The sequence below is a fragment of the Zingiber officinale genome, chromosome 4B, assembly GCF_018446385.1.
Source record: "Zingiber officinale cultivar Zhangliang chromosome 4B, Zo_v1.1, whole genome shotgun sequence".
In the NCBI taxonomy this organism is placed as follows: Eukaryota; Viridiplantae; Streptophyta; class Magnoliopsida; order Zingiberales; family Zingiberaceae; genus Zingiber; species Zingiber officinale.
Window position 1 is genome coordinate 136,718,876 of NC_055993.1, and position 144,179 is coordinate 136,863,054.

Genomic DNA, 144,179 nt, shown 5'->3' on the forward strand with positions numbered 1-144,179 from the left:
TAATTATTTATAAATGAGGAATTTTAACTATGCTAGCCTACTGGACATGTATAATAACATGCACACACAACACAATATAAAAGCAATAAATGAAAAACTATTTTTCAACTATTATGGCTTTTATCTATTGTTGTCTTCCATGTGTTGTCATCCCAAGCTGCTGCCATATTTGGCCACCGCCACCGGGTCTAGCTATCGCATCCATCTTGCTCCTTGTTCCGCTGCGCCTCTGGTCCTCAGAAGGTTCCACGCCTTGCAAGATTCGATCCGCGACATAAATAGAATTTTACATTTTTCGATCCTATATTCCTCGAAGGAATGTACATGTAAACTAGATCAAACATAAAATAAAAATTTACATTCATCGATCCTATATTCCATACATGTAACTAGATTAAAAATAAAATCCTAATTAAAAACTAAATACAGCTCCTACTGTATTTTATAATACAATCATGCACACACATATAATTGCCCTTGACATGTCCAAGGGTCCAATCACACACATAAAGAAAACTATAAGCCATAATAGTTGGATCCTGCATCTACAAAGTTAGCACATCCTACTATTATCCTGCCTAAATTATGTATGACATGTGCATAATTAAACTAATACCAAATACACAGAGGTAAAATCCTAGCTCTGATACCAATTGTTGGTTGCTACTCGGAAAACCTAGAGGTTCCACTGTACAAAAATTTTGTACAAAGGTCTGAACCTTTTCCTAGCTACCATGTGTTCTTTTAAATTAAATTTTGGATCGCCTGCGGAACTTAACACGTTTGATCCAAAACTTAATCTATTTGTTCTTTTAGGTTTAGACTTGGATCTCCTGCGAAACTTAACACGTTCGATCCAAATCACCTTAAGTTATTAATTCCATTAAATATTAATTTCCATAATTGGTTCCCAGTACTGACGTGGCGAGGCACATGACCTTCTTGGATATGAGAGCAACCACCACCGACTAGACAAAACCTTTTATGGAAAGCTAATATTTAATTTCCTAAAATAACTTTAGGTTAACCGAAAGGAACAATCAAATCACAAGGAAAAGAAAAAAACAAAAGAACATAACATCGAAAAACATATTCGAAATACTAGAATCGTAAGCCTCTTGTATTTGGTATTATTTCCATAAATAACTAGTATGATGCGGAAAGGGAAAAATTACTAGTTATACCTTCTAGAAAGACCTCTTGATCTTCTACCGTATTCCTCTTCTAACCTCGGACGTTGTGTGGGCAACGATCTTCCGAGATGAGAAACCACCAATGAACCTTCTTCTCCTCCTAGCTAGGTTCGGCCAACACAAGAGAGCTTCACCAAGGAAGAAGAAAAACATCAACCAAGCTCCAAGGGATGCAAGCTTTCTCTCCTTTTTCTTCTTCTTCTCCAAGTAGTATCCGGCCACCACAAGAGCTCCAAGCAAGAGGGATGTTTCGGCCACCACAAAGAGGAAGAGAGGGAGAGGATGTTGGCCGGCCACACCAAGGAATAAGAGAAGGAGGAAAATAATAGAGGTTGTACACTTGAAGGCACCCCAACCCCCTCTTTTATATTCCTTAGCCTTGGTAAATTAGAAAATTTAATTACAATAAAATTTCCTTAATTTTCCTTGACATGAATTAATTGAGAAAAATAAAATAAAATTTCCCAATCAACCTTGTGATGGCCGACCACAATCAAAAGAGCAAATTAGGAGAGTTTCAATCAACAAATTAAAACTTCCTAATTTGTTTCCGGAAATTTTAAAAATAAAATTTCTCTTCAAAAATCCATTCATGATTGATAAAAATAAATTTCTATAATTTTAATTTTTTAACATGTGAATAATTTTCAAAGAGAAAATAAAATATCTTTCCAATCTACAAATAAGGAAAGAGATCTAATCTCTTTCTTTAATCTTTTGTAGATCCTTTTTAAAGGAGATATTTTAAATTTAATTCTCTTTAATAAATTATATCTTCCACATAATAAAAATTAAAATTAAAATTCTTTTTAATTTAATTATGGCCTGCCCCTCTAGCTTGGGTTCAAGCTAGGGCCGGCCACCCTAAACCATGCTTAGGCCGGCCCTAGCTTGATTCCAAGCTAGCTTGGCCGGCCCCCTTTAGGTGGGTATAGAAGGTGGGTATAGGTGGGTATAGTACTCTATAAATAAGAGGCTACGATAGGGACCGAGAGGAGGAATTGGTTTTGGTCTCCCGATAAAATTAAGCATCCCGTGTTCGCCCCGAACACACAACTTAATTTTATCAATAATAATTCATTCCACTAGAGAACTATTATTGAACTACCGCACCAATCCCAAATTACATTTTTGGGCTCCTTCTTATTATGAGTGTGTTAGTCTCCCTGTGTTTAAGATATCGAATGTCCACTAATTAAGTGAGTTATTGACAACTCATTTAATTAATATCTTAGTCCAAGAGTAGTACCACTCAACCTTATCGTCATGTCGGACTAAGTCCACCTGCAGGGTTTAACATGACAATCCTTATGAGCTCCTCTTGGGGACATTATCAACCTAGTATCTCTAGGACACAGTTTCCTTCTATAATCAACAACACACACTATAAGTGATATCATTTCCCAATTTATCGAGCTTATTGATTCATCGAACTAAATCTCACCCATTGATAAATTAAAGAAATAAATATCAAATATATATGCTTGTTATTATATTAGGATTAAGAGCACACACTTCCATAATAACTGAGATCTTTGTTCCTTTATAAAGTCAGTATAAAAGAAACGACCTCAAATGGTCCTACTCAATACACTCTGAGTGTACTAGTGTAATTATATAGTCAAGATAAACTAATACCTAATTACACTACGACCTTCTAATGGTTTGTTCCTTTCCATTTTGGTCGTGAGCTACTTTTATAATTTATAAGGTACTGATAACATCATCTTCTGTATGTGACACCACATACTATGTTATCTACAATATAAATTAATTGAACAACTACAAACAAATATAGATAATTTGACCAAATGTGATTCTTTATTCAAAACAAATGTTTACAAAAGCTTAGGCTTTTAGTATACATTCTAACAGACCGGAGCCTGCCTTTTTCAGAATTCTGCGAAAAGCTACCAAGTTCCAATGGGATGAGGATTGCGATCGGACATTTGAAGAGCTGAAGGCATATTTGAATTCCTACCGGTGTTAGCCAAACCGGCTGTAGGTGAGCCGCTCTGTATTTATTTATCTTCAACTGAGCATGCCGTGGGCTCGGCATTGGTACGGTCGAGCGGCGAAGAACAACCTGTATACTTCTTAAGCCATATTTTAAAAGATGTTGAATCTCGCTACACCGGACTCGAGAAGCTGGCTTTGGCTTTGGTCCTAGCCGCTCAGAGACTTCGTCCTTATTTCCTGGCGCACACAATCATCGTCAGGACCAATAGTCCATTGGGAAGAGTGCTGCTGAACCCAGAAGCGTCCGGACGGCTCATCAAGTGGACAACGGAGTTGAGTGAATTTGACATTCAATATCAACCCCGGTCGGCAATCAAGGCCCAATCCTTAGCGGATTTCGTGACGGAGGTACAAAATCCCGAGCCCGAAGCTTTGTGGAAAGTGTTTGTGGACGGATAGCCCACTCAGCGAGGGAGTGGGATTGGTATCTTGTTGATTTCCCCCCAAGGCGAGCGGATGCACCTTTCTGTCCGGCTGGACTACCGGGCGATGAATAATGAAGCGGAATACGAGACCCTTATAGCCTGCTTGCAGGCCGCCCGACATGTGGGAGCCGGTCAGGTAACAATATATTCAGACTCCCAACTCGCCGCTCAGCAACTCTTTGGGTCCTTCGAAATAAATAACGCGAGGCTGAAGCTTTATGCCGAGGCCTTCGAAAGGCTTAAGCACCACTTCAGGGAAGTCATCATCCAGAAGATACCCCGAGCGGAAAACCAGTCGGCAGATGAGTTAGCTAAGCTCGCGAGTTCAATATCACCGATCGTCATCCAAAAACCCATAGAGCAGGTATCCTTGGTGGCGCATATCGACCGAATGGAGGGTCTCACCTTCTCGAGCGACTGGAGGACACCGATAATGGAATTCTTGAGCTCGGGGACCACACCGTCCGATCGGGAGGAAGCCCATTTGTTAAGGAGGAGAGCCGGCCGGTTCACACTCGTGGGAGGTCAACTCTACAAAAAGGCTTTCTCCCGTCCGCTCCTGAGATGTGTGAGCTTGGAAGACGTGGAATATATCCTCCAGGAAGTGCACCAAGGATCATGCGGTGGACATTCGGGCGGGCGATCACTAGCTAGGAAAGTCCTGCTGGCCGGGTTCTTCTGACCAACCCTGCAAGAAGACGCCGCTCAGACGGTCGCAACATGTATTTCTTGTCAGAAGTTTCATTGCTTCTCTCATCACCCGGCGGAGGAAATGAAAGCGTCTACGGTATCCTGCCCGTTCGACCAATGGGGTATGGATATTGTAGGTCCCTTCCCCATGGCGACCGGGCAGCGGAGATTCCTGCTAGTGGCAGTCGACTACTTCTCCAACTGGGTCGAGGCCGAACCACTTGCGAAGATAACCGAGCAGATGGTCAAGAATTCATATGGCAACACATCCTCTGCCGGTTCGGCATTCCGCGTCGACTCATTTCCGATAACGGATGGAAGTTCGTGGGAAAGCAGCTCGGAAAGTAGTGCGAGGGCTACGACATCGAGCAGCACTTCACGTCCGTGGCGTACCCCCAAAGCAATGGTCAAGCCGAAGTAGCCAACCGGGAGATCCTTCGCATTCTTCGGGCTCGACTCGACCATATGGGAGGAAGCTGGGTGGACGAGCTGTCAGGCGTCCTATGGGCCATCCGCACGACCCCTAAAGAGGGAACAGGAGTAACACCGTTCCACTTAGTATATGGGGGTGAAGCGGTTGTCCCCGTGGAAGTCGACGTGGAGTCCGTTCGAATACAGAACTACGACGAGGGCAACGCTGAGCGAAGGCAGCTGGAATTGGACCTGATCGACGAGGAGCGAGCCAAAGCCAACGTCCGACTGATGGCATACAGGCAAAGGATGAAGCAGAACTACAACCGCCATGTGATCCCGAGAGTATTCTAGGTCGGCGATCTTGTGTGGAAAAAATTGAAGTCAGTCGGAGATGTGGGCAAGCTCGAAGCTCCCTGGGCAGGACCCTTCAGAGTCGTCGAAAAGCTCCGCTCGGGTGCCTATTATCTGGAGGATGAAGACGGACGGCAACTGGATCGACCATGGAGCGCGAACCACCTCCAGCCTTACCGGGCGGGGTGAAAGGTGTGCCAATGTAATGTATGTTGTATACTTTCCGTTCGGCTGTATACTTGAAATGCAGGAGTAAAAAATCAAAAAATTAGCACAAGTCTAGGGCATCGTCAGCCGAATCGGAAGATCGTCGAGCTCCGACGTTAAATATCGAGAGTCGGACCGGCAACTTTAAACCCTCCGGTCGGAAGACCGTCGAGCTCCGACGTTAAATATCGAGAGTCAGACCGGCGACTATAAACCCTCCGGCCGGAAGACCGTCGAGCTCCGACGTTAAATATCGAGAGTCGGACCGGCGACTATAAACCCTCCGGCCGGAAGACCGTCGAGCTCCGACGTTAAATATCGAGAGTCGGACCGGCAACTTTAAACCCTCCGGCCGGAAGACCGTCGAGCTCCGACGTTAAATATCAAGAGTCGGACCGGCGACTATAAACCCTCCAGCCGGAAGACCGTCGAGCTCTGACGTTAAATATTGAGAGTCGGACCGGCGACTATAAACCCTCCGGCCGGAAGATCGTCGAGCTCCGACGTTAAATATCGAGAGTCGGACCGGCGACTATAAACCCTCCGGCTGGAAGACCGTCGAGCTCCGACGTTAAATATCGAGAGTTGGACATGCGACTATAAACCCTCCGACCGTCGAGCTCCGACGTTAAATATCGAGAGTCGGACCGGCGACTATAAACCCTCCGGCCGGAAGACCGTCGAGCTCCGACGTTAAATATCGAGAGTCGGACCGGCGACTTTAAATCCTCTGGCCGGAAGACCGTCGAGCTCCGACGTTAAATATCGAGAGTCGGACCGGCGACTATAAACCCTCCGGCCGGAAGACCGTCGAGCTCCGACATTGAATATCGAGAGTCGGACTGGTGACTATAAACCCTCCGGCCGGAAGTAATGCTGTTTAGCGGTAATTCCAGTTAATGCTATGCATGTATTCAACTAAGTGAGTTCAGCTGATCAAGTGTGCAAGCGGGCGGGTTACCAAGAGTACCCCATAAACATCTAGCGAAAATCCCATTTGCGAAACGAGATATATTCAGCCGAGCGGCCTAGCTATACAAAATACTTCGTGAAAAATCCCTTTCAAACACAATAGAGGCGGGATGAGGGGCGAATAACGAGGAGAAGTGGAGGAACGTGAACGACTGTGGTTGGTGAGCCGAGCGGACAGCACGCGTATTGATTAGCAAAAGAAAAAGCAAGCAAGAGGTGTAGGACCGTTAGAGTCGATAGAGGGGGGGGGGTGAATATCTATTCGAAAAAACACCGAGTATAAACGTAGCGGAAAAGTAAAATAGACACAAATGTTTTTTACTTCGTTCGGAGCCTGTGACGACTCCTACTCGAAGGCTCGTTGTCCTTGACCACTTTCGTTGGGCAATCACTAACAATTCGAATATAGTTACAAAAATGAACACAGGAACTGCTGGTGAAAATAAAGCAATACCGACAAGGAAATTAAAAAACCGAAGGAGCACTTTGTCGGAGCTTTGTTGGCGTCGCACTGAACGTCGAGCAGCAAGACCAGCAGTAGAAGAGTTCTCAGATTGATTATTGATTCTGAAGCTCCTGCCTGGGGCTTCTTTTATATGTTGCTCCGGGCGCCTGGATTCCTTCCGGGCGGCTGGAATGTGACGTAGCTGCTCAAACCGTGATGCTCCACGTGGCGACGACTCGGCTGGATATAATTTGCCTTCCGGGCGCCCGGATCCCTTCCGGGCACCCGGACCCCTTGTTCCAGAAAAACTCCCTTTTCCTGCAAAACAAAGTTAGTCCGAGGCAATATATAACCTGCAACATAGATTGTTAGCACATTTTATAATAGTATGAATTAGCACAAATAGTATGACTTAGATTCCGTCTTTCCGAGACCGGAATCTAGTCACGATCTCGACTTAGACATCCGAAATGGATCTAAGTCGGATCGACGCCTAATGTTCCCTTCCCGGGAACGCGTCCTCGCAGTCACTCCCCTCCAGTGACTTACCTCACTTACCTGCCAGACGTCCGGTCAGCCCGTCGACCCGTCTGGACTTCTCGCCAAGCGTCCGGTCAGCCCGTCGACCCTCTTGGACTTCTCGCCAGCTATCCGGTCAGCCCGTCGACCTAGCTGGACTTCTCGCCAAGCGTTCGGTCAGCCCGTCGACCCGCTTGGACTTCTCGCCAGCTATCCGGTCAGCCCGTCGACCTAGCTGGACTTCGTGCCAGACATCCGGTCAGCCCGTCGACCTGTCTGGACTTCTCCTGCACACTCGATCAAAGTGTCAGACAACAACAAAACTAACTTAACCTATTTGTCATTCATCAAAACCTGGGTTAAACCGTTAGTGCTACCCGCACCAACAAGAGGATGGCATATCATTAGAGGCCGTTAAGGCCGATCGGAGTGGTTACAAAATGCCTTCATTCCAGGAAATCATAAAGGTCCTTTGGGATGGTGTTGAGGAGCGTCGCTTGGTCTTGGGCCGGGATGAGGATGGAGTCAGGAAGCTGACCCTTGGACTTCAGGTAGGTTGTTGTGGCAGTCAAAGCAAGCTCAAAGGCAGTGTACATCCGTTCGCAGACTTTCTCCGAGAATTCGGCCGAACGGATGTAATTTATCCTCAAGGCGGCGACCCGGCCTGGCTCAGCCTCTTGGTATTCCTTGAGGGCCACTCGGGAAGCATCGGCGGCTGCCTAGTGTTCTTGCAAGGCAGCCTCAAGCTTCGTCACCTCATCCGATCGGGCTGCCTTCTCGCCGGCTAGCTGCTCCATCAGCTCCTTAACCTGTTGCTCCAGGCCTCGAGCCTCGACGTTTTTCTTCTCCAGATTGGCGATGGTCGTCTTCTTATGATCGGTGGCAAGACTTATTTTTCGATCGAGTGTCTTCGCCTGTCTTTCAAGTTCTGCTAGAGTATAGGCCTGATCGGTCGTCTTCTTCCGTTCCGCCCCCAACAAATCCTGGGCCTTCTTGAGCTCTTTCTGCAGCTCGGCGTATGAGAGGCCTTGGGAGCCTGACGGGCCGCCCGAAGCCTTCAGCCTCTTTATCTCTTCTTCCGCCATAACCAAGCGGTTGGAGATAGCGATCTCCTCCACCCATCTCTGGCATGAATAGGAATATTAATAGCCGATCGGAATTACGGCATAAAAAACTTCGGAAGAAAACACACTTACCCCAGTGGCCTGCTGCATATGGCTGTTGGCCAAGTTGCCGAGCGGAATCAAGGCAACCCGAGCCCTAACATCGGCCCACATCTCGGCAAGGGGCCCCTTCATAGTAATCATGTGCTTGGGCACAGTTGGCAGAGCGGACTCAGCCATAAGCACCTTGGTAGGGAGATGCAGCGTGGCCCTGATCGTACGACTCCGGCCGGGAGTTGTGTAAGCAGACGCAGAACAATCGGAGGCCGGAGTGGAGAACTTGGATAAAATAGTCGAGCGTTGAACTCGGCGAGGCACAGGAGGAATTGAGCTGACCGGCACCGCCTCGATGGGATCCGCGGGTAGGTCCAGGTTAGAGGGGGTCCGATCGAATGAGATCGCCTCAATCGCTGGGCCTTTGCCACGAGAAGCGTTTCCCTCTCGCTCAGGCGCCTGGATCGCGGAAGTGGCTGATCGTGGGGGAGTTTCCGGCTGGCGTCTTTTTTGCCTAAGCGGGCGCTCTTCCTCCTGAATAGAACCTTCCTCCCGGACGGAAGGCCCTCGGCTAAAAGTTGCGCCAACCGCTGGCTCCGGGAGGGAAGCCTGAGCGGCCGACTCCCCCGCATTCGTTTCGCTCTCTCCCTCATGAGAGCCGACCGGGGTGATGCCCAGTTGCTCCATCTCCTTGGCGGCTGCCGCGTCAAGTGCCTCGGCTTTCTTCTTCAAGATACCGGCCATTATTGACTCCATAACAACGTTTGCTGCAAAGGAAAAAGAAGAAAATCAGTTAGCAATCAAGGTGAAAGTTCAAGTAAAATTCTTACCAAAGCTGCTCGGAAGAGGAGTCCGGATCGAACTCAGACCAAATATGTACAGTACACCCTCCGACAAAAACTTATTTATGTTGAGCTTCAGACCGGCCAGCAGGTTCGCAGCCTGAAGATAATCCGGTCGGGTCTTGAACCGCTTTAACTCAGGAGAAGTGGGCGGTCCGACCTGCCATTTGGTTAAGAAGGGAGCATGCTCGGGGAGACGAAGATAGAAGTAATACTCCCTCCAGTGTTTATTGGAGGAAGGAAGTTTATCAAAAAAGACAAGGCCGGGCCGGGCTTGGAACATATAAGTACCCGGTTCGAACTGTTTGGGATAATAAAAATAATAGAAGATCTCCGGTCGGAGAGGAATGTGGTGTATCTTGAATAACACCACAACACCACAAAGAAGGCGGAAAGTATTGGGAACTAAGCTTCTGAGCGAAATGCCAAAAAAGTTACAGACATCCACGATGAAGGGGTGAAGAGGGAAACGCAGACCGGCCATGAATTGGTCGCGGAAAAAATAGATACCTCCGCGTGGTGGTTTGTTCGGCCGAGCGGAGGGTGAGGGTAAAACAAGTTCAAAATCGTATGGGATAGCAAAATCATTAAATAAAACCTCAGCGTCGCGCCGATCAATCAGCAACTCCATGGTAGTATACCATGGGCCGAGAGCTAGATCCGGGGGCTGAGAGGAACTGGCCATTGTCCGAACGGGCGAAACCACAAAAAGCGAGGAAAGGCAAATGATAGAAGGAAGAAGATGACAAACAATACAATACAGTGACCAGAGAGAGAGAACTCGGCAAAAAACACGAGGATAACAGAGAAGGGGTAAGGACCTTACAAAGAAGCTGAGGATCGAAAGGAGGAGGCGGGAGATCTCCGGAAACGAAAAAGTGGGATCGCCGGAAGTCTGAAACGCCAGAGGAAGATGTGGAGCACGAGAAGGCATAGATGCGGCGGGGAGTGGAGAAGGCGAAGGCTTTATAGGGTTAGGCCCGAGCGGCCTCCACCGTCAGATGCAGGTCACGGGAACCGAAGAACGCATCGGTCCGTCCATTTTAGACCGCCTCAGTCTCGTCGTGCACTACGCCACCGCCGTACGATGACGGCAGCAGCGCCACGTGGCATTCGACTACTGGAGTGCATTTAATAAGCGCGTGCTCGGCCTTAATGATGGAGATTGGTGCAAATTCCGAGGATATCCGAGGGAGGGTGGCGTTGACTGAGGTCGCAGCTACCCCCACACGGGCTGAGCGGAGGATGGTTTCTTGGATGCGCCGCTTGGCACTACGGGCGTCCAGACAGTCGGACTATGCGCCTCCTTCGATTAGACTTGAAGGGGAGGCAAGTGATCCAGCAGTAGGGTCGGGGGACCCCCTCTGGAGGGGAGTCAACGCCACGTGGAGGTCAAAAGGCAAAATGGTCAACCTAAGGTCTGGCCGATCGGATAGGAGTAGGGTTAACAGGCCGACCGGCCGAGCGAATTCGAGCGAAATCAATAACCCCCCTGATAGGAGTCCGATTTTCGACGCTCAAGGTGAAAAGGTTAGTCCGCTCGACCAAGACATAAAGCAGCATGGGCGGGAATAAGCTCGTCCGAGCACGCGACTGGGAATCTTCTCGGTCGAACCAATACCTACGCCCGGTCGGGAGTAATGTGCTGGCCGAACAGCTGGACGCTCGGCGCGGAGAAAGGAGACCAGACGACAAAGGGAGCAGTGGTAGCATCATCCTCAGAAACACCTGTCACTGACAACAGGTATGTTCAACGACCAGGCCATAACGTAGAAGCCTAAGATGAAATGGTCTGCCGTCCCATCAAAGAGATGCTCGGACTGTAGCAGTATGGTGTCAGGCATGCTCTGCTGGCAAGCCCATACCGAGGTAAGGTGAGATACACGTGTACGCCTCGATGGGAGTGCACAAGCCTCCCTATAGCTCTATATATATGAGAGCCCCCCAGACTTCACGGAGGTATGCAATCTCTGATTCTCAACGCCACTTTTTCGCTTGCCTCTTGCCTGACTTGAGCGTCGGAGGGTCGTCGCCGGGAAACTCCTCCCGGCCCGACTTCTTTGCAGGTAGCGGCGGAGATCCACATCACCAGCCGGAGACAGCAGAGAGTGCCACGTTCCCAGCGTCCATCCACTCATCATTCGGACAGGATCATTGCCCAAAACACAAAAATAAACATTTCTCGTCTTTCGACTCAAATTAGTAATGCAATTAAAATAGAAATAACAACTTAAAGAAAATAAGTAAAAGGCACCAGAATTTACTTAGTTACAACCTAGATGGTTGTTAATTCGAGGCAGTAGAAAGCTCACTAAGAATCTCCTTCACTAAAAGAGGAGAAGTCTTTTACACTCGTTAATAGCTCAGAAAAGACAAGAAAACTGAATACTGAAGTTGTTACATTTTTCCTAGGTCCAGGGGTCTTTTATAACCCTTGGAAAAAGTTATCCGCATGCTGAAGGCGCCTTCCATAGAGCTGGAAGGCGCCTCTAGCGAGACCAAAGGATAAAATTTTATCCTTTCCGCCAACGACCAGATTGCCTGGCAGAAGGTGCCTTCCATGCCTTTAGCCATTGAAGATGCCTTCTGCCTGAAGGTCGCGAAGGCGCCTTCAACTCCTGTTGAATGCTCCTCTAGCAGCTCCACTTTATCTCTTCCGTTGCTCTGATCGCCTAGGTGATTACGTCCAACCGAAATAGGGCTCACCCAAATCTAATTTCCGGCCTTCCTCTCGAACAGCCTTCCTCCCCAGCTTCTCGTCCATCGAACGTCGCGTACGTTCTTCTCGTCCACCAATGTACTCTTCTGCGACATCTCATCCTTCGGACACACCGAACCCATCGGCTCTGTCTCATTCCATCCTTCTCGCTAGCCACGTCTTCCGCTTGACTTCCTGTGCTCCTAAGCTTCTACATACTTAGACACAGGGATCAAACCAAAACATGACCTAACCTAACATGGTTGATCACACCAAAAACAACCATGGGGTTCCAACAAAAGATACTTTGTAATTAGATATACAACACAATAGAATGATATCACCGAAAGGAAAAATAAAATAATTGTAAAAATAGCCAGAAGCATGTTGAAAGGCAAAGGACTTCCCAATAAATTCTAAGCTAAAGTTGTAAATATTACTGTGTATATTCTTAATCATTCTCTTGCAAAAACAGTTCAAAATAAAACTCCTTTTGAAACATGTCATGATAGAAAACCAATTGTAAGTCGATTTAAGATTTTTTGATGTGTTGCTTTTGCTTTTATTCAAAATAGAGAAAAGTTTGATGAAAAAGAAGAAAAACTTATTTTCATTGGTTATGTCGATGAATCAAAAGGTTATCGACTTTTCAATCCATTAACTAATCAATTAGTGCTTTCAAGAGATGTTATTTTTTATGAAACAACAATATGGAAATGGGAAACTGAAGAAGTCATTGAAGTACCTATGGAAGACTTATTTTTTGAACCAAAGTAGTCAGTTAAAGATGTTGTTGGTTCGTTAAGGAGTAATTATGAAGATGAATCATATTTAGAAACTCCTTCAAGAAGGTATCGTTCCTTGGTAAATATTTATGAATCTTGTAATGTTGCATTTTTTTAACTTGTGAACCACAATATTTTCAGGATGTTGTAAAAGAAGAAGTATGGAGAAAAATCATGAATGAAGAAGGAGCATTGAGAAAAATCATACTTGACAGTTAATAGACTGTCCAAAAGAAAAAGAAGCAATTGGCTTAAGATGGGTCTTTAAGACCAAGTATAATGAAAATGATAGTGTGCAAAAACTTAAGGCAAGGTTTGTGGTAAAAGGATATTCTCAACAATCTGGTGTGGATTTCAATGAAACTTTTACTCTTGTAGTACGTATGGAGACTATTAGACTTGTCTTTGCCTTGGCAGCTCAACTAGAGTTACAAGTTTTTCAACTTGATATTAAATCAGCTTTTCTGAATGGAGAGTTAGAAGAAGAGGTTTGTGTGAAACAACCTCAAGGATAGGAAAGGAAGAGAAAGTTTATAAGCTATACTTTATGGGCTTAAACAAGTTCCAAGAGCATGGAATAACAAAATCAATGCTTATTTCCTATAAAATGGATTTATGAAAAGTCCATCTGAACCATCTCTTTATGTGAAGAAAAATGAAGGTAATGTTTTTATAGTTTGTATCTACATTAATGATTTGATTTATGCAGGAACTAATGCTAGAATGGTGCAATCATTCAAAGAGGCAATGATAAAAGAATATGAGATGACAGATCTTAGATTAATAAAATATTTTCTTGGAATTTAAGTGAAGTAATCAAAAGGAGAGATTTTTATTTCTCAAGAAAAATATGTAGAAAATTTGCTCAAAAAATTTTGAATGAAAAATTACAAACCAACAGCAGCTCGTGTGGCTTTCAATGAAAAATTATAGTAGAATAATGTAGTAGAAAAGTGTGATCCAAATAGTTACTGAAGTCTTGTTAGTTCGTTGATTTGTTTGCCAAATACAAGACCTGATATTGTATATCTTGTCACCTTAATATCTAAATTTATGAATGCTCCAAGCAAGCTTCATTTTGTAGCAGTAAAGAGGATACTTCATTACCTTCAAGGGACTAAAACATTGGGAATCAAATATTTGAAAGAAGAGGACAACAAGTTTGTTGGTTTTTGTGATGGTAATTGGGCCGAAACTCTTGATGATAGAAAAAGCACTTCAACATATGTGTTTTGTTTGGGATCTAAATTCATTTCATGGAGTTCAAAAAATTAGAGCTCAATTGTATTATCATCTGTAGAGGATAAATATATTGCAAGAAATGAAATTGTTCGTGAAGTAGTTTGGTTAAGAAGAATTTTGGTTGATTTATAACAAAAAGATATAGATCCTACTCTTATTTACTATCATAATCAATTTGCAATTTCAATAACCAAAAATCTAGTCTTTCATGGAAGATCAAAACATATAGAGTTGCGGCATAATTACATTCGTGATATGTTTTAAAAGAAGGAAATTTATTTGGACTTTATCAAGACCACAAATCAACTAGCAGATGTTCTTTCCAAGATTATATCCATTGAAAAGCTTCAACGGTTCAAGAATATTACGAAGATTACAAATTAAGAGGGAATGTTAAATGACAATATGTAATTAATTAGCATGAAATATTAATTGTGTTTATGTTTCTTAGGATTCGAAGTTCACCGGTTTGAGTATTAAGTATCTTTATACTTTCCTAGATAGTCAAAGTTTATTTTTTAGGCTAATTAAAGTTTAGCTGGAATTTATGTTTTCCATACGATCAAATGTAATTCGCAAGTATTTCTCTAATTAATGTATTGTATATCCATGGTAGTAATCAGAAAAGATCAAAAGTTAGAGACGTAGATTTGAATCTTCTCATAATTTCCTTTCTCTTTTCTTCTGTCTCCAATAGGAGAACCTCTCTGAAGCAGCAAGCTGGCTAGCTTTCATGACTCCCACACTCGTCGTAGTAGTCATCGGAAAAGTAGCTAGATTTCGCGAGAATGTTGTGAGTAGGGTCAACATCGCTTGACTACCAGCACCGTTGTCGTGTGTTGCGTTCAATGAAACCGACAACCAGATCATGGAAGAGAATAAATGCTTTTCTTTCTAGTTCAGCAAGTTATTTTCATGTACACTTTCATATAACGGAACGATTTGAAGCTCTAACTCTGTTACTCTTGTCTCAGAGTCAAGGAAAATAGCGACGACTCCTTTTTATCAATTTGACATGCCAACTTGAGCACTCCGACTTGAGGTGTGGCTATGCATGCCAACCTAAACATTCTAACTCAGGAATCCCCAACTTGAGGCCCTAGGTGCCTCGACTCAGAATGTTGTTCGAGAGAGGAGGAGAGGGATGGAAAACCTCATATGGCAAGAGGTAATTCCCCGCAATTTATAATAGACATGATAATGGAAGATAGTTATGACATCAAAATAGTAGAAATAGACCGTGGTTATACCATAATCCAAGGGCAGTGATAGATGGACAGCGCCTAGGGATAAATCGATTTGAGCTCAGTTTTATGGTATTCAAGCTTGTTTGATAAGGTATCTGAGCCAAGTCAAGCTAAGCCTAAAATCAACCAAACCATTGAAATGATTGTTCAAGTCTGACTTGATTTTTTTAATGAACTGGACCTTGGTTCAAACTTGGCTTGAACTTGGTTCATTTAGATATTCTCAAGCTCTCAATTCAAATTTGTTTGATTGGTTGAAATTTTTGTTTGTTTAATTGGTTATTGAGCTTGATAATTTAAACATGTATGTTTATTTTTTTAAAAAAATTATTTAGTATGTTGATAAAAGTTGTATTTGAACATGTTTTGTGAACATTGTTCATGAACGTTGTTAGCGAATATTGTCTGTGAACGTTGTTCATAAATATTAACCAACTAAACACATATGTGTTCAAACTTGTTTGTTTAGTTTAACGAATTGTTCAAACTTGTTTATTTAATTGATCTTGTGTATTGAATGAGTATACACAATTTCTTACCAAGCTGAATATCAAATTTGTTCATGAACATTCAATTCATTTACAATCTTAGGCAGCGGACAAACTCGATGTAGGTGAATAAATTCATTATCAGAAATATTCCAATTGCTTTTAAGAAAACATTTTATGCCTAGGTAGTTTAAGCATCAGGGGCACCTTGCACTACAAGAAAAATGCTCATTAAAGGCACACATAAATGATTTTATAGTATATTTTTAATGACACTTAAGTTTTAGTGACATCATCAAAAAATACCTTATAAAGCGATGTCTGTTAGTTGCTACTCGGAAAACCTAATAGTTCCACTGTACAAAAATTTTGTACAAAGATCTAAACCTTTTCCTAGCTATCATGTGTTCTTTAAAATTAAACTTGAATCGTCTGCGGAACTTAACACGTTTGATCCAAAGCTTAATTTATTTGTTCTTTTAGGTTTAGACTTGGATCTCCTGCGGAACTTAACACGTTTGATCCAAATCACCTAGGTTATTAATTCCATTAAATATTAATTTCCAAAATTGGCTTCCAGGACTGCATGGCGAGGCACATAGCCTTCTTGGATATGGGAACAACCACCACCGCCTAGACAAAGCCTTTTAAGGAAAGCTAATATTTAATTTCCTTAAATAACTTTAGGTCAACCAAAAAGAACAATCAAATCACAAGGAAAAGAAAAATAAAAGAACACAACATCGAAAACTAATTCGAAATACTAGAATCGCATGCCTCTTGTATTTGGTATTTTTACAAAGAAATAAAACTAGTATGATGCGAAAATTAAATACTAATATACATTTTCTTTTGCAAACAAAAATCTCTAGGTCTTCTACCGTATTCCTCTTCTAACCTCGGATGTTGTGTGGGCAACGATCTTCCGAGATGAGGAACCACCAAACCTTCTTCTCCTCCTTGCAAGGTTCAGCCACAACAAGAGCACCTCCAAGGATGAAGAGAAACTACCACCAATGTTCCAAGGGATGCAAGCTTTCTCTCCTTCTTCTCCAAGCTAGAATCCGACCACACCTTGATCTCCAAGAGAGAAGAGAGTTTCGGCCACAATGATGGAGAGAAGAGAAAGGGAAGAGTCGGTCACACCAAGGAAGAAAAGAGAGAGAAAATAATAGAGGTTCTTCACCTTGAAGGCACCCAAAACCCCCTCTTTTATAATCCTTTAGCCTTGGCAAATAAGGAAAATTTAATAAAAACTTCCTTAACTTTATTGCCATTGAAAAGGAAAATTTTAATTAATTAAAATTAAAAACTTTTTCTTAGTGTATATGGCCGGCCACCTCATAGAGAGCAAACAAGATAATTTTCAATCAACAATTAAAATTCCTTATTTTTCTTTAGAAATTTTAAAAAATAAAATTTCCCTTTAAAATCCCTTCATGATTGATAAAAAGAAATTTCTATAATTTTAATTTTTCAACATGTGAATAATTTACAAAGAAGAAAAATAAAATATCCTTCCAATCTACAAATAAGGAAAGAGATTTAATCTCCTTCTTTAATCTTTTGTAGAAACTTATAAAAGAGATATTTTAATTTTTAATCTCTCTAGTAAATTATATCTTCCACATAAGAAAAATTTAAAATTAAAAATCTTTTCTAATTTAATAGGGCCGGCCACCTAAGCTTGGGTTCAAGCTAGGGCCGACCACCCATAGACCAAGGTTTGGCCGGCCCTAGCTTGATCCTCAAGCTTGCTTGGCCGGCCCTTACACCATGGGTATGAAGGTGAGTATAGGTGGGTATAGTACTCTATAACTAAGAGGCTACGATAGGGACCGAGAGGAGGAATTGATTTTGGTCTCCTGATAAAATTAAGTATCCCGTGTTCGCCCCGAACACACAACTTAATTTTATCAATAATAATTCATTCCACTAGAAAACTATTATTGAACTACCGCACCAATCCCAAATTACATTTTTGGGCTCCTTCTTATTATGAGTGTGTTAGTTTCCCTGTGTTTAAGATGTCGAATGTCCACTAATTAAGTGAGTTACTGACAACTCATTTAATTAATATCTTAGTCCAAGAGTAGTACCACTCAACCTTATCGTCATGTCGGACTAAGTCCACCTGCAGGGTTTAACATGACAATCCTTATGAGCTCCTCTTGGGGACATTATCAACCTAGATCACTAGGATACAGTTTCCTTTTATAATCAACAACACACACTATAAGTGATATCATTTCCCAACTTATCGAGCTTATTGATTTATCGAACTAAATCTCACACATTGATAAATTAAAGAAATAAATATCAAATATATGTGCTTGTTATTATATTAGGATTAAGAGCACACACTTCCATAATAACTGAGATCTTTGTTCCTTTATAAAGTCAGTATAAAAGAAACGACCTCTGATGGTCCTACTCAATACACTCTAAGTGTACTAGTGTAATTATATAGTTAAGATAAACTAATACATAATTACACTACAATCTTCCAATGGTTTGTTCCTTTCCATTTTGGTCGTGAGCTACTGTTTATAATTTATAAGGTACTGATAACATTATCTTCTGTATGTGACACCACATACTATGTTATCTACAATATAAATTAATTGAACAACTACAAACAAATGTAGGTAATTTGACCAAATGTGATTCTTTATTCAAAATAAATGTTTACAAAAGCTTAGGCTTTCAGTATACACTCTAACAATGTCATCTTAGACCTTCCTTGGATTCTTGACATTTTACAATGTCATTATACAATATCACTATTAACTTCAAAAGTGTCACAATATAGAAATATAATGATAATAAAAAATATCAAGAAAAAACATATTTTAACAACATTTATATATATCACCTAAACTCATTTATTTTGACATTTATAAATGTCTTATATTTTTTTATAAGGATATTAAAAATTATGAGTAAAAATAATTTATAAAATCATTATAAAATATTGTCTTAACTAATCTATAATGATGGTAAATCTTTTACACCCAAAACAACCTACACACTACACTCAAAATATTATATTTTAAAACTAATAAAATCTTGTAAAATAAAAAACTCAATTAGATTGAACATCTTTAATCATTATATTGATTCACAAAAATCCAGATACTTGCTACCTACAAATACAATGCATATATTTGTGTAAGTGAAATAAAACAATGAAAATATAAAATTAATAAAAATAATGATAAATATTGGATATTATACTAAACGAGAAAAATACAAAATATCATTTTCATATGCATCTAATAATAGTCTTCACTTACTTACTGTATTAACTGTAAATACATTTCATATTTATTTAAAATTATAATAATATGATAAATATAAAAAAAATTAATAATATTTTAATGAAATGTTAAAAATCATATTAGATGATAAGACCAAACTATCATTTCTTCAAATATATTGTAAAAGATCATAAGATCTAATTTTAATTCTTGACTATTGTTTGGTTAATCATTTTGTCTCCCAGATATCCACGGTTCAATTCCCAACTAGGTGTGTATTTGCCGATAATCATTTTTTTGTCATTATAAGCTCATTCATTTTATTAATTTCATTGCATATTCTGCGCCAGGAATTTTTGATCCCGCCGTTGCTAATTTGGACGAGTCTCCGGCCATTGCCGGGCTGGAAGCGCACCATGCATCTTATGCAGTAAATTTTGATACTCGATCACCGAAACAAGATTCTCATGACTCATTCCGATCTTGTAGGAGGAACTGAAAATTAAACAATCTTTTTGCGAAAGCTGAAAGCTTCTGGCAATTCCATTTAATTTGAGCTACAATAATTTCCATGCAACTTCTGCCATATATCGATCCCTCCATGCGACTTTGAGTTTGACGGCCAGCCGATCAAATTAGCAATCTCGTGGCATTAATTAAGCTAAACGCGCAATAATATATATATATATATATATATATATATTCAATGCTCCATTATAGTTTCTTGGAAGTTACATTATTTAAACTCTAGACGTACTTCCATGGCTCTCATTTGAAAACCTTCACCATGCAGCAAGTTGGTGCTCGATTTCGTCAAGGCAGCGACAAATTCATGGGAATATTACGCGTTGTGCACAAATTTTGAACTGATCCAATGCTATGTCTCGACCACATCCACATATTGGTCGAAGGAACAGGTACGCACGCTTTGAAATGTATTTCTACTCCCTGCTATTTATACATGATCAAGAGAGATTAGGTATTATCCATCTAATTAATTGAGGCACTGAAGAAGAAGAAAAAGTAGTAGTAGCAGTAGTAGATGATTGTGAGGCTGGTGGACGTCCAAAAAACTGATTCGACGTGACCGCCGCTGACAATGCCTGAGATATTCTATGTGTTTTTCGGGGTTTTTGTAGCAATATTCATCTTGGCTATTGTCTTCCAGTTTCTTATTGTCTTCAACATTATTAACGGTGGGGGCGGCGGCGGCGGCGGCGGCGGAGGCGGCGGCGGCGGCGGCAGAAGCGGCGATGATGGTGGCAATGACGGTGGCGGCGATATAGAGTATGGTGGTGATGGTGGAGGTGGAGGCTTTGAAAGTGGAGGGTGTAGTGGTGGCGGTGGAGGCTTTGATAGTGGAGGGTGTAGTGGTGGCGGTGGAGGCTTTGATAGTGGAGGGTGTGGTGGTGGCGGTGGAGGCAGTGGAGGCTTTGGCGGTGATGGTGGTGGCGGCGGCGGCGGAGGAGGAGGAGGGGGTTGTTAAGGGTTTAGCGGTGGCGGCCGGATTACGAGAAAGTGGTAGATGGTGATAATAGTTGAACAATTTAATATATAAGTAAATTATTGTCTGTTCTATTTTATTTTGCAAAAGTATGCTTGTAATAAAAATCTTTGCTTCGTGTGTACAACTTTAAAAGATTGTTTTTTGTGTGAATTAAAAAGTGTCAGAAGTGTCCTTAACTATATATATGAATGATATATTGTCTGACGTTTCGTGCGTGTGTAACTATGAGCGATACAACACGATTCTTTATAAAATAATATTCCTTTTATTTTCTATCCTTTCACTTTCTATTCAAAACAGAAGACGAAATTTTTTTTTCAAATCTAAATTTCTCTCTCTCTCTCTCTCTCTCTCTCTCCTTCTCTATCGTTTTCCATCGCAACTCGCACATGCAAGGCAAGCAAAAGCAAAGATGCTTACAGTCACATGTTTGTTCTCGAGCTAGCTGAAAGCTCTCCAAACTGCCACCGAACACATAGGTGATGTTGGTTACTTAGCACCCTTCTCCATTCTCAATCGTAAGTACTTTTTTAACTCCACTGTCTGTTTTTCAGCTCTATATAATATTTTTAGCTCTGATATATCCTACAATGCACAAGCCCTAACTGCTTTTTTATCAATTTTTGCTTATATAATTTACAGGAACTTCTCAATCATCAATTCACACATTTCATAATCAAGGGTAATTCATTTCATTTTAAATTATAATTCTCGACTGTCATCCTAATATATATATTAGAAGGATTTATACTACAACGTATAAGGCCGACACATGCTACAATGCCTGCAGCCACTTGAACAATTAGTTGTTATATGTTGTAGCAGCGCTACTTCGACAAATAGTTACTACACCTTGTAGCAGCTAAATGTTAACGTAGTTACTACAACGTGTAGCAGCTACTTGGTAAGACATTTCAATTTAAGTTGTAATTCCCTCTATTCCTAATATATATATTGTTTATACATAATTCTAAATGATTTATTTAATTAATATAAGGGAAAATATATATTATCTTTATTGGACATATAGCTACTACAATGTTATAATAGCTACAACAATGTAGCAGTAATTTCGACGGCTAACTACTATAATATTGTAGCAACTACTTGGAATGTTAACTGCTATAAAGTTGTAGCAGCTACTTCGACGGATAGCTACTACAACATTGTGGCAGCTAATTCAACAGTTAGCTACTACAATGTTGTAGTAGTTACTTTGATAGCTAACTGCTACAACACTATAGCATCTACTTCGATGATTAACTGCTACATCGTTGTAGCAGTTACTTCAACACTCCAAACAACCTTTTCTTACCATTTTTTTGTTCTATAATTTACAGAAAATTTGCCAAACATTATTTCCTACAAACCATTCGATGGTAAGTCTTTTAAATTTAAGTTGTAATTCCCTCTAATCCTAATATATATTATCATGCACAGCCGGAGAAAGCGAAATTATATTGTGCAATTACCTTTTTACCCCCATTTGCCAAAATTTTAACCCTTAAACTGGGCGTGCGACAAATATTTCGAAAGATTTTCATTGAAAGTAGATCGGTGCCCCACGGTCTCTTCGTCAATCAACCTCATCGCAACGACTTGTTTCTCCTCCGAAGTTTCACCTCCATTGTAAGTATTTTGTAAGACTTTAGTGTTTTGATTCTTCTTCTCTTGTTTAGAGATTTAATTTTTTAAAATTTTGATTTTTCTCCTAGCTGCTATAATGGGATTTAATGATAATAGGTCTTTGGATTGAAGATTTACTTTCAAGGAATAGAGGTGTTTAAAAAAGGTTGTAATGTTGTAGCATCTACTCAACAGTAGGTGCTACAACATAGTTAAACCCTAATGACTAATACAACATGGTTAAACCCTACAGTCCCTATTGTCTTTTTATTATTGTAGCAGCTACTTGACTCTAACTACTACAATGTGATAAGTAGTCATGTTGTAGCAGCTACTAATCACATTGTAGTAGCTAGGAGAAATTATAGACATTATAATGTATCATATTATGGTTAAAAAAATAACAGTGGAATGTATTATATTATGATTGAAAACTAACAGCATTGTAATGAAGTCAAATAATTATCAATAAGATCTGATCTATTTATTTGACATAATTAAAAGGCGAGCCAGAGAACTTCTACTTCCCATGCATATCGTAAGAAAGTGCATTAGAAAAATAATTACCCTCACTTTAAGGATTTGTTATCATCACTAGACATAAATGATCGGCGGATGGAGTTGATAAATAGAAGCCTATTTATAGGCCGTAGCCATGCCTGAAATTGTAAATATCCGAAGCCTTATACAAAATATGTTTTACAATTGGAAAGTTCAAGTCAGATATTTCATTTTTAGTAATAAGGAGATTAGCTTCATAAGGAAACATATTTCACTGATTCTAGGACTCCCAGACCAAGGGACGAAGTAAATTTACAGCAGCAGCCCCACTATTTCTTCAATACTTTAGTAATGTGGAGTGTACATAGAAGAAACTAGAGAACAAAATGATCAATCTAAGCAAATAACCTTCATCTACTGAATTTGATACTCTATTTTTTTCCAATTTATATTAAAATAATAATAATAAAGAAAATATAAGTCCCTATTATTTTATCAAAATAAAATTATTTAGAATTAAATGAATAATAAAACCTGATTTGTGATGATTTTAATTTGATGATATGACTGTTACCTGTAGAAATATAATAAAAATATTAAATATTAAATTTGATTTGAATCGATTAATTTAAGTAGTTTATATTTTATAATAAACTATACTTAACAAATATATAATAAATCAGATAAGTGTACTTAAAGATTATTAAAAAGATATGAATCATATTTTATGATTTTTTAAGTGCATAAATCAGGTTTGTGATGGTAGTAATTTGTTTGCATAGAGAGAGGGAAAATGAGAAAAAAATTTCATACAATTGCTAATAATATATTTTTCCAACGATATTTGGGTCCATTTCATCTATAATTTATTATTTATACAGAACAATAAAAAATCATTCAAGAATGAAGAAAAGATCATAAAAAATATTACCCGACGATTGAGGAATGCGAAGGACGTCTTGTCATATTCTGAGACTGAAAGAATCACTGACAAAGTGATGAGGGACAAAAAATACAAATTACAGAGGATGAGACTTAGAAAATGAGAATATGAGAAGAAGAATGTGATGAAAAAAAATCAAATTCTGTAGTGGTAGTTTTATATAGGATTGTAGTAGAATATAATAATTATAATTAATATATAATTAATTGAAGTTTCTTTTTGCGTTGGGATGGATGGCTGTGCAGTGTGCACTGCTGTGCATGGAAATCAAAATGGCTTTCTTAAAATTGAAGCGTCAATACTAAATAGCGGTTCTAATCAGAATTAAGTTTCAATTATTAAATATATTTTTAAAAAATTTAATACTAATGGGCCCCAATTTTATTGGGGCCCTAGGCATAGGCCTTATTGGCCTATGCCTTCCCAGGCCTGCTTATGAGGCAGTGGTAGATGGAGGTGTGGCAATGGACGTTAAATGAAAAAAAAAAAACATATACTTGTAATAAACAATCTTTGCTTCGTGTGTACAACTTTAAAAGAAAAAAAACCTTTGTTGGAATTAAAAAAATGTTTGCAGTAAGGTTGCGTTTGGTTGGACGGGACGTAAATATGTAATGTAATCAAGCTTTTAATTTAATAAAATTTGTAATGTAATATAATATAATTAATATTATATTACTATATTTGGTTAAAGAGTTGTATACTATACATATAATCTTTGATTACAAAGTGATTACATTCTTTTATTTGTTATCCATTATTTTTTATAAGGAATGTAATTCATATTATTATTAAATCTTAGGGTTAAAATGTAATCCAGATTATATACTATGAACTTTGTAATTCAAAGTAGAAAAGTTTATTGTCTTTTGTAATCCATATTATATTTCATTACAAGTTTAAAATTGTACCAAACAAAATAATCAATTTTGTATTGTAATCCTGATTATATTATAAGGTTTATCACCTCTCACCAAATGTAGCGTAAGTATCGTTGACTATATATATGTGAACAATTTGAATTAATTTAACTTTAAACCTTTGTGTGGAAGTTTCTGTTAAGATTTAAAATATTTTTTTATTGAAAGTTTTATCCATTGTCCAAGTCTTTAGGTGTTAGCCATTTTTAATTTGTCCGAGTCTTTTAATTCTTATCTATTGATCCTACTTTATAGGAGATAGAGTTTGAAAAGTCCCCATGTAAAGCCTATTTATAGGCTTCATTTCTTCATCAACAGGCAGTGCATTTCCAATCCAATACATCTCTTTTACTTTTCCGTGCCAATACATCTCTTTTTCTTCTTCCTCACCATTGTATCAGTGGTATCAGAGCCACAAAGAAGCAGCAGCTTTCATCTTGCAGCAGCAAGACTCAATGGCGTCTGACAATAATTTTGTGCAACCTGCGATTCCATGTTTTGATGGTCACTATGATCATTGGAGTATGCTGATGGAGAATTTTCTAAGATCAAAAGAGTATTGGTCAATCGTTGAATCTGGAATTCAAGCACCAGCAACAGATGCAGTCCTGACTGATGCCCAGAAAATAGATTTGGAAGGGAGAGAGCTCAAAGACTTAAGGCAAAAAATTACCTTTTTCAGGTAATTAATCGTCCCATCTTGGAAACAATTCTTAGCAAAGAAACTTCCAAAGATATTTGGGATTCCATGAAGAAAAAATATCAAGGCTCTGCTAGAGTGAAGCATGCGCAACTTCAAGCTTTGAGAAGAGATTTTGAAACTTTGCAAATGAATGATGGAGAATTCGTCACCAGTTACTGTGCCAGGACTATGGAGATCAGCAACAAAATGTGATTTCATGGTGAGAAGATGGGAGATGTCACCATTGTGGAGAAAATATTGCGTTCTTTGACACCAAAGTTTGATTATGTTGTATGTTCCATTGAAGAATCCAAAGACATAGATGCATTTTCACTTGATGAACTACAAAGCTCCTTGCTGGTCCATGAACAGAAGATGAACCGAAGTTCAACTTCAGAGGAGCAAGCTTTAAAGGCTTCTATCTCTACTCATTTCTCAAACTCTAGAGGAAGGGGTAGAGGTAGAGGTAGAGGAAGGGGAGATCGAGGTAACAGTAGGTATTTTGAAGCCAATGATGGTCATTTTCAATGAGATCAACATTTCGACAAATCAAAGGTAGAGTGTTTTAGATGTCATAAATTTATACATTATCGTTCTGAATGTTATACTAAGCTACCTGAAGACAAAGAAAGGGAAGCGCAATCGAATTTTGTTGAAAAGCAAGAAGTGGAAACTTTGTTAATGGTTGTTCAAGCTAATCAGGAACCTGAGTCTGATATTTGGTATGTGGATACGGGCTACAATAACCACATGTGTGGAAGTAAGTCTTCTTTTTCTTATTTAAATGAAGGCTTTCATTCTACAGTAAGTTTTGGTGACTCTTCCACTGTGAAAGTGATGGGAAAAGGTAATATAAAGATAAGAACCAAGAATGGTTCTGTAGAAATAATTTCTAATGTTCTTTATGTTCCTGACTTGAAAAGTAATCTGTTAAGTGTTGGTCAATTACAAGAAAAGGGATATGTAATCACTATTCAAAAGGGTGTTTGTGAGATTTATGATCCCACTAGAGGAACCATTGTTGTTGTACTAATGAACTCAAACAGGTTGTTTCCATTGAAGATTAGAAGTGTGCAATCTTGTTTGGTGGCTGAAGTAAAAGACCCTTCTTGGTTGTGGCTTTTTCGTTATGGCCACTTGAGTTTTGGCGGATTGAAGATCCTCCAGAAGAAAAATATGGTGACAGGTCTTCCTCAGATTAGTATTCCTTCTCAAGTTTGTGAAGAATGTGTTGTTGGCAAACAACATCGTTCTCAATTTCCTCAAGGGAAGTCATGGCGAGCAAAAGATGTTTTGGAGCTAATTCATTCTGATATATGCGGCCCGATAACACCATGTTCTAATGGAGGTAAAAGATATTTAATTATCTTCATTGATGATTATACTCGAAAAACTTGGGTTTATTTTTTACAAGAAAAATCAGAAGCATTTTGTGCATTTCAAAGCTTCAATGCTCGCGTAGAAAATGAAACAGGAAACACCATTAAGACCCTCCGAACGGATTGTGGTGGAGAATATTGCTCAAACAAATTTGAAGCTTTTTGTGAAGTTCATGGCATTCGAAGAGAGCTGACAGCTACTTTTACACCCCAACAAAATGGTATATCAGAGAGGAAAAATAGAACTATCTGTTGGGGCAATTTCCCTAGGTCAAGTTTGACCAGTTTGACTAAGCTTGAGTTGAGTCAAGCTTGAGTCAGGGTTTAAGTTTTGATGTTTGACAATATATGGAGATTGCTAGGGCAATCGTCCATTTGACAATATATGAAGATTGCTGGAGCAATCGTCCGATTGTGGAGATGGTCAAGGGATTGACCAAGTTGATAAGAAGACAGGTCAAGTGAGTCAGTGTTGACCGGAGACTTGACCGGGTAAGTCCTAATTGGAGTTTAGGCAATGGGAAAGTCCTAACTGGAGGTTAGGCATCTGGGAAAGTCCTAACTGGAGGTTAGGCAAGAGAGAAGTCAAGTAGGTCAAGGTTGACAGGAGACTTGACTGGGAAAAGTTCTAATTGAAAATTAGGTAAAGGTAAGTCCAACAGGAAGGTTGGCAAGAGTGAAAATCCAAGTAGGTCAGTATTGACCAGACTTGGTGGTGAAAGTCCTAATAAGTGAGATCAGGAATTGGAAAATCCTAGTGTAGCTAGGTAAAGGGAAAGTCCTGGTGAGGAGCCAGGCAACTTGAAAGTCCAAGTGTGATCTTGGCAAAGAGAAAGTCCTGGTGAGGAGCCAGGCAACGGGAAGTCCAAGTGTGATCTTGGCAAAGGAGAAAGTCCTGGTGAGGAGCCAGGCAATTAGAAAGTCCAAGTGTAATCTTGGCAAAGGTTGTAAGTCCTAGTGTGATTTGGCTAGGAGAACCCGACAACTAGGATGAGGCCGATGGAAGCTCCAGAAGGCAAGGCGTGAAGGATGGGGAGATATTCGAAGGACGCAAGGTTGATGGAGGAGGCTAGAAGACTAGTTCGAGGTTGGTCGGGAGTAGCCAAATGCTAGGCGTGCAAACCCAATAGGTCACAGTTGACCGAGAGTTGGGTTTGGGGAGCTGGACTTGAGTTTGAGTCAAGTCCAGGGTGTTCAATCTATCGGGCGATCAATTGAACAGGCCCCAATCGATCAGCCGATCGATTGGGGTGTGCTGTAATTATTGTGATGGCCCAATCGATCGGCCGATCGATTGGGAGCATTACTCGCAAGCACAGAAGCCATCCCAATCGATCGACCGATCGATTAGGAGCTACCAATCGATCGGTCGATCGATTGGGGAGGAGAAGCTCTCGCACGGACGCGAGACCACAGAATGGTTCTGAATCGATCGGCCGATTGATTCAAATGGTCCCAATCGATCGGTCGATTGATTGGGAAGTGACCGTTGGGCAGGAAACGAGCGATGGACGACTGGGATGAAGCGGTGCTGACGTGGCAATCGATTGGGGATGGATTGGATCGATTGGGGGCACTATTTAAAGCCTTGGCGGAGCATTTTCTTTGCTAGAACTTTGCGTTCTTTCCTGCGACTCTTCTGCGACATTCACAACGATCTTCTCCAAGCTTGCAATGCCAATTCTTGAAGGTTCTTGGAGGCACGTCCAAGTCAATAGGCGAGTTACAACAAGAAGAAGAAGCTAGGTTAGGGTTTGGTGTACAAATCTTGTAAAATTTCCCTTGTATCTGCTTCTCTTTGTATTTGTGTTGTATTGTGAGCTTGTAAGGCTTCTCAGCCTTCGGTAGTCACCATAAAGGAGTGATTTCATAGTGGAGGGTGCGTGAATGTGTGGATCCTTGGACTAATCATCTCTTCTTGAGGTGGATACCAAGTAAATCCTTAGAGTTAGCGGTGTTTGTGTTTGTATTGTATTTTCTGCTGCATATCAAGACGAAGCAAGCACAAGCGAGCGACGAGACGGGAGTTATCACCGTTGACTATGTGAAGTCAAAGGATAACCTAGCGGATTCGCTAGGTTAAATCGAGAGTTAGCTGTAAGCTCCTCACGAGGAATGGGCTTGATGTCGTTGTCAGCGATCAGTGTAGAGGACATCCAACCTATGCTGACTGGAGATCCCAAGAACTAGGTTCAAAGGGACAACTAATCTACACTGACTAGATATACTATGGGGAATAGCCCAATAAAACAGTGACTAGACCAGGGTAAGCTGATGGACTTTTAATGATCAAGAAGAGTAGATGACAACTCTTGAGGGATCACCTATGTGAGAAAAAAGTAGGGCCGCTTCGAAGAGAATTGGAGGCACAATTCTTAAAGCTTCTCACAGAACCAGGCGTGTTCATGGCCAAGAATGAACACACTCATGAGAACTGAGTTGTATCAGGGAGAGTCTTGGGTGAGATTTATCACTGCTTACACAGACGGCAGTATAGTTCAAGGACATCGTGTCTACTATCAGCTAGTAAGCAACCAGATCTTCACAAGGGAAGGTTCAAAGGGTAAAACCTACCTATCCTATACTTGACTCAACTGCTGAATGCTATCACATACCCTATCTCCATTCATGTGAGGGATTGTTGAATATAAGTGAATGGAGAAGAGGTAGAAGAGGAAAGAGGCTCCATTGTGAATGAGACTTTATCCCATATTAGGAGTTTCATGGCATGATAGTTGGTTTATATTGATTCACATGCATTGAGGATGTGAACAAATGCATGGGGAGAGACTCTCTTTAACGCATGGGTGCTCAAGGGGGTGTAAATCCAGGGTCCGGATTGCACTGAACCATGTTGACTCATGTGCGGGCACGACCTGCGCGCGCCAAATACCGGACCGGTGGAACAACCAACGTTTTGCCACATAAACCTTTTGTTGTTGTAACGGATGCATTAAGTTTGAGATTAATACAGAATCTAAACGTTCGAGTAATAATGAGTGAAACAGTAGACGTTTCACTGCTCGGCTAGTAATAATCATTAATCTACCATTAACGTTGTCGTTGATCTGAGCTCTTATATAAGGAGGCTGCGATCACAGGCAAAAAAAACACACGCAGTGAAGCAAGAAAAAGCTATCCACCTCATTCCCCTCCTCTGTCGTGCTACTCCTGCTCAACAGAGTGCCCGTGATAGCGATCGGGTGCCACTCAGTTCGCCATGACCACCAGTGCTTGGTGGGGATCACGGTCAAACCATTGTATATTGGGAAACAAACAACCCGAGTAAGATTCGAAGCACAGCCGGAGGTGGGAGCGAATCTGTTTCAAGGAAACTGCGACTCTCGCAGGCCTCGGTTAGTTTTCTCGGTCGGTCTCTTCGTCCGTCCGGTTGGCCTGTCTGCTCGCCCGGTCTGCCTTTCGCCAGATCTGTCAAAACTGCTCTGTCAAGACTTGCTCTATCAAGACTGCTCTGTCAAGACCTGCTCTATCAAACCTGCTCTATCAAACCTGCTTTATCAAGACTGCTCTGTCAAGACCCGCTCTACAAACCTGCTCTGTCACTCTGCAGACCTACTCAAGTCGCTCTACAACGCAGACTTGCAGCTCGGCTGATCTGCCCGCTCGGCGACTAAGTCTGCTCTTCTGTACATAACAGAAATCAACCCCTGCTGACAGTCTGAGATCATCTGCTCAGGTCATCTCCATTGTAAGTTGAATTTAAATTTTAAATAATTTTAAAATTCAGCTAACTCTCCAAAATCTTCGACAACAGATTATTTTATCCAACACTATTATCCCGGAACAATAAATTTTGAATATGTACTTGCATCGTAGCTTCGACTTTTATATATATATGAAAAAGGAAAATTAAATAGAAGACGAGAAAGAAAACCACTTAATATAAAGAAAAATTCATGATTCTTTAAATTTTATAAAAAATATTAAAAATACAGGATAATCTCTGCCACAGTTAAACATAACATTTATATAAATAAATTATAATTCATAAATACAAGATAATAATAAATGTGATTAGATGGCCATCCTAATGGTAAACGATGGGCATATAATTCTTAAGTTTTAATTAATGTGTTTTTTTAACATTCTTAGGTTGAATAATCCATGTATCATTTTTTTAAGTTAAATGGCTCATGCTAACAAAAAAAAAATAATGAACTAAGTAACATTGAATTTGGGATAATTGATCCGGTCCTATAAAAGTTTTACATCTATTGTTAGGGTAAATCAGTAAACGCTCATGGCGGACAACCCAAGAGCCTAGTATCCCGTGTGATCATGTCCGAGTGCTGAGTCGATGGTCGCTGGGGACGTGGCGCTCTCGTTGACTCCGCGTGGCCCTCTTAGTGACATAAACCTCCGGCGAGAACCTGTAAGCACAAAACCGAGCCGGGAAGGGGTTCCCGGCGACGACCCTCCGATGCTCAAGTCAGCTCCTGGCGGCAAGAAATTGAAAGAGAGTGATGAGAACTGTAGCTACAGTGATCAATAGCGCATACCTCCGTTGGAGTCTGGGGATCCTTATATAGGGCTCCCTGAAGGCATGTGCACGCTTACCGAGATTGGGATTTTGTTATTTTCTTAGAAGGTTAAAAGTAAATCTAAGCCTTAACTGGATTTCATTTACTCTTTGAAAGAATAAAATGTGTCATACCTTGAGGAGTTTGTTTAATTTAATTTGACACAAATTTAGAAAGGGAAAAAGAAATGTCAAAATTGGATTTGGCACTTTCTTGATGAAATTGGGCAATCTAGGATTTGATTTTAAGGTTTAGCTAAGAATTAAGAATGCTTAGATAGATTATCTAGGTACTTTTTACTTATGCAAAAATGTCATGATTGATTGTCTATCATATGTCATGACATCATGTGTTGCATTCATGATTATTATGAAAAAGACAAAAATACCATGTCATGTCATACATACATCATGTAGTTATAGGAAATTTTCTTTTGAAAATTATTTCTTTTTGATGTATGTCATAACATATTATACATTATGTTAATTTCTTTGCTATTAAGGACAAATGACATTTATTATTAAAATGGTAAATATCTCAACAAGTGGGATTATCCAAAATGACATCCTAGATGGATGATCATGATTGTTACAATGCTTAGATAGTGATGCATGATCCCTTAGTTTAGGGCAAAACCAAATATACATCTCACAAGAATCATAAGGTGACTTGTATGTGTTTTAGCACACATTAGATACAAGTGAGATGTTAGGATAGTGAACAAAACTCAATATGTTAATTTAGTGCATCTTGTTGAGTTTTAGGTTCATCAAAACACATAGTTATGTGTCTTCCAATCATTGGAAAGCTAATGTACAAGTCATGTGCATTGAGCCCAAAGAACATGGTTGGATATTGGTTTGAAAATGTTTTTAAACTACTTTTGGAAAACCTTGGTGAAGTCTATCTTGTGATAGTGATCATCATTGAATAGTTAGACATAAACTTGAAGAAAACGCTAAAGTTTTTACAAGTTTTCAAATTTGTGTCAATCTTTGAAAATAAGATGTATTTTCATAGAAAACTATTTTTTTCTTGATAAAGTATACCCTAAATAATGTCTACATGAATTTTTATAATTTTTAGAATTTTGTAGAATTTTTTGGGAGTTTCTGAATTTCGCTGAAATTGAATTTCAGGAAATCAGAAACTCAATCGATCAGCCGATCGATTGGGATGGGTTCAATCGATCAGTCGATCGATTGGGAAGCCAATTCCCGCGAACAGAAGGGTGTTGAATCGATCAGGCGATCGATTGACCCATGATTGGATCGATCAGTCGATCGATTCAAAGGGAATTTCTACGCATAGAAGTGCGTGGAATCGATCAATGGATCGATTGGAGTGAGTTCAATCGATTGAGTCCGACTTCAATCGATTGGGGAGTCTGATTTTGGCTGGAAAAGCCTGATTTCAGCACTTCAAGTCACTTCAAATCCCAATAACCATTCTAAACCCCTTGGAATACATTTGTAGACAGTTAGGGGGAGTTTTCATGATGAAAACAAGTATGAATTGGTTAAGATAAACCAAAGTGAAGTTTAGGATAAGGTTCAGTTTCAATTATGAATTTTGGAACCTTAAAACTTCAAGTTTTGGTTTTCAAGGGTCATTAACCATTCCTACCTTTTTGGTATACACTTGTATACATTTAGGGGGAGTTTTCATGTTGAAAGCAAGCATGGTTTGGTTAATATAGACTTAGGTGAAGTTTAGGTTGAGGTTTAGTTTCATTATTGGATTTTGAACCTCAAAACTTCGAGTTTTGGTTTTCCTAATTATTTAGGAACCCCAAGTCATTGTTGGTACAATGATAGAAGTTTAACCATGTTTTTAGGGGGAGTTACTCTTTGAAAACATAAAAATCTTTTCAAAGACCTTGGAAGGTGGGTTAAACCTTCATGATGAATTAATACTCAGAGTTGAATATTGGGGAGCAATGGAAGATTGGTTATCTTCATTGCTAGGATGATAAATACTCTCAGATGAGCATTGTGGAGTAGATTAATGCTCAAGGGGGAGCATTGGGTTAATGAAGGGGATCGGACCTTTATTGGTAAAGTGAAAATGCTCTGGGATGAGCATTGAGAAGAAGATTACTGCTCAAGGGGGAGCATTGGATATAATGAATGGGACTTTCATTGGAAAGTTGATGCATGCTCTAGGATGAGCATTGTGAAGTGAGGTAGAGCTCAAGGGGGAGCTTTGGAGACAATGAAAAATATGAAATCTTCATTGTGGGGTTGTTAACAACATGTGAGGTTGTAAACAACGTAAGGTTAACTCTTATGGAGAAGGGTTTGTTTTCTAATTTGATGTGTGACAAAGGGGGAGAATGGAAGGTTAAGTTAGGCCTTCATCCCAAGTAGGGGGAGTTTGCCCTCCAGGAAAGGGAGAGAATGAAGGAAACCTTCATTCATGCCTTGTCATGAGTAAATGAACCAAGCGTTCGTGAACAAGCTTGGTGTTCGGCTTGGTAAGAGCTTGTTTATGTTCGTTTAATATACATTAGATTAATTAAACAAACAAGCTTGAACAACTCGTTAAGCTAAACAAACAAGCTTGAACACATATGTGTTCAGCTCGTTAACGTTCGTGAACAATGTTCGTGAACAATGTTCATGAACAACGTTCGTGAACAATGTTCATGAACAATATTTATTAATAAATTTTTTTCCAATATGCTAAATAAATTTAAATTATTAATCTTAATAATCAATCAAACAATTAAAAGTTTCAAACAATCAAACAAGCTTGAATTGAGAGCTTGATAATATCTAAACGAACCAAGCTCAAGCCAAGCTTGAATTGAGAGCTTGATAACATCTAAACGAACCAAGTTCAAACCAAGCTCAAGCCAAGCTCGAACCAAGCTCAAGCCAAGCTTGAATTGAGAGCTTGATAACATCTAAACGAACCAAGCTCAAGTCAAGCTTCAAACAAGCTCAAGCTCATAAAAAATAAACCAAACCAAGCTTGAACACTCATTTCAAAAGCTTGGTTCATTTTAAGCTCGGCTCGGCTCGGCTCGGTTATCTTATCAAACAAGCTTGAACACCCCAAAGCTCGGTTCGGCTCGGCTTGTTTACAACCCTTTAGAGGTTAAGGCTATGTGATTTAGCCTAACTTAGAGGAATTGTCAAACATTAAAAAGGGGGAGATTGTTGGGACAATTTCTCTAGGTCAAGTTTGACCAGTTTGACTAAGCTTGAGTTGAGTCAAGCTTGAATCAGGGTTTGAGTTTTGATGTTTGACAATATATGGAGATTGCTAGGGCAATTATCCATTTGACAATATATGGAGATTGCTGGAGCAATCGTCCGATTGTGGAGATGGTCAAGGGATTGACCAGGTTGATGAGAAGAGAAGTCAAGTGGGTCAGTGTTGACCGGAGACTTGACTGGGAAAGTTCTAACTGGAGTTTAGGCAATGGGAAAATCCTAACTGGAGTTTAGGTAATGGGAAAGTCCTAACTGGAGTTTAGGCATCTGGGAAAGTCCTAACTGGAGGTTAGGCAAGAGAGAAGTCAAGTAGGTCAAGGTTGACAGGAGACTTGACTGGGAAAGTCCTAATTGGAGATTAGGCAAAGGTAAGTCCAACAGGAAGGTTGGCAAGAGGGAAAATCCAAGTAGGTCAGTGTTGACCAGACTTGGTGGTGAAAGTCCTGATAAGTAGATCAGGCAATTGGAAAGTCCTAGTATAGCTAGGCAAAGGAGAAAGTCCTAGTGAGGAGCCAGGCAATTAGAAAGTCCATGTGTGATCTTGGCAAAGGTTGTAAGTCCAAGCATGTGGTCTTGGCAAGGTAAGTCCTAGTGAGATTTGACAAGGAGAATTCGGTAACTACGATGAGGCCGAAGGAAGCTCTTGAAGGCAAGGCGTGAAGGATGGGAGATATTCGAGGGACGCAAGGCTGATGGAGGAGGCTAGAAGGCTAGTTCGAGGTTGATCGAGTGTGGTGTATAATCCGACAACTAGGATGAGGCCGAAGGAAGCTCCTGAAGGCAAGGCGTGAAGGATGGGAGATATCCGAGGGACGTAAGGATGATGGAGGAGGCTAGAAGGTTAGTTCGAGGTCGGTCGGGTGTTGGCCAAATGCTAGGCATGGATACCCAACAGGTCATGGTTGACCGGGAGTTGGGTTTGAGACCTTGAACTTGAATTTGAGGCAAGTTCAGGGTGTTCAATTGATCGGTCGATCAATTGAACCAATGTCCAATCGATCGGTCGATTGATTGAACCAGTGTCCAATCGATCGGTCGATCGATTGGACTGTGCTACGAGTGTGGGATGACCCTAATCGATCGACCGATCGATTGGGAGCATTACTCGCGAGAACATAAGCCATCCCAATCGATCAGGCGATCGATTGGAGCTACCAATCGATCGGTGGATCGATTGGGACCTGGAGTTCTCGTGCGAGGAGTCGCGAGAACAGCTGGATCGATCGGTCGATCGATCCAAGCATTTCCAGAGAGCACAGAAAGGTGTTGAATCGATCGATCGATCGATTCAACCAGTCCCAAACGATTGGTCGATCGATTGGGAAGTGACCGTTATGCAGGTTGCAGGCGATGGACGGCTGGGATTGCTGGATGCTGACGTGGCAATCGATTGGGGATGATTTGGATCGATTGGGAGCACAGTATATAGCCGTTGCTGAGCGTTTTCTCCGCAGTTCTTTGCGAGCTTCATCTGCGATTTTTCTACGATTCACCGGCGATTTTCTCCGAGCTTCTCCGCCAGTTCTTGAAGGCTCTTGGGGTGCATCTCCAAGGTTCAAGAGGCCATGACAAGCAACAAGTAAGCAAGAAGAAGAGTATATTGAGTTGTATTTTTGTTTCTTCTTGTTGTATTTGTGATGTGTTGTGTGTGAGTGTTGTACGAGGCTTCTCCGCCTCCGGTTGCGACCGAGAATGAGGTTTTCATAGTGGAGATAGGCGTGTCGTGTGGATTCTTGGATTAGTCACCTCATCTTGAGGTGGATACCTAGTAAACCCTAGGTGTTAGCATTGTGTGTGTTGTATTTTGGTTTCCGCTGCATATCAAGACAACGCAAGCACAAGTGTGCGACAAGACGCTATTCACCCCCCCTCTAGCGGACATCAAGGTCCCTACACAAGGCACGGCCGGACTATCTTCATGCTGCCAATATGCTGGCCGGCCTGAAATTTGATATTCACAAATTGCTCCCCGAGGGCGTACTGTATATCTTTGGGCTGAGTCCGAGCCGAGTGCAGCTTTCGAGCAGCGTAGGTACAAGATTTCTTTATCCTCCTTCCTTTGAGTCTAACTGATTCTGTTCTTCTTTTGCAGCTGACATCATGATGCGCACCCGAGCTGCCGGGATAATGAAGGCCAAGCAGGCCAAGATCGAGGCGGCTGCCGCCAAGGAGATGGAGCGGCTCGGCTTGACCCCGGTCGGCTCGCAAGAGGGCACGGCTGGGGAAACTGCCACAGCCGGAGAAAACACAACTGCAGGCGATGAGACCGCCGAGCGGACCCCCAGAGTGGGTGTGGCAACCGAGCCAGGCTCGGTTCGCGATGTGCCGCTCGTCATTCCTACAGAGGGATCGGGATCCTCGGGCGATGAAGTTCCGCTATCCCGCAAGAGGCGCCGAGCCGACCTACCCTCTCGGTCCGCCACGTCCGTTGTGCAAACTTCTGCGGGAGGCATCCCATCTACAACTGCCACAACAGTGGAGGCTACATCCTCCGATTGGACCCCATCTGTGGCCGAGCTGCAGGAGCCACTTCCAGTGCAGCCACTCTCCTCCCTTCCTCCGGCTGGGAGGAGGACAACTCGCTCGGCTATTCACCCCGTTCGTCCCGCCCAGTCCTCCGGTCCGTCTGCCTGTGCCCAATCAGCGTCAGACGGGAGACGATTCATCACCGCCACCCTTCGTCTACCGACCGAGGATCTTTGCTCGCCAGGTGACCAGGACAAATCTCCCCAACATCAAGTCTACATCCGCGGTCGACTCGGCCGCGTATGGGAGGAGGTAAGGGCTCGAGCGGCCATGAAACCTCCGGGCGCGCTAGCCGACAGCCATCTAGAGATGTCCACCGGGGTTAATATTTTTGGTCATCACTTCATAAGTTATCTTTGATCGGTACTAATATTCGCTTTGCAGTACTGGGTGGAAAGTATCGCCATGTGCCAGCAGCTGGAACAGGTGGAGGATGAGCTTAAGAAGCTCAAACTTTCGGGGGAAGGTTCTTCCTCCCGGGGGCCGTCACCCGCTTGGTTGAAGGCAGAGCTGGAGAAGACCCAACAACTCCTGACGGAGGAGCAGCAGAAGTCAGCCGAACAGGCCAGTAGGCTGAGCCAAATCGAGGCTCAATTAAAGACCTACGATAGGAAGCTGGAGTTGGCCTCCACGAGGAAGCAACGGGTCGTCGTCGACTTAGAAGAAAAGAACCAGGAAGCCAGGCAACTGGCCGAGAAGCTGAAGGCAGCGGAGAATTCCCTGGTTGCTGAGCGGGAGAGCCGCTCGGCCAAGGAGACTGAACTGCAAGGCCACATGAAGCGCCTTGAAGATGAGCTGCTGGCGTCGCATGCTGCTCTGAAGACCTACTAGGAGGCGGAGTCGGTTCGCTTTACCGCCATGAAACATCAATACCTCCGCTCGGAGCCCTTTCTGGAGAAGGCGACATATCGTATCGTCCATTCGTTCGAACTGGCCATTACCGCCACGATCGCCCAACTGAAGATGAACGACCACCTCTCTGAAGGCTTTTCCGACCGAGATGTCAACCGAGTCCAGCTCCTGGAGGGTATTCCTAACAAGGCGTTTAAATATATCGAGTGAGCAAGGAGCCGCTATTTTGTAAAAGCCTTATTTTTTGTAAGCCTTAATGGCTTTCCTGCCGTTCGGCAATGTCTATAAATGAAATCTTGTCTCTTTCATATGTTGTCGGTTCGCTGTGTACGTGGTCGCGTAGTCCCGATCAACAAGGACGCCCAGGTTATTACTGAAAGATTCTCTTAGGATTTTACCTTTGGGGTTTAGAATCGCTGCCTGACTTCAGCTTTAATGTCTGTGTTAGGCGATTTTTCAAGATCGGGGTTTAACGTCGCCGCTCGACGGTCTTCTAAGCGGATTATTTATAATCGCCGCTCCGACCCTGGGATTTATAGTTGCCGCTCGACTCTTGGGTTTAACGTCGCCGCTCGACGGTCTTCCGAGCGAGGTTTTTATAGTCGCCGTGTCGACTCTGGGGTTTAACGTTGTCGCTCGACGGTTTTCAAGGCGGAGTATTTATTGTCACCGCTCCGACCCTGGGGTTTATAGTCGCCGCGTCGACTCTTGGGTTTAACGTCGCCACTCGACGGTCTTCAAGGCGGAGTGTTTATGGTCACCGCTCCGACCCTGGGGTTTAACGTCGCCGCTCGACTCTTGGTTTTAACGTCGCCGCTCGACGGTCTTCAAGGCCGAGTATTTATGGTCGCCGCTCCGACCCTGGGGTTTATAGTCGCCGCTTGACTCTTGGATTTAATGTCGCCGCTCGACGGTCTTCAAAGCGGAGTATTTATGGTCGCCGCTCCGACCCTGGGGTTTATAGTCGTCGCTCGACTCTTGGGTTTAACGTCGTCGCTCGACGGTCTTCCGAGCGGAGTTTTTATAGTCGCCGCGTCGACTCTGGGTTTTAACATCGCCGCTCGACGATCTTCAAGGCGGAATATTTATGGTCGCCGCTCCGACCCTGGGGTTTATAGTCGCCGCTCGACTCTTGGGTTTAACATTGCCGTTCGACGGTCTTCCGAGCGGGATTTTTATAGTCACCGCGTCGACTCTGGGGTTTAACGTCGCCGCTTGACGATCTTCCGAGCGGGGTTTTTATAGTTGCCGCGTCGACTCTGGGGTTTAACGTCACCTCTTGACGGTCTTCCGAGCGGGGTTTTTATAGTCACCGCGTCGACTCTGGGGTTTAACGTCGCAGCTCGACGGTCTGGTGAGGTCTTGAGGACCGGTTGTTCGACGATAAATTCAGCAAACATTGCGCTTTTGGTTTTTAGCCTGTAATGAAAAGGCGAAGGGGAATGCAAAGGTACAGTATATTAGTTACATTAACTCACCTCTCATCCAGCTCGGTATGGCTGCAGGTGTTTGCCGCTCCACGGGCGCTCCAATCGCCGCCCGTTCTCGTCTTCCAGATAATATGCCCCCGAGCGGAGCTTTTCCACAACCTTGAATGGCCCAGCCCATGGGGTCTCCAGCTTGGTGACGTCGCCGACCGGCTTGACTTTCTTCCAAACGAAGTCGCCGACCTGAAATGATCTGGGTACCACTCGCTTGTAGTAGTTCTGTTTCATTCTTTGTCGATACACCATCAATCGGACGACTGCCTTGGCTCGCGTCTCGTCCACCATGTCTAGCTCCAATTGCCTCCGTTCAGCGTTGTTCTCGCTGTAGCGCCGAATTCGGTCGGACTCTATTCCGACTTCGACCGGAACGACGGCTTCTCCTCCGTATACCAAGTGGAATGGGGTGAACCCCGTCCCTTCCTTAGGCGTTGTGCGGATCGCCCACAACAAATCCGGCAGCTCGTCCACCCAGCTTCCCCCTTCATTATCGAGCCGAGCTCGAAGGATCCGTAAGATTTCCCGATTCGCTACCTCGACTTGCCCGTTACTCTGCGGGTATGCCACGGATGTGAAGGCTTGTTGGATGATGTACCCCTCGCACCATTCCTTTAGTTGCTGACCTGAGAACTGCCTCCCGTTGTCCGAAATGAGCCGACGGGGAATGCCGAACCGACAGATGATATGCTGCCAAATGAACTTCATGACCATCCGTTCCGTTATCTTCGCTAACAGCTCGGCCTCGACCCACTTGGAGAAATAGTCAACTGTCACTAGTAAGAATTTTCGCTGCGCTGGTGCTATAGGAAACGGCCCTACGATGTCCATGCCCTATTGGTCGAACGGGCAGGACACGGTGGAGGACTTCATCTCTTCCGTCGGGCGATGCGAGAAGTTATGGTATTTCTGGCAGGACAGGCACATGCTGACTATCCGAGCGGCGTCTTCCTGGAGTGTCGGCCAAAAATACCCGGCTAAAAGGACCTTTCTTGCTAATGAACGGTTGCCTGGATGTCCCCCGCAGGACCCTTGATGCACCTCCTGTAGTATATAGTCGACGTCTTCTGGACCGACGCACTTAAGTAAAGGCCGAGAGAATGCTTTCTTATAAAGTTGTTCTCCTATCAGGACGAAACGACTAGCCCTTCTTCGAAGCAGATGTGTTTCCTCCCGATCAGAGGGTGTGGCCCCGGACTTCAAGAATTCCGTTATGATCGTCCGCTAGTCAAGGGGAAAGTTGAGCCCTTCCATCCTGTCTACGTGAGCTACTAGGGCTACCTGTTCGACCGATTGCTGAATGACGACTGGTGATATGGAACTGGCGAGCTTGGCTAAATCATCAACAGCCTGATTTCCTGATTGGGGAATCTTCTGTATGATCACTTCATCGAAATTGGCCTTTAGCCTTTCAAATGCCTCGGCGTAGAGTCTGAGCCTTGGATTGCTTATCTCAAAGTTTCTGGCAAGTTGCTGAGTGGCCAGCTGAGAATCTGAGTGGATCAAAACCTTGACTGCTCCCACATGTCGAGTGGCCTGTAAGCCGGCTATGAGGGTCTCATACTCGGCCTCATTATTGGTGGCTCGATAGTCTAGCCGGACGGCCAGATGCATCCGTTCGTCCCGAGGAGAAACTAGCAGTACACCAATTCCACCTCCTTGCCGAGTGGACGATCCATCCACATATATCCGCCACGTGGCCTCCGGCTCGGGGTTTTGTACTTCGGTAACGAAATCTGTCAAAGACTGCGTCTTAATAGCAGTTCAGGGTTGATACTGGATGTCGAATTCGCTAAGTTCTGTTGTACACTTGATCAATCGTCCGGAGGCTTTCGGGTTGAGGAGGACTCGTCCCAGGGGACTGTTGGTTCTCACAATGATAGTGTGCGCGAGGAAGTATGGGCGAAGCCTCCGAGCGGCCAGTATTAACGCGAATGCGAGCTTTTCGAGGCCAGTGTAGCGAGATTCAATGTCTTTCAATATATGGCTCAAGAAATATACAGGTTGCTCCTCGCCGTTCGGCCTTACAAGAGCCGAGCCGACCGCATGCTCGGTCGAGGATAGGTAGATCCTTAGGGGTTCACCAGCAACCGGCTTGGCGAGCACAGACAAAGAATTGAGATAAGAGTTGAGTTCTTCGAACGCCCGATCACATTCTTCATCCCATTGAAACTTTGTGGCTCGACGCAGGATTTTTAAAAAGGGCAAGCTCCGGTCGGCCAATTTTGAGATGAACCTCGATAAAGTTGTTTTCCGTCCGGTAATATGTTGGGCTTCTCTCAGATTTCTTGGAGGCAGCATATCTTAGAGTGCCTTTACTTTGTTGGGGTTGGCCTCAATCCCCCGCTCTGTGATTAAATATCCCAAGAAACGTCCGCTCTTTGCGCCGAACAGACACTTATGAGGATTCAGCTTGATTTCATACGTTCGGCGGGTCTGACAGGTCTCCTTGATATCTGCGCTAAGATTAGTAGCTTGGAAAGATTTAATTAGGATATCGTCGACGTATACATCCATATTACGGTCGATCTGCCTCCTGAACACTTTGTTCATGAGCCGCTAGTAGGTAGCTCCCGTATTTTTCAGTCCCAACGGCATAACGTTATAACAATACGTGTCATCCGATGTTATGAAACTGACCTTCTCTTGGTCTTCTCTTGCCATCCTCTCGCTATAATGTTGATCTCCCCTCGAGCGGCGTTGCTCCTGTTTTCTTCCTCCCGGGAGGAGGGTCTTGCTTGCTCGTGCGAGGCCTGGGGTCGATCGCCACTCCTGAGCGAACGACGGTGCTTCCGATCGAGCGACTGTCTAACCGTTCGCCGCCCAATATCTGGGTGTCGCTTCTCGGGTGAGGGTGATCGGCGACGATAGTTCCTCGGGGTTAGCTGGACGCCCGGGGCGAACCCCCGACAGTCTCGTGTGTTGTGGCTGGCAGACTGGTGGAAAGAACAAAACATGGGAGTCCATACCTTTCCCCTCCGGCTTTGGTCGCTCGGAAGCCACATGCTGAACGGCGTGCAGTCTGGCTTCTTGATGGGGCCTTACCCCTTCGGTTCGGGGTCCTCTGGGTGGTTGATAATTAATCGACTGCCTCCGCTCGGTCGGCGCAGTAGGCTTGGTCGGAGCCTCCTTCCTTTGAGCTGCCTGGGCCTCCTCTACATTAATATACTCGCTTGCCTTCTTCAGCATATGATCATAATCGCGAGGTGGCTTCCGGATGAGCGAGCGGAAGAAGTCACCGTCGATAAGCCCTTGTGCGAAGGCATGCATCATGGTCTCGGAGGAGACCGTGGGGATGTCCATTGCCGCCTGGTTGAAGCGTTGAATGTAGGATCGAAGGGTCTCTCTCGACCCTTGCTTCATAGAAAACAGGCTGACACTTGTCTTCTGGTAACGTCTACTGCTAGCGAAGTGGTGGAGGAAGGTCGTTCGGAAGTCTTTGAAACTTTTGATCGATCCGTCCGGCAGCCTCCGGAACCAGCGTTGTGCCTAGTCTGACAACGTCATGAGGAAGACCCTGCATTTGACTCCATCCGTGTATTGATGAAGAGTGGCAGCATTGTCGAACTTGCCCAAGTGGTCGTCCGGGTTCGTTGATCCATTATACTCCCCGATCTCCAGAGGAGCATAATGCTTGGGTAACGGATCCTGCAAAATTGTCTCAGAGAATTGGCGATTGATCCGCTCGGGTGACAAATCGGCTCGGGGAGCTTTCCCCTTTCTGGCATCCCGAGCTGGAGCTTCATCTGACGAAGATCCTTGGTCTTGATGAGCTTGTGTAATTTCTGAGGGCGTCTGGAACAGAGCCCTATGAAACGGTATCGGGGCGGGCGGTGCTTCCGCCTGAGTGTCGGTCAGGCCTTTGTTTTGTCCCCATATGGAAAGTTGCTCTGGCCGATCCTCGTGCGCTGCTCGGCCTCCTAACGCCGAAGTCGCTTGCTACGTCATTTGTTCAGCTAATGCCTTTTGTTGCCGCTGCTCCACGATTTTTGCCTCCTGTGCTTGGATGAGCACATCGAGCTCCTCTTGAGAGAGCGTCACGGTGTGAGGTCTTCCAGCTTCCTCCATCTTCTACTAGACTCGGATGCAGGTGTGTTCCCACAGACGACGCCAATTTGATCCTGTCCGAGTGCTGAGTCGATGGTTGCTGGGGACGTGACACTCTCGTTGACTCCGCGTGGCCCTCTGAGTGACGTAAACCTCCGGCGAGAACCTGCAAGCACAAAATCGAGCCGGAAAGGGGTTCCCGGCGACGGCCCTCCGACGCTCAAGTCAGCTCCTGGCGGCAAGAAGTCGAAAGAGAGTGACGAGAACTGTAGCTACAGTGATCAATAACGCATACCTCCGTTGGAGTCTGGGGGTCCTTATATAGGGCTCCCTGAAGGCGCGTGCACGCTTACCGAGACGTACATGCTTCTCAAAGCATACCTATAATGAGTGTGTCAGAAAAGCGTGTCTGACACCATACCTCAATAGCGCGAGCATATCCCTGACGTGACAGTGGAAACTTCCGTCGTACGATTCTCTGTCTGATCCGGTCGCCTACCATGCTGCCTGTCGACGACACTTGTCTCGAGGAAGATAGAGTTACCTACCCCTTTTGTCTCATACCAAGCCAGACGGAGGAACCGCCCGGCTAACGTCGCGGTTGGCCGAGCGGGACATCTGCTCAGCCAATTAAACGAAGGCCCTGGCGCTGCTCGTACGAACGGGAGAACCTTAGTAGCCATGGTTCCCGTTCGGTCGAGACGAAAACCACTCAGCCTTCGTCCAATGTTGTTAAGCCATGCTAGTCACTCACCGGGCATCAGGAGCTCAGGCCCGAGTCGAGCCGATCTGTCGAGATGCCGGGTCGGCTTTCCGCCGATCGGGGAGGTGATTCGCCCGGTCGGGCGCCTACAGGGTGTTGACCACCTTGACCTCCCGCCGGACAGACCCCCCCCTTTTACCACCGGATCACCGTGATTGCATAATCCATTTGGAAAAAAAAATCCCTACAAATGTATCATATTTGGGGATTGAACCGCTCGTGCTAACATTTAGATGCATAATGCCATCGGTACTTGTGATAATTGAGATTTTGAACTTTAGTTTTGTGCCTGCTTTCCTCATGCGTTGTTCAAATGCCCAAAGTTAGTAGTCACCCATAATTTATTTCTTCCGTGTTAATCTGAGAATGGACTAACGGAGGTATTCGGGACGAGCAAATTATCTTTTTATCATCGTGGTTGCTTTCTACTTTGCTCTCACGACCAGACACAAATGATTCATACAATAATATTGGATAAGTTTAGGGTCGATTCCCAATAAATACATAATTAATATCCCGCTGGTTATCTCACCCCTTGCATAGGTTTTTGTTGCTAGACGATACCCCATATTCATCTATTTGTATCTTATCATAGAGCCTATAATATTAAACCGTCATGAGTCATGACTATGTCCAAAAATTTTGCCATGGGTTCTAGTAATAATTTTCCCCGAAGTGGTCACAATGCACAAGAAGCTTGATTTGATGAACAAGTTAGTATTGACTCGATGGCTTGAATGTTCGTCGGAGATGAGGGAAAATAGCATTAAAAAAACACTCAATTGTTATTGAGACGTATGTGTTGTTTGATAAACTAAATTGTTATTGAGATGCTACCCGCTCTTATTAAGGCATCACCAAAAATGAACTCACTTTTACAAGGGATAATGATATCATAGGTAGACTCTTCAACGGATAACATAACTGAGATTTAAAATTTAAGGTTGTGACACACTATATAGTATTTTTTTTCCTCCAGTGAAAAATAAAAATATTCACCGTCTAGATAAATTTTTATAAATACTTTCTAATTTATTTTAATAATAAAAATTTTATAGAAACTTTTGTAAAACTAGATTAATCGTTGCCCTCATTCTATTGACTTGAACGTTTTCTAATCTTTGTCCAAATAGAAATGATAGCCGTCGCCAAGAAGCCGCGAGGAAACAAGAAGAAGAAAAAAATGTTGAGGAGCTGAAATCGAACGTCGGATCGCCAACACTAATGACAACACGAATAGAACAGCACCGCTAATCACGGCATCCATTTTGATGTTTTGGATATTCTCGTTGGTTGTTTTTTCTGATTTTTGTTTACTCGGTACACACGATCATGGAGACGGCCTTTTCGTTTCCTGAGTGGACTCACTGCGTCACGGCGCGGATGAACGGCCGTGATTTGCGCCCGCAGTCTTCCGTCATAAGACTCCTTTCCCGATCTCCATGATTCCAAGCTCGAGCCATGGCTCACTTCTTCTTCCTCCTCCTCTTCTTCTTCTTCTTATTCTTCTTCTCTTCCGCTTCTGGGGACGCCAATCCATCTTCGCCTAACGATCCTTTCTCTGCTGGTATGCTTAGCTCACGCACATTGCCATGGCTCCTCCTCCTGGCCAATTTCCTGCTTAATTTTTCTTTGGGGTCGCAGGCGTTGAGTTGAACATCGACTGCGGAGGCACCGCTAACTTCACGTCGGAGTTCGGGCGCTCCTGGGTGGCGGATCTCTACTACTCTGGCGGCGCCGCCGGGCTGGTGGCGGAACCCCACCGGTTCCAGCTGCCGCAGGAGCGAACTCTCCGTTTTTTCCCCCCGGTTTCCTACGGCAAGAAGAACTGCTACGCTGTTCCCCTTCCGAATGGACGCTATTATATTCGCACCTTCACCGTCTACGACAATTACGATTCCAAGCTGCGGAGCCCTAGCTTCGACGTCTCCTTCGAGGGCACGCTCGTATTCGTCTGGCGCTCCCCATGGCTGGAGGCCGCTGCCCGCTCCGGCGCCTACTCCGATTTCATTGCCGCTGTCCCCGACGGCACCGCCACCCTCTGCTTCTACAGCATCGCCACCGACCCTCCTGTCATTGCCTCCATTGAGATCGCGGCCGTCCACTTACTCGCTTATGATGCTGCCTCCACCGGCACAGATCTCATCCTCATCAATTATGGTCGCCTCACCGCTGGCTCCTCCCTCTTCGGTCCTGGATTCACTAACGACTCCGACGCCTTTTCCCGGGTCTGGCAACCTGACGCTACGTACCGAAACCCCAATGTCTCAGTCAAGGCGCTGTCCTCTGGGGGACACCAAATACTCGGCGCCAATCAGGCCCCAAATTTCTTTCCCGTCAAGCTGTACGAGACAGCCATCACAACCGTCAACACTGGGGATGCTTTAGAATACTTGCTGCCGGTGGACACGCGGCTAGATTACATGCTCTGGTTTCACTTTGCGGAGATAGATTCAGGGGTGAATGCTGCAGCACAGAGAGTGTTCGATGTATTGATCGGCCAAGAGAACGTGACGAGAATCGACATCTACAAGGAGGTGAGAGGGTTCACCGCCTTCAAATGGAGTCACATAGTGCATAACTTGACAAGTAAGATCCTAAGTGTTAAGCTGGTGCCGGTGGCGGGAAAGCCAATTATTTGTGGACTTGAGAACTACGCCATGGTGCCCTTGGACATGGCCACGGTGCCAAGTCAAGGTAGATGGTCAGGAACATGAACTGGGATTATACAGTTGCTGCTAGAAACAGTTTTGAGCTGACTTCCTTCTTGACAGTGTTGGCGATGCAAGCACTGAAGGAATCATTGCGGATACCAGATAGGATGGGCTGGAATGGAGACCCGTGCGCACCTTCCACATGGGATACTTGGGAGGGTGTCACTTGCCATCGCAGTGATAATGGACAGAATCTTGTTGTCACTCAATTGTAAGCGATCGCATAATATTTTATGATCAGATTATCTCCGCATTTTTTTATTAGTCTCCAAATTGTATACTTTTCATTAGTAGTTTCCATCATCTACAATCTCTTCCATCAGCATACTTTGGCTTCTTCCAATAGTAAACAAAAGTTGTAGGACAAGAATCAATAGTGGCTGCATGAGAAGTGAGACTCTTCTTCAGTAGAGATATGATTTTATTGGGTCAGTTATCAGTGAAATCAGCATGAACGCTTAGAAAAGAAAATTGATTACCTGCATTATGTTTTATTCTTGGAATACCACTGGCTTTCAATCCTGGGAAACAAATCAGTGTTATTTTTTATTATTTCTAGTCAATTTCTGTGGTAGATATTGTACTTTCATTTGCATTGTCCTGTGTGCATTTAGGAAGGATAAAATCTTTCATCTAGCAATATTTAATTTGCATGGGCATTAACCTACATGTTCTTTCTTGTATTAATTATGTCAGACATGAGCTAGTCTATGTGGATTCTGGATACCATCGCAAAACCTGAGGGATTATTCTTAACTTGCTTAACTTTTCCTGTTTTGATTCTCAGGGATTTAGGAAGTCAAGGCTTGAAAGGGTATATTAGTGATAAAATAAGTCTCTTAACAAACTTGGTAAACTTGTAAGTATCAGTTAATTTGGTACATCTTGCACAATTTCCTTCTTGCTGATTTCTTTCATAGTTGTTCTTTTATTGTGTATGTTCATCATCATATGCATTATCAAGCTCTCTTTTCCCAATTATTTGGGTAGGCTACATGAATCTTATTCCTCCATGCTGAGACTACATCACTTGGAGGAGACCTAACTTTACGAAAATTTGGGTTGAGATACATATTCAAATATTTTGACAATTTAACACTGGCTGTAGGCCAGCATTCTTCATTTGGGCTTGTGACTAATGTTGGTTTTTCTTTTTTATGGTGTATATTAGAAATGAAAATGAAGGGGAAAAAAAAGGGTCACTGCAGACTTATGTGGAAACAATGTTTGTTCGTATGGTAGCAATTGCTCTATGTTAATAACTTCTTGTTTTATTTCTCACACAGTCATGATTGCATGGACTCCAGCCCTGCAATTGATCTTTCAAGTATTGACAATCGGAAGGTTTTAATATGACATGGTAAATTTGTTATATGCTTAAGAGAAAAAACAGTGCATGAACCAACTTGAGGGATTTTAGTTTAGCAAATATATCTGTTGAACTAAACAACAATATTATTTTCAACTTGCATGCTGCAATTTGTCTTTGTCAGAACGCCCTTTTGTTTTTCTTAGAAAATGATTTTGCTATTTGAGCTTTTCTTTTATTCTATTTAATGTGCATATTTGCTCAATTTTTCATCTTACCTCTCATGGGCATACAATTAACAATCTGACAGAAACTTGAGCTCTAATTCCTTGGAAGGAAGTTTGCCGACAGATTTTGGTCTTGCATCCCTAGTAAGCTTGTAAGACTCGTATTTACTCCTATGCCTAGATATGATATTTACTCCTATCCCTAGTAAGCTTTGTTGTGAACTGTATGTATATTTGCATATTTGCTAATCTGTTTTCTCAGTTTCCATATATATTGAACAAGCCTAGTTAGATTGATCTAAATAACTTGATGTTTGATAGGGTTTTCAAACAAAACAAGCTAAATCATCATTTAGATACTTTATACAAGTATACTAATAAATATTATCATTATTATCATCGTTAAAATGTGCTCATCCCATCTTAGCTATTTGGGACCAACTATATCCATCTTGCCCCTTTTCGAGCTTTGTTCAAGACCATATCAGTTATAATAATTAAATTAATTAGAAGATTTGATATATATTAACAATAGGGTCTCTATCTCTAATTCCAATAACTTCCACGCTAATTGTTCTAACTCATCTAAATAGAATTTACATCGCCTTTGAATATGTCCATACCATCTCAATCTATTTTCTATTATTTTATCATTTATTAAAGCTACACCTAGTTATTTTTTATTATTGGTCATCATCAAGCATCTAAGTCCTAACTATTTTAGATAATTCTGCATTTTATCCTTTACAGTAATCTCATTCTATATACATCTTAGCATTTCCTATTAATCTCATTCCATATACATCTTAGCATTCTTATCTCTGTTTCATAATTTTGTTTATATGTTTTAAATTATCACCCAACATTATGATTCATAAAGCATGACAGGTCATACTGTAGTCTTGTTGAATTTTTCTATTAGCTTAAGGAGCAGCGGGTAAATTGGATTGGGTTAAAGTAGAAGAATAATAACCCAAGGTGGGTAATGGGTAAATTGGATTACTTGAGTTAGTATTCAAAGATGTGGGTACCAACCTGATGTCACATGGTGTTGTAGTATTACACTTAACTTGTCGCATGTAGTCGATAGTGTCTCCTTCAATACAATGAGCTGTTAAAGACAAACACAGAAAATAACAAAGCAATAATATGATGCGATGTAAGCCTATTGTCTGTGAAAAATCCAAGCCCATATATTGGAGAACAAGTATAGAGAAAGGTGCACAAGCATTTGTCCAGACAGTCTAAAAGTTATCTCAATCCTTTCTAAGGCCCTTTACTCACTACACCAAGGCATCATCATGTCTCCAACACTCTTTATGAGGTCGAATCTTCAATTTCTCTCTCCAATATCTGTTATCCACTAACGTTCTGCAGATTGTTGAGCTAAATTTTTTTTGGGTTTTTGGATTGCAAGGATAGTTCTGATGCTATCTCAAGACGACTGACATTATTCATATTTTCCATTTCTTAGTCGTAAATAACCTCTGTTGTTTTTATTATTCAGGGATCTGTCTTCAAATTTGCTTACAGGTAGTATTCCAGATAGCTTGGGTTCCTCAAACTCGCAAATTGTGTAAGTTGATAAAGATGTTCTCTGTTGCTTTAATCATTGTGATTGATCCTTTCCGTACAATAATATAATTTAAGTTTCTGAAAACTTAGTAGAAGTCTATTTACTAATACTGAATCCTTCACTTTCTATCATAACTTGTGGGTTTCAATTTTCAATCAGATTATTAAACAACAATCAACTGGATGGACAAGTTCCTGAGAAAGTTTATTCAATTGGTGTACATGGTGGAATCATAGAGTAAGTTATCCTCATGGAGGTCTGCTATTGAGAGAAAATTGTCACTTTACAGCATAGAAATCTTTGTAATACACTTGTTGTTACATCAATTCCTTTTCTATAGGATTAACTAGTTTTTTCTTGTTCAGCCTTTCAGGCAACAAAGGGCTTTGTGGTGTCCCTACGTTACCTGCTTGCCCCTTATTTTGGGACAAAGGTGGCCTTTCATTAGCTGGGAAGATCTCAATTGGCCTATCATGCCTTTTTATTCTCATCGTGCTTCTCGTAATTTACTTTTTCTGCGTAAGGAGGGGAAGCAGTGATTATGATTTCGAGTTTCCTCAGGACTTAATATGTAAGTAAAATAATTTGAAATTTTATTCTTAATTTTTTTACTTAATAGGATTGTATCTTGAAAATAATTATTGTTCAATCCCACTGATTTTGTAAGCTGGTGAAAACATCATGGCATCATCCAACCTTACCATCTATGCTCCTTGTATTTTCCAACCTTTGTCCTGCCCTGCACCTGATAACAGAACAAAATGTTCCTTTAGTTTTTTCTTCTATACTACTGCGACTTGGGTTTGTTGAACAGTCTTGTGAGTAGGTATACAAATAGCACGTAAATAAGGAGTGGAAAAAATTACCAATTGAAGTGTGCGACTCTGAAAGAGTAAGGGGGCGTTTGGTTTAGGGGAATAAGAGTGGGGAATGGGAATAGCAATCATTGATTGTCATTGTTGATGTTTGGATTATAGGAATGGAAATGTAAATAAGGGAATGAATCCTTATAATTGGGTAATGACTCATTCCCATGTCTCCCCCCTTCAATGAGTCATTACCCTATTTTTAACAATCAAAATATTTCCTTATTCAAAAAATACCCTTGACTAAAAACTAAAATTTTCCCCTTAAAATCAAATATCAAAATATATTTATTTAATTTTTCTTTCATATCACTTTCTCTCTTCTTGTTCTCTCTCAACATATTTTCTCTCTCCTCATTTTATCACTCACTATCTCTCTCCTTAATCTCTCTCATCACACTTTCCTTCATCTTTTTTTCATATTATTCTTTCTCTCTCATCACACTTGCTCTCTCCTTAATCTCTTCCATCACATTCTCTTTCCTATTTTTTCTCATCACACTTTCTCTCTCATCATACTTTCTCCCTACTCAGTCTCTCACATCACACTCTCTATTTTCTTTTTTCTCATCACACTTTCTCTCTCATCATACTTTCTATCTCATCACACTTTCTATCTCATCACACTTTCTCTCTCCTCAATCTCTCCCATCACATTCTCTCCCTTTTTTCTCAACACACTTTATCTCTCATCATACTTTATCTCTCATCATGCTTTCTCTCTCCTCAATATCTCTCATCACATTCGCTTTCATATTTTTTTCTCATCACACTCTCTCTCATAATACTTTCTCTCACCTCAATCTCTCCCATCACACACTCTCTCCTCTTTTTTTCTCATTACACTTTCTCTCTCTTCATCCTCTCTCATTATATTTTCTCACTCATCATATTTTCTCTCTCATCATATTTTTATGCTCTCTCCCATCATACTCTCTTTCCTCATTTTCTCTCATCGTACTTTCTCTCTCTTTATTCTTTTTTATCACACTTTTTCTTTCGTCATACTTTCTCTCTCATCATTCTTTCTCGTTATATTTTTCTTTCACATTTAACTTTCTCTCACATCTAATTTTTTCTCTTATTTTCCTTTAAGGGTAAAAAAGGAAATTTTGATTGATTCCGATAGAAAATATTCAATTAACCAAACATTGCTTTTAAAAGTGATATCCATGTCCATACTTATTCTCATTCCACAGTACTATGATTCCCATTCCGATTCCTATTCCTAGGAACGAACCAAACGCCCCCTAAGTATATCTTAACCCTGCGATGATAATAAGACTGAATTATAAGATTTCTAGACAACCAAATAGTGCTTGTTAGAGTTACTGGCGTTATGAGCCATTGGCCGGGGGTATACACTAGATTGGACGATTAGGTTTATGATTTTAGTTTGCGTTCCAGTTCCATCTATAGTATGTAAGGGATGTTTCATACAGTATTCCTTTCTGCAACCTTAATGGTTTTGATTCATGAGACTGATACATAAATGCATGTCAATTTCTGTGGTTTGGACAGAGATAGGAATGGATTTCAAAAAGGAGAGAACCTTAAATGGTTGATTGATGTGTTTAGCTTAAGTGAACCAGCAAGTTCTTTTTGCCAGTTGGACTTTCATATTTTGATGTTTCGGACATCCTTGAGAACCATGCTTTTTATAACTATCGTGTGATCTTTTGAGATGTATAGGAGGTGTGAGTTGGATTGTTTTAATAACTTAAACTGCTTTATCTTGCAAGTTGTAAATCCTTCATTGACATTTGCATGACATCGACTTCCCACTCCCACTTACTAAAACGTTCTGCTCTCCTCCCACAGCAATTGCAGCTAAAAGAAACAGGTACCAAAGACAGAAGCTTATGCTTGTAGAGCTGGAAGAAGCATCAAACTCAACAGGTTTTCCAAGCACCTCAAACACTCATTAGCAAACTCCTAACATGAGAAAAGACTGCTTTGTTTTCTCGATTTGAGCGACCAAATGAGATGATCAATTGTGTCCCAAACATTATTTGAAGGTAGCAGATACGGAGTTCAAATCATTTGATTCATGTAGTCATTTTTGTTCATCAGAAAGCCAACTTGTTTGAAGTTACCAACGAAGCATGTATCTTATAAGATATGAAGGTGGAAGAGGTCAAATATGTTGTGTAGCATATGAATCTGTGAGGAATCATAGGATTAGATAAATTTTAGCATTTGGTCTTAAATGATATATAGATGGGTTGATTCGTAAATGTAAACAAGATAAGGCCTGGTACTATGGATTCTACATTTTTTATGTACTGGTGCGACTTTGTTATGCTCCCTGCAAAATTTACGAATGTTGATTGTATTGAAAAATTAACAATAATGAATGCCATTCTCACCGACACTAGTTTTTCTAAATATTGATGCCTTAACTAGCTTGGTTACCAATTTAATCTGGACCAGAGGTGTCAAACTGGTCGAGCTCAGAGCTAGATGGGCCTCTATGGAGCTGAAATGCTCAGCACAGACATCTTCAACCACAGCCGAGCTGGGCATTGTCCTTGGGCTGGGCCAGACATCTTCAAAAAAAACCCTACAGCATGAATACGAACAAGCCACGAGTTCAACTTCAACCACATATCACGACACAAAGCTCGGGGAACAAAAACTAAGCACTGAAACACACATAAGAAAATAAGGTGGTTTACAAGATCTATTCATGCCAAACTCACAGGTAGCATAGTTAACATCTCCCTTGTCAACCTTTGCAGCTCTTCATCATAAAAATGTTGATATATGATTCTAGTTTATGCAAGTCTGCATCACAAGCTCTACTTTAAACCCTCCCGAACGATGCATTGTTCGCCGGTGAGCTACTACTATGTATGCCAGATAACCCGATGATGCTGGTGTTTTGGTTATCCTCTAACATCTGGAAGTACGCATATGGTCCCCAACCTTGATACCAAGAAACAAATGTTGGTATTGAACTAATAGCATTACCTAAATATGTACTGCTCCAGAATTCATCGAGCACCAAAAATATAATGATACAAAACAAACAAAGCAAATATTACCATCAGAATGATAAGGAGCCGGAAAGAACTGCAGATAACAAAATGTGGCCACTACAACACCTGAGATCAGAAAGCACTAATTAGTCATGACACAGGTAAAAAAGACATTTTAGCCTGTTTTTCACAAAAGTAGACATGTATAACCAAGTATGCCACCAGCAAAGACATCCTCCCAGTGGTGTTTATAGTCATCAACACGTGAAATTCCAATAAGTGATGCAAGAAGCAGAGGAAAGAACACGATACAAAGTTTTGCCACATGCCCTTTGCGATCAAAGCATTTGATCTTCCCTGACAAATACAGTGCTAGGTAACTAAGCCCTGCGAAGCACCCTGCATAATTTTGAAGATGAATGTGGATTGTCAAACCCAAATCGAAACTACAGAACCAAATATATTAAATGTTCATAAAATGAAGAATTTTAGATTAGAAATATCATTATTTCCATGTAATCCAATAAGAACGCATTTGATTCTATGGTCACCTCATGAAGCATATACTTGTTAACTATTAAATCCTTTTCTAACATTATTGGAATTGGCGTAGTGAATAAGATTGTTGTAGAAGTATATGACTCAGTTTTGATCACTACTGGGAATATATTTAAATGAACGGAACAAGGTCATTACTTTCATGCTAAAAAGGACTAAAATAACCTTTTTAATCTATGAAATGAAAAGAAAAGGAGCCTTAGCACAAATGATAAAGTTGGTGTCATGTGATCTTTTAGCCACATATTCGAGTCACGAAAACAAACTCTTGCCATAAGAATGCATACAATAGACCCAAATTTGATCCGACCCTTCCTTGCGACCCGACATTGGCGGGAGCTTCATGCACCAATCTATCCTTTAATAGTTTAATCCATGAAATCAAAAGATGTAGATGTAATGGTCAGATTACTAGGATGCAAGAGGGTGGGGTGTTGCCATTATTCCAAAAGCTAAGAGATTACTGCAATTTTCTCTTAGCACTGAAGAGACACTTTGGCTAACTCATGACTGAATCAATGTAGAATAAATGATAAATAACTAATAAGACAAATCAAGTATCCTTTAAAGAAGACTTAGTTTAACCTCCATTAACTAGAAATCTGCTTGGACAACAAAAGCAACTTTCTGAAGATATGAATAATGTCCTTTCTGCAAAAGCATCTTCTTAGAAAAAAATGCCAAAGAAAAATGAATAGAGGGAGCATATTACATGAAGTGTGACCACTTGGAAAGCTCTTGTGCCCATCATTCAATACCTTTTTCTCTCCATGACAAATAACATTTCCTGTCACTTTATCATATACCTTATGCAAACAAAGACTAATACATTACCGCAAATATGAAACAATTTGACGAATAAAATTAGCTACAAGAGTCAGGAAGCAGACCTCTTTTCCATCTGGAAAACAACGCCAAAAGAAATCTGGCCTAGGTCGACCAACAGCATCTTTTAATGCATCCGTTATGAGTGCAGTTGTAAGCACAGCAAAAAGGAGCCCTACATACAGAATTGAAACATCTTACCTGAGAGTCTCAGATATTTTAGGCATAATCAGCCTGAGTAAAGGAAATCGACACACAAGAGTTACCTAGAATGGCATGGTGAAGATCATAAATGTCTCTCTTGTGGATGTAGAAGGCAACAATGATTGCAGCAGGTAACAAAATTGAAATTATCTACATGTTGTAAACCTCCATATGAAGACCAACCAACAAAGCAGAATGAACTAAAACATTACACATGATACTCAGAAATATCCTACAGGAAGAGCCCATGGTGGCACAGTGTTCGTCTTGAATGGATATCTTAGGTCAGTCATCATTTCCTTTCCAACAAAACGGTAAAAAGGATGAACAGTCCTAATAGCCAACACAAGTATCAGCAGTCCAATAAGTGCAAGCCAATCAAACTTGTGGATTTTAGCAACTTTAATTCCATGAGATTTCAATGTGTGTGAACCCAGATGAATCTCTCTCACACTGCCCTGCCAGTATACAGCAAGGTCAAAACTAATCAAATTGAATTCTGAAAGTTTTCTAGCCAATGTAATAGGATCAACAAAACAGGCTAGGCCAAGAAAGAGTAGTTAATAAAAAACTGAGCATGGTTTTTGAATTCTACCAAATGAAACAAAGATTACGATGTGCATTGTAATATCCATATTCAAAGTTTACAATTGCATAGAATTCTTACGATCTAGGAGGAAGCATTTCACAAATTCAATTTCAATTATTATAAATCCACTAAACATTCAAGCGATCGCAATCAGAAGAAAACACGGGAAAAAAAGGAAAAGACAAAGATAATGACTTGGAACGGAAAAATAACTTTACCCTTTGACGATAGTTCAGCAACCAAGAAGGGATCATTTTTCTTAGGGTTTCACGTTCCTGCGAGCCCAGGCAAGCAACCGCGTCACAAAAAAAAATGCCACTTTCTTCCTTCTCCACTCCGGAACTCCAAAGCAAATGAAACTTGTGTGTCACCACAAAGCGATCAAGAAAAGAAAAAAACGAGTTCGAGAAACCGAAGCGAAAGAAATCCTGAGAGAGTACACTGCACACTCACCGACTACCGCGCTCAAGCGACACCAAAGCGAGGGCCGGCGAGACCTTCAATGGCGACCGATCGGTAACTGGCAATGGGAGAAGCGTGACCACACAAAAAGAGGCGGGCAGAGAAAGCCACTGCTTTCGGCGAGGCGTTCGAATCCACACCCGAGGCAACTGGCAAGCAACCGCCGCAGCAAAAGCGAAAGCTCCAGATTTCTGTTTTAATAAATAAAAACAAAACAAAATTGCTATTTCCGTCATAGAAGGGCCCAATGGGCCCTCCTAATGTCGGCCCAGTATCATTTTCACACATAAAAAAACGACATTTGATTAGAGAGACTCGGGGGCGTTTGATTTAGAAGAATAAGAGTGAGAAATGGGAATAGTAATTGTTGATTGTCATTGTTGATGTTTGGATTATATGAATGAAAATATAAATAAGAGAATTAATCATTATAATTGGGTAATGATTCATTCTCATGTCTCCCCCTTTCAATGAATCATTACTCTATTTTCAACAATCAAAATATTCTTTTATTCCAAAAATATCTTTGACCCAAAATTAAAATTTTCTTCCTTAATATCAAATATCAAAATATATTTATTTAATTTTTCTTTCATATCACTTTCTCTCTCTTTGTTATCTCTCATCATATTTTCTATCTTCTCATTTTATCACTCACTTTCTCTCTCCTTAATCTTTTATCACATTTTTTTCTCATTGCACTTTCTCTTCTATCACACTTTCTCTTTCCTTAATATCTTCTATCACACTTTATTCCCTCTTTATTTTTCTAATCACACTTTTCTCTCAACATATTTCCTCTCTCGTCGTACTTTCTCTTTTTTCAATCTCTCACATTACACTCTCTTTTCTCTTTCTTCTCATCACACTTTCTCTCTCATCATAATTTTTATCTCATCATACTTTCTCTCTCTTCTCAATCTCTCCCATCACACTCTTTCCCTTTTTTTCTTAACACACTTTCTCTCTCATCGTGTTTTTTCTCTCATCGTACTTTTTCTCTCCTAAATCTCTCCCATCACATTCGATTTCCTATTTTTTCTCATATTATACTTTCTTTCTCCTCAATCTTTCCTATCACACTCTCTCTCCTCATTTTTTTCTCACTATACTTTCTTTCTCTTCATCCTCTCTCATCATATTTTTCTCTCATCATATTTTCTCTCTTATCTTCTATTATCATGCTCTCTCTCATCATACTTCCTTTTCTCATTTTCTCTCATCGTATTTTTTCTTTTCATTATTTTTCATTGTACTTTTTCTCTCATCATATTTCTCTCTTACATTCAAATTTCTCTCCTATCTAATTATTTTATCTTATTTTTCTTGAAGAATAAAAAAAATCAATTTATTTCAATATAAAATATTAAATTAATTAAATATCATTTTTAAGAATGATATCTATATTCGTACATATTCCAATTCCATGATAATATAATTCTCATTTGATCCCTCAAATCTTCTGCACTCAAGTTTTGCCCGCTGAGGTTGACTGGAGCGAAGAAAGTCAAACCGCACATGCATTGAATGTACGGATGTGGAGTTGCACCAGCATTCCGACTATTTCTCAGTCTTCTTCGCCTGTGATTGCGCAAAATGTTTGTTTCATTTTTTTTTTCCAAATTTTCTAAAATCTAGAAAATAATTTTGACTATTTATATCCCATTTAGCTTCTCATTCTAAACTCGATGCTTGTGTTAAATCTTTTCCATAAATAGTAAGATAGATAAATCTGTCGACCCAAATCCGAGCATAAATCTAGTTGAGAGTTCACAAATCGCCCACCAATCTCCACTCTCTGCGTCGTCGCCATCTCACTGCTTTCTCCCCAAACTCGCTCTCCCTTTCTTCCTTCGAGATCCCATTTTCATGGCCATGGAGCTCCGCTTCACGCAAGCGCGTTTCTGTGCTTTTCTTCTTCTCCTTCTCTTCTGTTGCAGCTTGTTTCCTGTTCCGCTTGCCCTAAATGAGGAGGTCGAGGCCCTCCTCTCCTTCAAATCGTCCATCGAGGAAGATCCAGGCGGTTCCATGGCCTCCTGGAACTCCACCGCCTCCGACCCCTGCGCTTGGAACGGCGTCACTTGCCAGGAAGGGAAGGTCGTCGCCATTGCGCTCCCAAGGAGTCATCTTTTGGGCTCCCTGCCTCCCTCGCTGTCTGCGCTCGCCGCTCTCCGCCGCATCAACCTCCGGAGCAACCGGCTTCGGGGACTCCTTCCCCCGGGTCTCTTCTCCGCCTCCAGCCTCCAAAGTTTGGTGCTTTCCGGCAACTCCTTCTCCGGCGCCATCCCTGACGAGGTCGGCAGCCTCTCCTCCCTCCAAATCTTTGAGCTTTCCAACAACTTCCTCGATGGGACCATTCCAGCTTCGATTGCCCACTGCAAGAGGCTGAGGCTTCTCGATTTGAGCCGCAACAACTTCTCCGGCGCCCTCCCGGCCGGATTCGGTACCAATCTTACGGCTTTGGAAAGGCTGGACCTTTCTTACAACAGATTGAACGGCTCAATCCCTAGGGATTTGGGGAACCTGTCGAGTCTCATCGACACGCTCGATCTCTCTCACAATGATTTCTCCGGCTCAATTCCGGCGAGTCTTGGAAATTTACCCGAAAGAATCTATGTCGATCTCGCATTCAACAACCTGAGCGGCTCGATTCCGCAAAATGGAGCTCTGGTGAACCGTGGCCCAACTGCATTCATCGGAAACCCTAATCTCTGCGGAGAGCCATTAAAGAACCCCTGTCCTGCTTCAGCCACCAGCCAATCCCAATTTCCTTATTTGCCAAGCGATCAATCACCGGTATCTTCTTTAGATGGTAGAAAGAGTACAAGTAGTCTCAGTAAACGATCTGTGATCGCTATAGTTATCGGCGATGTACTCGCAATTGGCCTTATGGCAATGCTGTTCTTCCACTGCTACAGGAGGACAGTTTCTTCGAAGAGTGAGTTAAAAACTGAGAACTCTAGCAGTGATTCGAAGGATAGCAAAATGTGCTATTGCTGTGGCAAAGATAGATCAGAGGTTTTGGCAGAGAATGTCAAGCAATTTGATCTCATACCGCTAGATAAGCAAGTGCATTTCGACTTGGATGATCTCTTAAAGGGATCTGCTTTTGTGATGGGGAAGAGCGGGATTGGAATAGTTTACAAGGTGGCATTGGACGATGGGATCACGATGGCGGTGAGAAGGTTAGGCGAAGGTGGATCACAGAGGTTCAAGGATTTCCAAACTGAGGTAGAAGCAATTGGCAAAGTGAAGCATCCTAATATTGTTCAGCTAAGAGCTTACTACTGGTCGGCCGATGAGAAGCTTCTGATATATGATTTTATTTCAAACGGCAACCTCTCCAATGCAATTCATGGTATGTCTCAATGATACAATCTTGCATGATTCAGTAGTAGTTATGAATAATACTCACTCTTGGTTATTTATCAAAGCAGCAATTACTCATTCATACATAAATCAAACATTAGTTATCTTCATCTTTCATTAAGTACTTTGAAGTTTTAATTTTAAATTGGCTTAAATGTCATGAAATATTTGTATTGTAGGTTCTCCAATGGTTGGTTGTAACTGAGAGTTTTAAATATTTAAGATCATTTTGATAAAAATATTGAGGGATTGAGAAAGATGTCTTATATATAATACAAGCAAAATTGTTTGAATTATCTACTTAACATGCTGTTAGTCTCATTAATGGTCGTATCCGCAATGCATATGTTTACAGGAAATCCTTCAGATGCGAACTTTTCACCACTTCCATGGAGTGTTAGAGTTAAGATCATGAAGGGAGTGGCAAAGGGTTTGGCTTTCTTGCATGAGTTCAGCCCCAAGAAGTATGTCCATGGGGATCTTAAACCCAGCAACATCCTCCTTGGCTCAGAAATGGAGCCATACATTTCAGACTTCGGGCTAGGGCACCTAGCCAACATGGAAATCGGAGCAACATCTATCTACTCGGTTGGAAAGGCGAACGAGAAGCAGCAAAGCCCGCTCTCTAGCATTTCATTCAGTCCTATCTGGAGCAACACATTGTTCTATCAAGCTCCGGAAGCCCTGAAATCTCTCAGGCCATCCCAGAAGTGGGACGTGTATTCGTATGGAGTGATCCTACTAGAATTGATCTCTGGAAGATCGCCTTCCGCTGTAATGGACACCTCCGACATGGATTTAGTACGCTGGGTTCAGATTTCGATCGAAGAGAAGAAGAGCCTGTTGAATGTGATAGACCCTTACTTGGCGCAAGAACCCGAAAGAGAAGATGACATTACTGCAGCCCTCAAGGTTGCATTAGCTTGCGCTCAGTTCAATCCTGAAAACAGACCATCAATGAGGCACATTGTCGACTCATTAGACAAATTAGCTAGCTAAGATATGATAATGATCTCAGTTGTTATATGCTTGTGATTTCCAGTATTCCAAGTGTAGCTTTAGTGTAATATATTTTGTTTGAGCCAGTGTATCTAGAGATCTGCTTATCGATCCATAAAATTACTGTCATTGTAAAATTAGTAAATTATTGTCAGTGTGTATGTTTATCAGGCGATTCTTTAGAAGAATTCTGGCATTTTGTAAGACAGTGAGTGGCAATAATATGCTTAAAAAGGCCAAACCCTAAACCCTACTTCATGGTTGCTGCATGGTCTGCATCAACTTGCTGTTCTCAGACTCAGTAGGACAGCGAGGTTGTCTCTTCCTAGCTGTGTCTTCTGGCCTGCATTTAAGTTGGTGGATCAGCATTCCAACATGCAACAGAGAGCTGTTTGTTTTTATGAACAGATTTCTGAGCAAAAATAAATATTTGAAGTATAATTTATACATACTTAAAAGTTAATTTTAATATATTTCTTTCGTTTGAGATTTAATTATTTTGTTTTTTAAATTATTTTTTAAGCATTTTATTACGAAATCACACTAGGGCAGCCCATTGGGCCATGTCGGGCTCAATCTCAAATCATGCCCAGCACGATTCAGTTGTGAATCGAATAGCTCTTGTCTTAGACAAAGACTTGCTTTTATACAGGTTGAATCTCAACTACATTTTTCTCTAGTAGAATGTCAGTTCTAAGAACATTAATGAATATCTGAATTATAAAAACTTGCTCTGGTGTTGTGCTACGTAGAGCATTATTATATACATTTAAGCTAAGTCACATGCAATTTGACCCATCGTACATGTCTAATTTACCTACTCATGTACCTTAAAAGAGTTAAATTGGTAAAGTATAAAAGTGGTCTACACCTTCACCCAAGGTAAAAGTGGGCTAAAAAAATTTGAGTCGATGCCGAATAAAAATAAAAAAATTGTGACAATTTCAAGTGGTTATATATATGGATTAGATAGAATTTTTAGGATTTGTTATAAAATAACAACCAAACTAAACTATGATTACTTATGTGAATGCATAACATTGATTGACTATTGTCTTCATTTTTTGTTTGCCTTCATGTTCATTGTGCTTGCTCCATTTTACTTAAACAAATCTACATGTTGCATTCAGTATCCCTTTGATTTTGTCTTCCATGCGAGGGTGTCAAAAGGTAATATTTGTCACTGACGACTAGGACATCATAGATCATGTTAGATATAATACTGTCTCTTCATATGGATCTAGTGGTTAGCATATGAGATATTATCATAATGAGGTCTGGGGTTCGAATCTCGATAAAGTCGAGATAAATATCTCCTTTATGTGCTAGTCACTATTCCAAAGGCTAGTAGCCGCCCGTGATTTACCTCCTCCGTATTGGTCTTAGAACGGGCTGGCGAGGGCGCTAGGGACGAGCGTATTCGCCTTTTACCATAATGTTAAATATAACATTTGAGACGGATTGACGGGGGTGCTGTGGACCAACATATTCGTCTTTTTACCACAATATTAGATATAACACTTGACATTACACCACCTCAACGAACATGAACCTAGGGCATTAACAACCCTAATCAATTTAACAGTCGGTTATAATTGACTTTATAATTTATCTCCTTTCACATAATTGACAAGAAACTATGAGAGATATTTAAAGTGAGATGTAATCATCTTTTACTATAATAAATATAGGACATTAGCCTACATAAGTTAAAAAATAATAAAAATTAATAATAAACTATAAAATAAAAGTCTTTGTCGTCCAGCCCAACAACAGTCCGAGTCTAGGGCTAGCCTAACGCGACATGGCCTAATTTTTGATAGGTCATACTGAGTTAGGTTTAACCATAGATAGTCTGACTTTAACCCCACTACTCTTAACTGTTTTAGAAGATTGATGTTTATATTAGTCTCTTTTATTATTGTCCTCCTTGACTTCCTACTACGCTTATCGCTTGTACTTATCTCTTCTATTTCATTACATTGACACTTTTGTTTAGTTACTTAGAATACTTATTTTACTAAGAATAGTTATCGAATAATTTGATAACAACGACTTGCAACTGAAACTTAGTATTTTTAGTAAACAATTTATAGTTGTTTTATATATCCTTTGAATTATTATGCTAAAATTCTTTTGGAGTTTGTTTCTTGTAATAAATGTTATTAATTTTATAATAAATTGCAAAATTATATCACTACTGCTGCGATATCAAGTAAAATATCCCCCTCTGATTTGATATTAAACCAATCATGCCCCACATGATTGGGACAAAGAAGGGATTAACGTGTCGAGTCGCCTCTAACGAACCCAACTCATTCTCCTCATCTGCACATTAGACCATCGATTAGCACTAAGCCAAGTATTTTAATCCATGTAATCAGCTCCGAAACAACCCAATCTTAATTGATTTGGCAGCACGCCGGTAGATTACTCAAATAAAGCATGATTATATGCGCAATTATTAAACTCTGCCCAGCCTGGTACACTTCAGATTAAGAAAATAAATATGGATTAATTGATGGAAGCCTAGTAATTACTGGTTAATCAACAATTAGCACTAACACTCTCCCTCCGTCGCAACATTGACGAGGGGAAAACAAATATCCACGCGTTGGGAGGTGACCACGACGGCGGCAGCGACGACGACGACTTCCAAGTGTCGTGAAGGAGCGCAGCGTTGACCGACCCTGAGCCGACGGCCCTGGCTGAAGCGGAACGCATCACACCGCACGGCGCCGCCGCAACCGTCGCTCCACCCCTGCCGCCGGTGAAACGAACTGCAATCGAGTCGGCGTTTTTGTCTGGAAGCAGAGAGTGTGGCTGGCGCTTTGATTGAAACAAGGCTCATCAATTGTTCGTGGATCGATCGATCGATCTCTTTTGGAACTGAGCGAAAATTGGACTCTTAAAACAGGGCGATTACAGGACGAATTTTTGACGCAATGAGGGTGTTCTACGATGTTCAAGTATCGAGGTCGAAGTAAAGGATGATTTCTTCTGCTTACTGCTGTTGCCTGCTGCAGGAGAAACCCATGGCTGGACGATACGGAGTTAGATGCGTCGCGTCCCTCGCGGTACGATTACCGCTATTCTGGTACCTTGTAGGTATCGGCGGTGATCTCCGTAAGCCACGAGCCGGGGAATAGCGCCTGCGTAAGAGTCGCGTCAAGAGGGATTAATCATGCTTAAGGTGAAAGAGATTAATCGATCATTCTGAAAGAAAAAGGAACAGCGTGTTGGAATCGGAGAGGAGTGGAAAAGTCGTAGAAAAAATGAAGCGGAAATGGGGATTTTCTAGATCACAACGGCGAACGAAACGTCGACGGAGGAAGGAAAGGGAAGGGAAAGCGGGACGAAGAATCTCACCTCTAGCTGCTTTTGGATGACCCTCGGCCGCTTCCTTGGCCGGCGACGAGCCCTGCACCCGGTCACGGCGTAGATGTCCTCGTCGATCTCCTCCTTCGTGAGCGAGATCGAGAACCTAGGTCGCTCCTTTCTCTTAGAGTCCTTCGACCTGAGCCGGACCGTCCTCTTCTCTACCGCCGGTGGTGTCGGCGCCGGCGAACCGCTCCGGCACCGCTCGATCTCCCTAGACGCCCCGCGCCGCGTCCTCAGGTTCCAGGGTAGCGCCTTGTAGCCGTCGAAAGCCTTAAGATCGGGCGCAGACTCCGGTACCGGAGCCGGCTCAGCCTCGTCGCAGTCCTTGGGCAGCACCAACTTCATCCGGTCCGCCGCCTCGCGGAGGTGAACCAGCAAGCGCTCCCTGACATCCTCGACCCCAGAGTCATCTCCATCGCCACGGCCGCTATCCGGGAAACGGATCCGCGGGCACGCAGACTCCGACGGAGCCGACGATCTCCATTCGCCGGCGGCGACGGCGTCTTCCTTTCCCATGCTGTGAACCAACCGATGGCGGCCCCACGCCTTGAAGATCTGGAAGGACAGATCCTGCAGGAGGCTCCCCTGTGTCCCTCGGCGAGAAAGCGGCGATTCGGTGGCTGCCGCCGTTTCCTGGCTGGGATTCGGGAGCCTGGAGGGAGACTCCGGCGAGATGACCATGCCGGAGGCGACGGACGCGTAGCGGTCGGCCGCAGATTTCAAAACCGAAGGCGAGGGAGGAAGGGGCTGGCTCGATGACGAGGGTTGGCGTGAGGGCGAGGTTATGAGAGGAGGCATGGAAGAACAAAGAAGAGCAGAGACCGGTCGAGAGGGTTTCTTATAGTGAGGGAATAATATTAATATCAGAAAATATATATATATATATATTCTTTTTATTTTATTGTATTTATGGTTTATTGTAATGTGTTATTTATTGTATGTGCTATTTTTTTCTCATTAACGTATCGGAAAAAGTGAGTGGGTGCATGGGAGGTAGGACAGCCTTTCGAGTGGGCCCCTTGCTGAAAATGATTACGTGGCTGTCTGGGTATAGCTTCGGGATGGCGAATATAGCAGTTTCGACCATGACAAGTTATTAATTCTGTACGATTTATTTGAGAATTGTTCTTCATTTATAAATACCAAAATAAAAATTACGTATTTTTTAAAAATAAGATAGTAATAATTTACAAATAAAGATTTATTTTTGGGACCAAATTTTGCACCGATAAAATTTTAAAATATCTAAGAAAATTCATCTAGTCGATGAGAATTGTCCATTTGCTTAAAGTTTTTTTTTTTCAATTTCACCAAATTATTTAATGTCAATTTATTAATAAATGACAGTTGAATTGTGGCCGCAATTAAAATTAATTCAAGGAAGTTGGATCAATTTATGCTTTCTTTTCGGCCTATAATTATTGTGTTTACCATGAAAAATAAATATAAAATAAGTGCTTACTTGTGCAATTTTGTAATATGTTCATTGCCTTCCAAATGCTCGAAAAGTAAACACAAAGGAAAGTCTTAAAGATCTTAATTGGGACGGAAGAATATTCATATTACATTAAATAGGTCTTTCAATTTTATATAATTATAATCTAATGTTTGTTGTCTAGTGATATTGGTGATTATTTTGAGCAGGAGAAAAATAGGCACCTCATCTCTAGCTCACCAAACCCACTCGTGGAAAATAATTTAAGATATCCATAAAGAATTATGCATATGTGTATAAATTACAAATTACAAGTTAACCTAAGTATTTAAAAATACAAGAGTCATATATGAATTAGTCTTATAAAATTTATCTTCTAACATTTTAGTATGATCAATATTTATAAATCTAATAGTCAAAATAAAAATGAACTATCCTAATTGATTGATTTACTTTGATTAATTTGAAATAGGAGCTTTAATTATGTACAAGCTTTAGAGCTAGTAAAACCTTAAAATTGTTATATTGACTTTGCCTACTGAAACAAAATTTCAAACCCTAAAGCACACCTTTGAAGAAGTTTTCACTAAACAACAATGAAAAAAATGAAGATAAAATGGAGATGATTGCAAAGAAAGACGAATTGAACTGAAATGAATTAAAAGAGCACACTAAAAATGACCTAATCAAGAATATAGACTTTTGTGGTCAGTCTGTCAAGTCGAATGGTTAAAATTCCTTAAGTTGGATCAATCAAGTAAAAGGAGTATCTCGGGTATTAAAAAAAGTGAGTATTATTTTAATAATTTTTAATATAATAATAATGAAGGACTTTTTTAAAAAAAAATTGTCATGACCATTATTCTAAAAAGTTCATTTTTTTTATCATGAAAACCCTCAATCTCATATGGTAAATATGAATATGATAAGGGCCAGATGGACACTTATCCATTAATATCAAATAAAATTTTAATTTTCGTTGCTATTTTTTAATATTTATAAACCCCGCGAGCGAAGAGAGAGAGAGAGACTACGCGAACGTTAGAAATCCTTTTCTCCCTTTTCCTGCCTCCCCTCCCTTTCCTTAACCCTGAAAGCCGCCGCTTTGGATCGCCGATTTCCATGGCGATCATTCCCCACGCAGAGGGCTACCTCCCTTCCATAGGATCGGATACTTGTTCTCCGGTGCCCTCCGGTGTTTCCCCTCCGCCGCCGTCCCGGAAGCTGCATAACTTTATTTTCCCCACTCGTAGCTGGGGCAACCAGCGCCATCTGCGCTGCACCAACCTCCCCTTCGCCGGTCGCGAAGACACCGGAGCAACGTTGACCCTCTCATTCGATCGGATAGGCCGAACGACGGGTAGGTGCCCACCATCATCCCATCTGGAGAAGACCTCGCCCGCGTCGACGAAGGGGAAAGCAAATGAGGGAGCGGAGAGAACCTTGTCCTCCTCGGTTCCCGATGCGGAAAGGCCTTGGAATCTTAGGAAGCGGAGGGCCGCGTGTAACGCTCCGGCCGAGGATGGTTGCCCTACCACGGCGCCCGGGTCTTCTGCCCCTTTGCTGGCCGATAAGAGCTCCCCCCTGGGGGATGCCGCGAGGGGGAGTTCAGATGCAGCGGAGATGGAGAAATTTTCGATCGTACTGTCCCGTGAGGAGATCGAACAGGACTACTTGGCGTTTAAGGGGACGAAGCCCCCTCGGAGGCCGAAGAAGAGGTCTAAGATCGTGCAGCGGCAGCTTGATGTAAGATCTCTATCAGGAAAAAAAAAACCCTCCTTTTTTTTTTTCAGATTTCGATTCCCTTTTTGATTTTTCTTGCGATTTTTTTTATATGTGCATTTTCTTACGCTCAAATTGTATCTGCAGTATGGTTTCCCAGGTTTATGGTTGTCTGAGATAACTCCTGAAACCTACAAAGTCGATGATTAAGGTTCGTTCTATTCATCCCTCATTCCCCACCACAACAAAAAGCAATTTTTCCCCCCTTTAATTGAACTGATTTAGTTGATCTTTCTGCAGGAGATAGAGATCGACGATGAAGGTTCTATTCCCTGAGAATCTCGGAAGCTTTTACTCACCGATTGTTCCTCTATTAATTATTTCTACAAGTTATAATTCAGATTAAGCTATTGAAGTCTCCATTCGATCTCGACTCCAAACGCGTTTTTCACACGGTGTGGAGTTCAATTTCGATTGTTTCTAGTCTCAGTTTAGACTTTAGAAAAGTATGTGTTCTGATTAAAAGTATGAACTTTGTTGGATGAACTAGTTATATGCACTTTTATCAGAAACCTCTGTTTTTTTTTTGTCATAATCAATGTGAATTGTGTCATTGTGTTTGAAGAGAAAGATGTCATGAAGATGGTGATTTGTTTGATGATCTCGAGAGTCCCGTTCCTCCTAGCGTAGCCGAGTTGGTATTCGATGACAGAGTTGCTTCATTGAGAGTCTCCTTCCCCTCTCAATGTGAATTGTTTGATGACTTTAAAAGATTTGCATTTGTACCAAATAGACATCGTTATACTCTTAATGTGTCTGGGAAATTTATTCATGTTTTTCTTTCTTAATTTTTAGCTTTTTTGGGTTATTGAATACTTGTGATCGAATTTTTTATAACCTCAAAGGTCATGAGTATTGTTCTCTTCTTGTCTACGGGATTTTAGTGCGATGCTAAACGGTGAGACGGATTTCTTTCCTAAATAATAAGGTTCGAATTTTACTTATGACAAGTTTAAACTTGTGACGTTAGACGAACTAACTCATATGTTTGAAGGGAAATTTGTATGTAAAATGAATTTTTAATATTATTATTGCTCAAATAGGCATGGCCGTATAAATACTTGACCTGGCAGGCCCAATTTATTATTCTATCCATTATATTGTCTTTTATTTTATAAAAAATATTTTTCATAAATAATAGTCAAATAAATAAATGATAAGTATAAGTACAAACCTTTTTTACTTATCATTTAAAAATAAAAATGACCTACATACACATGTTAGTGTATTTACATGGATAATTACTTCAATAAATTTTGAGGTTAATTTTTAAGGAACATAGGATGTCTCATTTAGTAATTTACTTTTAAAAGATGTCGACTTTGTCAATTACTTAATTTTAAAATGAAAATGATTATTCCTCGTCTTAAATTTGTATTCTTATATAAACGAAAGTTAAGTTTTTAAACTATTGATCATTAATAAATTTAATCATGTTAAACAAATTAATTTTAGATATTTATGTATTTTAGTTTTTAGAAAATAAAAATGCTAATGGAAAATTTCCTAGCCAAGCACAAACACACAATTGTGTAAAATGAAATACGGGAGTGTTTTTTTTTTATTTTTTACCAATATAACAGAACTATTCATCAAAGTTGACTCCTGATTTCTTTTTTTTTGTGAGAAAATAAAATATATTTTTTAAAAAAATTTAAATACTTATCACATTATTCACTTTTAATCAAATTTATTGATGTCTTTAACTTTTATAGCTAATAAGGCTTTCCCCTAGCTCATAATAATTATAAAAGATATTATATTTTTAACACTAAGTTTCACATTACCCTTGAAGTTTAATTTATAATTTTGACAGTGCAAATAATTTATAAATTAATTTGGCACCTTACAAAATTATTACCACAACTTAATATTCAAATTCATAAAATATAGCATTAAATATACTAATAGTTGTTGGGTCATAGATGGGATAAATTTAAAAAATCATTTTAAGAAATATTTAAATCTGTATAATATCCTAATCAAGAAGAATTTAACACCTGCCTTCATTTACTTCTTAAAGTTAAATATAAAATAAATTTATAATTATCATATGTGATATATAGATTAATACTTTAAAAATAATTAAATAAACTAAAATATATATATTTATTAATTAAATTAAAATTCATACTTACCAGATTTAGCCACCATTATTACAAATCAACACCTTCATAATTTATCACTTTCATAACAACTAATTATATTTCATTATACCATCTTTTATTATTTATTATTCAAATTCGATCGGGTCTAAATTTAATATATTTGAATGCTCTTTTTCATATCTTAACTATTTATACTAATAATTAATAATCATCCATAATTTAACTCGTGGAACAAATTATGAATCGTCTTCCATATTATTCAAATCCGATCAAGATATAATTATATTTCTTATAAAAAATGAAATAAGGATAACTAAAATATATTTTTAAATTTAATAGATAACTAAAATATATTTAAAATCGTAAAAGAATAATCCAATTTCTTTTACATGGAAGTAATAATTAAAATATTTGTCCATTCCACTCACACACCGTCTACGGCGTCCACCTCCAATTAGGACGGCCCTGTCGAAGAGGAAGCGGAGGGCCCCACTTGCTATATATAATCTACGGCCCTCAATTCATCGCCCATTTTCCGGTTGCCGCTCCGCCTCCTCCTCCTCCTCTGCCCATGGAAGACACCCTCGATTCCTCTCTCCTCCTTGACGGCGGCGCCGCCACCGCCTCCGCCCCCAGCCACGGCTGGCAGAAAGTCACCTATTCCAAGCGCCAGCGCAAGCCACAGGCCCAGGCCGAACCCGAACGCCCCCGCCATGCCAACGGCCTCCCCGATCGCTCGCATGTCTTTGACTCCGTCGAGCAGAAGGCCCGCGAGCGACGTCGTGCCATCGAGGCCGCCGCGGCCGCCGCAGCTGAAGCCGAGGCCGGAGATGCTGCCAGATCGAGACCTGCGCCGGCCTCCTCTGACGAGGATGACGATGAAGACGGTGCGGCCAGAGCCCCGGAGAACGGAATACCGGCGCCGAAGAAGGAGAAGCCAAAGAAGGTTAAGAAGCCTAAGGTCACGGTCGATGAGGCTGCCGCCAAGATCGATGACACCGATCTAGCTTCGTTTCTTGCCGAGATTTCTGTGAGGACTAGATCCGTGCAAATTTCGGTGTTTTAACAATTTTTACTCGTCTATAATTTCAAAACAATCTGTCTAAAGGTCGAATCTTCTTTTATCAGTGTTAGAGAGGAGGAGTTTTTTTTTTCCCTTTGACCTTCTCTATCTTTTCAGGTAACTTATGAATCACAGCAGGATATTCAACTGATGAGATTTGCAGATTTCTTCGCACGTTCGTTTACTTCTGTGAGTGTATCGCAATTTCCTTGGTTTAAGATCTTCAAGGAATCACCTCTTGAGAAGATCGTCGATGTAAGTTTGTTCTGCCTCATGTTAATTTCCTTTTTCATTATATCCTATCATTCCATATAAAACATGTGTTTGGTGCTCTGGTTACCTTTTCTCGATAGAAAACCTGAAGATGATGGCTTATGTCTTAGTACAAAGGTTGACCTTCATTGCAAAATACACATTATCAAAAAATAGAGAATGCCATTAGGTTTGGCTCTCATTCTCAAATTCTGCTGATGTTCACATGCAAGAATTCATCCTGTTCTGCACTGTCTTGTTGCTTTAAAAAAAACTTCTGATTGACTGACTTTTCAATTCTTGAGATGGAACTTTAAAGCCCCGTTACTTTTTGTGCTCTTGTTACAGTTTTACTTGCTTCATGGCAAATCTCTCCTAAGTTGGTCCATATCTATCATCAGGGTAGGTAGTGTATGTATTTATCTATGGGGATCTATGCGTACAATCATCATATCAACGATAAAAAAAGGGCAGCCTGGTGCATGAAGCTCCCGCCAATGCGGGGTCAAGGGTCTATTATACTCATCCTTACCCTAATTTGTAAGGGGCTGATTCCGAACAATCATCATATCCAACTAATACCCTAAAAATCTTGAGAATTTCTCTACCAATTTTTATCTTAAGACTTTTGGAGCTTTTTTCCCCATAAAATTCATTTTTTTTTTAATACGAGCCTCTCACAAGTAGGATACCTAGGTATTTAAAGGAGAAGGCTTTTTGTCAGGAACCAATTTGTGTATGCTTATGTAAATGCCAAATGTCTAACTTATCAACTTTGACCTTCCGATATGTTCTGCTTTTGTAGACATGGATAAGTTGGCCTGGAGAGAAGATCTCTTCTCTCCTCATTTTATGTTTTGATCGGTCTTTTGTTCAAACTGCAAAAAGCCTAGCCTGTTTTCTATCACTACCTCTAATGAGTTGGTAGGCTCCTATTTTCTGTTCTCAAGCTTGTTATGAATGTAGATCAAGGTGCAGAAAGTATATCTGGTAGTAAGATTTGATGTATCTGTCAAAGGTCAACACCAACTGGTTGAATCTCAAAACATCATTCTAACTCATTTGACCAAAATATGTAAATTGATTCCTTTTATAGCAGCTTCATCTTTTGGAGAATTGGTTGTTGGTTACAAATTCAAATCATTAGCATTAGAATTTGAGATATTTTTCTCACTGATTTCCCCTTTCTATTTCCATGGTTATTGGCCTAGTGCTCCCATTGTCATTTACATGAGGACTTATTTGTGGCAACTTAACTATTCAGTTCTTATCTCTTGGAGTTTGTCTAAGGTCAAGTTGGACAAAAACTTAACCAAGTTGTCCTTGAGGTGGTTGTAAAACCATAAATTTGACTTATGATATCTTAGGTAAATTGGATCTTTTCTTTCCAGCTTATACATTTCCAACAAATTATTGTCCAGTCAAATCTCTAGTACAACTTAGATTGAAAGTTAATTTTGCAGGAGATATGTGAGCCATAGACCTAAGTAGCTCGACATCATGATGGTCACTTCAGCCTCATTTATTGATAGAATTTTCATACAATTCTTTCATGAAGCCTAGAATTAGGTCCAATTTGATTAACATTGTTACAACACGGTCCAATGGGAAAACTAACTCTATCAATCTGAAAGGATGTGGCACAAAAATGTTTACATGTACATGGTTGAACAACTACTAAGTCTTATGGCCATTGTGCTGCATTTTTTTTTTTGTTTTGTTTAAAGATAATGAATGTGGTTGAAAGCCTCATGAAAGCATATGGTATTCCCCACATTATTATATGATCTAAAGAGGGAACTGTTATCAGTCACTAGTAGTCCTTATTCTGTCTTTGTAACCCTGTTTGATCTCCTTTCTGTTTCATTACAGTCTCATCTTCCTTTTTCTCTATTCTTTTGTTAAAGATGGCATAGTCTCAGTGTAAATTCCATCTCCATCTTCATCAATCACACAACATATTTAGTAGATTGTTTTCTTGTTTAGTTTTTTTGTCTTACGGTGTTGGTACATTAAGGTCTCATTTTGCTAAGATATTTTTTTTACCTGAGATTTTTTAAATTGTCTCTTCAAGCATATTCATGATATTTTGCAGCTGTAATATATAGTTTCTCACATAGAAAGGTAAACATCTAATTTAATTCCATTACTTTTGTACAGGTTCCTTTAAGCCATATACCTGATTCTGTTTACAAGACTTCAGTTGATTGGCTTGCACTAAAATCCCCTGAAGCTTTGTCTGACTTCGTTTTATGGTGTCTCGATGGCATCTTTTCTGACTTGGCGAGTCAGCTACCTGCAGTTAAGGGCTTAAAAAAATCTGTTCAGCCAACTGCACCAAAGGCTCTGGTAACATTCAGCTATATTTTTCCATGTCTTCTCCACTTTGTCATACATGTGCTGGTAGAACTATGGATGAATGTGATTATCCACAGAATAGATGATCCATGATTATTTTACCCATTTACCCTCCAAAATGAATTGCCAGTCTTAGTAAATGAGTTTTTAAATGTGACTATTATCTGAATCAATTTTCTATTGGACCTCTCAGCCAGAGCACCAATTTTCTATATGAGAGCTAAGGGGTAAGTTGGTAGTAAAGCTTGTCACGATATTGAGTATTATGATCAAAATCTTGGCGTGTACCTCTTGGATGCGAAGCAAAATTGTGAGCTTGGTCCACTTGGAGGTGGAAATAAAATGACAAGCAGAAGAGTAACATTATTATTGATAATGCTTGTATATAAATGTTAGAGAGATATGGAGTATTTTGGTTTGGATAAAAAAGTAGTCTAAATACTATTTTTTAAAATTTTTTATGAATGATTATTTTCAGTGATTTGATAGTGTACTTCACTAGTTACATTAACTTAGGCAACGTAGCTTAACAATATAGCTTCATATTTTTTTGAAAATAGAATAAAGGGTCATTTTAGCCAAGATTTTGCATGAATCTCTGAGCCTGTATCTTCACTAATTATGTTTTTCGATGTGTGTTTTTCCTCTTGCAGTCTCTTCCAGTCTTAAACAATACTGTTTCCAAATACCTATTTACCCTTTCAAACAATTAAATTGCATTTCTTTACTAAATTAAAGTTGCATATATATCCTTCAAAAATATCATCTCTCATAAATACCATTTTCTTGAATTGAACTTGTGTTAATGATGTTCAGTTAATATTACATACCTAAATGTCATTATAATTTTATCTATTGTTTAATTTCATTTTCTCCTCTCCCTATTTCATTTTTTATTTTATTTTATTTTAATCATTGTTTTCTGTATCAACATGTCATTCCTAAATTTTCAAATGTCACCGCAAATATTAACTAAAGGGCAGCCCGGTGCACGAAGCTCCCGTCATGCAGGGTCCCGGGGAAGGATCTATTGTATACAACCTTATCCTGCTTTTTGTAACAGGCTGTTTCCAGGATTCGAACCCGTGACTTTTTGATCATATAGCAACAACTTTACCGTTGCGCCAAGGCTCCCTCCCCTTCACAAATATTAACTATATTAAAGAAAATTAATTAGAATACTGATAATTGATCAAATTCAATGCCATTTCATATATATTTAAAAATTAAAGGAGAAAATTCTCAATTTAAATTGTATAAATACTATTTCATGAATGAAGGATGACATATTTGCATGATTTATGTTTTACAAATGGTATATTTGCAAAATTAAATTTTGAGATGGTAAATATGCAAACATAGTTTGTCTGTAAGGATATATGTGCAGTTTTTCTTTAAATTTCGATAGTCTTAATCGACAAACTGTATGCAAAATCAGGATTCTGTATCCTTTATGCACTAGCTTTTTAACAGAAAGGTATGGAAGTTTTTGTTTAGTCATGAGATAAACGTAAAACAATATAGCCTTCCTGGGAAGTTTTGATTGTCAGTTGTAGTTCATTTTCCTGAATTTTTGTTCACAATGTTTTATATTGGAGAACTATTTTGAATTTTGTAAGCTATATTTTGTCAACCAAATTGTACTTTTATCTGGACTGGTGCCATTGTTAGTTCCACTGAATTCTTGTTATTGCCATCATATTATGTATTTCTATTGTCATATGATGCAAATATACAATGAAACCTGCAGGCTGCAATATTTGTCGTGCTAGCAATGACCTTGAGACGGAAGCCTGACATACTTATAAGCCTTTTGCCCAAACTAAGAGATGATCAAAAATATCAAGGACAAGAAAAACTGCCGGTTATTGTCTGGGTCACTGCACAGGTAAGTTGTTACCCTCCAGGATTGCTTCTTCATCTAAGTGGTTCACTATGACCACTGCTTTTAAGCTGAGATGATGTTATCTTTTGATAGGCTTCTCAAGGAGATCTAGTTGTCGGCATGTATGTCTGGTCACATTACCTATTTTCTGTGGTTTGTGGAAAATCAAATGTGAACCCACAGTCTAGGGACTTGGTGCTGCAATTGATTGAAAGGTCTGCCTTCAGACAATGATGATACCATATCCTTCCATTTTTATTGCTTCGAGTATTAAGATACTTTTTTGGTTCGAATGCAGGATTCTCTCAGGACCAAAAGCTCGAACTATTCTGTCAAATGGCGCTGTTAGGAAGGGGGAGCGCATAGTTCCACCTGCTGCACTTGATTTGCTCATGAGAGTGACATTTCCTGCTTCTACAGCTCGGGTCAAGGTTGGTTTATTTCCATGAAAAATATCTCCATCTAGCACAGAATTTTATGATGAGTTCCTAACATTTGTTGCTGCAGGCCACTGAAAGATTCGAGGTGATGTATCCTACCCTAAAAGAGCTGGCTCTCGCTGGGTCTGCTGGTTCAAAAACCACAAAGCAAGCATCACAACAACTTTTACCTTTTGCTATCCAAGCGATTCAAGAAAGTATAATTTAAATGTTGCATTGTTATGTTCTAGGATGATGTTTCATAGTATGGCTGTACTTTAACATGAAACCTAAATACAGATAATCCTGAACTAACAAAGGAAGCTTCAGATTTATTCATCTGGTGTTTGACTCAGAATGCTGAGTGCTACAAACAGTGGGTGAGTTCTTATTCAAATGTTCTATCTTCATAGCTTTTCTTATCTTGATAAACCTTCTGACTGCTTTAACTGTTTTATTATGTAGGAAAAACTTTATCTGGAGAAGATTGATGAAACAATTGTTGTTCTTCGGAAACTCTCCACTGAATGGAGAAACTACTCAGGCAAAATTTCTCCTGACACTCTTAAAGTGACACTTAAGCATTTAAGGGCTAAAGTAAGTAACTACAATCTAATATATTTTTTGTTTGTCTGCATTTTTAGTTGTTAGAAGCTCATGGTTCTTAGATTTCCATTCTTGACATCTATTGTTATCTGTGGGCTTATATCTGAATCTGCTCAGGTTTAGTTACACAGTATTTTTACACATTTAGTTGCTAAGAGGTTTTTTCTCCTTTTTTTCCTGTTAAAGAATGAAGAGGCCTTGTCGAGAAACACGGATCCCAACAAAGTAACATCCATCAAAGAAGCAGATAAGTACTGCAAGACTCTTTTGGGGAAGTTAACACGTAAATTTGGCTGCGTGAAGGGTAGTGTTTTCATTCTTGTTCTTGGAATTGGAGTCTATGTCGCCATTTCACCAAGCGCAGAGTTAATCAACTGGGAAAACCTTAATTGGGAGAAACTTCAGCTGTTGTTCAGTTCTCTTCAATCCTCTTAGAACAACTTTGAGCTTAACCTAATTTCGCCAACAAAGGAGATGGTTCAAGAAAGCATATGTTGTCGGTAAATTAAAGAGAATAATTGTGTTTTTTCATCTCCCCTAGAGAACCATCTGAAATTGCTCCATCCCTGGCAGAAAGCTGCCTCTTTAATCTGTTTAAAGGTCTAGTTAGTTGTGGCTCCATAGAGACTGAAGTTTGTGTATCTTTTTGGACTAGACTAAACGTGAAGCATGAGACATTGTTTTGTAAATCATGCTTTTGCTTGATGGTAATTTTTCCTGTTCCAGAATGTTTTAAATTAATAGTTTGAGTTTGTTGGTTGAGGTTATGTTGATTACATAGAATGATGCATTTCTTAAGCTTCGTATTTCAATTTTTCATGTGATGGTCTAAATCATCTGGCTCATGTTTTGGTTTAATTCAATACTAACGAGTAACGAAACCTTTTTTGATGATTTTTCTTTTTACCAAAAGTATAATTTCTTATTCCTCAGTCCTCACATCAGAGGGAAAGAAAGCACAAGTTACTAACAGCAATTTCTAATGTAAGGTAAACACAACAATTTGTTCACTCGTATTTAATATAAGGTAATCCAACTATATATTATTATGATATTGGCGATAGTCAAATATATAAAAATTAAGTTTGTTAAATATTTTTTGATTTGCTAGATATAATATAAAATAAATCTAAATGTTATAATTATTCACTCATATTTAATATAAGATAATTTAATTTTTCTACCCTATAACCTCTAAAAACAATATTTATAGAAAATAATAAATACTAAAAAAAATTATAATTCAATATACACCACAATCACATATACAAAGTACTCATACTATCTCGGACTAATGGTTGAATGATTAAACTTTTCCATGGATAATTAAGGATCTAAAATTTGAATTACACCTACGATATATTATAATTTTTTTTTCCTTAAGTGATAAGCGGACTTAAGAATACTGAATGAGCCTCTATTTATGATAAAAAAATTTCATAGAATCGAATCGATTATCTCAAAAATTGGATACTTGGATTATCTACCGAAAGAAAATACTCATAGCAAAATCTAAATATATTCTAAAAATCTTATAACTATAGATTTTGGTACATTTATATAAAATTATATTACTAATAATTTAAAATTCTTTAATTTTATTATATTAATTAATATTTTTATTTTCTCTTACATTTTTTTTTACTTTAATAAAATTAACTATTTTAACAAACTATAAGATTTATTACTCATCTTTAAACCTATACATAATCTATTTTACTTTTATTTTTTTTATCATAGAGTGCACTATATATCTACTTGCTTTTATTATATTTTAGGTAATTTTACATACAATCCCTATTGGCAAATAAATCTTTGCATGCAGTCCCTATCTATGAAAATCTTTGTTTTCACTCTCCAGTCAAATATATTTACCTAATTACCCATGATATTTTTAGGTATAAAAAGTTTAAAAATCAGTATAAATCCTCTTAAATTCAATATATTAAATTAGAATCTAGTATATTTTTTATCAAATTGAGTACGATTCTTTTTTCACCTCAAAATATACTCGATTTTAGTTTTTAATGTGTTGAATTTAATAGGAATTATACTCATTTTTAGACTATTTGTACCGAAAAATATGAGGGTTAATTTCGATAGAAAATATACTCGATCCTAGTATAGAGTGCTGGATTCTAGTGTAAAGTACTGAATTTAACAGAAATTATACTTGTTTTTAGACTTTTTAAAATTAAAAAAATAAGAGGAACAATTTTGATAGAAAATATACTTAATTTTAATATAAAATGCTGACTTTAAGAAAAATTATACTCGTTTTTGGACTTTTTTTATTCAATTTTGGACTTTTTGTACCTAAAAAATCTAAGAGACAATTTAGGTAACAATATTTGCACGAGGGAGTTGAAATAAGTAATACTTTACATGCAGGGAGTGGAAATAAAGTTTTTTAGACATGGAGATTACATGCAAAGTTAACATTATGATTGAAAATTTTTCTCTAATTTACCGTTATATTTTTATAATTTTTTTATCTTTTAAAATAACTTCATTCATTCATCTCGATCTCTTTTATAAAAGTTTATTTAATTTATTTTTTATAATTTTTATATTTAGATACGTACTTAAATATTTTTCACGATATTTACAATCTAATTTAATCTATTTATTTAAAACATTTCTATTTTTTTATTAAATAGAAGTTTTTTATAATATACAAAAAATGATGACATTGTGGCAAAACTCAATGCTTATTGCAATTTTGCCCCTCTCCGTTCGTCCTCGCGACGTACCAAATCACATTGACGATTCTCGCCGATCTCAATCTTGTTTTCTAGAAGAGGATTTCGTTCCTTCCAATCCATTTTCCGTCAACTGGATCGGTGGGTTTCCTTTCATATAATCTCTGTTTGGATGCGGGTTTGAGGATTTGGGCTGCGGAGCTGAGTAGGTGGAAACCCTAAGATCAAGATGAAGCCTTCTGCCGGGGAGATCAAGATCTCGGAGAGCGCCAAGAGGCTCGATGTTGACAATCGTATCTCCCTCAGTTTCTACTATCGGATAGCCCATAATCTTCTCAGACAGGTTGTAATTCTATTCGTTTTTTTGATACTACTGTTTTGTTAATCTTAGTCTTGGTTATTCGTCAATTATGGCAGGTGATACATAACTAAACCCTTAAGCATTCGCTCTTTTTTACGGGGGAATTTAAGATTTTGGTCAAATTTCAATTATTATCAGCCGTATCTAATAGATAAAGTGCCAGTTAAACAGTACGATTACTAGTTGAATAGCAGCATTTGACAATACGGCAGCAATTCCTGTTTTGTTCTATACAATTACTCAAGATGTTTGTTGCCTGATGCTATGGGCCTGTGTTTTCTGGTTCACGAGTGATGTAGTCTAGGACTTGAAAGACAGATGGTTCAAGTCTAAGTTATCTTGATGTGATGTAGTCTAGGGTTTGTAAAACAGATGATTCAAAACTCTAGGGTTTAGTTGGAAAAGGGTAAAGAAGCATTTCTTAACATAATGGCTTAGCTTGGATTAGTGTTCTTTTGTTGATGTTGAAGTCGACATATTAGGGATGTAAAACCACTGAACAGAGGTACGGGAACAGTGGTGAGATGGAAGATAACGGTAAGAAGTTAGGGGAAAACCAAAGTAGATTAGTTATCAAACATACAAGGTTCATTATACAGACACATCCATGTTAGGATTATAGAAAACAGTACACTAATTAATATAACTACTTATGAAACACATAAAATCACTCGTTGAATCCACACAAGCACTAGTTTTCATCAATTAATTAATAAAGAAACCATGGCAAATAATCAAATTCCTCTTGTTTCATTTCCCCGACCAGCAAAATTTGTCTTAGACCAGTTGGGTTAGAGAAAATAACTCAAAATAACTAAGTTTTTCAATAATCATATCAAAGGGTGTGTGACTGCTAGATGGACTTTTGTGGACATGTAGATTTTGACAAGATATGAATAAAGTAATCATTTGAAGAATCCATTCATCTTTAACATTTTCTTGCTCAACAATTAACTAGATTGCATTAACAATTGCTTTGATGAAGAATGGAATCCTATGTAACGACACTTTCTCAATCTGTGGAGGTGAGAATTTTTAATGGAAATGTTGATCTTGGAATGTGAGACAATGATTCAAAGAATTACTTATTAGATAGAAAATCATCTATAGAAGCGTCATCATTTGCTTATCCCTTCAAATGAATAGGACAAGGTGTCAAATTGCTTTGACGAAGACCACACTACCTATGTCTACACATTCATTTGGTAGAGGGTTCAACTTGTTTTTGGAAGTGTCAATATTGGAAGCTTACCTATAAACAAGGATAGTGACTCAAAGGTTTTGTTCTGAGATAATAAGTAATTTATAGTGGCTTGAGTTTGTTTTGCCCATTAAATAATATCTATCCATTAAACCCACTAAACATCTTGTAAGAAAAGGCATGACTTTATGGAGAATGGCCTATTATGATACTTATAGTTGATTAAATTACTAATGTATCATCAGTTGGTATTGAACTTAGCCATTTATAGAGCTTTGAAATTTTTTTAAGAAAATAACAAGCCCACTAAATAATAAAACTATCCATTTAACCTACTAAACATCCACCAAGTTCAGTAAAAAAGGTTCTACTATGTGAAGAAATTACAAAAAGAAATCTTATGATTAATTAAACTCCTAATGCATCATCAATTTATGTCAGAGCCAAACTACTATTTCTTCTTTTCTCTTCATTCAGAGAACGTCCAACCTGCTATTGATCTTAGCTTGGGTTCATAGTTGTCAAATCCTTCACACTTTTGTATGAAGAATGTCTAAACTAGATAAAAAAAAAACAAAATAACTGGGGCTTCCTTTTGACAATTGAAAATTTTGCTTAATTATTCTATTGATATATTTGGTCATAGATGTCCACTTATAGTAATTACTGATACAATGTATATATTCAATTAATTAGTACAAGTTTTTAATAATTAAGTTGGACAACTTCTGTAGCAGTAGGTAGTTTACCTATGTATGGTGTTGTTTGTTTCTGCCACATGGCTATAGAAAAGCATGATATGCGATTATTGCTGATTACAGATTTTTTTCATTTATCCTTCTTCCACTTTCCATATACTAAATTTAGTAACATTATTAGTAATATATTAAAAAGAGAGCTTAATATTAACCTTCTAATTCATTATTTTAGACTTTTCTTCATTATATTATTAATCTTAATCTTCTAATTCATTTTATAAGACTTTTTTTTTTCTCATTTCAGACATGTAACAATTTTATTTTAGTCCTTTTTAAAACTTTCTAATACCAATTTAGGTACTGATCCTACCATTCCAATATATCCTATGTTAAAATTTAAATCAATTAATTATGGTACCTATTTTGCCAATATGATTAGTTGTATTGACAATGAGTTAAAACTTGTGCAACAATATATGAGTATACAACTATATCTTATGTGAAATTAATTAACTGAAGCAATCGATTTAAACAAAATTTATACCTATCACTTAATAATTAAATTAATCTTCTTAAAGAATCTATAAGTTCATATATATATATATATATATATAATACACAAACAATAAGACACATAACATGTACCAATATGCTTGTTTTTTTAATCAATCGAAAATTCCAAATAATTCATGTAAAAGAAAATTTAGATGTGGACTAAACAATAGTAATAACACGTGGACTAATTTAATCAAATTAATACTAATCAATCATGACCTGAATTTTAGTTAGGGATTTATTTAGCATATAAAATCCTCATGCACTCATAAATGAATGCAGTCTGTCCTCTCATTACGTAGCTTGGCAACCACATAAATAATTGAAATGGATTTTTTTAAAAAACAATGGCTTAAAGTTTCTCATGCAATATCTCTCTTGATATGAGGTAGAGGGAAGTGATCTACTTGACTGGTGATTTTATTTTCATGCTTCTTAAGTCATACCATGTTTTGCAGAGTGTTACATTTTTTGCTGATGGGGCAACACATGTTTTGCAGAGTGTTACATTTTTTGCTGATGGGGCAACACATATTGTTAGATTAATAATATGTTTCTCAAGGAAAAGGATAACTGAAACTAATATATCTTCTTTCCCTTAGAAAATGACTTTGGTACTTTTTATATTTTGGCCGGGATATATGGAATGTTGTGTCAATCAAAATTTAGATGGCCAACATTAGTAAGCATCTTAGCTTTTCAATTTGAAGAGCCTTTCGACTGGTGGGCAGTGTCTATTGAATCAGTAGATTGAGCCCTTATATGGTGGCATTTTTCTTCCATTCCTGGCATTCCTTGTCTTGCTCCAATAAGTAGAGCATAAGTTATCATTAATGCTTATTGGTTTCCTTCAGTCGGCTGACAATTATTGATATATAAGTGTAGTAACTGTAGTTTTCCATCCTTAGTTGTTATATTAAGAGGTTTCATTATTCTATTTCTCTTTATTTCTTGATCACTTCAATCTTTTGGCATAGTGCAGGCAGACATTTACCGGAGCGAGAAGGATATCATTGATCTTTATGTTATGCTTATGAGATTCTCAAGGTCAGAAGTAGTATGTTAATGCAAGCATTGAAATGCATTACCTCTTAATACTAGAGTTGGTTCTCCAAAGCATCCTTTATATATGGTTATGATGTTTGTTGACAACCATTATATTTCACTTTTCTTCAAAATGTACTCAATTGCTCTTATTTTGATGTAGTATAGGGAATAACTCAGCTCACTGAAAGAGGGAAAATATGATTAATTGAAAGATGATCCAATACAAAATCTTAATCCTTTAAAAGGTCTATAAGGCTCTTTGTAAAATTATGACTTGTTATGTAAAAAACTACACACCCAAAATAAGGGCTATCTTCTAGCCCTTCTCAGACCATTTTTCCCAAACTATCTTGTGAGACCTCTTGTATGTCCTGTATTAAGAACCCTTCAAATTATGCTAGGAATTATATAGATGTGTACCTTTAAAAAGGAAACCGTCTTTAATTACAAAGTCAACTAATTATGCCTGTTCCCAGTTTGAAGCTCTTGAAGATTCATTCCATATTTTGGGCAGGTAGGCCCCTTTAGCCGTTCAAATTGCTTTCCATTTTGTGTGGGGTGGCTATGACTTAGCTTAATCCGTTGGTGGATTTGTTATGTTTCTTTAGTTGGTGTTTTAAAATTAAAGCGTCCTCTTGGAGGAACTCATATAACATGATTGGCGCCAATTTTGTTTGTGATTGGATGTAGCTGAGTTTCTTGTTATCCGAGTGCAATAAGAATTCTTTTGGTAATAGGTAGTATCGCCAATGTATTAAAGCTTGGATAATAGTGCAAAACCCTTTATTATATGTGTAGTAACGCTGTCAAGTCTCATTGACCTTCTTACCAAAGAAGACAATGGGGTACCCTTTTTGGCTCAAGACAGCTTCACAGGCTACTTTAAATGGTTAGAAAGATCAGGATGTCTTAGGACAAAGGCTTTAGTTATCCTTTCTTTTGATTTCTTGAGAGGCTAGAGAGGCAGACTTAATACACTGAAATTTCCCTTTTAAGACAATTTGTGATGAGAGCCACAATAGTACTAAAGTTCCAAACGAAACATCTATAGAAGGTCACAAGGCATGAAAGCTTTGAGCTTTCTAAAGGATGTGGGATTCAAGCCAACTGCCAATCCTTGATTAATCTAATTGTTGTTTGTTCATTGAAATGCCAATTGTGGAGATAATAAATCCAAGAAAGAGTCTAGGATCATAAGAAGGAGCACTTCTTCAAGTTGACAAATAACTTCTCGTTTCGAAGGTCTCAAGGACTAGGTGGGTGTTATGTTCTTGGATATAAATTAGGAGGATGCCAATAAAGTAAACTACAAAAAAAAATTCCTGCAAAGGGTTTTAGCATGATTCAGGAGCCTCATGAATGTGCTTGGGGCGTTTGAAAGTCCTAATTGCTTGTATAGCCCATCTTGGTTAAAGGTGGTTTTTGACTTATCCTCTATCCCAATTAGAATCTAATGATATCCACAAATTAATCTTGGAGAGTCATTTAGCTCCGACCATCAAATCGAGAATGTAGTCAGTCTAGGTATTGATGGCATGAGTGCTAATGCTCATTCCTCAAGAGCCATCATTATTTGATGTCGGCAATGTAAAGACTCATGCTATCTCTAATGAAGGAGCAATCTAGGAATTTTTTGTCCTGTATATTTAGTTTAGTGTGTTACTGGGTTCATACAGTAGTGAGGGGTTTGATAATTGTGATGTGGAACAAGGTCTATTGCACACTCACTCATGCACAAAGGTGGCAGATTCTAGGGCAATTCTTTAGGAGTTATGTTTTGAGGCCAACCTTAAGTTCCTGGGATACTAAAGCTGTTACCTGATTGACTAAACATTATAATCCCAAGATTGTCATGGTAGCATGGTTGTGATACATTGGCATCACTTTGATATAGAGATTTTATGTTTTGTTGCTTAATTCTAGCAGTTAGTTCTTTTTTTCACAATAATTCTAGTGGTTAATTGTGTGGACAATAAGAAAGCAATCTAGAAACTAGCATATTGATGAAATTGGCAAAAGGATCAAAGTGCGTGCAATATGAGGTTAGTAGACACTGTTGCAAATTTTGATGTTAGGGCACCTATTTGGTACACCATCACATGCAATATCTAAGCGCAAAAAAAAAGGAAAAAAGAAAATAGCCAGCTTGGTTGGTTTGATTTTGCTACAGTATCTGTCAACTGGGCAGCGTACACAATTACACTTGCTCAATAAAGAATAAGGAGGCTACTGTTAATCATCATTAATCTCTATTGGTTAGAGTACCAAAGGGTTGGCTAACTCTTTATACGCCTCCTATACAAGTTATGCATATATGGCATATACCGGTGGATGCTCAAATAAACGTTTACTACCAATGACAAGTTTACCAGTTTTCCATTGTGGTACACATAAAAAAATAAAAAATTTCCTTTATGATATGCATAAAAGAATTTAAAAAAAAATGCTTTCTTACTTCAACAGCAAGCGATGCAAAACTTGTGACTGGACTGATAAAGTAGCAAGCTGAGTGTTATGAAAAGGGTTCCTCTATTATTTCTTGTATGAATCCTTAAAAGGCTTCTTTCCAAGACGTACACTTGTGAGTAGGCCATTAAGGGTACACATCATTTAGTTAAAATTGACTCAACCATTAGATTGCACTTTCTTTATTTCTACTTTATGCTTTTTATGTTTTTGTAGAATACTCATAGCTCATACATTGAAAAATAATGAAGCATCTGAACTTTCTATTTGACATTCAGTTTTACTCTTCCAGATTATTTTTCTCAGTTGATACCATACTCTTATGAATTTAGCATATCTCTGATGCAGTTTGATTAAAGAGACTATTCCACACCATAAAGATTTTCAGGTGATATTGCACGATGAAAAACTTTATTTCAGAAAGGTATTTGCTCTTTTATTATCATTGATGTTTATCAGTATATGTTTTCTTAAGCTGGAACTTCTCAATTTGTTTCCTACCTACTTGACTTGCTTGTAAAATCCCATTTTCTGCAGAGTGAAATCATTATTGTGAGTTTAACAGTTTAGAGAAATTATTGTTTCATTTTTCATATACTTTGTCCAGAGATTGTTAAGTGCCTTGAATGAGCTAGAAGCGTTGAAGCCTGATGTAAAACGTCAGCTTGAAGAATTGAATAGGAGGAACAGAAGCCAACTAACTACTTGGGGGCAATTGCCACAAGATGGTTCTCGAAATGAATCATTTGATTGGCCATCAATCAAAAACTATAACACCACTCAGGTATGATGATCTCTGATTATGCACAAAATATGGTTAAATTATCTGATTGATCATTGCCAGTCTAAAAATAGCTTTTGTGTTTTAGAGTTGTTTGCACCAGTACACATTTCTTGAGATTTTTAGCTTGTCTTTATTCTATTTTGTAGGCTGATAGAATGGTTGCACGAGATGGCTTATACAGGAGTTCTAATGTTCAAGGAGGCAAGATATTGACAAAATCCAAATCTCAGTTTAATAAACTGTAAGGTTTTAAACATACAGCTGTAAAAGTTTACTTGGGATAGATGGGAACTCATTGAGATTATCAAAATCTTGTGCATGTAGCTACTTCTGTCATATGCTTATTTATGTGCAAGAAACCACCAGGTAAATTTTGGAGATTTGAGCCTAGTTTAGGACTTTAATGAACAAGAGCAGAAAACACATCACACAGATTCAGATCATTATTTTATGATAAATGCGACTTCCAGAATCAAAGTATGATATGAAGATAAAAAAATTCTCAGAAGTCACTAAATGCTCACATTAATTATTGCTGTATCGTTCCTTTGTTTTTACTACTCCCATTAACACATAATTGATGATAAACACATTTATAGTAAGTTTGGTATAATTCTCAGTTAATTATGTGTACTACTTAAATTGTTTTAATTTTTACGTTGCATATTCAACTATTCTGTTGTGTTTGATGATAGATTTTTTATACCTTTTTCTTCACTATTCATCCACTGTAAATCACAAACAAACTAAGTCATTGCCTGATAGATTATTCCCTTTCTAATGATTTTCCCTCAAGGTGTTGATCACATTTTTCCTTTGCAAAAGCTAAGCCTGCTTAGCAGTCATTGCAATGGCAACCTGCAAGAATGAAGAAAAGACATTGTTCTTCACATAAAGAGTGCCTGAAACAAACAATTACTAATATTCTATAATATTCAATTTTATCAAACTCAAAGTAGATACCAGATTCATAAAGGATGTATTGACTACATTTTATTATTTTAGTAACTAATGTCCTCTTTCTGATACTTTCATCAGTTGACACTTTATATATTCTTCTGTTCCACACTATTTAATTCATTGACATTTTTGCCTTGTAGATCTTTCAATATCCCACTTCCCAAAGAGGAAACCCTATCAAGACACTCGATTTTGGGTCCTAATGGTCTTAATGGACGATGGCAGCCACCGAGTGTTGACCGTGGAGTATGATTATTCTTTTTTGAGCTGTTGACTAATTTTTAGATTTTTTCCCACTGATAATCAGACCTTTTATTGTTGTGTAGATTCAATACCCTAGCAATTTGGACTTAACGCCAATTGAGATGCCAAGGTGGAAAATTTTAAATTCTTCATTCTATTTTCTTGCAATCTTCATTGTGGATTTATCATAGAACTAAAATATAGATGGATCTTATTATTATTTTGATTTCTATCCTCATGCACTACATGAAGGGGGGTTTTTTAGGAAGGAGATATACTATGATCATTTGATTGACATAGTTGCTTAATTATTTTAACTTGTATTCCCTGTGATTTTACTTAGATATAATCTTTCACATATGTATATGGTGCCCGACTCGTTGTCCTCCCTGCTCGTCTGCGGCTGAGTGGTCGGGGCGCCCGGAAGTGATTTGGGCGCCCCTAAGTGAATGCACTCGAGGCGCCTGGATTACTTTTGGGCGCAATCGTAGACGAGCGGGCATTATATCAACTCCCTATATGTGTGTGTGTGTGTGGCTATACCCTACATTTACAAATTGATTCTTTTTTATCCTGAGCTTAAACAATTTTTCATGTAGAACTTATAAAGCCAAACTTATGCTGATATGTATAAATAAGTCTTGTTAGTCTTCTATTCATGAGAAATTAAATGTTGTAATGAGTTATTTATTTAGAGTTGAATAACCAACATCATTTTGACATTAGCAAAAACATTGTCGAGAGCAAGTAACAAATTTATATCTTATATTCCCTTCTGCTTAATTGGTTAATTTTTTTGTTACAACTGATCTTTCAATGTGTTAAATTTTGTCCATCACTTGTCATACTTTGATTTGTTTGGACGTTGGGAGTGAGGAGGGGAAAATAAGGGAAGGGGATGTAGTGAAGAGAGAGGTTTACCCTCAGGATTTTGCTATTTTCTGTTTTGTGAATGTCATTCTACTTGTATTTAAGCTAGGTATCCATTTTTCTCTTTCTTACTGCAACAGCGTGCTTCATCAACCAACAGAGGATAAACCAGAGGCAGTTAAAGAAAATGTAACTTTGGAGAAGGAAAGATCCATACTTGAAGACGTTCTTTCCTTACAAGATACTTCAACCCATCAACCTGAAGAACCAGGTCCAATGATTAACCTGGATATTTTTGTTGAGACTCCTAAGATGGAGATTATCAAAGAACTCTGTCCTCCACCGGTCCTGGCAGAAGTTCATGATGTCGCCATAACACCACAAGTTTCTCATTCCTCAAATGAACAAACTGTTTCTTTGCAGAATGATCTAATTCCTGCTGAATCACCTCAGGAAGTTCACATAGTGGGTACTCAAATCTATATAGTTCATTGCTTGTGATCTTGCTACTTATCATAATTGTTCAGGCGTTTATGAAAAATTTTGTTGCCTTTTCATTTCATGGATATTCTTTTTATTATTTCCTTTTTGCCTTTTCTGAGTTTTTTTATTTTTCATACCTGCAGTCAATTGCTTTGATGGAGAGTTTTATGAGACTTGCGAAATCAAATACTACCAGAAACTTAGAAACTTGTGGAGTTCTTGCTGGTTCCCTTGTAAGATTAGATGGTTTTAACATAAGCGTACAGTAAGCATTACTCCAACAAACTTTATGAAGTTGTTCATGAATTTCTTTGTTTTGCAGAAAAACAGAAAGTTCTATGTGACAGCTCTCATCATCCCAAAGCAGGAGTCCACATCTGATTCAGTAAGACAGTTTAGCTATTTGCATATTTATGCAAATCAAATGATAACCTATCATGATTTACTTTTATCTAACTCAGTGTCAGACAACAAATGAAGAAGAAATATTTGATTATCAGGACAAGCAAGCACTTTTCCCTCTTGGATGGATTCACGTGAGTCTCATTTGACAATGCTATCTAAGTTTTGCTAGCATTTGAGAGTACTTTCAAAAAGTTTAAGTTGTGTAGATATTTGCTGCGTTTGTGCTGCTTGCTCTTCCATGCTTCTCATCAGAAAATTTCTTTTAATAATATCATGAATATTTATTATGTTCTCAATTTTCATTTTTAAGTACATTTGTATACCTCATTGCTTTTTGATTTTAGCATCACAAAGAAGTGAATCCTTTTAAAAAACCAATAAAATAAATAAATTTCATTTATTGGTTTGAGATTTAGCAAACGTATAAAAACAACCTTATCTCTAGATGTTCTTGGCAAGAGCTCAAACCATTTTCATATTTTTAAGTTTTTTCTAATGAACAAGTTTGAACATGTTTTTTGACTTTTTAAGCTGGATTAAAGTTGAGTTCAGCTCGAGCACTTTTGTTTTTGCTGTAAACAAACAAACATGAACACTAATAGAATTTGTCTTGACTTAGCTTGTTTACGACCCTATTCTCTGCCTAACATTTCTTCTTTTTTTTTGTTGACTTTTCTTGCTGTGACCACTTTCTACATTTAATTTTGAAATATTCCCTTACCATCGAAGGCATTGATCACCATATTTGATTTCACTTGGACTCTGTTTATGGGAGACATTAATTACTTGAAAAGGTCATATGCTGTTGTTTTCTGGTTGAGTGGATGCGCATGGACACACACACACACACTTATGCTGTGAAGTACTTTGACTAATTTTCTTCTGTACAATTTTCAGACTCATCCTACTCAGTCATGTTTTATGTCTTCGATTGATGTACACACCCATTATTCCTACCAGGTATATATAGTCTTGACATTTCCTATTTCTTATTGGTAGTTTTTTGTGGAAGGTAATATAATTTTGTGATGGTCATTCTGAGTACGATCTAATGCCATGTTTTATCCTAATTGACTTTCTGAAAATTGACCAGATTATGTTGCCTGAGGCAATTGCAATTGTAATGGCACCAAAAGACAGTTCCAAGTTAGTATTGTTTTCTCACATGCATTATTTACTATCATATATTTTATCAGTTTACTAGCCTTTACCAAACAGGTTTGCTGGAGTTAAAATTGTGATTTTGTTGTTTGATATAGAATTTCAATGGGCTACCTACAATTTCTCTCATGTTGAATCCAGTTCTGGGATGATTTTCATGTGGCTGCCAGTCTGCCTGTCCTTGTTTGAAAATTGAAACTTTCCAAATCTGTCTTGCCTTGTAACATTTTTTCTTATTTATTTGACTGGGCATGTTTGCACAGCCACAAAACATGATCCTTGCTTCGAGGCTGCTCAAGGCTGGTCGTATGCAATATTAGAAAAGCCAATATTTTCTCCTCCTGTTCTTGGTTGGGGTCGAGCGATAGCCTTGGAACCATAGTGAAGTTGATATGCATGGAGTGTCATTACGGGTCACTGCAGTCCCACTTCAATAGGAGTTCCATACATTGGCTGATCTTCACTATCTCTTAGTTGAAATCCTATGAATTAGGCAATCACATGCTTACCTTACATTGGGTATCCTATTTAGTTCAGTTTATTGTCATGGAGGCCACATGTACTAAAAAGGAAAGAGTTAGGAATCCTCTGCATTTCTCTTCTGACTGGTTAGTATGTTTATTGAGGCTAAAGTTCTAATAGCTGACATAGGTATCAGTTGAGTATCTGATACCTATTTTTAAAAAAGTTTTTATGCACGATCAATGGAAGTATGAGTGTCTGACTCTGATTGATGGAAGTATGAGTGTCTGACTCTGTGTCATGACCCAATATTCAGTTTGGAGTGTTGAGCCTCAGATGTCCAACACAGATACAGAGAGGATAAGTGAAAAGCCAAGTATCATGAAGTTTTAGTCACCAACTAATTGATGAGCTGAACCTTGGTTCTATATTTTATGGCTTCAGTTTGCTGTCTTTCTAAGACTATAAGAATAGTCTTTGTCTGTAAGGATCTAAGTATGGTTGACCTTCTCTGTATTGGTTTGTGTTAGAAGGCCACTAGTGTGCTGTTGAACTAAACATTTCTTTGTCTTTCTCACCGTTGTCTGGCTGGTTCAAACTGTTAGAGTTCAAATTTTTTAATATAAATGTATATACAAAAAAAGGTAGATCCGCTACCTTAGCGGTCTCCTAGTGCCGATATAAATGTATATACAAGTTTGTTAGGGTTGAGGTTTTGTGTTAGTTTGACCTAAATATCAAAATCAGGATTATTTCTGCTCTTATTTACCCACCGGGTTCAATGTTTAAAATACAAGATGGCATGGATCCTTGCATCACCCAACAGACTCTCATTTCTGCATTTAATTTGCAGGAAGCATGGGATATTTCGGCTGACCACACCGGGAGGTATGTCGGTCATCAAGCAATGCCAACAACGAGGTTTCCATCCTCACCAACCACCCCCAGATGGGGGCCCTATCTATGACCACTGCTCTGATGTCTACATGAACCCTAAACTCAAGTTCGATGTAGTGGACCTCCGTTGACAATATCTAAGTATATGTTGCTCGAGTTACACTGAACCTGTGTGCTAAGACACAATCAATTTCTTGTTGTAAATTCTCTTTCAAATTTTACATATTCCCGATTTCCATGGTAACAATTGTGAGATATTTGCTGTACATATTCTCCAAAATGTTTATGTTTCGCGAATGAAAACATGTATTGATCCTAGCCATACTCATCTTATAAATTGGATGCTCTCTTTACTATCTTTTTCCTAGCACACTACTTCATGGGTCATGGCAGTGTTTGTTCTTCTCTTTTTTGGTGAGTTTCGAGTTGTGATTTGCGCAGAAACTTAGGTCGTGTCCTAAGTCTGAAGTGTTGTCTTTTCTTTTAAATAGGATCGATCGTGTAGCTTTGTCTTGTCGTTTGTTTTGTGGTCTGCAGACTTATCTACGATGCGTGTCCAACTTCGTTTTTCTTTCAATTATTTCTTCGATGAATTAATTAGATGTTGACAAATTGTGCTCGATTATGTAATTTCATAGTATCTAAATCACAAACGCAGAGAGTGATGTGATCAGACATCAACTCCAAAGGTCGGCATTTGGCATCAAGCATCTCTTCCCTTGTTTAAATGAACTGACTTTTCAATGAACGCAGATTGTGATGTGATCAGACATCAACTTCAAAGGTTGGCATTTTGCACGAAGCATCTCTTCCCTTGTTTACACACCAACTGACTTTTCAATGGATTAGGAATATGTCTCTTGGCATGCACCGAAAGGCTCAAGCAATTTCTCTGAGTGAAAAATTAATAATGTTTCGCTGGCCCCCATGGCATTATTAATATCTTTATGCAATTTCAACGTGTCTTTAATAGTTGTTGGATAACGATGAAAATTAAATAATGTAGTAGATAGTCATGAGGCATGCATGACATTGTTTATCAAGTGACAAAAGGTGAAATCGTTCGTCCTCAGCGTTTTCGTCATATCCGATCCAAGGTCATCACGAGAGAGGTAAATCATAGTATCCTGAGTGAGCATGTGATAGGTGGGGTGAGTTACACAAGGACCGGAGATTTACGCCCTGACTATCCCGAGTTTCGATCCTGCGACCTCATGTGACAAGTATCCCACCACATACGAACTCAAATGACCTATGGGTCAAACATAATACCATATTAATTTATTGATTTTTTATCAAGCTTAGACAATAAGTTGTAATAATACCATATTAATTTATTGATTTTTTATCAAGCTTAGACAATAAGTTGTAATAATACCATATTAATTTATTGATTTTTTATAATGTACATCTTCTATGTTGCATGTGTTTAAATAATTAAACGCTTTAATCCAATCTAAAAATTTTATTTTTTCATTAATTTAATAATCTTATCAACTTTTATTAACGTATAAGAGTTTAAATTATTATTTATTTTTAATAAAAAGTGTTATATTGTCATGACCCATTCAGAGGAAATCAGTTTGATTTTTTCCCATTTTTTTGAATTATATATATATATATATATTAATCTTCTTATTTGATTTTTTTTTTTACTAAAATTGGGACTAAAAAGTTTTGCACAAGATCAATCATACAATAATTTCTCCTACTCCTTCCTCACACCTTCCTCTTTAATTTATTATTGCTTTTTTCACAACTTTTAGTTCGAACCCTTTCTATAATTTTGCGCCAGATCCATCCCTTCTGCGGCGTCCTTTCGCCGTCTTCCTCCTTTTTATTCCGCGGATTTCTGTCCGATTCCTCTCTCGCAGAGCGTGAAGTGGATCTGGTGAAGAGATTTGCGATCTTTGCCTGTTAACGGCGGTACTTTTTTTTAAGAACTGTTCGATTTAAGTATTTATTTCGGTTTTGATTCGTTCTTGTTTTCTGTTGTAGATCTGTGCCTTCTTATCGTTTACGGCGTTTTATTTATGCAATTTTTTTGAATAAATTTAGTGACTTGGTCGTAGTTTTTGGAGGATCTTCGGCTGATTTAAGATCAGATCTGTTGGTCTTTTTTGAAATTTGAGAATTTTTTTTTGATTTGTTCGAAAAGAGCTACGGATCTGCTTCGAGAGATCTTTTGATCGACTACTATTTTGTGTTTCTGGTTAGAGATCGCTAGGGTTGATACGAGTATTTTGGGGGTTTGTAATTTACAGGCGGCGTGCCGGCGGATCTGGAAGAGATCGGAGGGAAGATGAACAGCTGCGGGTTTCACCAGAACGCCTTTGCCGCCCGTGAAGAGATGCGGCCGCCCTTCCTCGCCGCCGACCGCAAAGCCCCAATTTTGTGTCCCAAACCGCGGCGGCTCCGCCCGCTGTGCGTCGTCGCCGAGCCTTTCCGGCCGTTCCCGTGGCCCTCGAAGGATTTCCCTGATCCGAAGGCGGGGGAAGAAGACCTTGTCGATATGCTTCTCTCAAAGGGCGGAGAACTCCACCAACCGGACTCGAACTCGCCTTTTTTCTGCGGCTCTCCGCCGAGTCGCGCCGCCAATCCGGTGGTCCACGATGCCCGGTTCGGCGAGGACCGCCCGCCAGCTCCCTTCGCCCCCTTCCCGCTAACCCAGTCCATGATGTCCCCCAAGCACGGCTGCGCCCACGCCAAGCTCGGCCTCTTACCGGCGGCCGTCCGCGTCGAGGGTTTTGATTGTCTCGACGGCGCTCGCCGGAGCTGCAGCGGCATCACCGCCGTGGCCTAAAACTGCCATCTTTTACACAACCGCCATGTGAAACAGAGCAAGAGGCAATCATTCGACTCCAAAAACTCAAAATTTCAATTCAAGGAGCTAAACTTTCAGGTAATTTGGAAAAATCTTCCAATCTGTTCTTGTAATTGTACAGTTTGCCTACCACCCTCCAATCTTGTCTGCTTGCTGTTCTAAGTCCACAATCTGTAGATATAATAATTAGATTAGAGAGGGAGAGAGAGCGAGAGAGAGACGGATTGAAGAACCGATCAACCAAATCTTTTGAGGTTTTGATTTCGTTCCAAGAATTGGATTTTTAGCTCTTGATACAAAGCTGAGATTATCTGTATGAAATGTGTAAATATTCTTCAATGTATACTATTGAGTTATCAAGTTTGGATCTTTTGAATGAAGTTCTGAATTTTTCCAGTGGTATGAGATGATTCTTGGGATTGCTTTTGAAGTCAACGGTGGAATTGGTTGTGTTTGATTTGTTTCTTTTTATTGAAGAAACGAGGTCAAAGTTGCGACTTGGTCAGCTTTGTCAACTAAGGATAGAGAGGGAGAGGCAAAAAGCAGCATAATAAGAATACAAAGAGAGTTGACTAAAGAAACATATCTGATAAGATAGATATATATAATCTTTTATTATAATTTTATAACATAATAATTTACTTGAATTATACATTCAACCTATTGCTACAATTGTTGAGCTCGTTCAATTCAACTAGTTTGTTCGGATCACCTAACGTGATTAACTTGTCTAGATAGATTCGACAGCTATGTTTGAATAAGTCGCTCGACTTGTTGGGACTATCTAGTTTATTTGATCCACTTGACCCAATGCGTAATCCAACTAACTCACTCATCCTTTTTAGACCGTCCGATTTGCACATCTCACTCAACCCACTTGACCAGAATCAAACGACAAATGACTCATGTGATTTCGTTGAAAATGACTAGATCAAGTGATTAACACAACACATTTGATTTGCTAGAATTGATTGCCTATCCAAGAGGCTAGTTGGCTTATCCAGTTACGGGATATTTATAGAAATTTTTTTTCCTAAATGAGACATATAATTAAGAGATGTTGAATTTCTGGACGTTGATTAGGAGCGCTTTATGATTTGATAATATCTAACCTGATTAATTAAATTTTTTTTTTTTTTTTTTTTTGATTAATTTGGTACCTCAGCCTAGACTAATTTGACTTTTCATCAGCTCTAATCATCCTGTTTTTCTCGCTAGACCAACCCCTAATTTGACTTTTCATCAGGCCTAATCATCCTATTTTTCTCGCTGGACCAATGGTGTTGGTGAGGTTGTTAAGGGTTTTTTAAAGTTTGAATTGGATTAGGAGTTATAAATTATTATTATTATTATTATTATTATTATAATAAAAAATATATGAATATATTTAAGTGAGAATAAGGAATTTACCTCCTACCTAATAGGGATGATAATTTTTTTCGTGAAATTTTGATGGTAATTTTTTCCATGAGTTCGGAGTTTCATCGGAAAAACTTAAAATAGAGACGGAGATCTCCGATTTATTCGAAGATAGGGACAGATTCAAGGATTTTTATCGAGTTCGAGGTGGGTATGAGGATATTGTCCCTATCCCCGAACCCGCCCTAATAATAATAATAATATATTGTTTTTAAAAATAATAATAATAATAATATTAAAAATTTTTAAAATATTAATAATAAAATTATTATTAATACTGATATTAATATTAATAGTAAAATAATAATATTATTAAATTAATTTGAGGATGAAAATGGAATGGAGTTTGCGATGGAGATTTGATCCCTGATGATTCGAGTTCGAGGATTCTACGAATCCAAAATAATAGGAATGGGGATGAAAATGAGAACGGAGATGAAATTTGAGGATGAAAATGAAGATAACAAATCCGTATCCGTCCCGTCTCATTACCATCTTTATTACTTAGTCAGTTTGATGAAATTCAAAGGGTGTTACTTATAAATATCTTTCTAGAGATTTTTTAAAAACATATTTTCTTTATAATCAATGCTCCAAATAAATGGACCCGATCAAATTGTCGATCGAAATAAAATATTTGTAAGGAAATTGAAAAGAGTTTAAGTCGAGTTTGACAATATTATTTTTTATTTGATTGATAAAAATTTAAGTTAAGTTTATGTTAGTTTTCTAATATGTGCATGAGTGTGTAGAAGCTTAGTGTGTTACACGTAAACCTTGGGAAGCTCGTGGCTCGATGAGGACAAGTTATGTTAATGGGATGATGGTTAATATAATGATGCTCAAGTCATCAACCATAGTTTTCCAATTTAACTTCTTACATGTAGTCATAGAGTTGACCGTATAGGTTGACTGAGATAACGAATTTCATTTTTTATTATTATTTAATAATATTTGATCTTGTTCGAATACTGGGTCGACGGACGTTGAGGACGTGACGCTCTCCTCTATCTTCGACCAGATGCGTAAATCTCCGACGAACCTGTAAAGAAGTTGGGCAGGGAGGGGTTTCCCGGTGACGACCCTCCGACGCTCAAGTCAGGTAAGAGGAAAACGATGAAGTGGCTCCGATAATGAGAGATCACGTACCTCCTGGTGAAGTTTGTGGGCTCTTATATAGAGTTGTGGGGAGGCTTATGTACACCTACCGAGGTGTACACGTGTCCTTTACCATACCTTAGTATGGGCTTGCCAGAGGAGCATGCTGCATGTCTGACACCATACTGCTACAGTTCGAGCACCTCTCTGATGGGACGACAGAACCTTCTGTCGTAAGATTCTGCGTATGACTTGGTCGTTGAACATGCCTGTTGTCAGAAGATGTTCCCCAATGTCCCCTTGTCCTTTTGTCTCTTCTCTCCCCGAGCCGAGCGTCCAGCCGCTCGGAAGGCACCTCTCCGTCCGACTGGGAAGATTCCCGGTCGCGTGCTCGGCTGAGACTGTTCCTTCACACCATTGCTGCTTTATGCCTCGGCCGAGCGGGATGCCCGCTCGGCCCGGTGACCATGTTCACCATGAGCGTCGGAAACCCGACTCCCCGTCGGGCTGTCTTTGATTCCGCTCGGACCCGTTCAGCCGGTTGACCCATCCCTTTTCCGATCGGCCGGGCCTCGTGCTGACCCTTTTGACTTTTGACCTCCACGTGACGTTGACTCCTCTCCAGAGGGGGTCCCCCGACCTTACCGCCGGATCAATATTTATTATATTAATGGGAAGATTGTTAATATAATGATGCCCAAGTTATCAATTTTAACTTAGGAGCTTTAATAATATTTTATTTTCTTCTAAATGAGGCATGCAATCAGCGTTTCCTCATTTATTTTAATGATCGGTAAAAAAAATTCCATTAGATCGGTCCGGTCAAACCAAGACTAGTTAATGAGACTAATTTGATTTATTTTTTTTAATAATACTTTATTTACTTTAGGACATAGCGTAGACAGTGGACACATAATATTTCTGGTATAATGATCAGGGGTTGATTCCCAGGAACTGATGACATACATGCTTTAGCCCATCATGTGTCTCCCGTCTATGTACTTATATTTACTTTCTTCCATATATGTAGGGTCGGTACTAAGGGGGTCGTTAAGATAACGGATCTATCTTTTTTTAATAATATTGATCCGGTGGTAAGAACAGGGGGCCCCGTTCGGTGAGGTCAACGCCACATGGAAGTCAAAGCTGCAGTTGTCCATCCGGAAAGGACCGGGCCCGACCGGACGGCCGACCGGCCGTCTGGTGGAATCGAACGTCAGGAGGGATGGGTCCGATCGGCTGGCCGACCGGGCGATGTTTGGCTGATGGTTAAAGGCGCCCTATCGAAATTAGGGTTCCGACGCTCATTGGAAAAGGTCGCAGGGCCGAGCGGACTGTACGCTCGGCCAAAGCCATAAGGTAACACTGCTAATAGTCTCCACAAAGCACGTGGTGGGGGACCTCTCTAAGTAAACCACCGCATATGTCCGGCCGGATGTTAAGGGAGCTGTCCGCCCGGACGATAGATCTGGAGCAAAGGGGAAAAGGACAAAGGAGGTCTTTTTCTGGCAGCAGGTATATATGTTTCACGTGTAGGCCATGCTCCAAATCTTGTGACAGGGGATTTCGATGTCCCATCAAGGACATGCTGAGACTGTAGCAGTATGGGTTAGGGAAGCTCACTGACAAGCCCTTACTGGGGTATGGGCCATGGACACGTGTACACCTCGGTAGGTGTACACTCACTTCTTCACTGCCCTATATAAAGGCCCTCATTCTTCGCCGGAGGTACGTATTCTGCGAGTCTCGGAGCCACTTTCTTTCTATTGAGCTTCGCCTGACTTGAGCGTCGGAGGGTCGCCGCCGGGAACCCCTCCCCGGCCCGACTTCTGTGCAGGTTCGCCGGAGCTTCGGAGGCCTACGCCATCGACTAGGAGCGCGCCACGTGCCTAGCGTCCTTTGGTTCGGCGATTCGGACAGGATCAATTTGGCGCCGTCTGTGGGAACGCTCCTGCATCCGATCGGAAACAATGGACGAGGCTGGACGACAACATATGGTGACGCTTTCGAACGAGGAACTCGATGCTCTGATCGAGATAAGGGCCGCCAAGCTCGTAGAGAAAAAACAGAAAGCCACAGCCGAGCGGCCAGAGCAGCAAGCAACATCAGCGTCTGGTGGCCGAGCGGAAGCACCACCGGCCACCGTTGCATTTCATCGAGCCTTATTCCGCACCCCCTGAAGCTGCAGCAGCTCAAAAGGATCGGGGATCTTCTTCGGATGAAATGCCTAGACGAGAAGACAGAAAAGGGAAAGCCCCCCAAGAGGACGCATCGTCCGAGCGGATCAATTGCCAATTTTCAGAGGCTATTCTGCGAGATCCCCTGCCAAAGCACTACGTGCCTCCGAAGATCGGCGACTATAATGGAACAACCGACTCGGATGATCATCTGGGTAAGTTCGATAACACAGCTACTCTCCATCAATACACAGATGGAGTAAAGTGCCGAGTTTTCCTCACCACTCTCTTGGGATCGGCTCAACGGTGGTTTCGGAGGTTGCCGGACGGATCCATCACTAGCTTCAAGGAGTTTCGAACGGCGGAAGACATGAAGGCATCCACGTGACTGCCCGGCGGAAGACATGAAGGCATCTACAGTGTCTTGTCCATTTGACCAATGGGGAATGGATATCGTGGGACCTTTCCCCATGGCGACCGGGCAGCGAAAGTTCCTGATTGTCGCAGTCGACTACTTCTCTAAGTGGGTGGAAGCCGAGCCGCTGGCCAAGATCACCGAGCAGATGGTCAAGAAGTTTATATGGCGACACATCATCTGCCGGTTCGGCATCCCTCGTCGACTTGTGTCCGACAACGGGCGGCAATTTGCAGGGAAGTTATTTGAAGATTGGTGCAAGAGCTATGGAATTGAGCAACACTTCACGTCCGTGGCCTATCCCCAAAGCAACGGTCAAGCCGAAGTAGCCAATCGGGAAATTCTTCGAATTCTGCGCGCTCGGCTCGACCACTTGGGAGGAAGCTGGGTGGACGAAGTGTCGGGCGTCCTATGGGCTCTCCGAACGACTCCAAAAGAAGGAACGGGCGTTACGCCGTTCCATCTAGTGTACGGCGGCGAAGCAGTGATTCCTGTCGAAGTCGGCGTCGAGTCCACCTGGATCCAGCATTACGATGATGATAACGCCGAGCGGAGGAATATGGAGATGGATTTGGTTGATGAGGAGCGAGCCATGACATCCGTCCGGCTGATGGCGTACCGTCAACGAATGAAGCAAAACTACAACCGACGCGTCATTCCCAGATCATTCCAGGTCGGCGATCTTGTCTGGAAGAAAGTCAAGCCGGTCGGCGACGTCGGCAAGCTGGAGGTACTGTGGGCGGGCCCCTTCAAGGTTATTGAAAAGCTCCGCTCAGGAGCCTATTATTTGGAGGATGAAGACGGGCGGCAGTTGGATTGATCGTGGAGTGCGAATCATCTCCAGCCTTATCGAGCGGGGTGAAAGGTGCACGAATGTAAATCATTTTTGTATATGTTAGTCGCCCATGTCCTTGTAATGCAGGAAGCAAAATTAATTCAAAGGATGGCCTATGGGTCCGCCGAGCGGTAGCCTCAAAATTAGCCTATGGGTCCGTCGAGCTCCGACGTTAAATATCGAGAGACGAGCCAGCGTCTATAAACGTCTGAGCGGAATACCGTCGAGCTCCGACGTTAAATATCGAGAGACGCGCCGGCGTCTATAAACGTCCGAGCGGAAGACCGTCGAGCTCCGACGTTAAATATCGAGAGACGAGCCAGCGTCTATAAACCCTGCGAGCGGAAGACCGTCGAGCTCCGACGTTAAATATCGAGAGACGAGCCGGCGTCTATAAACGTCCGAGCGGAAGACCGTCGAGCTCCGACGTTAAATATCGAGAGACGAGCCGACGTCTATAAACCCTCCGAGCGGAAGACTGTCGAGCTCCGACGTTAAATATCGAGAGACGAGCCGGCGTCTATAGACCCTCCGAGCGGAAGACCGTCGAGCTCCGACGTTAAAAATCGAGAGACGAGCCGGCGTCTATAAACCCTCCGAGCGGAAGACCGTCGAGCTCCGACGTTAAATATCGAGAGACGAGCCGGCGTCTATAAACGTCCGAGCGGAAGACCGTCGAGCTCCGACGTTAAATATCGAGAGACGAGCCGACGTCTATAAACCCTCCGAGCGGAAGACCGTCGAGCTCCGACGTTAAATATCGAGAGACCAACCGACGTCTATAAACGCTCTGAGCGGAAAAAGGCGATCAAGGGGACTCGTACTCACCGTCAATATCGATCGGCCACCTACGTGTACCGCTCGGCCCAGTACCCAAAGATACTCACAACGTCCAGTGAATACCCGTCGAAGCAGAATATATCGAGCCGACGTCTATAAACGTCCGAGCGGAAGACCGCCGAGCTCCGACATTAAATATCGAGAGACGAGCCGGCGTTTATAAACCCTCCGAGCGGAAGACCGCCGAGCTCCGACGTTAAATATCGAGACGAGCCGGCGTCTATAAACCCTCCGAGCGGAAGACCGCCGAGCTCCGGCGTTAAATATCGAGAGGCGCCGGCGTCTATAAACCTCCGAGCGGAAGACCGTCGAGCTCCGGCGTTAAATATCGAGAGACGAGTGCGTATAAACCCTCCGAGCGGAAGACCGCCGAGCTCCGGCGTTAAAAATTGAGACGAGGCGGCGTCTATAAACCCTCCGAGCGGAAGACCGCCGAGCTCCGACGTTAAATATCGAGAGACGAGCCGGCGTCTATAAACCCTCCGAGCGGAAGACCGTCGAGCTCCGACGTTAAATATCGAGAGACGAGCCGGCGTCTATAAACGTCCGAGCGGAAGACCGTCGAGCTCCGACGTTAAATATCGAGAGACGAGCCGGCGTCTATAAACGTCCGAGCGGAAGACCGTCGAGCTCCGATGTTAAATATCGAGAGACGAGCCGGCGTCTATAAACGTCCGAGCGGAAGACCGTCGAGCTCCGACGTTAAATATCGAGAGACGAGCCGGCGTCTATAAACGTCCGAGCGGAAGACCGTCGAGCTCCGACGTTAAATATCGAGAGACGAGCCGGCGTCTATAAACGTCCGAGCGGAAGATCGTCGAGCTCCGACGTTAAATATCGAGAGACGAGCCGGCGTCTATAAACCCTCCGAGCGGAAGACCGTCGAGCTCCGGCGTTAAATATCGAGAGACGAGCCGGCGTCTATAAACCCTCCGAGCGGAAGACCGTCGAGCTCCGACGTTAAATATCGAGAGACGAGCCGGCGTCTATAAACCCTCCGAGCGGAAGACCGTCGAGCTCCGACGTTAAATATCGAGAGACGAGCCGGCGTCTATAAACGTCCGAGCGGAAGACCGTCGAGCTCCGACGTTAAATATAGAGAGACGAGCCGGCGTCTATAAACGTCCGAGCGGAAGACCGTCGAGCTCCGACGTTAAATATCGAGAGACGAGCCGGCGTCTATAAACCTCCGAGCGGAAGACCGTCGAGCTCCGACGTTAAATATCGAGAGACGAGCCGGCGTCTATAAACCCTCCGAGCGGAAGACCGTCGAGCTCCGACATTAAATATCGAGAGACGAGCCGGCGTCTATAAACCCTCCGAGCGGAAGGACCAGCTAAACGAATTTCGAAATCCTCTGGGATTTCAAAATTGTCTGTCAAAATATCGAAGTTCCGCTGTTCGAATCGGGACTGCATGGTGGTGTACCATGGGCCGAGCGACTGATCTGCTGGATTGGAAGAACTAGCCATGGGCCGATCGGAAGGAATCAAAAGGAAAAAAGGCAGGAGGAAAACAACAGCAAACGAAAGGAGGTTTCAAGGATCGAAACTGAGGAAGAAATGCGGAGGAAACACCGGAAAGGAGGAAGGAAAGCTATAAAACCTTAATGCGGGGAAAGGGATCGCGAAAAAGGCGCCGGAGAGCGTCGGAGAGCAGAAACAGGATCGCAGGAGCTCCAAAGCGCAGGGGGCAATGGTTGGAATCGCGGAGGCAAATGAGGAAGAGAAGGAAAAACGAAGAATTTATAGGGTGAGGGCCGGGCGGCCTCCACCGTTGGATCCAGGTCACGGGAATCAAAGCATGCATCGAGCCGTCCATTTCGAATCGCTTCGATCACATCAAAACACCATGCCACCGCTGTCGTACGCCGATGGCATTGCTCCACGTGGCATTCAATCATTCGGAGCATTTAATGAAAGCATAATCAACCTTAAAGTCGAAGATTGGCGCAGAACACGAGGATATCCGGTGAATGCCATCGTTGGCTCGCTTAAGGCTGTCTCTATGGTTGGCCGAGCGGGAGGTGCTAGTACGGAGGAGCCATTCGGCCAGATTCGTAGTCCAGTCAGTCGGACAATTCGCCTCCTTCGACTAGACTTGAAGGGGAGGCAAGTGATCCGGTGGTAAGAACAGGGGGCCCCGTTCGGTGAGGTCAACGCCACGTGGAAGTCAAAGTGGCAGTTGTCCATCCGGAAAGGACCGGGCCCGACCGGACGACCGACCGGCCGTTCGGTGGAATCGAACGTCAGGAGGGATGGGTCCGATCGGCTGGCCGACCGGGCGATGTTCGGCTGATGGTTAAAGGCGCCCTATCGAAATTAGGGTTCCGACGCTCATTGGAAAAGGTCGCAGGGCCGAGCGGACTGTACGCTCGGCCAAATCCATAAGGTAACACTGCTAATAGTCTCCACAAAGCACGTGGTGGGGGACCTCCCCAAGTAAACCATCGCATATGTCCGGCCGGATGTTAAGGGAGCTGTCCGCCCGGACGATAGATCTGGAGCAAAGGGGAAAAGGACAAAGGAGGTCTTTTTCTGGCAGCAGGTATATATGTTTCACGTGTAGGCCATGCTCCAAATCTTGTGACAGGGGATTTCGATGTCCCATCAAGGACATGCTGAGACTGTAGCAGTATGTGTTAGGGAAGCTCACTGACAAGCCCTTACTTGGGTATGGGCCATGGACACGTGTACACCTCGGTAGGTGTACACTCACTTCTTCACTGCCCTATATAAAGGCCCTCATTCTTCGCCGGAGGTACGTATTCTGCGAGTCTCGGAGCCACTTTCTTTCTATTGAGCTTCGCCTGACTTGAGCGTCGGAGGGTCGCCGCCGGGAACCCCTCCCCGGCCCGACTTCTGTGCAGGTTCGCCGGAGCTTCGGAGGCCTACGCCATCGACTAGGAGCGCGCCACGTGCCTAGCGTCCTTTGGTTCGGCGATTCGGACAGGATCAAATATTTTATTTGACCGATGGAAAATTTCTATAGGGTCTAATTGGTCACCTTAGATTCAATGTTATTTATTTTTTTAACAAGTTATGAATAATCCCCGGAGTATGGTTGAGTTAGCTATCGTGGGGGTAGTTATTGCTACAATAGACAAGAGGTCGAATCTTGGTAAAGTTGAGAAAAATATCCTCCCGATAATAATCAACTATAGTTTCTCAATTTACTTCCTCACATATAATCGTGTGGCCGATCGTGTGAAATCGCTAAAGTGATAGATTCCACCTTTTATTATAATTGACAATTGACCAGTTACGAATGGAGCAATTGACTTGAGATAATAGACTTGTTACAGTAAAATAAGATCAATTCTTAACTAGTGCATACCCTCGGATAAAAAAGAACTCCTCCATCTGTTTATTTCCTAATTCATTTGACCATTTCCTAATTCATTTAGGATCGATTATAAAATAAGTTCGGAGAGCTTGGTGCATATGATTTTACTGTATGTCTTTTCTATTTGTGTTCACTGTATTTTTCTAATACTAAAACATACACGATCAGTATTTCGCATTACATTTGCTAAGGAGAAGTGTTTTTTTTTTAAAAAAAGTTATTAACCATCCATTCGGTCCTAAGTATTTAATCTTTTAATGTATATTATGACCATTTGTAAGTCTCTATTATGAATATTATTATTCTTATTTTTCTATTTTAGCAATCAGTTAAATTACTAAAATATAATTGGGTGACAAAATTAAGCTAAGACTATTTTAAAATATGAAATAGGGTCTTTTTTTAAAGGCAATTGTAGTTTAAAAAAAATGAGAAGTGCAAAAAAAACAAAGAAGTTAAATATTATTAATTTATTGCATATTATTAGAGAGCAGCGGCGACATTTGATTTTAGGAAACAGCCGGAGGAAGCACTGAGAGGGCGGTATACTCACCGAGTGGGCTCGGCACCGCCACACCCTCCGCCTCGGGCCCCGGATCGGCGTTGAGGTCGATGCCCTGTGGCCGCTTCGCCTCTTCATCTACCGCCGGCGTCACCGCTCGAGCTCCATCGCCCCCCTCGCAGGCGACCTTCTCGGCGCCGCCCCCGAAGAAGTCCTCCCACTCGAACGACGGGCTCCACCTGGCCGACGCCGCCGTGCCTCGCCCAACGGCCACGGACTGCGACGCGTCGCGCATTCGGCGCAGGATGGCGAAGAACTCCTCCACGTCCTCCTCCGACGCCGCGGGACCCTTTTCTCCACGCGGCAGCGACGAAGAAGCGGGTCGAGGCTTTGAGGGGAGACGGTCGTCGCCGCCGCCGCGTCGCTTCCGCTGGGAGGAGGATGCATCCATGCGCCCTTCCTGTTTGTGAAAATGAGTCAACGAGGTTAGCATTTAGCATTAGCAATGCAAAGTAGTATTAAACGACAATCCATGCATTGTAAATTGTATGAAGCTGACAAACCAACCAATTCGATCAAAACCTGCTACTTAAATTACTATTATTATCTTAAAAAAAAAGAGAGAAATGGAAGGTGAGATCAGGCCATGTTCATGCATGCTTCACACAGCAACTGATTGATAAAGTCTATATATTGTAAATTCTTTACTGAATTTGACTCATGAATAGGAGATTTAGAGATTTTTCCCTAGCATATAGAGAAGAAGCAATGTCTCAAGAATTACAAATTAGATAGAGGCCTAACCATCTAGAAATAGTCTCTTGCAAAAAGCAGGGGAAGGCCTAACCATCTGATACAAAATGTAGAGTAAAGCACAGCTAATTAGATGGTAGACTGAGGGGTTTAGCAGAGGGTTACTGCACAACGAATTTGATCTATCAGGAAACCATCTGCAGTGATTGGTGATCTCTTCATCAATACTTTGCAGCAACCTGCAGTGATTTGGTTTCATCTATTCATCAATTGAACAACCAATTCTGAACACAGGGAGGGGGGTTTCTGACTTTGCTGCTCGAATGCTAGTAAAATTCTGTGTTTCCATACACTCCACATCCAACTTTGGTAGGAGTGTTGTAGAATAAGCATTTGAATCTTAGCCGAACAATGTCGGTCTATAGTCACGGATTGCTAATCAATGCCAATCACTGGCCGGCAGTCGTTGGTGGTACTTGATGGTCAATTGGATTGGGTCGAAAGCAAACTAGGTCATGGATTGAGCCAATCCAAAACTGCATACAACTGCACTCTTAGTACTTTCAACCCATCAACCCACTCCTCCAAAATAAATATGAAGCCTTCCACAACTAAAGGTAATCCTGTCTTCTTAAATAAATAATAATAATAATTTCTAGAATTTTCAGAACCCAACTTGAATTCAAATAAAAATTTGGATATACATATATATCCACAATTTCGTAAATGATAATAATAATAAAGAAATTGCAACCATAGACTTGAATTCCAATAATAAGTTTTTCTCATACTCAAGATTCAAACCTTAAATCATAGAATATAAGGATATAGAAAGGAAAAACAAAGACAACATATATGCATATGATTATACACAATCTAAGTTCATCTTTCAATGACTTAACATGATGCGACTTTGATACAACTTGCAAGAAAAACTATGCTATCATTTAAAAAGCAAAACTTTAGCACAGCTAGAATATGGATCTCATGCTAAATCATTAAGAAGCCTACTTGAATCAATGGAGACACAAAATATCAATACTGATAGTCTTACTAACGCCGGGCAGAATAGCGATTATTCTAGGGCTTGTTTTCTCAGAGGAATTGCAGAGAAAGACATAGAGAATTCAATAAACGAAGAGGAGTTGCCTCTAGGTTTAAACGAAAAGAGTTTTATTTTCAAAACCAAATGCGAATATCTAACATCAACCCAGACAAGTGTTTAAATGGATCCAAAACTCTTAACAGAAAGAAAAAAATCATAATAGAAAGGAAAAAATCTTAACAGACTCAAAACCCTAAAATGCAAAAGACGAAAATTACTCTAAAAAAATGACAAAATCTTCGAAGCCTTCGAAAAGACTTTAAACAACATTTTTTTGCCCAAGATTGGTCGTTATGGGTTCAGCCCAAATTAAAAGTTATGTCCCGTCAAAGCTCAGATCCTCCTGCATCAGTTGCCCCTGGTTAAAAAGAACTCATCCTCGAGTTTAGAATAGTATTATCAGCATCCACAGAACAAGGACTCGAGTGCTTCATATTAAAGACATCAAAGGTCTTCAAGTGACTAGTAAAGCGCAATCTGTTAGCATTCATTGATTTTCTGCAATATCACACATGGTCCAATCTTCCGATCTTTAAGCTTAAGGTTGTTATACACGCCAACACCATGCTCATATTCAAAGCCCACTCGTATCCAAGACCAGAAATAAGATGTATAATGTCATGTTCTTGCTTGGATAACAAAGAGTCTACTTGTTTGTTGTTTTGATGTTTCATAGACAACTTGTCTTTTAACAGTTCTAGCATAATCCAATCTTTGCTATCTAGTGAATCATCGCAAACAATCTTGAGTGCCTCAATAATTTGCTTCCAATGCTCATCTGTTGTTTCAAGTTTTCTAGACTTCCCTACTTGATTCATCTGCAACTTATCATATGAAATTTTAGAATTGTCAACCGAATTGGATGCAATTTCAATTTTGGACATTTCATTAGATAGTAAGAACTTGATGGAGCAATGCTACTATATATGTCATTATTGTTAACCTCAAGCATGTCTGACACCATTAAGGACTCTTTTCTATGAGAATTACCAGAGGACTTGATTGATTCTGTCCCTTCCAATGGATATTCAAAGGTCTCCATTGTATGAGACGGAAGAGTTTCATTATTTGACTCTAGCTCCATATTTGCAATTTCAACTTTCTCGTCCACTTTGATCCTGGAGTTATTGTCCACTTGAAATTTTAGAATTGTCAACCGAATTGGATAGTTGAGTGTCGAATGAATAAGTATAATAATGTCCTAGAGTAGAAGGTTTTAATCTACAATATATCAATTTGTTGAATTAATAGTGAAATAATATAGAGAATGCTACTTTAAACTATTCTAGTCAAGCATTAATATACAAGGACAATATTAATGTGTTAAGACTAGCATGTAAGTCAACAGATGACTTAATCTCACAAGTCATGGATATGAGATATCAGGTTGACACATGAGTATATATTAGAGAATATGTGCTAAATTGACCCGCCATGAGATGTTTCATGGATCGTTATATGAGTGTCATAAACATTCTCATGTGACTATTGGTATAAATAGTCCTTAAACCTGAAGTCACTACAGTTCCCTACATAATGAGTTGTGTACTTTGGTATCATCAAACGTCACCTGCAACAGGGTGGACTATAAAGTCGATCACTGGGTATGCAATAAATTATGCGGAGGGATGTGAGTGATGTAGATGGAATCTATCCCTTCCATATGACAGAAGCGATATATGTGGGCCTCTTGATTAGTAGGACACAAGAATGTATGACCATACTCAGATGAGTCAATATAAGATATTGAGCTTATTTGTTTAGCGTGTCTACTTAGAGATAAAAAAAATACAAAAATTGATAAGAGGATGACACGGTCTATGCCTCATTGATCAATCTGGATATCAAGGATAGAATGATTGAGTTTTACAAGATAATAGCCATAGAAAGGTTAGGTCGGATCTCGACTTTCTCGTCACTTGGGTAGCAATGATGCATTGCTAGAAGCCACTCATTGCTTATGTATCGCAAATGTTGATTTAGATACATTGCCAACGTTACGAGGTCTATTGGGTCACACACAAAGAACAAATTAGTTTAGAGATGGGTATTTTAGTTTGACTAAAATACTAAGGATATTAAGAATAATGGGTAAATCCAAAGTGTTTGTGTCATCTTAGTGGTGATTGACACTAGTGCTAGTGGGAGATTGTTAGTAATTAGCCCTAAGAGCCAATTATGAGATGATTAGACTTTTAGGGTTACTCATTGAGTTAGACTCAAATGAACCCACTCATTGAATTGAGTCCAATCCGAATTAGACACATTGGATTAATGAGTTAGACTTATTAGGTTATTGGATTAATGGTTAATTTAATATAATAATTCAACTCATTAAGAGGAATACAAAGAGACAAAAAAAACCCTTGGTATTCATTGGATGAATATAAATAGGTTTTTGATTAGATTTTTCAAGAGAGATGAAAAGTGTGACTCTTAATCTTCCCTCTTCTTCCTCCTTCTTCCTCCTTGGGCGATTTTTGCTCTTGGCCGGACCTCCATGAGTGGCTAGCACCATGAAGGTGGTTCTTCTCTGAAGGCTTCGTTCGTGTGACGAACGAAGGATGTGTTCGTGTGGATACTGTAGAGGTGCGGATGCTTGATCGCGCTGAGATCTGCATCCAAAGAAAAAGTTACTGTCGAGATTACGAAGGGCACGCAACAAAGGTATATCTCTCATGTAAAACTTAGTATATGATTGTTTTTTCCTTCGCATAGATCTTCTGGAGAGGATCTAGTTAATTTTCCACTGCACTTAAGCGTGTTTAGCGCGCTAAATCCCTACATTTTTCATACACAAGATGCTATGGCTGAAACCTAGGGGTACATGTTTTTTAAGGGGAAAGTCCTAAACTATTTCCAAACTTTGAAAATACTAGTAAAATTGGGAGTTTTGAAAATAATTTTCCTAGAATTTTAAAACATGATTTTGAAAAAAAAAACTTAATAAAAGGAGTGATTTTGAAAAACTTTAAAATCTATTCTACTGTGCACATACCTAATTGTCTTCTAAGTGTGATGAACTTAAGTTCATGTAAGAGTTTTGTGAAAATATCTGTTAGGTTTGATTTGGACTCAACATAGTCAAATACAATATTACCCCTAGCTACATGATCCCTTACAAAGTGATGCTTAACTTCTATCTGTTTAGTCCTTGAGTGGTGTATTGGATTTTTGATTAAGTTTATTGAACTTATGTTATCAATTGAGATTTTGTATTTTTATATTCTAGTTGATAATCTTTTAAGGTATGCATCATCCATAATAGTTGAAATGCACATTCACCCAAGGCTATGTATTTTGCTTCACTGCTGGACAAGGCAACACAGTGTTGTTTTCTGCTGGACCAACTTACTAGGCACTGACCTAGAAGTTGGCAACTACTACTTGTACTTTTTCTATCTAGTTTGCACCCAGCATAGTCTGAATCAGAATACCTAACTAGGTCAAGCGTGCTAGTCCTAGGGTACCAAAGTTCTACATTTAGAGTTGCCTTAATGTATCTTAGTATTCTTTTTATATTGGTTAAGTGTGATTCTTTTACACATGATTGGTACCTAGTATCTATACCTCTGTAAATAAAATATCAGGTCTATTTACAGTTAGGTATAATAGACTTCCTATTGCACTCCTATAATATTTTAAATCTACAGGTTTTCCTTCTAAGTCAGAGTCAATTTTAATATTAATTGTCATTGGGGTATTTATATTTTTAGGGTTTTCCATTCTAAACTTTTTAATTAATTCCTTAGCGTATTTGGTTTAAAAAATATAAATTCCTTCTTTTGTTTGTTTTATATATAAATCTAAGAAAAAATTAACTTCTTCTATTAGGCTCATTTCAAATTCATTTTTCATTACTTTAGTAAATTCTTTTAAGAATTTTGTATTTTTTGAGCCAAAGATGATGCCATCTACATAAATTTGAGCTATAAAGATATCTTTTTCTAAGGTTTTAACAAATAGGGTTTGGTCTATTAGACTTGGTTAAATCTCTTGGATATTAAGTATGTTGAAAGTCGTTCATACAATGCCCTAGGTGCTTGTTTTAATCCATATAAAGATTTCTTTAACCTAAGGATATGGTTTGGGTGGTCTAAATCTTCGAATCCTGGGGGTTGATTTACATAAACTTCTTCTTTAATGAACTCATTTAGGAATATAGATTTTACATCCATTTAGTATAACTTGAATCTTTTATGTGCTGCATAGGCTAGTAGCATCCTTATAGATTCAAGTCTGGCTACGGGTGCATAGGTTTCGTCATAATCTAACCTTTCTACTTGGCGGAACCTCTTTGCTACTAGTCTAGCCTTATTTCTTACTATTTCACCTTTATTATCTAGTTTTTTTTTAATACCCACTTAGTTTCAATTATAGATTTATTTGTGGGTTTATGTACAAGTTCCCAGACTTAGTTTCTTTCAAATTGAGCTAGTTGTTCTTGCATTGTGATTATCCAATCTGGGTCAGGTAAGACTTCTTCTATTATTTTGGGTATAATTTTAGAAATAAGGGTTATTTGCTTAGGTTTCTATATGATGATCTAGTTCGTATTCCTAGGGTTGGGTCACTCAAAATTTGGTCAGATGGGTGGTTAAATTTTATCCTAGATTGTCTTATGATAAAATCAAGACTTGGTTCTTCTGATTGACTAGTTTTAGGTCTAAGTTGATTATCGTCTCCATCATCTATTTTTCTGGTAATTTGAATATTATTTTCATTGATTTCTTTAGGTGAGTTATTTTCTTCATCAAAAATTACATTAATTGTCTCTTCAATTTTTTAAGTATTTTTGTTAAAGACTTTATAAAAAGGTAGATCCGCTACCTTAGCAGCTCCCCTAGTGTCGGCCCCACGGATATGGAGGGAGGTTCATGCAGGTACACAGGCCATAGGCGCATGGCGGGATAAACCCCAGGTCGTCAGTTTCTGAGAATCGACCCCTGGCCATTACGCCAGAGATACCATGCGCCCACCGTCTGCGCTACGCCCTGGGGGCTTGTTAAAGACTCTATAGGCTCTATTAGTTGTGGAGTACCCTAAAAATATGCCAGTTATAGATTTTGATGTAAATTTACCTAAATAGTTTTTAGTGTTTAATATGTGTACTTTATATCCAAAAACTTTTAGGTAATTTAGATTGAGTATTTTATTGTAATATATTTCATAAGGAGTTTTGTTGTAAAATTTATTCATTAATATTTTATTTTGAATATAACTTGTTGTATTTATTGTTTTAGCTCAAAATTGGTTACTAACATTATATTCATTTAACATAGTTCTCGCAACTTCTTGTAATGTCCTATTCTTTCGTTCTACTAGACCATTTTGTTAGGGAGTTCTAGTGCATGAAAATTCATGATTATATCCATTAATTTTACAAAATTCAATAAATTTATAGTTTTCAAATTCTTCTCCATGATCACTTCTAATTCTTTTAATTTTAGTATCTTTTTTATTTTCTATTAATTTACAAAAATTCTTAAAGATTTCAAAAGTTTCATCTTTAGTTTTTAGAAATTTTACCCAAGTAAATCTTGAGTAATCATCAATTATAACTAAGCAGTATAGTTTCTGCTTAGTGACTTGGCTCCGTGTGAATCAAATAGGTCTAAATGTAGGAGCTCAAGTATTGAGTTGGTTAAATTTAAGTTTGTTGGTTTGTGGGTTGACTTAGTTTATTTACCTTGTTGACAAGCATTACAAATTAAATTTTCTGAGTAATTTAATTTGGGTAAACCTCTAACTAAGCCATTTTGAATCATTTTTTTTAAATGAGTCTGATATGAGTGTGACCTAGTCTTCTATGCCATAACTTGGTTTCCTCTTATTGTGTTAGTAGACACTTTAGTGAGGAGGTTGGTAAGTCAATTATATAAACATTGTTTTTCCTAATTCCCTTAAGTGTAATTTCAAGATTTTCAACATTTTTAATTATACACTCAGAGTTAGAAAAAATAACTAAATAACCAGAGTCACACAGTTGATTTATGCTAAGTAAGTTAAAGTTAAATTTATCAACTAATAGTACTTTTCGAATAATAAAATCGGAACTCAGTTAGATATTACCGGTTCCAATTAACTTAAGTTTTTCGTTGTTGCCGAACGTAGTTGACCCTAAGTTCTTGAGTTTCAGCTTAATGAACTTCAATCTATCTCCAGTCATATGTCTGGCACATCCACTATCCAACATCCATTGCCCCAAATTATTATGTTCTAACACATAAAGTATTTGATTTGGATCCAATTTGATGAATTAAAAGATAGTTTGATTGAGTTCAATCGCTTAATTTTCCATCTCACCCAGTCTAGATTGTAAAACATGTTATACTTACGGATGATTGTGAGATTTATTTTAAGTTGATTTGATTTGAATTTAAGTTTAATTTTAAATTGAGTTTAAGTAAGTTTATGTTAAGTGTTACGTCTCCGCAAGTGTACGAATACGTCATCAGTAAGATAAAAAAAATATCGTATCCATAGGGACTTGTTATAATCACTAAAGATGTATCAAAACGAATTAACTAAACAACCGAACAAGAATTACACGAACTAAAACAAAACTAGAAAATAGAAATAGAAAGGTAAGGAAACTAGGTCTTATGGAAGTTCTAGGAGATTTGGTTTCTTTGTAATACTTATCAATGTAATATGGTCTACCAACCCTATCCTCAATTATCATGCATTTGCAAGAAATTGTCGGTTATTTTTTGCAGAAAACACCGGCTAGGGACATTAATCTACACTTTAAGAAACTAAATAGAAACGATCCTTATGAAGTCCGTTAACAGGGCAGCCCTGTTACGACACCCCTCGGCCATACAATATAGAAACTCATCACTAATCAATTCACATCAAGATATAGGGTACATCGCATTCATCTATCCCTCTTCTTTGTAGATTCTTGCATCACCCTTTAAGGTGATCCCCTAAATGTCCGTTAACGGGGTAGCCCTGTAACGACGCCCCTCGGTCATATAATCTAGAGAATTCCTCTACAAGATCCACAAGAATTACAAACATCCAATCAAGAATGGTAATTAGATCCAAACACAATAATCCACACAAGATTAAATTGATACAAAACATAACAACATCATTGAAACAAGAAGTTGGCAAACCCATGAATTCATATATCAATTCACATCACAAATACTCCCTCCATCCTAAAACAAGGAGATCTACTCCATGAAACAAGAGAAAAGAACTAAAGATAAGATGATCATAAACATTCCGATCTCAATCAAGAAGATAAAGAAGAAATGCTTATCTAAAGATGACGAGTGATCTTTGGAACCAATCTGTGCCACCGAAGTCGAATCTTGGATGAAAAACTCCTTGAAATTGCCGGATCAACGCCCAAAAGGTGAAGGAAAGCCTCAAGATTCGATCTCCCCAAAGGGAGAGCCTCCTCTCTTTCAAAGGAGGAGAAATCCTTATATAGGGCAGGGGGTTTGGGTGCCACACGACCCGTGCCATGGCCGTGTGAATCTCACACGGCCTTGCCTACTTCCCTCTCGGCCAGAGTCACACGATCGTGTGATTCTCACATGACCGTGCCATGATTTGTCACTGGATGCCTTGCACGACCGTGCAAATCCACACGACCGTGTGGCACACACGACCAGGCAATGCTTGGTCTCTGGAAGGCTTATACGATCGTGTAGATCCACACGGCCGTGTTCTAGATTAGCTTCCAAAGTGATATGCCCGTGTGGCTCTCACACGGTCGTTCCATTCTCCTTCTCTACTGAAGCTGCACGGCCAGCCAGCTTCACACGACCAAGGTCATTTTCCTTTGGCATGGTCGTGTGGCACTCATGGCTAGTGTCTTCTTTCTTCATTTGATTATTGAATTGGCCACGAACGTCAATTCTTCTTCAAATTCGACTCCTGTAGACAGAAAACACACAAGAGCAGATCTCCAAACAAACAAGAGTAAATATGCTAAAAGTAATCAAGGAGCATGAAAATGCATAGATAAAGCATGCGTAAAATATAATAATGTAAATCAAAACATGCTAAACAAGTGTATACAATCTACGCACATCACACCCCCAGACTTAAACTTTTACTTGTCCTCGAGCAAAATGTCGCAATCTAGATTCATATGTTCTATAATGCATCATAATCCCTAATGCACTTTCCTATCTCTATCCAAAAGTTTCATTGATAACCATGATCATGGAAATAACTCAAGTATGGCTTAAGCATAAGTCTCTTTGTGCACAGTGCAAATAAGTAACCCAAACTCTTCAAGTTTCAATTTTCATCCTAGTCAAGTCGTCATCTAATTGAGTTCCTAATGTTTCCAGTGATAGGCACTTACCTGCCACACATTTGGTTCATATTTCTCAATCAACCCAAGGTCTCAAAGGCGTGCTCGATATCAAGAGAATCATAGCAGTTATTTCCCCAGTATCCTAACTCGGTCACAAAAGGGTAATTTGCTAGTTTTCACTTACGACAACTATTTTTTATATCTCTTATTCAACATTTTTTATTTCCTTTTCACTTTTTTTTTTTCATTTTTTTCTAAATGGTTACAAGGTGCAACACTGAACACATATGTACATAAGCACAAATATTGAGATATTTTGATTTTTCTAAATGTGCTTACATGATTTGAGCCTCATCTAGTAACCAAAATGAAGTTTGAGAAATCACCATAGAAACCAAGTACTAAACAAATAGGATGAATCATGACTATTTTAATGATATAAACTATTCAAGCTCAAGTAAAGTGAAAGTAAGATCCTTAAGGTTAAACCAAATCTCAAACTTATCTCCATACAATACTTAGCTCATATCATACTACTTAAGATAGAGAAAAGAGATACACTAAACATACTAGCATTATTTACAACATCATGAATTAAGATAAAAAATGCGCTAACCATTTTACTTAAAGACAAGAAAGCATAAAAGTGAAGATTGATGTTCTCAATATGTATGCCACAATGTTTCAAAAGACAATCAAATGAAAGTCAAAAAACAAACTCAAGAAACCAAACAAACAAAACAAAATGCATAATGAAATAGAAAAACTGAAAAATGCAAAGAAAAAAATCAGGTTATTGCAAACACCCCGACTTAAACTTTTTATCGTCCCGATGAAATCAATATGGTGGTGGAGGAGGAGGTGGGGGTCTACGTGAACGACCAATAGGAAAACTAGGAAAACCTGGAGTATCACTCAGGAACTTATGATATTCATAGAGGGCATCCACTTGTTGACTAGTAACACTCATGCCCTGCATGAATTCTCTCATCCTAGCTTGATCAATATCATAGTTTTGAACAAACTCGGCCACTTGACCTTGAAAATTATTCGTAAACTGAAAATGATCTTGCACCTCTCTAAACTGATCATCTGATAAAGTAAAGCGACCCTCCAACATTACTCGTTGGGCCTCCTGCTTCTCATGAAGCGAGTCTAGAGATGCACGAAAATCAGAAAAATCAAATTTGGACTGACCCGTACCATAGGAGAAAGAATGCCTAGCAGGTTCTGGATGTCCGGAGGGCTGCGGGTGTCCAGATGACGAGGGCTCAAGGTGGGGCTCTGTGTCCTCGAATAAAGAAGGGACATTCTCAAGATCTACATCAGTGATCACCCAATTAGTAGGGTTGCGAATAGAAGTACGCTCGGGATAAGGAAGGGGTAGTGGAAAATCATCCCTCCTAGGAAAAGCAAAATCATTCTCATCCCGACAAATCATTTTCATAGCAATGCATGCATCAATATCAATCATATTATTGCCATGAATAATCTCTAGTTCATCTATATCACAACCCAAACTTATAGCTACTTGAGTAATCAAACCACCAAAAACAATCGATCCTAAGGATGTCTTCCCAGCTCTCACCAAGGTTTGCAAAAAATGAAAATCAGAATCAAAATAAACCTTATATAACATAGTCCACAAAGCATAAAGTTTCACTTTTCTAACAACTCAATCGTTTTCCCCTCTACCAAAAATAGTTTTACTCATAACTCAATGTAAGTACCTAAAAATGGGGTTTTGCATATGAGAAGCTTTAGCTCTAGAAGGCTCATAAGGTTGATCCAATCCAGTAATCGAATTCCAAAAATGATTCCAATTGAATCTAGAGTCAAACCTACGAGAGTTACCGGTGGACAATCCAAAATAATTATTGAATTCACTAAATATCCACTGAAATTCTTGGTTCATTAATCTAAAAGTTATTTTGCCAACATAGCCATCCTCATTAGCAAAGTGAACATCTAGTGAACTCAAAAACTCAAGTATAATGCGATGATATGTAGGTAGATGTGTGTACATGATATCATTCCAATCAAGAGACCCAATCATCCAATCTACATCATATCTAATTCCTAGAATATTCAAAACAATTGGGTCCATATAACGTGTACACACAATCTTTCTATTGACAAGAATATCAAATCTAGATTTATGATCTTCATTTCTAAAAATAATATTGAATTCATTGTCGTTACCTTCGTTGTGTGAAATCCTCTTTCCTTTGCTCTTTGTGACCTTTTCCTTTCCTTTTTCCTTTGTTGGTTCCCTTCCTCCGCTTCCTTTACGAAATTTCTTCAAAAAAAAAAAAAAATGGAACCGCCACATCAGCGGCCCCTCTAGAGCCGGTTCCACAGAATGGAGGGAGGTAAATGCAGGTACACAGTTGAAAGCGTATAGCCGGGACGTTAACCCCAGGCAATGACACCCCGAGGATCGAATCCTGGACCTCTCGATCACGAAATCATGCGCCCCCAACTGTGCTACGTCCTGGGGACAACGAAGTTTCTTCAAAAAAGATTAGACATGATGTGATGTTCAAAGCAGGGAAAGACTTTGTGATTTGAGAAGTAAGATCTCAAGAGAATAGATCTCGAGAAATGAGATCTTAGGAGTGGAGGTAATTAGATCTTGAAGATAGGAGAAGAAAATTACTATTTAGATCTAGATATGAAATAGTTTGTAGAGAAAAATAAGGTAGAGAGCTAGATCTGAGAGCTCGAAGAAGATAGGTTGAAGATTAGCAGGAGTTGAGAGAGGGGGGTGTGTAGCCGACACGGCCTGGGCATGGCCGTGTCTTATAGACACGACCAAGGTAGGGTTGCTCCGCACGGTCGTGTAGATCTACACGGCCCAAGGTTCCTCCTTCTTGGGTATGTCCACACGGCCGTGCCAATGGCACGGGCAATGCAGGCTTCCTCTTGGCTTCTTTTGCACGGTCGTGTGTGATGCACAGCCGGATTCTTTTCCTTCTTGATTTAGCCTCACACGCCCGTGTCCGAGACACGACTGAGTCCTTCTTCTTCTCGGAAATTCTCACACGGTCGTGTATGGGACACGGGCAGTACAATTTTCCTCTCTAAAAAATTCACACGGTCGTGTCTGGTACACGACCGAGCATGTCTCCTCCTCGGGTAAGTTTACACGACCCGTGTGAGTCACACGGCCGAGTGCTCTTCCTCCTCTGTAAGCTCTACACGGCTGTGTCTAGTACACGGTCAAGCTCTGTTTAGCTCAACATAGATGATTTTCTCCCTTTCCAACTTCTCCAATGCTTCCATGCCCATGAAGTAATTATGGCCAGCTCATGGAAGCAAAATACAACCTGAAAACAAATAACAACAACGCAATAAGAACACTAACTAATGAAAAGAAAACTTGAATTGAAACTAACAAAAGAAATCCTTGGGTTGCCTCCAAAGAAGCGCTTGTTTAAGGTTTTTAGCTTGACTGATCCCCATTTTCTTTTCGTTTTCTTGCCCTCGGAGGGTAGATGTATTTTTCATTTTTGTTGGGAGGCCTTCTCCCAACATCACTTGTCGGATCATGTACCTCATCCAGCGGCCTCCTGTGAGGATGGAAATTCCAATCCTTTAGCTCGTAAGCGTCCACCCTGCTGTAAACACTTACTAAAAGAGAAGAGACATGGTTAGAAGAATTAGATAAATCATATTCCAACCTTTCCTTACCAATTACCAATGAAAGCTTATAGTTTTTGACATCAATTATTGCTCCAGCTACTGCAAGAAAAGGTCTTCCTAATATGATTGGGATCTTTGGGTCTTCAACCATGTCGAGTACCACAAAATCTGTGGGAATTATGATTCCATCAACTTCTACTGGCACATTCTCTATAATAGTCATAGGATACCTGCAAGAATGATCAACTAATTGTAGTGTCATGGTAGTAAGTTTAAAGTTTTTGAGACCTAATTTATTACAAATTGAATATGGAATGAGGCTAACACTTGTTCCGAAATCACAAAAAGTTTTTTCTATAAATTCAGCTCCTATATTGAAAGGAATATAAAAGCTCCCTGGATCTTTAAGCTTTGAGAAAGTGTTCTTTTCAAACAAAGCACTACATTCCTCGGTTAGAGCAATGGTCTCAATGTCTCCTCTTCTTCTTTTATTTGACATGATGTCCTTCAGGAATTTGGCAAACTTCGACATTTGTAAGATTGCATCAATTAAAGGAACTTCAACACAAATCTCCTTAACTTTTTCTAAAAATCTACCAAACTCTTCATCTTTTTTCAGCATAACTAATCTTTGAGGAAAAGAGACTACTTGATTTTGTGGGTTAAGTGGAAGAGTCTCTTCAACCTTATTGGTACTCTCCTCTTCATCCTGAATTTGAATAGGTTCAAGTGCTGGAGGAGAGAGCTCTTCTTCAGTTTTCATCCCTTTTGGAGCAGTCACTTGAGGATCCCCCAAGGTCCGTCCGCTCCTAAGTTCAATTCGATTGCAGTGCTCCATTGGATTAACATCAGGTTTTCTAGGAAATTGTCCTGGTGCTCTTGAAAATGATGAAGCTAACTGGGCAATTTGACTATCTAAAATATTTTGATGCTTGTCAGAATTATTCATTTTCTGAGTTAACTTCAAGATAGCTTGCTTCATTTCATTTTGACCGGAAATAATTTCCTCAAGCATTTTCTCGAATTTAGAAGATTGATAGCCTTGAGAAGGTAGTTGTTGTTGGAAATTTTATTGCCCAAGCTGGAAACTTGGCCTTGCTCCCATAGATGGTCCTTGTTCTTGATTGTTTCTATAGGAAAAATTAGGATGATTCTTCCACCTATGGTTGTATGTGTTTGAATATGGATTATTCTGTCTTTGATTATAACTCATAATAACATTATATTGTTCTAATTGATTGATTTGTGCAGAGATAGCTCCTAGAGGACATGCGTCTTGAGCATGATCAGAACTCTCACATATTTCACAACAACATACAATGACATTGACTGTACTAGTACTTGTTCCCATATTTTCTAGCTTCTTTGTAAGAGCATCCATTTTTGTAGATATCATAGTGATTGCATCTACATCAAATGTAACACCCATAGGATCCCTAGAAATTTTACATGAAATTATGCATGATTAAATAGGTTTCATGTGGATTCTTCTTTAAAAAAAATATATAAAATAAAAGGAACCAAAAAGAGGCATGACCAAGGATTGAACCTTGGACCTCTTAGTAAGTGGTTCCATGTTATAACCAGTAGCCCTAACAAGGGTGTGCTGATATGAAAAGAGGGAAATTATGGTTAAAGGTAAGGAAAGTGAAGGCTCTCTCACTAAAGAGGAGAAGTCCAAGTTTCTTTCTTCTTCTTACAATGAAAAGAGAGTTTTACTTCCTCCCTTCATTTAGGATGAGTAAAAGAAAAAGGAAGGAAAAATTCATTTTTCCTTCTTCCTTTCATTTGGAATAAAAGGAGAAAAGAAAGAGAAAATTTTATTTTTCTTCTCTTCCTCCTCCCTTCTCCTCTCCACCGAAACTAAGCTTCATCTTCCTCACCATTGCTGAACCAAGCAAGAAGGTTTTCTCTCTAGGAAAAGCTTCACAACCAAGGGTACTTCTCTTAGAGGATTAAGCGAGAGATATAAGTATCCCATCACTTGCAGTACAATAGTTTTCGTACGCTTTATGTTTAAAGGTTGTTAAAAAAAAAAAGAAAGAGACTTAGGGATTTCCTTGCAAGTTTCGGCCAAGATGAGGAGTTGTGGTCACTTAGGGTTGTCAAGTTTACAATTTATGCTACATGTTGTACAAATAAAACCTAGAACTTTACTTAGGTTTCGGCCAAGATGGAACATAGGGTTTAGATCAAAGTGTTGAACCCTAAACATGATTGTTTATGCTCCTTCATGATACATGATTTATTACATGTTGTTAGTTAAGTTTTCATGCTACATGTTGTATAAATAAAACCTAGAACTTTACTTTAGGTTTCGGCCAAGATGAAACATAAGGTTTAGATCAAAGTGTTGAAATCTAAACATGCTTGTTTATGCTCCTTCATGATACATGATCTATTACATGTGGTTAGTTAAGTTTTCATGCTATATGATGTATAAACAAAACCTAGAATCTTACCTTAGGTTTCGGCCAAGGATGAACACAAGGTCTAGGGCAAGGTTTTGAAATCTAACCATGCTTGTTTTATGCTTCCTCATGATGTATGATTTCCTATGCAATGCTAGGTTAAATTTCCATGGTTTATGTTGCATGAAAAACCTAGAAACCTTATCCTTAGGTTTCGACCAAGGTTGAATTAGGGGCTTAGAGAAAGTTGTAGAATCTAACTATACTTGTTTATGCTTCCTCATGATGTATGATTTTATATACAATGTTAGATTGAATTTCCATGTCTTAAGTTGCATGAAAAACCTAGAAACCTTATCCTTAAGTTTCGGCCAAGGTTGAATTAGAGGCTTAGAGAAAGTTGTAGACCTAAACTATACTTGTTTTATGCTTCCTCATGATGTATGATTTCCTATGCAATGTTAGGTTAAATTTCCATGGCTCATGTTGCATGAAAAACTTAGAAATACCACCTTGAGGTTTCGGCGAAGGTTGAATATTAGAGTTAGAACCTCACTTATGGTTACCAAAGGACTCACTTGCTATGCTATGTAGGTTGTAAAAGTTTCATGTTTTAAATTGATTAAAGGAAAATTTAAAACATGCCTTTATGTTTCGGCCAAGATAAGAAGAATAAGGTTAAGAAGCTACCTAGGGTTCCTAAGGTCTTACATGTTATGATTCATGATTATGAGGACTTAGGTAGTTGATTTCATGTCTCCATGTGGTTTGAAAATCTATGATGTATGTTTATATGTCTCGGACAAGCATGATTTAGGGCTTGTAAGAAGTTTCAACACCTTAATCATGCATGATGTTGAATCTTATGATATGATATGGATTTTCATGTCACCATGTTAATTGATATGTGCACTTCATGTTATCATGTTATGTTTTTATGAGATACTATATAATGTGCACTTCATGTTATCTTGTTATGTTTTTATGATATGCTATATGTTATGTGCACTTGGTGCCATCATGCTATGTTTATGCAAGGCTTATGTAAGATGAAAAGCCTAAGAGATGCTTCCCTTAAGTTGGGATCAAGAGCACTCTTCATGATATGACAAGAATATGAAATGTTATGAAATGACAAGAACATGATATGTTATGATATGACATGATATGACATGCTATTTTACTTTGTATGGCTTGTACCAAGGGTGGGCTCCACAAGCGCCCCTAGGTCGATGGTCTATGAAACGGGCCTAGTAAAAGGGGTGGGATCCTACGTGCCCCTAGGTCGATGGTCTATGAAACGGGCCTAATTCCTAGTAGGTTCAAGATTTGCTACCTTGGATCTATTTAGGATGCGCACATTTATGTATGTATGTGGTACAAGCCGAGCCCTCATGTTGAGATTATGTTTAAGTATGTATATGATATATGTTTTCAAAAAGGACATCTTGCACATATACTCATTTCATGTTTTCAAAAGAACATCTTGCATCTACAAGTTCATGGTTTTCTTTTTGTTTACTTAAGATGCTCTTGAAAAGATGTCTATGATACTTATATGATCATGTTACTCCTTTAAGTTATGCTCACATGATATGATATGACTTATGTTTATGCTCACATGATATGATATGACTTATGTTTATGCTCTCACATGATATGATATGACTTATATTTATGCTCTCACATGATATGATATGCCTTTTATGTGTATGCTCTCACATGTTATGTTATGTTTTACCAAATGAACATGTTATCACTTTATGTTCATGCATGATTCATGATTTTTGTGAGTAGGAAAGGGACTTACTAAGCCTATGGGCTTATAGTTTTTATATTTCCTTGTACTGCAAAAAAAGAAAAGGAATGACTAAACTAAGAGAAGCAGCAGGAAGGACAAGAGTGTGTGTGGCAGTGACACGGTGGAAGAAAACTGCTATATGTTTTTAAGTTCTAAGTTGCTTATGAACCATGTGTTATCTTTATGTTTTGATAGTACTTTAACTAGTATGGATAGTTATGCACTTATATTCTTTATGTTTCATGCTAGTATGCTTATGATAACATGAAATATGCTTCAAGTAGTTGGTATTAATTAAGTTGTATGCATGAATACTAGTAAGTCTACATGTTCAGTATGATAAGCATAATGATTAGTGTAGATTTGAAAAAATTAAATAACTATTTCCGCTGTCATGATTTTATATGTATGCACGTATGTAAGTAAGTAACCCCGCCCCTTCTTAAGCAGTGGGAGGGCGGGTGTTACATCAAATTTCCCTGATGTCTTTGTTGGGTTTGAATAAGAATAGCCCCCACTTCTTTCAGTTGCCCATTGATGATGATTCTATGCTACACTTTCAATTATATCTTCGGCCTCATCTAAACTCTTATTCATAAGTGCCCCTCCAGTAGTTGAATCTAGGGGCACCTTAGTATGGTAGTTGATGCCGTTATAAAATGTGTGCAACACTAACCACTTCTCTAATCCGTGATGTGGGCATTGTCTGAGCATATTATTGTATCTATCCCATGCTTCAAATGAGGATTCAGTGTCTGACTGCCTGAAGTTTGCAATAAGATTTCTTATATGAGTTGTCTTGCTTGGAGGATAGAACTTGTCTAAGAATTGCTGCTCACATTGCTCCCAAGTGGTAATGCTATTTGGAGCTAAAAAATTCAACCATCGTTTGGCTCTATCTCGTAAAGAAAACCCAAATAATAATAATCTCACTGCTTCTGAAGGAACACCATTCATTTTCATGGTACCCCTGATTTCATAGAAAACTTTCAAGTGTTGATTAGGATCTTCATACAGTCCTCCACCAAATTGATTTTGTTGCACCATAGTGATTATTGCAGGCTTTATCTCAAAATTATTGGCTTCAATAGATGGTCGAATAATACTTGAACGAAGCCCTCTAGAATATAGTGTTGCATAATCTTTAAGTGGTTTGTTCACTATGTTTAAGTGTTCTTGTTCTTCTTGTTGTCTTTACGAGGTTTTTCTTCTATGAAAGATTCTATTAATTTCATGATCAAGAGGAAATAAATCTCCTGCAAAGTTAGATCTTTACATACACAAGAACAAGATTGCAAAATTTGATTTACAAAGAAAAGAATAAAGAACCAAAGAATTTGATTTACAAACAAAAAGAATGAAGAATGCAATAAAAGAATGCAAAGAAAATTTAAAGAACAGAATTAGAAAACTAGTTACAAGTTAGATGTAAGAAAAAATAAAGAAAAGTTTAGTCTAACTCAAATGATAACCTCTAATGTTATAGACGTAGTCCTTGGCAACGGCGCCAAAAATTTGTTACGTCTCCGTAAGTGTACAGATACGTTGTCAGTAATATAAAAAGATATCGTATCCACATGGACTAGTTATAATCACTAAAGATGTATCAAAACGAATTAGTTAAACAAATGAACAAAAATTACACGAACTAAAACAAAACTAGAAAATAGAAATAGAAAGGTAATGCAGGAAACTAGGTCTTATGGAAGTTCTAGGAGATTTGGTTTCTTTGTAATACTTATCAATGTAATATGGTCTACCAACCCTATCCTCAATTGTCATGCATTTGTAAGAAATTGCCGGTTATATTCTGCAGAAAACACCGACTAGGGACATTAATCTACACCTTAGAAACTAAATAGAAACGATCCCTATGAAGTCTGTTAACGGGGCAGCCTTGTCACGATGCCCCTTGGTCATACAACATAGAAATTCATCACTAATCAATTCACATCAAGATATAAGGTACATCCCATTCATCTATCCCTCTTCTTTGTAGATTCTTGCATCACCCTTCAAGGTGATCCCCTAAATATCTGTTAACGGGGCAACCCTGTCACGACACTCCTCGATCATACAATCTAGAGAATTCCTCTACAAGATCCACAAGAATTACAAACATCCAATCAAGAATGGTAATTAGATCCAAACACAACAATCCACACAAGATTGAATTGATATAAAACATAACAACATCATTGAAACAAGAAGTTGGCATATCCATGAATTCATACATCAATTTACATCACAAATATTCCCTCCATCCTAGAACAAGGAGATATATTCCATGAAACAAGAGAAAAGAACCGAAGACAAGATGATCATAACTATTTCGATCTCAATCAAGAAGATAAAGAAGAAATGTTTATCTAAACATGACGAGTGATCTTCGGAACCAATCTATGCCACCGGAGTCGAATCTTGGATGAAAAATCCTTGAAATCACCGGATCAATGACCAAAAGGTGAAGGAAAGCCTCAAGAATCGATCTCCCCAAAGGGAGAGCCTCCTCTCTTTCAAAGGAGGAGAAACCCTTATATAGAGCAGGGGGTTTGGGCGCCACACGACCCGTGCCACAACCATGTGAATCTCACACGGCATTGCCTACTTCCCTCTATGCCAAAGTCACACAATCGTGTGGCTCTCACACGGCCATGCCATGCTTTGTCACTGGATGCCTTGCATGGCCCTGCAGATCCACATAGCCTAGTAATGTTCTGCCTCTGGAAATGTCACACGACCATGTGGCACACATGGCCAGGCAATGCTTGGTCTCTGGAAGGCTTATACGATCGTGTAGATTCACACGGCTGTGTTCTAGATTAGCTTCCAAAGTGACACGCCCGTGTGGCTCTCACACGGTCGTTCCATTCTCCTTCTCTACTGAAGCTGCACAACCAGCCAACTTCACATGGCCAAGGTCATTTCCTTTTGGCATGGTCGTGTGGCACTCATGGCTAGTGTTTTCTTCCTTCATTTGATTGTTGAATTGGCCACGAACGTCAATTCTTCTCCAAATTCGACTCCTGTAGACAGAAAACATACAATAACAGATTTCCGAACAAACAAGAGTAAATATACTAAAAAGTAAGCAAGGAGTATGAAAATGCATAGATAAAGCATGCGTAAAATATAGTAATGTGCGTCAAAACATGCTAAACATGTGTATACAATCTACGCACATCATTAAGGTAAATTTAGTAAGAGTAATTAAGTAAGATTTAATTTAGTTGAATTTTAATTTGGTTAAATTTTGATTAGGTTGAATTTTAATTAATTCAAATTTTAATTTAAGTTGAATTTTAATTAAGTTGAATTTTAATTAAGTTTGAATTTTAATTAAGTTGAATTTTAATTCATTCAAATTTTAATTTAAGTTGAATTTTAATTAATTCAAATTTAGATTTATCTCACTCTTTTTCTAGATTATCAACTAGATAACCTTATTTGTTTTGTGAGATGTTTAATTTTATCTTTATTTTAGATTAAAATCTAAGAATTTATTCACATTTAAGTTAAACTGAGGTTTAACAGTTAGTTAATTAAATATTCATTTCAATAATTAGCTTCCAAGCTGTGGCGAGACACTAGGCCTTCTTGGGTATGAGATCATCCACCACTTCTAGACAAAGCCTTTTAAAGAAATTAAATATTTATTTTTCTTTCTGAAAAACCTAGGTCTAACTGCTCAAGTGTGAATCAAGCCTAAGTCCTTATCTATCCTAATCTAAGCATGAATAATAGAAAGCATAAAAAGAACATACATTAAGCAAGTTTATTTAATGAATATAGTTTTTTATTGGCTCCTCTTAGATCATAGCCTCGATAGAGCTTATCAAGGTAATGAATTTGATCCTTGGGGATCCAATATTGACCAAGTCCAACTTGATTAATCAATTTAGACTTGGGGATTCATGCTTGGACTATTCTCCTATTTGTTCAATTCACAAGTGATAAATGAGATTTAAATTTACGCTTAGCCTTGTATCCAAGTCCGGATCAATTGTATACGGCTTTTTATTTTCCAAGAATCAGATCAAGATTCTTGGAACCCAAAGTGAACCGTTCCAATGTATCCTTCAATTCCTTGACTTGACTTTTCAGATTGAAATTTCTTCCTCAAGTTTTTGGACTTGAGTTGAAGTTCCAGTCTGAACTGATTCTATCAAAGAGCTTGGGATGGTCACTTCCATGAGGGTTTTGACCTCCTCTTGGAGTGACTTGACCCGGAGGTTGGACTTGGTTAATTTTCTTGACAAGTAAGAAATCAAATTGTGCGATCTAATTAATGAAATACTTACATTGGTTTGGGAACCTTCTAAACCGGATACGGATCCATGGCTTTGTCAGACTCAGCTTCCGATTTTGTCTCGGATTCGATGACTTGCTCTCAGGGAGGAAGTGCGAGGAAACTTGTTTGTTCAAAATCTTCATCGGAGTCTTCCGATGATGATGTTGGAGTGTATACTGAAAGCCTAAGCTTTTGTAAACATTTATTTTGAATAAAGAATCACATTTGGTCAAATTATCTACATTTGTTTGTAGTTGTTCAATTAATTTATATTGTAGATAACATAGTATGTGGTGTCACATACAGAAGATGATGTTATCAGTACCTTATAAATTATAAACAGTAGCTCACGACCAAAATGGAAAGGAACAAACCATTGGAAGGTCGTAGTGTAATTAGGAATTAGTTTATCTTAACTATATAATTACACTAGTACTTAGAGTGTATTGAGTAGAACCATTAGAGGTCGTTTCTTTTATACTGACTTTATAAGGGAACAAAGACCTCAGTTATTATGGAAGTGTGTGCTCTTAATCCTAATATAATAACAAGCACATATATTTGATATTTATTTCTTTAATTTATCAATGGGTGAGATTTAGTTCGATGAATCAATAAGCCCGATAAGTTGGGAAATGATATCACTTATAGTATGTGTTGTTGATTATAGAAGGAAACTGTGTCCTAGTAATTTAGGTTGATAATGTCTCCAAGATGAGCTCATAAAGATTGTCATGTTAAACCCTGCAGGTGGACTTAGTCCGACATGACGATAAGGTTGAGTGGTATTATTCTTGGATTAAGATATTAATTAAATGAGTTGTCAGTAATTCACTTAATTAGTGGACATTCGGCATCTTAAACACAGGGAGACTAACACACTCATAATAAGAAGGAGCCCAAAAATATAATTTGGGATTAGTGTGGTAGTTCAATAATAGTTCTCTAGTGGAATGAATTATTATTGATAAAATTAAGTTGTGTGTTTGGGGCGAACACGGGATGCTTAATTTTATCGGGAGACCAAAACCAATTCCTCCTCTCGGTCCCTATCGTAGCCTCTTATTTATAGAGTACTATACCCACCTTCATACCCATGATAAGGGGGCCGGCCAAGCTAGCTTAGCTTGTGGATCAAGCTAAGGCCGGCCAAGCCTTGATTCATGGGTGGCCGGCCCTAGCTTGAACCCAAGCTTAGGTGGCCGATCCCCATTAAATTAAAAAGAATTTTAATTTTAAAATTTTCTTATGTGAAAGATATAATTTATTGGAGAGATTTAAAATTAAAATATCTCTTTTAAAAGGATCTACAAAAGATTAAAGAAAGAGATTAGATCTCTTTCCTTATTTGTACATTAGAAAAATATTTTATTTTTTTCTTCTTTATAAATTATTCACATGTAGAAAAATTAAAATTATAGAAATTTCTTTTTATCAACCAGGGAAATTTTATTTTTTAAAATTTCCAAAGACAAATAAGGAATTTTAATTGTTGATTGAAATTGTCTTGTTTGCTCTTGTTGATGTGGTCGGCCAAGACATGAATGTTTAGAAAATTTTGTTTAAATTTTCTTAATTAATTCATGTCAAGGAAAGTTAAGGAAATTTTATTGTAATTAAATTTCCTTATTTACCAAAGCTAAGAAATATAAAAGAGGGGGTTGGGGTGCCTTCATGAGACACAACCTCTATTATTCTCTCCCTCTTTTCCTTGGTGTTGTGGCCGGCCATCGTCTCTCCCTCTCTTCCTCTTTGTGGTGGCCGAAACTCTACCTTGCTTGGAGCTTTTGTGGTGGCCGGATACTACTTGGAGAAGAAGAAGAAGAAGGAGAGAAAGCTTGTATCCCTTGGAGCTTAGTTGGTGGAAAAAGTTCTTCATCCTTGGATTTTGGTGCTTGGCCGAAACTTGAAGGAAGAAGAAGAAGGTGCTAGGTGGTCCTCATCTTGGAAGATCGTTGCCCACACAACGTCCGAGGTTAGAAGAGGAATACGGTAGAAGATCAAGAGGTCTTTCTAAAAGGTATGACTAGTATTTTTCCTTTCCGCATCATACTAGTTATTTTTGGAAATAATATCAAATACAAGAGGCGTACGATTCTAGTATTTCGAATTTGTTTTCGATATTGTGTTCTTTGTTTTTTTTCTTTTCCTTGTGATTTGATTGTTCTTTCGGTTGACCTAAAGTTATTTAAAGAAATTAAATATTAGTTTTCCTTAAAAGGCTTTGTCTAGTCGGTGGTGGTTGCTCCCATATCCAAGAAGGCTATGTGCCTCGCCACGTCAGTACTGGAAGCTAATTTTGGAAATTAATATTTAATAGAATTAATAACGTAGGTGATTTGGATCGAAAGTGTTAAGTTCCGCAGGATATCCAAGTCAAAACCTAAAAGAACAAATAGATTAAACTTTGGATCAAACGTGTTAAGTTCCGCAGGCGATCCAAGTTTAATTTAAAAGAACACATGGTAGCTAGGAAAAGGTTTAGACCTTTGTACAAAATTTTTATATAGTGGAACCATTAGGTTTTCCAATTAGCAACCAACAATTGGTATCAGAGCTAGGGTTTTGCCTCTGTGTATTTGGTATTAGTTTAATTATGCACATGTTATACATAATTTAGGCAGGTTAATAGTAGGATGTGCTAACTTTGTGGATGCAGGATCCAACTATTATAGCTTTTAGTTATTATGTGTGTGATTGGACCCTTGGACATGTCAAGGGCATTTATGTGTGTGCATGATTGTATTATAAAATACAACATGAGCTGTATTTAATTTTATTAGAATTTTATTTTTAATCTAGTTACATGTATATTCTTTTTATTGAATATAGGATCGATGGATGTAAAATTTTATTTTATGTTCGATTTAGTTTACATGTACATTCCTTTGAGGAATATAGGATCGAAAAATGTAAAATTTTATTTATGTTGCGGATCGAATCTTGCAAGGCGTGGAACCTTTTGAGGACCAGAGGCGCAGCGGAACAAGGAGCAAGATGGATGCGACTGTTAGGACCAAAAGTAGCTAGAGGGGGGGGTGAATAGCTCGTCGCGTTCGCTCGTTGCTCGGCGTTGCTCGTTTCTTCAAAGATGTGCAGCGGAAATACAAAGAAACAATCACACAACGCTAACACGGTTGGTTTACTTGGTATCCACCTCACAAGAGGTGACTAATCCAAGGATCCACACCAACACACACACCCTCCACTAAATAAAACTCTCCTTTATGGTAACTACCAAAGGCGGAGAAGCCCTACAAGACTCAATACAAAAAGAGAGGGAAAGGATACAAGAAATACAAGCTTACAAGCTTACAATGAGTATAAACCCTAACCCTAGATTCTCTTCTTGGTTTTGATCCGCCTCTTGACTTGGAGAACTTCCAAGATCCTTTAAGAACTGGCGATCTGAGCTTTGTGAGTGCTGTGGAGGAGCTGGCGAGAAATCTGGAGTGAATCGGAGAAGAGATGCCGAAGGAATCATGCGCCTGCGGCCTTTATCGACGCCAACGGTCGGATCCCGATCGATTCGAATGTTCCCAATCGATCGGGGAGGCTTTGGATCGATCCACGGATCGATCCAGAGCGCCTCTGTGCTCTGGGAAAGCGCTGGATCGATCCATGGATCGATCCAGCGCTTATCGCGCGAAGCAGCCGCGTCCCAATCGATCCACCGATCGATTGGGACATCTGGATCGATCCACGGATCGATCCAGAGGCTCTCTGTTCGCTAGGAAAGGCTTGGATCGATCCAGTACTTGGTTTTTGCCCAAAACCAAGTCCCAAGCCTACCAAACCAACACCCGGTCAACCTTGACCTGTTGGTACACCATGCCTAGCATCTGGTCACTCCTTTGACCTGCTAGGACTTCCCACCAAGTGTCTGGTCAATCCCTTTGACCCACTTGGACTTTTCTATTCATGCCAAGTATCTGATCACTCCCTTTGACCTACTTGGACTTCCATCAGATGTCTGGTCAATCCCTTTGACCTATCTGTATTTCCTCGTGCCAAGTATCCAGTCAATCCTTTGACCTACTTGGACTTCCCAACACCAGATGTCCGATCATCCTTGATCCATCTGGATTTTCCCTTGCCTGGCTTCACTCACCAGGACTTTCATACTGCCTAGCTTCACTCACTAGGTCTTTCACCTAGCTTCACTCACTAGGGCTTTCACCTAGCTTCACTCACTAGGGTTTTTCATCTGCCTAGCTTCACTCACTAGGGCTTTCACCTGACTTCACTCACCAGGACTTTCATTCTACCTAACATCCCAGTTAGGACTTCCCAGTCAAGTATCCGGTCAACCTTGACCTACTTGACTCTTCTTCAATCAATTTCTTATTGTCAAACATCTAAACTCAAACCAAGACTCAGCTTGGTCAACCAGGTCAACCTTGACCTGAGGGATGTTGCACCAACAATCTCCCCATTTTTGATGTTTGACAATACCACAATAACACTTACAATACCACATGTAAGTTAGGCTAATCCTATAGCCTCAATCTTCATGCCACTAGTTAATGAACACATAAATTAAGCTCTTCATTCTCCTCCTAAGAGGGCACACTCCCTCTAGGTAATGAAAGCCTAACTTACACCCATTCACAGGTCCTTTCATTCGCCCCCTATTGGCACACATCAACCCATCTTTGGGCACACATCAACCCATCTTTGGGCACACATCAACCCATGCCCCAATTTTGGGTACACATCAACAAATCCATTTGTTGACGACTCTCCCCCTGAAGAGTTGCTCCTCGTTGTTCACAACATCACTTGTTGTGATCAACACGATAATGAAGGTCCCATACCCTTCATTTATCCTTAACTTCTCCCTCAATGTAGACAAATACCCAACCTTGAGCATTTTCTAACCACTTGAGTTCCCACTTGAAATAATGAGGATATCCACTCCCCATTTCAAGTTCAAAAGCTCATACATGAGCATTTTCTTTAAAGAAGGTTAACCACCTTCCAAGGTTTATGAAAAATAATTTTTCATGTCTTTAAAGAGTCCCTCCCCCTAAAGACATGGTGGTAACTTCTGTCATTGCACCAACAATGACTTGGAATCCCTAAACCTTTAGGAAACCCAAATTTAGAAGTTTTGAGGTTCAAATACTCAAAATTTGAAACAAACCTCAACCTAAACTTCAATGAAGCCTTCCTTAACCAATCCATCCTTGTTTTCACATGAAAACACCCTTGTATGTATACAAATGTATTTTGGGGGGTTTGGAATGGTTACCTAGACTCAAAGGGGTTCAAAGATGCTGAAATCATGCCCAGCCAAAATCAGCAACTTGGATCGATTGGAGTTGGGTTCCAATCGATTGAACCTTTCAGAATCGATCCACCGATCGATTCGGACTACCGAATCGATCGGCTGATCGATCCAATGAGCTTCTGCTCGGCGTGCTGCATCGATCCACGGATCGATTCGACAGCCTCAATCGATCCATGGATCGATCAGACTCGATAGTTGCTGAAATTCCATTTCATTCAACGAAACCCCTAGAAAATTCTACAAAAATCCAAAAATCATGAAATTTCGTGTAGACATTATTTAGGACATACTTATTCATGGAAAAATAGTTTTCTACGAAAATACATCATATTTTCAAAAATTGACACAAACTTGAAAACTTGCTAAAATTTTAGCGTTTTCTTCAAGTTTGTGTCTAACTATTCAATGGTGATTACTATCAAAAGATAGCCTTCACCATGGTTTTCCAAAAGCATTTTTAAAACATTTTCAAAACCAATATCCCATTATGTTCCTTTGGCATAATGCACATGACTTGTACATTAGCTTTCCCAATGATGAGAAAACACATAACTATTGTGTTTTAATGAACCTAAAAACTCAAAAGAATGCACTAAATCAACATCTTGAGCTTTGTTCATCATCCTAACATCTCACTTGTATCTAATGTGCACTAAAGCACATACAAGTCACCTTATAGTCTTTGTGAGATGTAGATTTTGGTTTTGCCCTAAACTAGGGATCATGCATATCTATCTAGGCATTTTAAAGATATTAGACATCTACCTAGGATGTCACTTGTTAATAAGTGTTGTTAAATGCCATTTGTCCTTAATTACAAGGAATTAAACTTAATGCATGATACTGTTATGACATACATCAAAAAGAAATAATTTTCAAAAGAAAATATCCTATAACTACATGATGTATGAATGTCATGACATAGTATTTTTGGATTTTTCATAATAAAACATGAGTGTAAAAATAGACATGATGTCATGGCATATGATGAGCAAACAATCATGGCAAGATTTAGCATAACTAAAATATACCTAGATTAACTATCTAAGTATCCTTAAAATCTTAGCTAAACTTACAACTTAAACCTAGATTGCCCTAAAGTGCTTCATGAAAATGCCAAAGCCTAAATTGGCATTTCTAATTCCCTTGATTAATTTGTGCCAGTCGAAATTAAGCATATCCTCAAATGTTGGCATATTTCATTTTTCACAAGAGTAGCACTTTTAAAATAAGGCCCGGATTGCCTTAAATTTCCTAAGAACATACCACACTCCCAACTTGGTAGTTCTTATGAATTTCCCAATATGTGCCATTTAAGATTAAAATCAATTCTTCCATCATTAGGCACATTTTACTCTTTCAAGGAGTAAATAATAATTCCATTTCATTTTCAAAGGTTAACAAAACCTTGAAAATGCTCCTTGAGTGTCAATTTCCTCAAAGTTGGGTTAACTACCCTTCTAATCGGAGTTGACACTCTCTAACCCATTTATGGGGTAGAGAAAATGCTCCTAGGAACCCAACACCTATTGGTGCTCCTTGGATGCTCTAGGTACTCACTAGGGATAACTTCCCTAGATACCTTCCTAGTGACCTTGTTGGGCTTCTTAGAAGCCTTGGTCACATTTTCTAGGTCAACTCTAGGGATAGCCTCCCTTGTGACCTTGTTAGTGACTTTCTTAGACTTCTTAGAAGTCTTAGTCACTTTGGTTGCAAAGATACTTCTAGGGATATCTTCCCTTGTATCTTTGACTTGACCTCTAGACTTAGGGTTTGTTCCATAGCTATATGGAACCCTATGATAACTAGGCACATCCCTTTTAGCTTTGAGTTTGTATCCCAAACCTCTATGACCATTAGATGGCTTTTGTACCCCTAAACCTAGGTTATGCTCATTTTGCCCTTTTAGGATATTTTTCATCCTTTTTAGGGTCTTTTCCATTTTATCAAGTCTTGATCTCAAGACTTGATTTTCTATCATTAAATCCTTAGATTTTGATTTTTCATTACACTCATGAGCATTTTTGTTTTTGGGCTTGTATCTATTATCCTTAGTGTTCTTGCCCAAGTGTCCATCTACCTTCCTAACCTTAGGTTGGGTAGTTTTGGCATGTAGAGCCACATGCTTTTCCTTAAATCCCTCATGCTTCCTATTCTTATGGTAAATCGCATTAAAATGATAAAAATTAGAACTATCATGCTTTTTACCATAATGTAAATGGGTAGGCTCAATAAAAGATAACTTCTTCTTTACCTTGGAGGCTCCCCCTTGACTAGTGCCTCCTTGAGCCTTGACCACCTTCTTCCCCTTGGGGCATTGACTTCGGTAATGCCCCTTTTGATTGCAAGAGAAGCATATAATATGCTCCTTGCTCTTCTTTGTGTTGGGGATGATCTCCTTGGGCTTCACCTTGCCTTTTTGTGCCACTTGGCCCTTTTTCTTGGCCAATTTAGGGCACTTGCTCTTGTAATGCCCATGTTCCCTACACTCAAAACATATAATATGATTTCTATTATTAATTGAAATATTTATACCTTTGCTTGTAGGGGTGGAATTTTCTTTGGATCCGGAGGTAGAAGCTTCCTCTTGATCGGACCTTGATTCTCCTCCATTTGATTTTGCTTGACTTGTGGAGGTAGAATCTTCTTCCTCCTCTTTGTCTCTTGACCCGGATGTAGAAGCTTCTCCTTCTTCTTGATCCGACGTCACCAAGGATTGCTCCCCCTCAATCCTAGAGGTGGAGGCTTCACCATCTTGAATATGAAACAAGGAGTATGCTCCCTCCTTGTTCCCTTCGTTGCATTCCCTTGAGGATGAAGCTTCTTGGATTTCCTCTTCTTCGGAGGTTGAGCATCTCTCAACCTCGGAGTCCTCCTCTTGGTCTTGCTCCAAAGAGTCACCCTCTCTGGATACTTCTTGCTCTTGTACAGTGGAGGGTATCTCTTCATGAAGCTTGGCCAATTTGCTCCATAATTCCTTTGCATCTTCAAATTCTCCAATTTTACAAAGGATGGTGCTTGGCAGTGAATTGACCAAAAGCTTGGTCACTTTGTCATTTGCATCGCACCTTTGGACTTGCTCCGAGCTCCATTTGCTTTTCTTGAGAAGCTTGCCCTTGGAGTTTGTTGGAGCTTCAAATCATTCCATTAGAGCAAACCATTGCTCTATCTCCATCATAAGAAAGTTTTCGATTCTTGATTTCCAAGAATCGAAGCTCGTGGAAGTGTATGGTGGAGCCACCCTTGTGTCAAATCCAAGTCCATCTTGGAATTGCATCTTGAAGTTGAGCTTCTTGAAATCTTTGACTTTTGATAAATTTGCTTCAACTTCTTCACCCTCTAGCTTTTCTTGTTATGCTTGACCCTTCCGGCGATGATTCCGGTGAAGAGCGGCCTCGCTCTGATACCACTTGTTAGGACCAAAAGTAGCTAGAGGGGGGGGGGTGAATAGCTCGTCGCGTTCGCTCGTTGCTCGGCGTTGCTCGTTTCTTCAAAGATGTGCAGCGGAAATACAAAGAAACAATCACACAACGCTAACACGGTTGGTTTACTTGGTATCCACCTCACAAGAGGTGACTAATCCAAGGATCCACACCAACACACACACCCTCCACTAAATAAAACTCTCCTTTATGGTAACTACCAAAGGCGGAGAAGCCCTACAAGACTCAATAAAAAAAGAGAGGGAAAGGATACAAGAAATACAAGCTTACAAGCTTACAAAGAGTATAAACCCTAACCCTAGATTCTCTTCTTGGCTTTGATCCGCCTCTTGACTTGGAGAACTTCCAAGATCCTTCAAGAACTGGCGATCTGAGCTTTGTGAGTGCTGTGGAGGAGCTGGCGAGAAATCTGGAGTGAATCGGAGAAGAGATGCTGAAGGAATCATGCGCCTGCGGCCTTTATCGACGCCAACGGTCGGATCCTGATCGATTCGAATGTTCCCAATCGATCGGGGAGGCTTTGGATCGATCCACGGATCGATCCAGAGCGCCTCTGTGCTCTGGGAAAAACGCCTAGATCGATCCATGGATCGATCCAGCGCTTATCGCGCGAAGCAGCCGCGTCCCAATCGATCCACTGATCGATTGGGACATCTGGATCGATCCACGGATCGATCCAGAGGCTCTCTGTTCGCTAGGAAAGGCTTGGATCGATCCACTGATCGATCCAGTACTTGGTTTTTGCCCAAAACCAAGTCCCAAGCCTACCAAACCAACACCCGGTCAACCTTGACCTGTTGGTACACCATGCCTAGCATCTGGTCACTCCTTTGACCTGCTAGGACTTCCCACCAAGTGTCTGGTCAATCCCTTTGACCCACTTGGACTTTTCTATTCATGCCAAGTATCTGATCACTCCCTTTGACCTACTTGGACTTCCATCAGATGTCTGGTCAATCCCTTTGACCTATCTGTATTTCCTCGTGCCAAGTATCCAGTCAATCCTTTGACCTACTTGGACTTCCCAACACCAGATGTCCGATCATCCTTGATCCATCTGGATTTTCCCTTGCCTGGTTTCACTCACCAGGATTTTCACCTAGCTTCACTCACTAGGGTTTTCCATCTGCCTAGCTTCACTCACTAGGGCTTTCACCTAGCTTCACTCACTAGGGCTTTCACCTGGCTTCACTCACCAGGACTTTCATTCTACCTAACATCCCAGTTAGGACTTCCCAGTCAAGTATCCGGTCAACCTTGACCTACTTGACTCTTCTTCAATCAATTTCTTATTGTCAAACATCTAAAACTCAAACCAAGACTCAGCTTGGTCAACCAGGTCAACCTTGACCTGAGGGATGTTGTACCAATTGTAGGATCGAAAAGAATTTAGATATCTCCACAATAGCATGATATTGTCCACTTTGGGCCTAAGCCCTCATGGTTTTGCTCTTGGGCTCTTCCCAAAAGGCCTCATGCTAATGGAGATATCTTTCTCTTATAAACCCATGATCTTTTCCATGTGTTTTCAATATGGGACTATGTTTGCAACCTTGTAACCCCAACAATCCCCCCCTCAAACAAAGGACCATGGGCTTCCCACGTCCGATCCTCGACCCACCAGGTCTTCCTGCCCCTCGGTCTACCCGACCTACTAGGACTTCCTGCCTCTCGGTCTACCTGACCTACTAGGACTTCCTTGCCTAGCCGCAACTAGGACTTCCTGCCCCTCGGTCCACCCGACCTACTAGGACTTCCTGCCTGGTGTCTGGTCCTCTTGATCCTAACATAGGAGCCCCCACTTTCTTTGTTCGAGGTCAATATTGTACTCACATGGTTCAATCAGACCATAGCTCTTGTGCACAGACGGCGGTTAAAACTTCTGGCATCCAGGCTCTGATACCAATTGTAGGATCGAAAAGAATTTAGATATCTCCACAATAGCATGATATTGTCTACTTTGGGCCTAAGCCCTCATCGTTTTGCTCTTGGGCTCTTCCCAAAAGGCCTCATGCTAATGGAGATATCTTTCTCTTATAAACCCATGATCTTTTCCATGTGTTTTCAATATGGGACTATGTTTGCAACCTTGCAACCCCAACAGCGACAACTAGACCCGGTGGCAGTGGCCAAAGAAGGCAGCAGCTAGGGTTGGCGACACACGGAGGACAACAATAGATAAAAGCCATAATAGTTGAAAATTAGTTTTTCATTTATTGCTTTTATATTGTGCTGTGTGTGCATGTTAGTATACATGTCTAGTAGGCTAGCATAGTTAAAATTCCTCATTTATAAATAACTAAGTGGGAGAGGGATTTTAAATAAATTTCATGGTCTCCATTACTGGTTTGTAAGTGATGCAAACAAGCTTGCGCGTTGGCTCTGAGTGCCTTCTTCCATATCGGATGAGCTTGTTTGTGGATCACTAGAACAAACTTCTATTTTGGATGACTATAGGAAGTTAATTAAGAGCGTGTGATCTTCCCCATCGGAAGAGGCACAATTTTATTAATGAACTTAGTGTCAAGTAATGGTGTACACTTAGGCACATATAATAGTATCCTCCCCATCGGAGTCACTGCTATTATTCGTGTGACCAAAGGATACCAACTATTAATTTTATTTGTCAAAAAGTTAGGTTGACAAGATAATAAAATTAATGGGTTTAACCCTCCTTTTACAAATGATGAATTTGTATACGTCCACACTATCGTGGCATACAAAATTCACGGTGTTTTGAGGCGTTGGTTAATTTAAAATAGTATTGTTTGAGGAATCAATATTATTCTAAATTTAGAGTTCTGACCAAAAGTTATTTGTGATTCTTAGGATGACTTTCAACCCACTGTCCATCATTCTACAACAGAATAGACTTACTGGTCCTAACTACATAGATTGGAAAAGGAACCTGGATATTGTTCTTACTGCTGAAAGCTATACGTTTGTACTGACTGAGCCTTGTCCTGATGCACCCACTGGTGAATCTACCCAAGAGGAGATTGAATATCATAAGAAATGGGTAAAGGCAGATGAGATGGCGCGATGTTACATTTTGGCTTCAATGTCAAATGTATTGCAACATCAGCATCAAGATTTACCAACAGCTTATGATATTATGAACAATCTCAAGGAACTCTTTGGTCATCAGGATCAGACTTCTAGACAAGAAACCATGAGAAAGATAATGGCAGCCACCATGCAAGAGGGTACTCCTGTGAGAGATCATATCCTAAAGATGATGACTTATCTGAACGAAATACAGATCCTTGGAGGAGAAATTGATGGGGAAACCCAGATCGATATGATTCTCCAAACACTACCTAGAAGTTTTGAGTAATTTCGCCTGAATTACAATATGAACAAAAGAGTATATTCATTGACGGAACTACTGACAGAACTTCAGGCAGCAGAAGGTTTGTTTCGTCACAATTCTCATATTCACTATGCTGAAAATGGTTCTACTTCTAAACCGAAAGGAAAGAAGAAGAAGAAACAAATTGGTTCAGCAAAGAAAGTGAATAAATCTCAGAGTACAGGACCTAAAGCTGGAGTGAAGAAGCCGAAGGGCAAGCAGTCAGGGCATTGGAAGGTGGACTGTCCTCGTAGGAATCAGAACAACAAACGTATATCTCATGCTCTAGTTGTTGAAACATGTTTAGCGGTGTTATTTACCAGCACCTGATGTGTAGATACGGGAGTCACTGATCATGTCTGCAATTCCTTGCAGGGTTTCCAGGAAACCCGACGACTATCTGAAGGAGATATTACCGTCTACATGGGCAATGCTACTAAGGTGGCGGCTGTTGCAGTGGAAGATGTCTACTTATCTTTTAATAGAAATAGAAATTTGGTTTTAAGAAATTATCTTTATGTACCCAGTTTTAGAAAGAATTTAATTTCAGTTTTTAAACTGTTTTTGGATGGATATTCAGTTTCCTTTAGTAACGATGTAGTTATTAAGAGAAATAAAGTGATTATCTGTTCTGGTGCATTAGTTGGCAATTTGTATACTTTAAATCCAATTTTTCTCACAAAGCAAAACATGGAAATTTATAACTCATTTTCTAACTCAAATAAGAGAAAAGAATCTTCGAAAATGAACCAAGCATATCTTTGGCATCTAAGGTTTGGTCATATTAACTTAAGTAGGATTCAGAGGCTTATAGCCGATAGACTTTTGGGTTCATTAGAGTTGGAAAATTTTTCGACTTGTGAATCTTGCTTGGAAGGTAAAATGACCAAGAGGCCTTTTAAGGCCAAGAGGTTTAGAGCCAAAGAAGTGTTAGAATTGGTTCATTCTGATTTGTGTGGTCCTATGTCTGTCCAGGTAAGAGGTGGTTTTGAATATTTTGTCTATTTTATAGACGATTATTCAAGATACGGATACATTTACCTAATGCGCCGCAAGTCCGAGTGCTTTGATAAATTCAAAGAGTACAAGGCTGATGTGGAGAAACGACTAGGTAAAAGTATCAAGACACTACGGTCTGATCGTGGTGACGAATACCTCTTAGGAGAGTTTAGGAATTACTTATCAGAGGCCGGGATTCAATCCCAACTGTCTGCACCTGGTACACCCAAACAGAATGGTGTGGCAGAATGAAGGAATATGACTCTTATTGAAATGGTTAGATCGATGATGAGTTATTCAGAATTACCAAATTCGTTTTGGGGATATGCTCTGGAAACAGCAGTGTACATTCTGAACTTAGTACCTTCTAAATCAGTTTCTTCTACTCCCACAGAATTGTGGAATGAGCGAAAGCTCAGTCTAAGACATATTCAGATTTGGGGTAGTCCAGCACATGTGCTGAAACCAGATGCTGATAAGTTAGAATCTCGTACAGAAGTTCGCGTGTTTGTGGGGTATCCCAAAGGAACGAAAGGTAGTTTATTTTATAGTCCTAAAGACTAGAAGGTCATTGTTAGCACCAATGCCCAATTTTTAGAAGAAGACTATATAATGGATCACAAGCCCAGTAGCAAAGTTGTTTTAGAAGAACTTAGAGAGGACACGTCTATTTCAGTACCAACAGACCACAAGAGACGGCAACACGTGTCACACATGATACACAACCACGATGCCTCGTCGTAGTGGGAGGGTTGTAAGGCACTGAAAGATTCATGTTTTGGGAGAGTCTTGGACTTGATCCGGGTAAACATGAACCTGATCCCCGAACATATGACGAAGCACTCCAAGATATAGATGCAACATCTTGGCAAAAGGCAATAAATTCTGAAATAGAGTCTATGTACTCTAATAAGGTCTGGGAGCTTGTAGAACCACCTGGTGGTGTAAAAGTCGTTGGATGCAAGTGAATCTACAAAAGGAAAAGAGGGACAGACGGGAAGGTAGAAACCTTCAAATCTAGGCTTGTTGCGAAAGGGTACACTCAGAAAGAAGGAATCGATTATGAGGAGACCTTTTCACCGGTAGCCATGCTTAAGTCTATCCGGATACTCTTATCCATTGCTGCTCATATGGATTATGAGATTTGGCAAATGAATGTCAAGACAGCTTTCCTTAATGGAAGTCTTGAAGAGAACATCCATATGAAGCAACCAGAAGAGTTCATTGAAAAAGGCAAAAAGCATCTAGTATGCAAGCTCAATCGGTCCATTTATGGACTGAAGCAAGCTTCAAGGTCTTGGAACATTCGGTTTAATGAATTAATCCAATCATATGAATTTATTCAGTGTCCAGATGAGTCTTGTGTATACAAGAAGTGTAACGGAAACGTGGTGGTATTTCTTGTACTATACGTAGATGATATTTTGTTAATTGGTAACAATTTCAAGGTATTATAAGACGTAAGGGTATGGTTGTCCAAATAATTTGATATGAAGGACTTAGGAGATTGTGCACACATTCTTGGGATCAAAGTTATAAGGGATCGCAAGAAAAGAATGTTGTGTCTGTCCCAAGCTTCATATATAGATACAATCCTTGCTCGTTTTAGCATGCAGGATTCAAAGAAAGGTTTCTTACCTTTTAGGCATGGAGTAGCTCTATCTAAAGAGATGTCTCCAAAGACATCAAAAGAGATAGAGGACATGAAAGCAGTTCCTTATGCTTCAGCTGTAGGAAGCCTAATGTATGCAATGCTATGTACGAGACCTGATATCTGTTTTGCCGTGGGCATGGTTAGCAGATATCAGAGTAACCCTGGACAAGGACATTGGACTACGGTAAAACATATATTAAAGTACCTGAGAAGGACTAGAGATTATATGCTAGTTTACCAAGCAGATGATTTGCTTCCTGTGGGTTACACGGATTCAGATTTCCAATCAGATAGGGACAACAGTAAGTCTACATCAGGCTATGTGTTTACTTTGGGAGGTGGAGCCATTGCATGGAGGAGTGTTAAGCAGAAATGCGTTTCAGACTCAACCATGGAAGCTGAGTATGTAGCAGCCTCTGAGGCGGCTAAAGAAGCAGTATGGTCCAGGAACTTTCTAATAGACTTAGATATGATTCCTGGTTTGCCCAAAATCATCACAATTTATTGTGATAATAGCGGTGCAGTTGCAAACTCGAAGGAACCACGAGCCCATAAGACAAGTAAACATATAGAGCGCAAGTACCACCTGATACGAGATATTGTGAAGCGAGGAGAAGTTGTCATCGCCAAGATTGCATCAGCAGATAACCTGACAGATCCTTTCACTAAGGCCCTTCCGGCAAAAGTTTTCGATCGGCATGTGGAGGGAATGAGAATCAGATGTATGGCAGAAGATATGGCAGCTTAGTCATTAGTATAAGTGGGGGATTGTTGGAGTGTATACTGAAAGCCTAAGCTTTTGTAAACATTTATTTTGAATAAAGAATCACATTTGGTCAAATTATCTATATTTCTTTGTAGTTGTTCAATTAATTTATATTGTAGATAACATAGTATGTGGTGTCACATACAGAAGATGATGTTATCAGTACCTTATAAATTATAAACAGTAGCTCACGACCAAAATGGAAAGGAACAAACCATTGGAAGGTCGTAGTGTAATTAGGAATTAGTTTATCTTAACTATATAATTACACTAGTACTTAGAGTGTATTGAGTAGGACTATTAGAGGTTGTTTCTTTTATACTGACTTTATAAAGGAACAAAGACCTCAGTTATTATGGAAGTGTGTGCTCTTAATCCTAATATAACAACAAGCACATATATTTGATATTTATTTCTTTAATTTATCAATGGGTGAGATTTAGTTCGATGAATCAATAAGCCCGATAAGTTGGGAAATGATATCACTTATAGTGTGTGTTGTTGATTATAGAAGGAAACTATCCTAGTAATTTAGGTTGATAATGTCTCCAAGATAAGCTCATAAAGATTGTCATTTTAAACCCTGCAGGTGGACTTATTCCGACATGACGATAAGGTTGAGTGGTACTATTCTTGTATTAAGATATTAATTAAATGAGTTGTCAGTAACTCACTTAATTAGTGGACATTCGACATCTTAAACACAGGGAGACTAACACACTCATAATAAGAAGGAGCCCAAAAATATAATTTGGGATTAGTGCGGTAGTTCAATAATAGTTCTCTAGTGGAATGAATTATTATTGATAAAATTAAGTTGTGTGTTCGGGGCGAACACGGGATGCTTAATTTTATCGGGAGACCAAAACCAATTCCTCCTCTCGGTCCCTATCGTAGCCTCTTATTTATAGAGTACTATACCCACCTTCATACCCATGATAAGGGGGCCGGCCAAGCTAGCTTGTGGATCAAGCTAGGGCCGACCAAGCCTTGATTCATGGGTGGCCGGCCCTAACTTGAACCCAAGCTTAGGTGGCCGACCCCCATTAAATTAAAAAGAATTTTAATTTTAAAATTTTCTTATGTGAAAGATATAATTTATTGGAGAGATTTAAAATTAAAATATCTCTTTTAAAAGGATCTACAAAAGATTAAAGAAAGAGATTAGATCTCTTTCCTTATTTGTAGATTGGAAAGATATTTTATTTTTTTCTTCTTTATAAATTATTCACATGTAGAAAAATTAAAATTATAGAAATTTCTTTTTATCAACAATGAAGGGATTTTAAAAGGAAATTTTATATTTTAAAATTTCCAAAGACAAATAAGGAATTTTAATTGTTGATTGAAATTGTCTTGTTTGCTCTTGTTGATGTGGCCGGCCAAGACATGAATGTTTAGAAAATTTTGTTTAATTTTTCTTAATTAATTCATGTCAAGGAAAGTTAAGGAAATTTTATTGTAATTAAATTTCCTTATTTACTAAAGCTAAGGAATATAAAAGAGGGGGTTGGGGTGCCTTCATGAGACACAACCTCTATTATTCTCTCCCTCTTTTCCTTGGTGTTGTGGCCGACCATCCTCTCTCCCTCTCTTCCTCTTTGTGGTGGCCGAAACTCTACCTTACTTGGAGCTTTTGTGGTGGCCGGATACTACTTGGAGAAGAAGAAGAAGGAGGAGAGAAAGCTTGTATCCCTTGGAGCTTAGTTGGTGGAAAAAGT

The 144,179-nt window shown here is 39.7% G+C and overlaps 8 protein-coding genes and 1 non-coding gene across 11 annotated transcripts; 7 read left to right on the top strand and 2 right to left on the bottom strand.

The window, feature by feature from the left end:
* Positions 1-45,355: 45,355 nt before the first annotated feature.
* On the top strand, positions 45,356-52,988 carry LOC121976943 (receptor-like protein 4). 2 transcript variants are annotated; one of them, XM_042529373.1, is made up of 9 exons: positions 45,356-45,510; positions 45,588-46,640; positions 46,718-46,868; positions 47,445-47,516; positions 48,277-48,345; positions 49,701-49,769; positions 49,929-50,006; positions 50,135-50,340; positions 52,457-52,988. In XM_042529373.1, exons 1-9 carry the CDS (start codon positions 45,405-45,407, stop codon positions 52,561-52,563), a joined length of 1,911 nt encoding a protein of 636 aa, XP_042385307.1. In that variant the 5' UTR covers positions 45,356-45,404; the 3' UTR covers positions 52,564-52,988. The 2 variants fall into 2 exon arrangements, with proteins under 2 accessions (XP_042385307.1, XP_042385308.1); XM_042529374.1 differs by lacking the exon at positions 48,277-48,345.
* A 274-nt stretch (positions 52,989-53,262) lies between these two features.
* On the bottom strand, positions 53,263-56,418 carry LOC121976944 (lipid phosphate phosphatase 2-like). Of its 2 annotated transcripts, none has more exons than XM_042529376.1 (9): positions 56,246-56,418; positions 56,011-56,151; positions 55,440-55,661; positions 55,266-55,353; positions 55,065-55,174; positions 54,887-54,980; positions 53,839-54,015; positions 53,683-53,742; positions 53,263-53,563 (listed from the first exon to the last, which is right to left on the bottom strand). In XM_042529376.1, the coding sequence occupies exons 2-9, from the start codon at positions 56,044-56,046 to the stop codon at positions 53,442-53,444; spliced, it is 909 nt and encodes a 302-aa protein (XP_042385310.1). In that variant the 5' UTR covers positions 56,047-56,151; positions 56,246-56,418; the 3' UTR covers positions 53,263-53,441. The 2 variants fall into 2 exon arrangements, with proteins under 2 accessions (XP_042385310.1, XP_042385309.1); XM_042529375.1 differs by having other exon boundaries at positions 53,827-54,015.
* Positions 56,419-57,936: 1,518 nt separating this feature from the next.
* LOC121976945 (receptor protein kinase-like protein ZAR1) lies at positions 57,937-60,804 on the top strand. The gene is made up of 2 exons (XM_042529378.1): positions 57,937-59,612; positions 59,979-60,804. The coding sequence occupies exons 1-2, from the start codon at positions 58,124-58,126 to the stop codon at positions 60,620-60,622; spliced, it is 2,133 nt and encodes a 710-aa protein (XP_042385312.1). The 5' UTR covers positions 57,937-58,123; the 3' UTR covers positions 60,623-60,804.
* Positions 60,805-63,434: 2,630 nt separating this feature from the next.
* LOC121978014 lies at positions 63,435-64,833 on the bottom strand. The gene is made up of 2 exons (XM_042530409.1): positions 63,992-64,833; positions 63,435-63,774 (listed from the first exon to the last, which is right to left on the bottom strand). The coding sequence occupies exons 1-2, from the start codon at positions 64,799-64,801 to the stop codon at positions 63,712-63,714; spliced, it is 873 nt and encodes a 290-aa protein (XP_042386343.1). The 5' UTR covers positions 64,802-64,833; the 3' UTR covers positions 63,435-63,711.
* Positions 64,834-66,470: 1,637 nt separating this feature from the next.
* Positions 66,471-67,750, top strand: LOC121978015. Its single transcript, XM_042530411.1, has 3 exons — positions 66,471-67,184; positions 67,308-67,371; positions 67,461-67,750. Exons 1-2 carry the CDS (start codon positions 66,561-66,563, stop codon positions 67,368-67,370), a joined length of 687 nt encoding a protein of 228 aa, XP_042386345.1. The 5' UTR covers positions 66,471-66,560; the 3' UTR covers position 67,371; positions 67,461-67,750.
* Positions 67,751-69,847: 2,097 nt separating this feature from the next.
* LOC121976946 lies at positions 69,848-76,687 on the top strand. Its single transcript, XM_042529379.1, has 10 exons — positions 69,848-70,358; positions 70,509-70,646; positions 72,804-72,992; positions 74,752-74,889; positions 74,980-75,101; positions 75,185-75,317; positions 75,394-75,523; positions 75,606-75,685; positions 75,771-75,902; positions 76,098-76,687. The coding sequence occupies exons 1-10, from the start codon at positions 69,900-69,902 to the stop codon at positions 76,344-76,346; spliced, it is 1,770 nt and encodes a 589-aa protein (XP_042385313.1). The 5' UTR covers positions 69,848-69,899; the 3' UTR covers positions 76,347-76,687.
* Positions 76,688-78,602: 1,915 nt separating this feature from the next.
* Positions 78,603-91,564, top strand: LOC121976947 (AMSH-like ubiquitin thioesterase 1). The gene is made up of 14 exons (XM_042529380.1): positions 78,603-78,956; positions 82,411-82,475; positions 85,290-85,365; positions 85,549-85,725; positions 85,872-85,966; positions 86,826-86,931; positions 87,012-87,058; positions 87,939-88,263; positions 88,425-88,514; positions 88,604-88,666; positions 88,743-88,817; positions 89,584-89,646; positions 89,780-89,832; positions 91,163-91,564. Exons 1-14 carry the CDS (start codon positions 78,843-78,845, stop codon positions 91,335-91,337), a joined length of 1,524 nt encoding a protein of 507 aa, XP_042385314.1. The 5' UTR covers positions 78,603-78,842; the 3' UTR covers positions 91,338-91,564.
* Positions 91,565-92,793: 1,229 nt separating this feature from the next.
* LOC121976948 lies at positions 92,794-94,426 on the top strand. Its single transcript, XM_042529381.1, has 2 exons — positions 92,794-93,132; positions 93,471-94,426. Exon 2 carries the CDS (start codon positions 93,509-93,511, stop codon positions 94,007-94,009), a length of 501 nt encoding a protein of 166 aa, XP_042385315.1. The 5' UTR covers positions 92,794-93,132; positions 93,471-93,508; the 3' UTR covers positions 94,010-94,426.
* Positions 94,427-123,345: 28,919 nt separating this feature from the next.
* On the top strand, positions 123,346-123,455 carry LOC121978870. The gene has a single exon (XR_006111205.1). It is a non-coding gene; the product is annotated as a small nucleolar RNA R71 (small nucleolar RNA).
* Positions 123,456-144,179: the final 20,724 nt, after the last annotated feature.

What these genes read in the sequence shown, in the direction of transcription:
- LOC121976946 (XM_042529379.1), top strand. Translation starts at nt 69,900, where the DNA reads ATGGAAGACACCCTCGATTCCTCTCTCCTCCTTGACGGCGGCGCCGCC. An exon ending in CTTCTACAGCTCGGGTCAAG is followed by an intron (nt 75,318 to 75,393) that starts GTTGGTTTATTT and finishes TTGTTGCTGCAG; the next exon opens with GCCACTGAAAGATTCGAGGT. An exon ending in TTAAGCATTTAAGGGCTAAA is followed by an intron (nt 75,903 to 76,097) that starts GTAAGTAACTAC and finishes TTCCTGTTAAAG; the next exon opens with AATGAAGAGGCCTTGTCGAG.
- LOC121978015 (XM_042530411.1), top strand. Translation starts at nt 66,561, where the DNA reads ATGGCGATCATTCCCCACGCAGAGGGCTACCTCCCTTCCATAGGATCG. An exon ending in TCGTGCAGCGGCAGCTTGAT is followed by an intron (nt 67,185 to 67,307) that starts GTAAGATCTCTA and finishes TTGTATCTGCAG; the next exon opens with TATGGTTTCCCAGGTTTATG.
- LOC121978014 (XM_042530409.1), bottom strand. Translation starts at nt 64,801, where the DNA reads ATGCCTCCTCTCATAACCTCGCCCTCACGCCAACCCTCGTCATCGAGC. An exon ending in TCATCCAAAAGCAGCTAGAG is followed by an intron (nt 63,775 to 63,991) that starts GTGAGATTCTTC and finishes ACTCTTACGCAG; the next exon opens with GCGCTATTCCCCGGCTCGTG.
- LOC121976947 (XM_042529380.1), top strand. Translation starts at nt 78,843, where the DNA reads ATGAAGCCTTCTGCCGGGGAGATCAAGATCTCGGAGAGCGCCAAGAGG. An exon ending in AAAACTATAACACCACTCAG is followed by an intron (nt 85,726 to 85,871) that starts GTATGATGATCT and finishes TCTATTTTGTAG; the next exon opens with GCTGATAGAATGGTTGCACG. An exon ending in AAATCTCAGTTTAATAAACT is followed by an intron (nt 85,967 to 86,825) that starts GTAAGGTTTTAA and finishes TTTGCCTTGTAG; the next exon opens with ATCTTTCAATATCCCACTTC.
- LOC121976945 (XM_042529378.1), top strand. Translation starts at nt 58,124, where the DNA reads ATGGCCATGGAGCTCCGCTTCACGCAAGCGCGTTTCTGTGCTTTTCTT. An exon ending in CCTCTCCAATGCAATTCATG is followed by an intron (nt 59,613 to 59,978) that starts GTATGTCTCAAT and finishes ATATGTTTACAG; the next exon opens with GAAATCCTTCAGATGCGAAC.
- LOC121976943 (XM_042529373.1), top strand. Translation starts at nt 45,405, where the DNA reads ATGGCTCACTTCTTCTTCCTCCTCCTCTTCTTCTTCTTCTTATTCTTC. An exon ending in CTTGCATCCCTAGTAAGCTT is followed by an intron (nt 48,346 to 49,700) that starts GTAAGACTCGTA and finishes TTTATTATTCAG; the next exon opens with GGATCTGTCTTCAAATTTGC. An exon ending in GTACATGGTGGAATCATAGA is followed by an intron (nt 50,007 to 50,134) that starts GTAAGTTATCCT and finishes TTTCTTGTTCAG; the next exon opens with CCTTTCAGGCAACAAAGGGC.
- LOC121976944 (XM_042529375.1), bottom strand. Translation starts at nt 56,046, where the DNA reads ATGATCCCTTCTTGGTTGCTGAACTATCGTCAAAGG. An exon ending in TGCTGAACTATCGTCAAAGG is followed by an intron (nt 55,662 to 56,010) that starts GTAAAGTTATTT and finishes GTATACTGGCAG; the next exon opens with GGCAGTGTGAGAGAGATTCA. An exon ending in TGCCACCATGGGCTCTTCCT is followed by an intron (nt 55,354 to 55,439) that starts GTAGGATATTTC and finishes TACAACATGTAG; the next exon opens with ATAATTTCAATTTTGTTACC.
- LOC121976948 (XM_042529381.1), top strand. Translation starts at nt 93,509, where the DNA reads ATGAACAGCTGCGGGTTTCACCAGAACGCCTTTGCCGCCCGTGAAGAG.